At 41.2% G+C, this 139677-nt stretch overlaps 5 protein-coding genes across 5 annotated transcripts; 4 read left to right on the top strand and 1 right to left on the bottom strand.

Annotated features, from left to right (window-relative positions):
* Window positions 1-4300: 4300 nt before the first annotated feature.
* Window positions 4301-26679, top strand: VWA3A (von Willebrand factor A domain containing 3A; the record flags this gene model as incomplete). Its single annotated transcript, XM_080354136.1, has 31 exons — window positions 4301-4365; window positions 4605-4725; window positions 5387-5511; window positions 5590-5664; window positions 7016-7070; window positions 7830-7928; window positions 8985-9091; window positions 9365-9490; window positions 10356-10464; window positions 11639-11704; window positions 12206-12331; window positions 12906-13044; window positions 13135-13238; window positions 13464-13544; window positions 14096-14190; window positions 14772-14891; window positions 15718-15792; window positions 16486-16630; window positions 17598-17796; window positions 18098-18168; window positions 18773-18931; window positions 19201-19291; window positions 19467-19577; window positions 20156-20253; window positions 20399-20548; window positions 21129-21237; window positions 21967-22111; window positions 22248-22392; window positions 23413-23564; window positions 25842-25968; window positions 26578-26679. The coding sequence occupies 31 exons, from the start codon at window positions 4301-4303 to the stop codon at window positions 26677-26679; spliced, it is 3492 nt and encodes a 1163-aa protein (XP_080210262.1).
* A 9360-nt stretch (window positions 26680-36039) lies between these two features.
* SDR42E2 (short chain dehydrogenase/reductase family 42E, member 2) lies at window positions 36040-58619 on the top strand (the record flags this gene model as incomplete). Its single annotated transcript, XM_080353963.1, has 22 exons — window positions 36040-36270; window positions 37849-37944; window positions 38731-38791; window positions 40132-40250; window positions 41772-41847; window positions 43038-43120; window positions 43633-43770; window positions 44852-44917; window positions 45668-45731; window positions 46066-46139; window positions 46337-46514; window positions 50675-51027; window positions 51548-51643; window positions 52004-52061; window positions 52570-52688; window positions 53409-53484; window positions 54921-55003; window positions 55737-55874; window positions 56137-56202; window positions 56875-56938; window positions 57640-57713; window positions 58371-58619. The coding sequence occupies 22 exons, from the start codon at window positions 36040-36042 to the stop codon at window positions 58617-58619; spliced, it is 2562 nt and encodes an 853-aa protein (XP_080210089.1).
* A 10559-nt stretch (window positions 58620-69178) lies between these two features.
* Window positions 69179-90208, top strand: EEF2K (eukaryotic elongation factor 2 kinase; the record flags this gene model as incomplete). Its single annotated transcript, XM_080354054.1, has 17 exons — window positions 69179-69424; window positions 72385-72485; window positions 74045-74105; window positions 74980-75017; window positions 77719-77890; window positions 78558-78707; window positions 80142-80274; window positions 80962-81089; window positions 81695-81896; window positions 82166-82233; window positions 82944-83021; window positions 83827-83889; window positions 85192-85326; window positions 86545-86733; window positions 87130-87254; window positions 88658-88836; window positions 89480-90208. 17 exons carry the CDS (start codon window positions 69179-69181, stop codon window positions 89587-89589), a joined length of 2178 nt encoding a protein of 725 aa, XP_080210180.1. The 3' UTR covers window positions 89590-90208.
* A 4704-nt stretch (window positions 90209-94912) lies between these two features.
* On the top strand, window positions 94913-123541 carry POLR3E (RNA polymerase III subunit E). The gene is made up of 21 exons (XM_080353834.1): window positions 94913-94998; window positions 99393-99473; window positions 100592-100642; window positions 101181-101258; window positions 102520-102635; window positions 102939-103021; window positions 103739-103846; window positions 104332-104381; window positions 104671-104790; window positions 105362-105447; window positions 106487-106531; window positions 106614-106705; window positions 107488-107608; window positions 109184-109265; window positions 111597-111656; window positions 112644-112801; window positions 113087-113151; window positions 114698-115191; window positions 119765-119842; window positions 120727-120852; window positions 122871-123541. Exons 2-21 carry the CDS (start codon window positions 99438-99440, stop codon window positions 122925-122927), a joined length of 2106 nt encoding a protein of 701 aa, XP_080209960.1. The 5' UTR covers window positions 94913-94998; window positions 99393-99437; the 3' UTR covers window positions 122928-123541.
* A 3111-nt stretch (window positions 123542-126652) lies between these two features.
* Window positions 126653-139079, bottom strand: CDR2 (cerebellar degeneration related protein 2; the record flags this gene model as incomplete). The annotated part of the gene is made up of 5 exons (XM_080354280.1): window positions 126653-127520; window positions 128709-128873; window positions 129144-129292; window positions 133674-133786; window positions 139001-139079. 5 exons carry the CDS (start codon window positions 139077-139079, stop codon window positions 126653-126655), a joined length of 1374 nt encoding a protein of 457 aa, XP_080210406.1.
* Between the last annotated feature and the right edge of the window lie 598 nt (window positions 139080-139677).

The raw sequence follows: 139677 nt of genomic DNA, 5'->3' as shown, positions 1-139677 counted from the left end.
GCTTTGCTAGCAAAACACTGTGGTGTGCAAAACTAGAACTCAATAGAAAAAAAGCCATTTCTCTGAAGGCCACATAGCTGAGAGTCTTCAGTTTACCTCATTCTTTGTAGCAGCCCTTGATTTTAACAGTTTTTGTAATAGGTACAAACGATCCCATGCCTTTCTAGGTGCAATTTTAAGTTAAGCTAAAATTCTTTTTATGGTAATTTATTTGTATATGAGGGTAGAAGGTGAGATCATGTCATACCTTAAAGTTAAAATCCTAATTTTGGGAAACTGACACTATTTAAATTATTAGCAACTGTTGTATAGAGTCTCTTTTTTCTACTGCATTGTTACATTATCATTCATACGTGTTCAAGCACAGCATTTCACCATAGATAAGTGTTTCTTTAGCACAAGTAAAACACAGTGTTTAAAGTAATGCAAACACTATTCCACTGCAATGATGGATGAATTTATTTTGAGCATTAATTCATCTTTACAAAAAACCGAGCAATATAATAGTTTAAATAATATATACCTTGTTTACTGAAGTTGTTCTTTTAAATGTGGATTTAAGGGCCACCCAAATTTTGAGTAAATATTCCTCACTAAAGGTAGTTTTATTTCTCATCACAAAGATAAACCTTTGAATCCATGGATGTCATAATTCACTACTCAATATAACGTTGCAGCAAGTACCATTTAGTGTCCCAGGAAAGCTGCCTGCACTGTATTTATTTTCCAGTTAACATGTGATTTACCTGAGATTCATTATGAAAACAAACAAACAAAAATTTGTATGTTTCAAGAGCTGTTTCATTGAGCTTATTAAGAAGAACTGCATTACTGAATAGACATTTTTCTCAAATGTTAGTGAGACTGTATTTTGGAATGAGGTGGTTGTTAATGTAATCAGCAGTTTCCAAAATAGTCACTTATCAGATAAGCTTAAGTGTTTGAAAACAAGACAATTTGCACAATTCTTTTAAAATGTGTGCCATTCAGACCCTAGTGGGTCCCTGTCCTCCTCCTCGTCCTCCTCCTTCTCCCAAAGTGTTTTAATACAAAAAGGTTATTTGCTGAATTAAATGTTTTTTCTTTTGACATTTTTGAACAAATTGCCAATGGAATGGTCTATAAATGTCTTTTTTTTCCAGTCAGCTCACTCACAGGTAGAAGGGAGTGTTTATGAATCACTAAATTTTTCTGAAGTACACTAATCTGTAAATACAGTCAGATATCTACTTTTGGAAGTAGTGGTTTAAATATTATTTGGTTCCTAATTTAAGCCTTCATCTGCATGGGTAGGCTGAGATCCCCAGTGATGTTGGTGGATGTAAAATGCAGGGTTCAGCTGCTCTGTATGTGTCTAAATATTTGATGTTATCACTGCTGTGTCCTAAGATGAAGTATTCACTAAAACTTAGATCATAAATTATGTTGGGAAAAAAAACTAAAACCCACCTTTTTATTCAGAAATGTCACTCTTGTAAATAGTTCTAGGAGATTTTTGTAATGAGAACACAGGTGGCGGGGAGAATTTTTCAGCTACTGAGGTTTCTCATCCCCCAACTTACTTCAGTTATAGTAACATAATGTATACAGTGGATTTAGGCTTAGATTAAAGGGATCATCATTTAATAAAAAAATACAAACACTTTTCTTGGAGCATAGCCAGACTGTGGCTGGCTGGCTGGAAATGGATCTGATCTGCCAATGCTACTGGTATGAATTATTAAATGATAGCAGAGATTTAACTAGTAATTGTTTAAATACTTGAGCATTTTAAGTCCAGAAATAGATGCAACCATCTGCATTTAAAGAAAAAAACACCCAGTAATTGAAGAGACGGCTGTCAACAGTTGCTTTTAATAAGGTCACTAAGTACTATATAGTACAGTATTAATTTATAGCAGAAAATCATATCTTGTAAACTGTATATAAAACACTGTTTTATGGTGCAATCATTTGTCAAACCTTATGTCTGTTACTTTTGTTTTAAAGTTGTGTGCATTCTTTTCAGACCGAAGAGCATCACTGTAAAATCTGCTGAAGACTATTTATAGGTTTTATTTGCACAAGGTTTTGGTTTAAACTACAGGAAGTTTGTATTGAACATGCCTGAATAGCTGTACACTTTTCAGTTCATGGAAAGCAAATGTTGCCATATGAATCTTCTCCAAAGGTAATCCCATATTTGTGTGAGTGTTTACATAAACTTTTCTGATTCAGCCAGCCATTATATCTAACTTGTTGAAGGACACCTCATTTCATGCATCACTAGGGATTCTTAATTAGCCTTTCGCTTCGAAATTCCCCAAAAGGTATGATGTCCCATCACAATGTGATTTGTGCACACTTTGTTGTTTATTTGGCTAACAAAATGTAAGACCGGAAACTCAACCTTCAGAAGGAAAAACTAGTTAATCTGTCTGTATGAATGTTACTGTTGAGCTCAGCTGAAACAATCACCCGGGAGCTGTTTGTGGGAGCCCTGGGGGGGCTGTGCCTCCCTGATGCACCAGTCTGACCCTTTAACGTCGTTTTCCAGCGATACCGGTTTCCTGGAGGTGCTGTCGGTGTGCGGCCCCCCAGCCCGTCCTCTGGCTGAAGAAAAGCCGCCAGACCAGGGCCCTCCTGTCCTCTGGTGTTTCAGAGCCATCGTTTAACCACTTGAGAACACAACTTGTAGGTTGCTGTTTGCCCCAACACACACACACACACACACACACAAAGCTGTCCTTTAAAACCTTTGTGAAGGATGAAAATGATGAAGGAAACGGTGTCTGCAAGCAGGTTGTCCTGCCCGGGCGTCGCTCGAGGCCTGACCATCTGCGTCCCTCGGCCTTTACTGAGAATTGTTTTCTAATTGGTTGGAACATTTTTCAATTAATGATTTCCGAACAACTGTTAATACAAACTGTATAAAATGAACATAATTTTCTTCACTTGTATTTTTGTTATTGAGCGAGTTTATCAAAATAAATTGTCTACGAAAGCCACTGGCCCCGGCTGCGCTGACTGGGCGCGGCGCCGCCCCCCGCCCGCACGTGCCGCCTCCCCGGCGGGGTCCCCGCTGCCCCGGCCGCTGCCGCCCTCAGGCGGCGGGAAGCGGCGCTGGCGGCTCCCGCCCGTGGCCGCGTCTCCAGCGGCAACGCCGTAACACGGCGGGAGCGCTGCGCCCGGCGGGGTGTGCGGCTAGGCGGCTGCTGCGCCGCGTCCGCACCGGGCCCGCACGGGGGGAAGGGTCGGGTGGGTGCCGTGGCCTGGCAATGCTGAGGGGGGTGGGGGATCCCGAATAGCGGCGTGGCGGCAGCCTGGGCTTTCAGGACGTCTTTCCCCCGTGAGGTGAGGAGTCTCGGGGGCGGGACGGCGCGGGGGCTGAGGAGCTTTTCCCCCGTGAGGTGAGGGGAGTCTCGGGGGCGGGGAAGCTGAGGAGCCTTTCCCCCGTGAGGTGAGGGGAGGGGAGTCTCGGGGGCGGGGAAGCTGAGGAGCCTTTCCCCCGTGAGGTGAGGTGAGGGGAGTCTCGGGGCGGGGAAGCTGAGGAGCCTTTCCCCCGTGAGGTGAGGTGAGAGGAGTCTCGGGGCGGGGAAGCTGAGGAGCCTTTCCCCCGTGAGGTGAGGTGAGGGGAGTCTCGGGGGCGGGGAAGCTGAGGAGCCTTTCCCCCGTGAGGTGAGGGGAGGGGAGTCTCGGGGGCGGGGAAGCCGAGGGGCCTTTCCCCCGTGAGGTGAGGGGAGGGGAGTCTCGGGGCCGGGGAAGCCGAGGGGCCTTTCCCCCGTGAGGTGAGGGGAGTCTCGGGACGGGCCCGTGGGGCGGTGGCTGCTCTGACACCCACTGGTGGGCGGGGGGTTGGGGGTCTGGCATTGGACTGAGACGGGAGGCCCAACGAAGTGAAAAGCAGGATTTTTATTATGGTTTTTGCTCCGGCTTTATTGCCTAAACCCGAGGGGCAGCTCCCCTGCCTGCACAGCCTTGGAGCTCCGGATTTTGCTTTGGTTACTTTTTTTCCTGGTTGAGCTGCGGAGCTGCTCTCCCAGCAGCTGTGCATACATATAATTAACTGCGTCAAATCCCTTAACAAATAACTTGCAGAATAGTTCCTACATGGCTTTTCTATAGATGAGTAATTGTAATGTCTCTTTGGAGTTATTTTTTAATTTGCTGTTGTCCCACATGCAATGTGATTATCATATAATTGCCGACAATATTAATACCTTTTTAATAGTGTATATTCTTGAGGATTTAAGCTTTCTACTCTAATGCTTTGTCTTTTTGCCTATTTGTTTTTTTAAATAAGGCTACGTCTATTCATCTAATGGATACATGCATGAGGAATATGGCACAGTTGTTGGACAATGATCAGTTTTTGGAAAAAGTTGGGTAAGGTTACAGTTGCAAAATCTTGTTGAGACTTTGTATGTAAACCTAGAGTAAATAACTGTAGTTTGAATAAACTAGGTACTCTATCGCTTCAAAACGTATATCATGTATCAAATGGGACGTGTAGACAAATGTCAAAATATAGAACAGTTCCTACAGAAAAAACTTGTAAAGACTTTATGATAATACAGAAATATTATGGGTAATGAAGTCATCCCATAAAATTCATTGTCTTGTAGGGTGACCACAACATCCAGTCGAGAGGTTGATTGTCCACCATGGCAAGATTTTACTACATCTGCTCTAGGACCAGATAATGGATTGGTGGTCACACGTGTCAACGAGACGCAGGATCTGCTGGTAGTCAAGTTTTCCTGCTAAATGGAGCAACAAGAAAAGCAACACATGCCCAGTATAAATACAGAGTGGAGAATAAATAAGCTGATAGACAACTTTTATGTTTCCTTACATATATTTGCATATGCACACAGGCAATTTAATGAAAGTTATGAAACTAACATACAGTGTCTCTGCAGAGATGTATCAGTCTGTGAACAAATCAGGCAAAACAATACAGGTAGATCAACTGCTGATAGTGCATTTTTCTTCAGAAAAGCAGAAGACAATATATATCCCTTCAAACTCTGTGGGATGGGTTTTGGAGATACTCAATTTTTCTTCCTTTCTGGTAAATCACTGGAGTATTGATTTTCTTTCTTTTACTAAAATCTCCTATTCCTTGTCTTCCTTCCTGTCTCCTCCGAACTAAGCTCTCCTTTCCCTTTCTTTAGCTCACAATCTAAGGGTATTCTGAAACCTTTAGCTCACAATATGAGAGTATTCTGAAACCTGCTTTTCCGTTGCATCCCACATCTGAAAGAGTATGCCAATACCTAAAATTACGTTGTTCTCGGATATGCTGCCTACTAGCAGCTCTCCTTAGGACTTATGTTTCTGTCACATTTGAACAGCACATTTCATTTCTTATACCGCATTTTATTTTTTCTTATTTGATCTATAGAGAGTACAAATGAAGAAAATACAGTCTGAAAAGGTGCAAACCACAGAAGAATGGCTGAGAAACTACAGTTTAGAATCCTTGCAATTAACATTAAAGCATCTGATAAACAAAGGCAACGTTATTTTGTAAGTGCAACACCGTCCTTTCTTTACTCAGTCCTAATTTGTCTACATCTCTGATGCTAATTATGCACAGTGTTCCAGGGATTCGAGAACTGGTGTTGAAGAGGTTGAATTTACAGAAGAGACCATTACCAATTTTGAGTCCAGACTTTCTGAGTAAGTATCTGTCTTGTTTATGATATTGATGTACAGACTGTATCCCCATCTGCCATGATTACAGGTACTGCTGCAAGTCTTAATTTGTTATCACTGGGGACTTCAGAGTATCTCAGCATTAAATTCTTTCTGCTGAGATTTAGGGTAGGTGATAATTATATGTCACTAGAGCTGAGGTTTGCGGTTGGTTTTTGTTGTTGGTGGTGTTTTGTTTGTTTGTTTGTGTTTGGTTTTTGTTTTTTTTTAATGAGGATGCCTATCAACCAGGTTTTGAACTTAAACAGTTGCATCGTTTTAGAAAGGCAGCTAGTGAATGGTTAGGTTTTCACAAGTAATACTGCATATTTTTGGGTTACGTTTACTGTAACTTGGATGAGTTTCAGGTCATGGATCTAGTCACAAAATGCGGAAGGTAAAAGTTTTCTCAGTGAATTTTAAATGTATAAAATCAAGGAAACATAAATGGAGGAAAACATCTAATGAACAGGTTCAGTAAGCTGTAGAGTACTCATAGTGGTTTTGCTGGTCTTCAAAACACTTGATAGACTGTTCTTAGGGGTGCCACTACATCTACACACCCCACTGTGTCAGTCATGAAGATCCAGAACTGTCAGAAGGTTCAGCATCAGTACTTGGGTCCTGTGCCATCTAAGCAAACTGTCTGCAAATCTGGTTTAAAAAAGAAGTAGCTTTTGTGTTTGGAAAGAGCAAACAGTATTCCCCCTTTGAAATGTCAATTTAAACTTTTTGTTCACGTAATTGTAAAAACTGTGCACATGGTATTAAAAATAAGTTGATAGAAATAAAACAATTTGTGAGGACAGCAAGCATTTTATTTTATTTCAGGTTATACCTATTTTAAAATGAAATTGTTGAAAGTTGAGCTGCAGTTAGTCTGGCACTTCTGTGAGCATGATGCCTTTTAATCACAAGGTTATATTTCATGAGTGTCTTAATAAGAGTGCAGTTTGTATTAAATACATCCCCTGACAATAACCTATGTGTAATTAACTAAACTCAGTTTTGCCTGAGCTTCTGTTGTTTACAGATACCTGTGGTGAATGCCCCTCTCCTGTCTCTGAACAGAATAAGTCAGCAACTGATTAGAAAACAATGATCCAGTTTTTCAGACAGCTACATATCTGGTCAGTCACACAGCTTTAGGGGAAGCAGGATGTAAATGGTTAGCCCTGCAGCCACTAGTTGTATGAGAACCCTGAAAACAGTATTTTTAAAAGGTGATTTTGCATCTATGAGAAAAAAGATGTGATGAAAACAAATGGTTGAAAGTTACATTGATACACAATGCAAGAGAATGCCTTAGCTAAATGTGTGCTATGCCTTTTGTCAGAGTGATTGAACTTTATCAGCAGCGAATTCAGTGGCTGTTGCAGGACAGCAGAAAGGTAACTTTAACTTTGCAGTATATTTTTAGAATGGAACTGTATACAGCATTAAAGAATAAATCAACTTTTGAATAGTAGTGAAAAATAGCTTCCAGAAAGCTTATGTATTTTATTTACTGTGAATTACGCATCATCATGTGCAGCGATACTTGTCTTGACAATGGATTGTTTTTCTTGATTGTTCATTGGTATGCAGTTTTTTGCTTTCTAGATATAGTAATTTTCTTTCTCTTAGCAATTTTAATCATCAGGTTCTCTCAGTGCAGTTTAAAGGCAATTCTGAGCTTACCCTCTGTGACTGGAGTGGAGCTGTCTTGTAGTCTGTTGTGCCCTCTCTTGCACAGCTGGTTAATCAGTTATTGTGCATAGCAGGGCGAATAGTCACGAATGGGAAGTGGACATGACTCCCTCTTGAAGGGGATAGAGAAAGAAGCAGCATTTCAAACTCTAGCTTCCACTAAGTTGCTTGATTTAACCTGAAGGAGATGCTGTAAACAAAGTTATTTTTCATCCTCTGAAATAATGAATAGGTTGTCTTGGGAAGGAGTGAATATGACTCACTGATGAGGATAAACGAGAGCCAGTAGACCTCTCTTTTTTTTTTTTCTTGGCTTTGTCACTCTGTCATCTTTATGCTAAAAAGCTTAAAGTGAAAATAAGTACCTAATGTTTAATTTTAAAGTGGTTTTGTACAGAAGAATCAGGAACATTTTGAACTTTAGATAAGCTTAGTATTTACAAGTACTTTTCTCTTTCAAGGTGTTTGGCCTTATAAAAGGAACCAAAGTTGGACTTGTGGTTCATGTATCTGATACAAGTTATGGACATAGACTACTGGATTTTCAGAAGGCCCTTTTGGTAAATAATAATAATGCAGACTGTGGCAATTATAACATATTAATCAAGTTCTTGTGTAAGTGCAAGCCAGGAACTAAGTAGAAAAAACTCTGCTCAAATTCATAATATACAATACAGTAGAAGTTTTGTGTTGTAGAAGAGTATGTTTTAAGTGTCTTTGAAAGTATGTTCCTTGGTCATGTCTAGATCCAAACAAACTCCAGTATGTACCATAATAGTAATACTTTTCATATTAATATTTAGAAATGTCTTTATTCTTGCACCAGCATTCTCAATGGAATAAACTTGCCTAACAGAAACAGATGCAAGAGCTAGAACCAAGTTCTTCATAGAGCTATTGATTTAAATGTAGGTTTTTTATGCCTTTATGTTGTGTCACAACAAGGCACACCTCACAATTTTGATCAGAACCTTGGTAAGTTTACTGCTTCCTGAAGTCCCAAAAGAAAGTTGTGCTTCATTGTGCTCTTTATTTTTATAAAACTTTTATGTTAAGGAAGATACAATCTATCTGGTTTGCTGTATAACTTTGAAACTTTGTACAATTTCATTTCCTGCATTCAGGAATTATTTAACTTTTATTTCTGTTATTTGCATTTTTCATTTGTGCATTTTCAGTAAAACTACTTTAGGAAAACTCAAGTTCCACATAGTCTGGTTGGCTCAGCCTTAATACCTGAACTATTGTTTGGCCCTATCCATTAATATGCGTGAAACATTTTTTTAGTAGTTGCTTGATGAGTGAATATGCCCATTCTAGATAAGTATTATATATTCTTTCATGTGATCATCAACTGAAGAGAAAAACTGATACCAGTACAACAAATATTGCCTGCCTCATGCCCCATTAACAATCTGGCTGGTTTACTATACATTTGCAGGTTTTGTCTCTGTTCCAGATGTTTGAACCCCTATAACTTTTTCTTGGAAGCTTTTCTCTGTGGTAGCTGAAAATACTGCTGTCAGCTATTTTAGGAAATTACTATTTTGATTCTTTTACATAATAACCCTACTAGAAGCAGCATGAATAGTAATGCATTACTATTTTTTTATTAGTGCTTAATAGATGAACAGCTATGTTATAAGAAGCAACTCTACTGCCTCTCATTCAGTACAGAAATTTCACCTCTGTGGGAGAGTCCAAAAAGCATCAATGTTCACGTGTAAGTTCAAGTCTTTGAAAAATAAAGGTGTTTCAAACAAGGTCTCCATTTAATTAGAGCAGTCTCTTGTAAATAACAAGTACTGGCTTTCATCTTGTGCCTGCGGTGATTTGTAAGAGGGGAAAGCAATGAATTTTAAGTGCATTCAGTGATTTCAAGCTGGTTGTTTATGCCTGAAGTATCTTTGCTGCTCCTGTGCTTTGTAGTAATCTTCACGATCTATGTTATTTAGTACCTGCACATTAAGTGTACATGTCCCTTTTTTTCCCCTAGGCTACATGAAGCAAAACAGTGGATACAACAGCTGGAGCCTGGTCGAGGCTGCAATTTGCTGAAAGCCTTAAAACATGTCCTTATGATGAAAGAACTGAATTCTCTGGTTCTCATATTAGGAAGCTGGTAAATTCATTATCTGTTGCAACAACCAGCTTTAACTTGGATACCGAATTGGTACTAGAATCTGAACTTGATACAAAAATAAACAGAGAATTTAAGATCCAGGTTTTATGTATTTGTAGTTCATACCACCAAATTCCTTTATTTCTTCCCTTTTTTACTATTTATAAAACTTCTCTTTTCTCATACAAACCTATGTTTTTCCTTTGCAGATATGTTATCACAGTAACTCATTGAGAGTCTTCTAGCTCTAATGTTACATCAATGAAAATCTTTCAGCACCATTAAGGATGTCACTGAAAGAGTCTACATCTCTGGGAAGATTAGACAACAAGCTAGATTTTGCTGTAAAATAAGCATTGTCTTTTCTCTGTCATCTGGGTGCTGATGGAAAAGTTAAAGTGTCTGATTAAATAAACAAAATCAGGCTGAGATTAGATAAATTTTGGATTTAAATTCTGCAGTAGTGTTGTTATCATTTGCAAACTTGCAGTACTGCAGTCAAGATTACACGACAAAGACTACAGTAAGGATTCTGGGAGTGTTACTGTGCTCCTAATTTATTCATTTTATTTATTTTAAATGTACAGAAAAGGAATAGTATAAGCTTGGCAAGCTTGATATTTAGGGTAACAGATTACATTTCAGCTAACTTACTGAACACACAGTTCTCAAACCCCTCTAGTGGTACCTCAGTAACTGTTGAAAGAGGGAGAGGAGGCCAAGTTACGTTAAATTACTGGATTACATTCCCCTGATTTGTTATTTTTTTCCCCGCTAAGTTTTCTTCCCTGTCTCCTTCAGGATGGCCATTTTTCCCCATTTGATTACTGCCATTGTTATTTTTTTTTCCTTATTTATATATCAGCCCTGATCAGTCTTCAGAAATATTGTCTGGCTATGCTCAGCAGTGCTTGCTGGGGAGAAAACTGCAGATTCATGCTGTTACATATGATTGCACCCATCCTGCTTCTCTTGTAAGTAGTTGTGTTAATACTTACTTCCTTCAGAGTCCTGTCATTTGTTTCCTATTCACCTGCAATGTTTTCTCTCATAAACGTGTGGGGAAGCTAACTTATTCATTAAAGAGTTCTTCATCTAGAGCTGTATTTTCTTTAGAGCAGATTTGCACACCTGAAAAAAAATTGTTTGGAGCATTCATCTTAGTTCATACAAATGCTAGGAGTGACAACCGAGTAATGTTGACAGGCTTGGCAGCTGAAGGAGAACAGTTATTTCCAGATAATCATCCTGTGTGTTAGATGACTTTGGGGCGAAGAGCTCTTTTGCAGGTGAAAGCAGAAAAAAAAGAGGACTTGAGGAAGGCAATATTGCGGTAGGGACAAGGGGGTAGGGAGAGAGATCATAGGAGAAAGGCAAGGACTTGGGAGCGAGATCATATGAATGTAGCAGTCTCTGGGGTAGGAATATTTTTGTACGGAATAGCGTTAGTGCAAGACCTAGTAGCCTTGCTCAAATTACAGTGTTCGTCATGAACAATGGTTTGGATGTTAGTGATTACCCGAAGGAAGAGAACAGAAGGATAAGCAGTTACTTTTTATTAGCTTCTGCATAGAAACTTGGGTTTAGATGTTGATTGCTTGTTTAAGCTTATCCCTAAGACATGTAATGACTTGGTGGCAGGGAGGACACGTTTGAAATCGTGATTTGAAGAGAAGATTGGATGCAGTAAGAGTATTGCGGTTGAGGGGAAAAGGATTGCAGTGGCAGATGATAGGAGAGAAGGAGATGGAAGAGTGCAAAATGGCAGCAAAGTATTTAAGAGGTAATTGCGGGTGAGGAAAGGATAGCCTGATGTTTATAGCTGCAGGCTTCAGCAATATGCCTGTGATCTGAGTAGCACAAGCCTGCCTTCAAAGGAAGAGAAAGCGACTGGCACTTTTAACACAAGGTGAATGAACTTGGCCCTTGTCACCTCTTCTGTAAATTTCTTTACTGAGCTAGTTTTTCAGCCCTATTAAAGTAAGACTGATAAGAAAACAAAGAGAATATAATTACTTTGCTTTCTCACTGCATGTACTCAAAGATTCTTTCTCTGTCTCTAACTGATAATTGAATACCAACAACCTATGTTATCAAAAGAGACAACCAAATCAAAGTTAATATTTTTCTTCCTATTTATACATGTAGGCAGTTCTAAAGAACCTTGCAGAAGCTGTAAGGGGCCGTTATCACTGCTATTCTTCAAAGGGAGAGGTAGGTGACAGCTAGAGAGGCAATGTGTTTTTCTCTCTTTTTGATGATTCTTCATGTTTAGAAGGTAGTTACCATCTGAGTAGAAGTTTGTAGCAAGACCTGGTGCTGAAACTTGTTGATATTACACTCTATTCCCTCGTCCAAATTATTGATGAATATATTGAATAATATAGGCCCCAGTACTGACCCTTGAGGCACTCCACTAGGTACAGGCCTCCAACTGGACCCTGCCCCATTGACCACAACTCTCTGGCTTCTTCCCTTCAGCCAGTTCGCAGTCCACCTCACTACCCAATCATCCAGATGGCACTCCCTCAATTTAGCTGTAAGGATACTGTGGGAGACTGTGTAACTTCTATGCAGTGTATTAGATGTATTTACACTAAATTCTGCTATGCCAGGCAGTCTTGTATAGATGTATGCACATCAAAGAAAGCTGTGTTTGATTGGTATTTGAATGATAGTTAACTTATCTTTCCTCATTTGTTTTCATATGTACAGAATTTTGATAGCAGTGATGTCCATCTGCTACTTCAGGAATCTCAGAAGGCTAAGAACCTACTCAAGAGCATCAAACAGTCTTTTCAAAGAAGAATAGGTGGCTCACTTATTAGTAGAATAGAAGAGGTATGTATCTTTTTATTTTCAATGTACTTTAAAGTGTCAGCAATAGAAGTTTTTAGTGTTCACAGTATGAAAAAAATATGTATGATTAATCAAGTAAATAAGTGAATTTTTAATATTTTGTATTGGCCATTGCAAGAACAAATTAAGTCCAAGACCAGTAAAGGAGACGTTTTGCTAGACATTCTCCAAAATGCAGCAAGTTTTATAGACCAACCAAAATGCAATGAAAGGAACATTTTGCCATGATCATAATGGAAATCTAAGAGAATGGGTAGCCTAACTGTATGCATGATCATTTAATGAAGTTCCAAGAGTCCTCTAAGGAAAAAGATACTTACTCCTACCTGATTAAGGCAGACGCTTAAATGAGGTGAAAAATCATAAGGGCTTGTCTAAATCTATGACTATTTAGGAGGACCAATGAGATAGCTATTTTCAAAGTATTTGCTCATTGAAATCCCAGCATACTAGTGAACATAAGTGAAGCTAATATTCCATGCTGGATATTTTTGATTGAGGGTAAAAGAAAAAGTATGCTAAAACTTGCAAGAGTTTTTCTTAAAACCCATTTTAGGTTTCCACAGAATTTGCAAATACAGCACCTTCCAGCTTCTTACCAAAGCCTCCAAAGCACGAAGGACCGTTAGTTATTCAAACGCCATGTGTCCTGACCAAAACCTCAACAGACTGGTTAAAGACAAATGGATTGAAAGGTAGAACAGAGAAAAAAAACTTGACAGGTATGAAACATGAATTAAAGACACAGCATGTGTTTTATTTCATTTCTTTGCTCCTTGCTATAGCTAAAAAGTTAAACCTTTATCAAGTTTTGGCTCCCAATGCCTTCTCTCCTGTGGAAGAATTTGTACCTATTCTTAAAAAAAAAGTATCATCAGCTCTACATGAGGTAAGTGATAAGGACTTTTTTTTTTCCTTTCTATTGCTACATTTTCCTAATTAAAATTGGTACTTTATAAGATGATGAAACTCTACAGGCTTTAAGTAAAATTTTTGTTGTAGATTCAAGTCAGATACTTATGCCATTCTTAAGAATGATTCAGGAAGGAATTCCATGTTGGTGTAGCCTATACAGGCTTCTGTAAACATGTAACTGTATTATTCATCCTTCTAGAAAGCGATGATGCAGTTTGAATGGTACGATGGAACTGTGAAAAATATCCATGTTGACCTACCGGTATTATACAACTATCAGGTGAGTTGTCCATAGTGATGTGGCCTTGTCAGAGCCAGATTGCCATCTAATTACTCCACATTTTGTGCTCCAAAAGCATGCTACCTTATAGCTTTTTTTCTAATTTGGTGTCCTTTTCTAGCTTAATTTGCCCTCATATGTATTATGTATATATATGCTTGCAAAGATCATATTCTATATAGTTTGGGCAAAGTGCCTTAATGTCTTCAAATTGATACTGTGTTAAAAATGATATGTGTTTGAAAATGTTGTGCTTATTTTAAATGATGTGTTTTATTATGAACACTGCCTAGAATTGCTATTGAAATTGCTATTTGCAAGGGCAAATCTGAAAAGACCGTAGACCCCTGGTTATTTTTTTATCATTATATGTTGTTTTCATGGACTGTTCTCTCCTGCCTTTACTGAGAATGAAATGCTACTGTAGAAATGAATGAAAGTCATTACTTTTTCCAAAATTATGCTGTCATGTTACTTCTGGATTAAGCGCATTTGGCAATAAAGGACTTATTTGAACTTTTTAACTTAAATTTTCTATATTTTATCAACAGAAAATGCTCGCTAAAATGGTAAGAATCTATGAGAAACGAATTGACTGGCTATCTGTTGCTAGCAGAAGAATATGGGGAAGTGTTTGTGAAAGGAGGTATTGCACTTCAATAGTCCTTTTTTCCATGTATTGGTGGTAGTTCTTATTTGCCAGCCTTTTCTTTGTGGCTAAGTCAGCACCAAGTAATGCAGGGCAGAAAATAGTTGGATGTAGCCAACAACAGTTGCAGATATGAGCAGTGTAAGAAATCCACTTTTGAGAACAGATATTCAGCTTTTTTTTCATGATCTAGTGGATTTACTGAATCCAGTGAACTGCAATTTCCATGAGACAGAATGAGAGTCTTAAATTTGAGTTACCCAGCAAGCAGGCCACACTTTTCAGACGTGTTTTGGATATTCAAGTACATATAAGGAAGAGGACCTGGTTAGGGTTCAACAGCTATTATATTATGGCACTACATGTGCCAGTACCCTGATTGTTGCATAGCTTAAGAAATATAGAGTTTTCCATTATAGTTACTTATGATTTGCAGATTTTTTTCTTTTAAATTTGATTCAGTGTTTCTATATTTGGATACATATCTAGATACTCTCTTTGGTGAGTTAAAGTGCAGTGAAGACAAGAATACATAATTAAATAAGATATTCTTTTGACAAATAACATCTCTTATATAGGGTGGTTATACTTGTTGATATATCAGTGACAAACTCCATGCACATCGTCCATATCCAACATTCTTTGCGGCTTTTGCTTGAGGAACAAATGTCAAATAAGGATTACTTCAATATTATAGCGTAAGCAACTATTTAAGATGCTTTTAAAATAATTGTAACAGTGCAATGAAAGGAGTGTGCTGAGACATCGTAGTTATTAATGGGCATATTTAAGATTTTTTAATTGTATTTGACACTTTATGATGAAGAGCAGCACTGATTTAACGTTTGTGGGTAGGTGTATGGATCAGATGTGCAGAGACAAGATTAGTAATTAAAAATCACCATTTTGGGTGAGGGTAACTGAAACCAATTGCATCTTACCTGCAACAAATTTTCTTCCTGCTATATTGTTTGTAACAGTATCAGTTCACATGTCAGAAATTTTTTCTGGAAGAGGGTTCTGGAGATGTCTCAGGTACCGTAACAGAACCCCTTTATATTCTACAGTAATTTCAATGCTTTTAAAAATAAATAATAGCACTAGAATTTTGTACTCAGCACCAGTGGTCAGAAATATGTGGTGCAACAGCTGGGCAAGAGACAGCAGCTCATGCAGTTCAAACCTGGTAGGAGAGCGGAGCTGTTCACTTCACAAGAGAGAAACAGGCAGCATCTGAGGGTCGGGGTTGCTTTGTCACAATTCTGCTGAGCTTTTACCAGCTCACTTAGTGTCCTGTTCAGGAAAGAAAAATGTACCAATACCTTGAAAATCCGACAACCCCTGAGTGATGGATAAATGTGAATAATTAAATTGTTTGAAAGAGAAAAGAGCATCAGGTAATTTTACGTCTGTAATACTCCAAATAAGATTTTTATTTTTCAGTTAATTTACTCAGTTGGTTTGTTTTTGTTTTTGTTCTAAAATGTAGTCTGAAAATTAATTGCTCTTATCTTTCCATAAAAGATTTGGGAGTGATGTTTTGCCTTGGCAGCTGGAACTGGTTCCTTCCCAACCAGAAAACTTGCAAAATGCTTGGAGGTAGGATCAAGTAACTTTCCCATACATCTGAATTAAATGATTGTAGGTACCATGAAACAGAGTTAAACAGCATTGTCAACAATTTACAAAATTTATAAATGTATCATATTACAAAAATAGTTTGCGATAAACTGTTCTGTACTGATTGTTTGTGATTTTTTTAATGAAAACAGCATTATGAAGTTTAATATGTCCTAGTGACTTTGTGTTTCATACGTATACAGAATATATATGTGCACACACGTAGAAGTGTCTGTGTATGAAATGAACAGGTTACATGAATAATTGAAAACTGCTTCAAATTCAGCTGGTATGGGAAAGCTAAACTATGGTTTTTCCCTACATGCAATGGAAACAAATGTTTGTAGAGTCACACCCTTGGTTTTATTATACCTCTGTGGTTTCATTTTTATTCCTGTAAGTTTACTATATCACAATTTTTCTATGTAAAATTAAGAGAGAATTCTTTCATCTCTATGCTCTGAGTCTTATCTTAAAAACTGGTTTGCCATGGCAGCAGTACAGTAACCAGAACAAATAATTTGGGTCATTATATAATCTAGTTTTGCCTTCTCTTGTCAAAAAATGTTAGGCTTCTGTGCAGTGTTATTCGAGACGTCTAGTTCTCTTCTTACTTTAAGCAGAAAACAAAGCTTTTGTTGCTTCATTCTTTGAACTGCAAACATCTTTTAGGTGGGTGTTGGGCTTGCATTGCAAAGGGAGTAGAAACGTCATGGGTGCTCTGAGGAGAGCTGTGGAAGTAGACTTCAAAGACAAAGAAGTACACACATCACAGGGACTTTACCTGCTGGCTACTGGAGTACCTGATCAGGAAACAGTAAGTATTGTCACAGGGTTTGAAACTGTTCTGTAAGTTCCTATCAGAATGAATCTCTTTTTTTGTTTGTTTGTTTCTTTTGGCTAGTCACCTTAGCTTGTTGGCAGAATACTAATTCTTTACATATCTAAGCCAGCACAACTATCAGGATCTCAAACTTCCATTTCTACGATCTCAATTCATGTGTTGGAGGTAGCAGTTGTTAATACTGTGTGAATCATAGAAAATTCAAGAGGTGTTTTTTAGGATTCCTTTCCCATCTGCCCATCATTTCACTGTGAATTACTGAGTTTGAACACACCAACTCTGATTTTTTTTAATATCATTTCTGTATAACTCATGGGAACAAAGCCACAAATAATTTTATGGTGGAACTACATGGTACACTATGTAGAGATGGCTCCTGTTTTTAATAACAGGAATCCATTGCTTGCATGTATGGTCATAGTGCACGTGCTCTGTGGCTGTTCAGACACGTGAACAGCCTGGGATTTCTGAACATGCAGTAATCCAACTGGAAGAACCATGCGTGCACAGTAGGGTGTCTCTTGCTTTTGTTACCAAACTTCTGGAAATTCTGGGCAAAAGTCATTAAAACCCCATGTGGATAGCAGGAAAATTATGGATATGTGCAAAAAGGCAAGTGAATAGTTCCATCCCTAGTTCTTTGCTTCAGTGCAAGGCTACCTTTAAGTCCTTGACTTTGCATCTTTGATTCCTACAGCTGCCCCATCTCATGTCATGGCTGCAGCAGTGCTGTTGCCATTGCCATTAGTAATAATGACAGTTTTTGTATATGTGCGTGATTTGAGGAGGCAGTCAGCTACTCTGGATGTCTTCCCGTACTGAATTGCTGAGGTCGGGAGTGTTTGTACATCGGTTCAGGAACCAGTGGAGTAGGTGGGAGTTCATCTAAGGCAGAGGGTCACTATTGATTTTTCTTCTGTCTGTCTTCTCTGTCTTGCAGCACAGAGTCAGTGCTTATGTGGCTCAGGTTTGCAGAGGTGTTGATTTGCATCTTCACATCTGTCTGTTTAGTGTAACGGAGGCTGTTGACTCCAGTGGGATTATTCCAGCCCGCTATGCTAACCCAACAGAAACTGCCGTTGCTTTTAGAGAAATAGCACAGGCAGGCAATGGGAGATTTCATTGGTTTGGAGAAGCAGGTATGTGAAAAGAAAAGTCAGCACATACTTCTCTTTCATTAATGAAATAATATTTATTATTGTTTTTTCCCCAGAAACCAAGTAGTTTACTTTTTAGAATGTGATAATACAATACTAGCATTGATATAAAAACAGAGGTCCTAGTTTGATTGAGGCTTTTGATTGTATTGCAGAATATTATAATGAAGCCTTAATGTAGGAATTTAATATTTTTTTAAATATTTGAATATTTTTTTTTCTATTTGAGTATATTTTGTACACTTAAGCATTCCACACTGATTAGCATATATTTGATTATCAGGTATTTTTGAAAGTGATGATATCACTGTCATTGTGTCTGAAATGGAAAAAGCAAACAACTACTCCCAAAAGGTATTAATTATATATATCTTTTAAAGTTATGTTTTTCTTCAGAAAAAAAATCAACAGCATTTGTTTAACTAGACTGTATCTCTCCATATTACAGCACATGACTTTTTCCAAAGGTAGAAGCAACTGCGGCAATATAGCCAGCCTAGCAGTACAGTTGTTGCTTCTTACAAAAGTGTCATTAAAAGTATATATGCAGCAAGATATATGTCCGGAAGCCCAAGCACCTTGTTGCAAGCAAGTCTGAGTCACGAAATTATTTCTAAAAAGAAGAGTTGGTGGATATTCAATGGGATTTTAAAATATTTTGTTGTCATTTAATGTTTGCATATACTTGGTTCATCATCTTCCAATTTGTTCTGGTCTTGGTTTGCGTATTGTTGCCTTTTCTTTTGGAATGTTTGCTCAGAGCAAGAAGAATTTCCCTGCTATCTGTTTGAACAAGCACAGCACAAAGGGGTTTCTATTCACTTAGATGCCAGGCATTACCAGATTAATACATTTGGTATGAATTTTATTTATTGTTGAAGTAATAAATGTCTTTGAAATGTCACTTACTTAAATTTCACATATATGGATAACTAAACGATGTGAACTTCCATTTCAGTGTGCGTTCCTAGTGGAATCCTTGAAGCAACGTTCAGTAAATCGGTCTGTTAATCCATTTACACCAGAAGGAGACTCAAACATGCTCGGGAAGAATGAGAAAAGAAGGCCACACAAGTTGCCATCTCCTAAACCCACAGCTCTGAGTCTGGCTAGAATGGTTTGAAATGGTCCCATTTTTAAGATACTGTGTGTTTGAATTTGAGATTCTACCCAGCTATCAGATGTGAGATGCTCTTTGTAAGAGAAGTGCTCAGGCTGAAAATGTGAAGGAAGCAAGACAGCACTGTGATAGTACTCTGAATTTACGTTTTAACTTGCAGGAATTAGAGAATAATAAGGGGTAGTGTCAGTCTTTAATAATTCAGTTATGATCCAACTGAAATACTTCTAAAATTTTAAATTTTGTTTAATTATATGTGCTTATAGAATATTAAAGAGAACCATGGTGCAGAGAGAAATGCTTCCGTAAGAGCGCTGGCATGGCGTCCCACTAGTGCCAAAGCAGAAATTCCACCAGGTGTGTATGGATGAGGGGCTATTTGTCTTCAGTCTCTTTGGGTTTTGTATTAATTAGCGATTTCATTTAAGTTTGTGGAAACCCTTGCGATTTTAATCTTTAATCAGACTGATAGGAAGCATTGTGGTTGTGGTTTTATCTAACTGAAGTAAGTCATAATCTTTTTTATTTATAGCACAAGCAATTAAAGAATGGCCTCAGACTGAGAATAAAATAAAGAATAAACCCAGGAAGGAGCCAGAGTCTTCCATGTCAGTATTTTATACTGATAAAGGAAGAAACGTGGGTATGTGTTATTGGCATATGATGGGCAAAGATTTTTGCTTATGAGTGTTTATGTTATAAAACTGGTAGAATGTTACGTCAGTGATAATCAATTAGCTTTAAATAGTGAGTGAAAGTGAATTTCACTTATCAAATAGTGCTGGGGTTTTTGGTTTGGTGTTTGTTTTTTGGGAGAACTGGAAGGGGTTGGCTCTTTCTATTTTGTTTTTGCAGCAGGGGGACCGGTTTTGGGTGGTTTTGTTTTTGTAAAGTCCTTTGGGATGTTTTGATCAAGGATGCTCTAATGAAAAATGTTGTTGTCACAGCCTAGATGTTTACGGAAGATTTGGTTTGGAATGTTTTTAAGGTGACAATTTTTAAAAATAAGGGGGTTTTAAGTAATTTCTACAGAAACTATTTTCTTTCAAATGTGGAATTGTTTATGAAATGCTAGTCTGTTGGTTTTGAGGTTTTTTGTTTCTGTGGTTTGTTGTTGTTGTTTGGTTTTGGTTTTTTTTAATCACCAGTCAGATGTGATTCAAAAGGACTATGATTTAAACCTAGGGCTCCCAATACTACTTTGATAATTTTCTTAACTAGGTACAGTATACCGAAAGTATCCAAAGATAATGTGCATCAGAAAGTCTGTTCCCTCTGTTACGTTGCCAAAAAAAGAGGAAATCTGTTCAAGCAAAGAGGTATTTTGCTCATTACTTATAAATTCTCATTTTAGAATTATCCATCTGAATTAATGTGAACATGTTAATTCTGTACAATGTATTATTTCTTAAACTGTTCTACTATTTACTAACAACCAGTTGTTCTGTTTGTTTGTCTTACAAGTGGCTGACCAAGTACAGTATTAAAAAGCTTAAGCTAGAACTGCCCAGATTGTTTGGTCCAGGCTGTACTCACCAAAAGAAAACTGTGGATTCTCTGCACAAGAAAGTATCAGCAAAATACTGTCGTATCTTCCCGAGTGTAGAAATCAAAGTAAGCTTTTGCTGATGTAATCTGCCTACGTCATTGAAAGGGTTGTATTTGTTTAAAACAACCCATGTTGTTCAGTGTTTGTGGCTTGGTAGTATGATGTTCCTTCCGTTATTCCTTGGTCTTTCTAAGTCACTCTTCTATTACAAAGCTAGGGAAGGTCTTTTATTCACTACAAAAAACACTTAGTATGTTTCAAGTGCAAACTACATGGGATATTTGGATCTTGATTATTTCAATTTGTGTAATGACTGGAGACAAGCATTGAAAGTTAAGTCCAGGATATTATTGCTCTATTATCTCTATAAAACTGTCAGAAATAATGCAACAGATGCACCTGTCCATTCAAATGATATCATTTTACTGCCCAGTGCAACTGGCTGTGATGAGAACTAGACTTTCTTGATTTGGGTAAACCAGTTATTTAGTAGCAAGAGAGTGACAAAAATTTTCTAACGCTATTTCATGGAGGTAAAGACAAAAAAACTAATCTCCCTGATTTCTAATGTAGACATTGCATATATAGCAGCTGAGCTCAAATCTCCTGAAGCAAGATACTCTTATACAAACTGAATTTTTCCAGGGGGTTGTGAAACATCTGCAGTTTCAATCTAAAGAACTGGAAATCTACACTGAACAACTGGAGAAAGTGTTGCAGCGCTATATACAAAGAATGCAGTGGCTTCTGTCAGGTATTGGTGTGCACCTGGTTTTCTATAAAGCACAACTTAAACGTACATAAAATCTTCTTGACTACTATTTCTAATGGAATAAATCTGAACATAATCTGGATATAAAGGTCATTCGTTTTGCATTTCATTGAAATTTTTAAAAGTATTTTTATGTCAATAAAATAGCATGCAAGAGAATTCAGCATCTCTGTAGCTGATTAACATCTAGCTTGCTGTGAAAGAAATAGGGCTGCGATGTCTTTCCTTTTTGTGTGTTGTGTTCATTAATACAAGGTTCCTGGTGTCAGAAGCTTCCTGTCAACAGAATATATACGATAACATACACAAACAAGATGAGCTTTTCTGTTTCTTGTGCTAAAAACGTGCCCTATTTAGAAGTTCAGTGTCACTGCTGGTGAAAAGTATTTTGATCCTTCTGTTGCTCATGAAGATCTTTGTTGGGAAACAGTTTTTTGCTGGATGGTAAAGTAGGAGCTACAAATTGCTTAATGCAGGTTGCTACAATTGCCTAGTAGTTAATGCTTGATAGTACTAGATTGGAAATGGCAGAAGCCTTTCCTGTTATCAACCTTTGAACTACCTAGTTTCCACACAGATTATAATTTCTTCTGTAGAAACATGCCCAGAAAAACCACTAAAGACTGAAGATTTTACAGTATGCTCGATAAAGTCATATATTCAATAAAATAAGCATATGTAATGACACTTAGTTTTAATGTTCTGGCCCAGGAAGCCGAAGATTGTTTGGTACCATCTTAGAAGCGAATGTCTGTGTTTTGATTGATACGTCTGGTTCCATGGACCCATATTTGCCACATATCACAAAAGAACTTACCTCCCTTATCTGGGAACAGCTGAGAAAAAATGAAGTCAGGTATGATGAATTACTGATTTGGTTTAGTTTTGCATTTGGTTTGTTGAGGTTTGTTTATTTATTTCAATACTGGCTTATCTGAGGTGACTGATAGTATTGGTTAGGGTTAAATGTTGTGGGCCATCTTTCTCCTTAGGTTTAACCTGCTGAGATTTGCAGAAAATACAGAGAGTTGGAAGGAGTGTCTTGTAGAGGCAACTGACGAAACATGTCATGATGCTGTGCAGTGGGCATCCAAATTCCACGCTCATGGTAATACACGCATCCTTATGGCTTTACAGGTTAGTAAATTGTATACCACATTTTGGAGAAGACGTTGTGCCTTTTGAGGCTAAAACACTTCCATCTGAGTGATAATGTTTTGGGAAAATTATTTGATCAAAGCATACAACATTTGTCTATACAAAACACTGAACAGATCTGTAATCAAGCCGCTGTTCCTGTCCCCAGGGCTCATAGATACTAGAATCCGTTGCTCATGCTAAGTTTAAGAAAAATGTGAAATATTAATGGTTGCATTAATATTTTGTGTTCAAAGAATACCGGAGAGAGAAAATATCCAGTTGCTCAAAGTGATGCTTATGTACAACTGTGGCTGTTGTACATTCACTCTGAGCCAAACAGGGATTTTAAAGAAGCAATTCTTGAATTTCAGTAACAGATGAAGAACATTTTCTCCTATAAAAATTCTCTGTTTAGAAATTAACTAGCAATAATAATTTAACACAGAGACTGAAAGAACTTGCAATATCATGTGAATAAAAAAATACATGTTGTCTTAAATGGATGATTCTTGTTCTAGACACCCTTTCAGAATCTTCTTATAAATGTTATGGAATTCATGGTGAACTGAGTCCAGTAGAACTATAAGGCATGTCTGTATGACAGACATGTCACATTGTCAATTACTGTAGCCAGTTTTTATAATATAAAAAGGCCAAGTCCTTGTGAGCGTGATTTGCAGACATTAAGCATCTTTAACTCCCACAAAATGTGATGTAAAAGTCTTCTGTCAGCAGTTCTTCAAAACTAGTTATTTTGCGTATTTCAGTGAGTCAGTTTTTATTGATGCCCTGCTTATGAATATATTGCCATATGCTACAAATTATCTACTCGTTTATTTTTCAAATTTATATCCTTGAGCTCTTTCATACTTAGTGAAAAGGAAAAGACAATACTAACTTGATTAATGATGTGGTAAATATAAAGCTATCTTAAATCATTGGAATAGTGTTTTCATTCTGAAGTATAAGGGTTTGTATAAATGTACTAATTATTTAAGCTTATTTTCTGCTTTTCAGAAAGCGCTTGGTTTCCAAGGTATAGAGGCACTTTATGTGTTGACTGATGGAAAACCCGACACCAGTTGCAGTCTGATTTTGAAAGAAATTGAAAGATTGAGAAAGAAACAAGATACTAAAATCCACACCATTTCTTTTAGCTGTACAGACAGGTATATGATACTTTGTAAGAACAACAAAAAAATCTTTGACATTACTAGTTTATTTATTATCAAAAGGCTGTGTTATCAAAATGTGCCACGTGCCCAGGTCGTTGAGCACCAGGATTGAGCCAGACATTGATGTGTGCCCACGCGCACTGGGACGGATGTTCTGGCACAGGGAATTGCCCGCTGCCCTATGTTTCCTACAGCTCATGTCCTCGAGAGACTCGTCTTCACATCCAGAGAAGCGATCTCATCACTAGTCTGCAGCACTGAGCTGATTCCTGTAGTCCTGTCTCTAGTCACATACACATCCCTACAGAGGCATAAAAAGTGAATACACTGACCTGGACTGGAATCAGCACTGGGAAGGTGCTAATGCGCGCCGTGGTGGGATGTGGGATAAAGATGTATCTTTGGATATCTCAGGCGTCTTTGTGTTGTCCAGTATTGGAGATCATGGGATAATATCCAAAAGTGTGTGCTCCTCCAGGTTCTCATTCATGGCTGTGGCTGTGTGACGCAGGGCACAGATGGCCAAACAGGTCACCAGCTCTTCAGGCTTTCTAGAGCAGGTGCACGTCCACTCTGCCACCTCAAAATGCAGCAGTTGTCCCAGGTCTTCAAGAATGCAGCCTTTGTATTCTTGAATTGAATGCAGCATTGCCTGCCAGCCCTCCCATCCCGGTAGCAGTCCTGAGGTTAACAATTTCTGGATAATGCCACTGGGTAATCTAGATGCCATGAGAAATTTTTTACCCCCTTGTAGCATAAAGTGACAAGCAGTTTTATTTCTGGTAGGTCCCAGATTGCAAGCAGCTGAACTGTGAGGTAGAGGTTGCCACAGCAATGGAATAGAGCTGTAAAAAGAGATTAAAAAGTAAAAGAAATAAAAGGTTTAGGAAGGTGAACGTGCAACAGAAAATACGGTCATAGGAAAGGCAAAAGATTTCAAAGCAGGAGTGAGAATGGATGAGGAAGGGCCAGCAGGATCTTAAGGAAGTCTGAAAGATGATAGCAATGAGAAAATAGGGCACAGCAAGGCTTGGACCCTTCATTAGAGCTTCGGGGTATTTGCAGAGCTCCGGATGGTTCAGGAGTCATCTGTGGGCATGTCTGCTAGGTGTACGCTGGAAAAAGTTGTGGTCGTATAACCACAATAATACCTGATAAAATGTTGAGAGCTTATGTATAATAGACTGGAGTTTCTAGACTAGGCTCCTGCTAAATAAATATAGTTTACACACAGCAGAATGGCTGTGAGAGCCAAACCAACACATCACAGAAAAAAGTAATTGGAGGATTTGCTTCAAAACTTCATTACTGCTCCAAAGCTACTGCTATGGTAGCTCATAGACCTCAGAGCTAAACCCCTCGAAATATGACAGTTTGGATGTCATTTTACAAGCTGTTAAGAGGAGAAGTAGTAGACTTCTTAGGAGATAGAATTATCGGTCCTAAGTTGAAAAAGCCAACTTTAAGTATTTATGTTAAGTCTTTATTTATGAATATTTTTGAGTTAAATTATTTGCATATAATTTGGGTAACTGGTCAGTAGGCAATAACTAAGTTAAGGCAATCTGATAATAAGGGAGAAAGATGTCGCTTCTGACTACGAGTTACTCTGAAAAGAAATCTGCTGCTTCCTTTCAAAGAAATCTAGTGACTTGTGGAGATTTTAGTGTTCAGTTCTAGAATGGAATCAATCCTTGCAGCTTACTTGAAATTAATGGATGTGTGACTATTTTTGACTTTGCAATGCTAGTGCTTGGGAGACAGGACTCTCAAACAATGTAGAAACGGCAGTATGAGTGTGTGATTGCACAAGAATATAGTAACAACTGTGCCAGTTATCCCAATGGTTCTTGTTGGACAATGGCAATTAATAGAGGCTTAAGCAAGAGAATAAATCTGAGACATGCACAAAATGTTCTTTCCCTTTATGAAGTTTTTCAGCTTGTGGTTTTCTTTGCCTGTGTAAAATATTACAGCCCTTTACCTGCCAGCGTGCCTTCTGGGCTTCTTGGTTTAGTTTCTTCTTTTGGTTTTACTGCTATACTGAACCTCTTGTCCAAAAATAGCTTGGGTTTGGAGGTTATGACAGCTAAGCAGTGTTACTTTCTTCATTATCATTTCTGCTTGTCAGGTGCTAACAGAAGTTTATAGTCACATCCTCCAGACTGCTTTGATGTAATATTTTTGAGGAATTCCTTGAAATTCTCTTCTACTGTTGTTGCTTTCAGAGAAATAATTTTCATAAGTAACTTACTACTTTGTTGTTAACAGAGGAGCTAATGAATTTCTGAAGAAGCTTGCTTCCCAAACAGGAGGGCGCTACCATTGCGGGTTTGGAGATGTGGATGGACAATTAGCAGCACACAGAATGTTGACAGAGGGGCTTGATGATGAAGATGTATGTTAAATAGTTCCGTTTTGTTGTATTTGGTTTTGTTTCATTCCAACTTAGTTGTTCATCAGTAGTTAAACTACATTTAAAGAAGAAAAGTCATGAGAAAAGTTAATATAGGGCTCCTTAGATACTTCTCATTGAAAATGAAAGGAGAAATCTCACTGTCTGGCTTTGCCTCTCTGCTAGCTGCCTTGGCCAGGTGGCCCAACCCAAGACAGACGTATACAATGCAATGTTGTTTTTGAAAGAGAAGCAAAAAAAAAATCTTGTATCTTGACACTGTGGCTTTTAAGCTAACTTCAGCTTCTGCTGTGCTGCCTTATCCTTACTTCTTGGATTTCTTGTATGTAAATGTAAAACCCTTATACAGTGTCAAGCACATTAATGCTCCAGTAGGAGACCTCAAGGACTGCCCAGACGAAAAATACGTTAGTGAACAGAACCATATTCAATCCCGAGCTGCTCTGCTCTTCCCTTGTAAGAACAAGACCTTCTCTGCAAGTAGGTAGGAATAGGGAGATTTAAAGCTTAGTCTCAGTTAATGAAGTTGATAGAAATTATAAATAATAAATAGGTGCAAGGTAAAGTAGAATATATTAATTCTGTTTTCAGGACCCCGTTTTCCCTTACTTTGAAGGCGATGATTTAAAGAAACTTACTCAAGAAGTGACAAAAGCTAGAGGATTCTTAAAGCAGGCAAAATCTTTGAGGTGAGTATTTATGAAGAATCTTCAATAATTGCTTTTTTATTTCATGGAAGGAAGACAAGAATATCTGATTTCCAGTGTCTGCTATTCTATGTCTCTGTTAAAAGCTGCTGTAATTGTTTTGGTTTTCTTTCCAACAGGTTATTACTGCAAAAATGGAATATAGACCAAAAGGACAAGTCTGGCTGTAAAAAAAGTGCTCAGGTGAATAGGCGCTACAAATAGATTAAGGTTTAGATACAGTTTATGTATTTCATAACATAATAACATAATAATACTAATACATAATAATACATATACTTAATTATACATAATAATACAATAATAGATAATAATAAAACATAATAATATTTCATAAGTCTAATGTAAAATGTATTAATTTCCAGCAGTGACTTTTACGAAAGTTGAAAACACTTGTAACGATTTTATTTCTTAGCTGAGCTACTCTGCAGTATAACCCAGTCTATACAAAGAGCAGTTCAAATCAACTATGTCTGGGGTGAAAGGAGCAAGGCAGATGTGCACTTGTAGTTGTTAATGGTACGGCTCTTTCTAAGAGGAAACAGCTAAGGACATTAGAGAGTTAGGACCAGATGTACTGGCTATAATAGTAATTGCTACATGGGTTGCATGATTTATCAGTTAAATGGGCAAGGCTGACTGAAAAAAGACTCCACTAATACTAAAGGCAGGCTCAGCAAACACTGGACTGTCATTAGAAAGTTGTAGGAGAGGCAGCTGGACAAACTCAAGCTCTCACAGAGCCAACATGCTGCTTTTTAACTGGTAAAGTAAAAATTACAGGAAAAGAGAAATTGCTTTTTTAGAGTTAAACAAGACAGAAGCATTTGTCACAGAGCTGTTGGAGGGACAAAGCAGACATGCAGACAACTACGGAGTGTTGCGCTAGAGAGCTTAGGGCTGCCATGTTATTCACCGATGAACTGGGTAAAGCAGATACATAGTGAGACTGTGAATATATAGTGAGAACGGAACCTGGAGCCTGGTCAAGTGTGTGCAGAATTCAGCATATAAGGGCTGATCACTAAAAGAGAGATTCTTGGAGAGGAGACATACATAACTGTCCTGTAGCAGCAAGGAGGTTGTCACAGGCGTGTGTAGGCAAAGGCTGGTGTTCCACAAGCATCTCTGTCTTTCAGCCTTCCAAGGTAAACTGTATTGCTTGTGGAGTGCATAGGAAGGAATTCCTGTTGATGTACTTCAGAAAGTACACAGCATTAAACAAATACATAATTAAACACGGATGTAAGGAAAATGGGAAGTTAATCAAGTTAATTTATATTGTTTTTCCAATACCATTTTGTCAAGGGTGATGGTAAGTCTATGCAGCTTGTATGTTTTGAATTGTATTTAAAAAACTATTCATGTGCTTGACTTATAGGATTAAATTTTACATTAAGAAAATGCGCTGAAGAGGTTTGGAGCGGTACCACTAGTCTGCTGCTTTGCAGAGCGTGCTTAAAGCTTCCAGCTTCAAGTGGAAGGAGGGAAGATGCATTCTTTATTGTCTCTGAACTGCTGGCAAGAGAAGAAGTTACAGATGATAAATGCTACTGACTTAATTCCACTTGCAGACTTTGCAGGACTCAAAGTAAATCAAGCCCTGAACTCTCCAAACTTTAGGCATAAGTAGAGGATATTTTTCCATATAGCTAATACAAATTTTAAAAGTGTAATGTATTTCTAATATAATTAGTAGCCATACAGGATCACAATTTTTCTTTCTCTGCTACTGCAGCACACTAATAATTGCGTCAATCAGTTGGTGGTATGTCCAAGATAAGATGTATTTTTTGGCAGTGGTTTAAGACTTCTTTGATGGTGCTCATTGTCCCTAATAAATGGGACAGGTTCAAGAAAAATGCAACGTAAAAGTAGGGAATAAATGTTGACATTAGTATCTGTGTAACCACAGAAGCCATAAAATAGTTGGTCTTTAGCCATTGCATCCCATCCAGCTTCAGTTCTGTAGGTGTTCTCAGGCTGTGCAGCCTCTCTCGGTGCTGCTGGAGCCTTGTTGTCTCACAGGCTGCTCAGTCCTGCTGTCTATTCTGAGCAGCTCTTTCCCTTAAAATATGGTTTCTGTCTCTGCCTGCCTACCTGGAAACTCTTGTCATACATCCTCTCGTCAATCTGAGTGCTACTTAGTCAGGAAGTCATTTTAAGGAGACACTTCAGCTATGATGACCTGATTGAGCGCTCTGTTAATGAGTTTTCTGTGTTGATCTGTCATGTGTATGTCATTTCCTTTCCTGGTTTGTATTTCCTGCCATGCAATTCACTGTATTCAAGACATAATAAAATAGGAGTTTTATAATTGACAAATATTTCTATTTTTTCTGCCAGCTTGTACGTCATGTCGTTGCCACAACTCACTGAATGTGTTGATTTTGCATGCAGTGAATGAAAGACAAAAATCAGTTGGTACCTTGAAGCACGTGTTGTGACCCCATCAGAAGAGCACTGGGTTTGCAGCAGGAGTGGGGAACTTGCGTGTGAACAGTTCGTGTGCTGCCAGCATTCCCAGTGGAGTTCCAGCTGCCGCGCTGCACTGAACTGGTGCGGCTGTTCGCAAACCTCAGTGTAGGCTGGCAGATCAGGAGCTCATTTGTGTGTGGTTCCGCTTACCTCCTTCAGGGGACAACAGCCTTCGGAAGGGTGGGACAGCTTGGGATAGTGACAAATTACTCCATCTAAATATGCCTGGATGTGACTCAGCCCCAGGAAGTTTGTGCTGTGTCTAAAGAACTTAACAGCAATTTGCGTGTGTTGTGCTGCACCCTTTAGAATTCGGTTTCAGGAACAATTTCTCTGTTTTGTAAGCGTGTTATGTGCTATTACTGTGTATCTAGATTTGTATTGATAACCACAAAGTCCCAAGACTTTAGCACCCAAAGTTGTTAAGTCACAAGAATTTTCGTTGAATCATTTTAACAGATGTGAACCAGTTAGATGTGTGTAGGATACTTTTCCATTGAACTTCAGCCCTCTGTGAGACCATCTCAAACAGGTACTTATTAGATGTTTGATTTCTGAATAGTTGAAAGAGAAGAAGGGAAAATCCACCACCAGAAACATTCAGTACAAGTTAATGCACTGTTTTTATGTATGATGTATTTGTATTCCTTGCCTTCAAATATTGCATAAACTGTCTCCTTTTCTAACAAGACATAGGAGCTGATAAAGAGCATGTTCATTGTTGCTATTAGAAGTGGCTGTTTGTTCCGGTAATTCCACCTGACGTGGCAATGCAGTCTCACACTTCTTTCATTGGACCGGTAAATCAATCTGTGTAGCATGCAAAACAACCATGAAGGCAAAGTAAACAAGAACAACATCATTTGGAAAGCATTTTATAGGACACATTCCAAGGCCGTGCTTTGAAGTACTTCCGTATGCTTCATTCCTTCCATGAGGAAACAGTGAAAGATGCAGAATTGTAAGACAAATAAATACACAAGGCCACAGGAAAAAGGAAGGAATAGAGTAAGAATGTTTATGTATGTTAATGAGGAACTGATGCATTTAAGAAGAATATGATCTCTTAGCTTTGCAGCTAGCTGTCTGAAGAATATAGTAGAAAACCTGGACTTGTAAGGCTTTTTTTTAGAAGGAAACACACATTTAAATTACTAGGTATTGTTTGGTTTAGAAACACTATATCTGATAGTATTACAATGCAAAATCCATTAACAGATGACAGGACATGAGAAAAAGAAAAAGCTACTAAAAGCTATCATGTCTACTAAATGTGTATTTGTAACTTTCTTCTGTTATTATTACATTATACAGACAAAATGCATTGCTATACAGACAAAATGTCTTCACAAAAGACAAGCTATTGAAATTCATAGTGCTGAATGCTGAACATATTTGCTGAACCAGCAGTCAGAGGGACCTTCCTGCCCAAAGCATCTTAACTTAGTCTTGGCATGCACTGGTTCTTTTGCTGTCTTAGGCATCAAAAATACACCTTTTGTCCCATCACAGGAATAAACATCTGTATTGTCTTTTCTCTCTGGCGTGGACTTACAGCAGGACATGGGTAAGCTGCCTTGTCTCTGTTTCTTACTTTTCTAGAAACGTAGCAAGGAATGTGAAGAATGTTGTATGATCATAAGCATTTAATGTTCCATTTGAATTATGTATATTTGGAGTATTAAATTACACCTGTTGTTGCATTAATACAGTGTTGGGAACTATTTTTAAGGATGACTTCACTCTGTAGAAATATTTGATATGTACCAATGTTTAGTATTTGATTTTATGAAAAATAAATATTCTTAAGTTTCCTTTCCAGAGTTCAGATCCCATTAATTCTCTTTTTGAAGCAAAAATTCTAGGCACAGCAAGGTGTAATGTTTAGAGGAGGGTTCCATTCTTTTCCTCTTTTCCATTAGCAGTGCAATACCTTCTGTTTTAAATGCTTTTTGACATTTTCTGTCATCTCTCACTTAACATGTGAATACCTCACCATTGTCATCTCACATCTCTCAACTCTGTTGTTTCAGACTCAGTCCTTGTTTTGAGGATGGTTGGTTTTGTAGTCACAAAGAGCCAAGTCAAACGTTCCTACAGCCTGCAGCAGATCTGTCTAGACTCCTTGGGGTTGCAGAGAGGATCAGAGGCTGGGACGCTGCCCAGACGAGTCTCACCGCTCTGAGTTCATGTGGCTGTGTCAGTACCTGTCACTGGGATGTGAACAAGTGCACAAGGAGGTGTTCAAACACATGGGGAGCCTGGACAACTCTACTGATTTAGGGCTTAGATACAGGATTTTTAATAACTCAGATGAAGAGAGGATATTTTTATGCTGCGGGTATTTCAGCAAAATCCTGCCCTTGAAGTGGCTTTGAGAGAGAGCTTGGGCTCTTAACCTTCTCTGCTGTTCTGCCCTTGGGCACTGCAGAACATCCCATCCGGCCTGTGACTCAGGCCGAGCATCCGGCTGCCGTTCAACTCAGACCTCTGTCTGGCTCTACAAGCTTTGAGTGCGTCTTTGTTAAAGGCTCCTTTTTGCATCGTATCTTCCGCACAATTAGAAACTCTCATTCAGGTTCCTCTCGCCTCCCAGCTGGAGCATCGCTCCTGTTCAGTGGCCTGGAAACGCAGATGTACAGAGTGACCTGCTGGCTGGAAGGAACAGAGCCCCAGTCTCCCCCGACATGTCTCCTGGGCCATAATCCAACACCTGTCTGTGGTCCCGTACCCAACACTGGTGCCCATAGACCCAGCACGAGGACACGACTGTTCCTATGGACGCTGGAGACATGTGGCATCTTGTCTTTCTTATGCCTCAAGTTCTGCTCACTCTGACTCAATTCAGATTTATCAGTGGATCTGTCAGCATGTAATTAGAAATCAGCGGGTGTGAGCGCACTGCCTTCCTCTCTGAAACTGCAGTTTTATTTCAACATTGCTTTACAGTCTGGATCTGAGTAACATTTTGATAAGCCAGCGTAACCTTTCAGAAACGTGGACCTTCTCCATAGAAATCAACTCTCTGACACCTTGCCGTTGTAGTTTATACAGTTATCTCCAGAAGTACTGGATTTTTGTTTATTTCTGTGTGCCTACATGAACTGTGAGTGGTTATAGGAGAAAAAGTAGAAAAAGGCAGTTGTGATTCAAGGCCAAAAGCAAGGTTAAATCTTAATGCAACAGCTTCTCATGTTGTAACTTCTGTTTCTGTCAAAAAGATTTAGTAGGATGCAGTGAATAAAATATGGCCACCCACCTTCATTAAAAATACGAGAATAAAAATAGCAGAAAAGGTATAAAACACCAGTTCTGTAAACTCTTCTGAGGCGTTTTCTCCTGGCTAAGGTGGAACCCAAGGCCAAGTTCAAATACTGCGTGTTGATTTTCACTGAGCAATGAGGGACTGAAATGCTGAATGAGCTGAGCAGCTGCTCTGGTTTGTGGAGGAGTTCTGGAGTGGTCCTGAACAGCCACTTTCTCCCTTGGGTTAGATGGGGAAGGCAACCCGTGCCATGGATGGCTCAAAGGAGAGAATTTGGTATTCTTGGGGTTTTTTTTTACCCTGAGCTGAGTTTGTCACCCATCCAGCAATCTAAGTGCAGATTATCTCAACAGGTTCAAAGATTCTAGCTCTAACACAGACTACAGGGACTTAAATACATAGAAGTTGTGCTGAAATACGTTTGCCTGGGTGTCAGTTTGAGTTCTTGTCAGCACATGAACATTGAATTCCATTTTAATTGCAAAGTCACCTATGAACTTGAGATATGTCTAACGTGCCAACATTTAAAATTGTAGTCATTTATATATAGGCTTGGGAGTGTTTCTTTAGCATCTTAACTACTGCTTTGAGACCTAATTTTAGACACACCCATTTTAAAACGTTGGCTTTGATTTCTCATTGTTTAATTCACAAAAGGATGTGTGTTCTAAAAGTGATTTAAAATCTTAGGATCAGAGAACTTCTATAACTTAATAATTTAGTTCATTATTCATTTAAAATGCATTATTTAATAGTAAGTCACCTTTTCCTATTCTGTTGTGTACCAGTTAGTTCGCTGCCTGTACTTCATTTCTCTCGGAAGCTGGAGAACAACCCTTGTGCGTGCGGTTAAGCCTCTTTGCAAATACATAATTGCGTTGGGGATGAAGATAAAGTCAGGATGCAAGTGCGAAGTACCAATGCCAAACATGATTCTTGTTCCTTCTCTTTATCCAAATTCAGGCTGAAAACAGTAGGTAGGAGGAAGTATTTCCATTCACTCTCCTGCTAGGTGAGAAGTATCCTACGGAAGTGTCACACATCTGAGAGGGGTTCACTTCTAAACATTAGTGTTAGAATTCCTTTACTATTTTTCTTTAGTAAAGAACCTGCTCCTCTGTACTTTTAAAAAACACCATGTGAGACATTTTAGTAATCCAGTACAATTTGCCTACAGAATGATGATACCAATAGTATTTTTGTGTTGCCTAGTGTCTTATCAATACCTTTACTAGGTAACAGTCAGAGATACCATCTGATTTAGAAGGGTCTAATGTGAAGAATATATTGTTTTTTCCTGAAAAGGAACATACATTATATACACATTAAGCCCTGCCCTTTTTTGGCTCCAGGCCCAGCCAGCAGCTCTGGAGCAGGAGCAGCACAAGGGCCGGAGCACACGTGAACATCTGTCTGTCTGTCTGCGAGCACCCGATGCCCTCGCCTCAGTTCCTGCCGGCAAAGACAAGTCTCAGCATCTCTCTGTGGCGGGAAGGCCTGGGACAGCACTGACACCCGCATCCTACCCAGGGTACTCACGACTTCTTTACCTGTTTTTAACAACCTGAACTGTTCGTCTACAGCTTTCTGTGGGAAGTTATTTCTGAGTTTCTATCTGGAATGACAGTAGGGGAGCTGAGAACGACCCACGTCGCATGCGCTGCGTAAGGTGTAACTGATGCTCATCATGTAGAATATTTTAATAACTCCGAATAGTTGTTATAGATTTAGAGAAACAAGAAAGTTACTGATTCTAGAAATAAGTGTTTTCTTACAGGAAATTGTTTGCATTCAGAATTTGATGACAATTTTCTATGAAGCAGATTAATATATTAATGTTATTAGTGCTTTTTAAGAAATAGTTTTCTGGCAAAATCTTCAAAGTTCTTGATAGAACCTCCAGCTTACTTAGAATATAAGGAGATATTAATGACAAGTATTCAAATACATGCTGTTGTTCAAATATGTCTTTTTATGGCATGTATGACAAGCTTGACCTTAGTTCTTACAGTGTATACAAAGTTGATTTTTCACAGAAAACAAGGCAAAATAATTTGATATGGCTTAAAACTACTTCAAAGCATAATCTAGAGATGCAAATTTAAATTTAATTGATTGAACAGGAGAAGCGTATTTGGTTTAGTTTTATTGTATTGGTTCTAATTTAAATTTTTGTTTAGAAATACGGATTACTTTTCAGTTTGGAAATGTCAGGATATTTTTAAACAGAAGGAGCCTGTGTTTTCTGCTGTTTTATGCGACTCAGTTCCTTGAACTTAGTGAGTTGACACTTGTGTTAAAAGAGCATAGAGGATCTGGTACTTAACTTCCCTGTGTCTGAAACCTGGAAAACAATGCATAAAATATTTTTTAATAATTTTCTTTGGGATGTTTTTCTTAACCAGGCAATGGCAAAAGTAGCTCAGAACTTTGTGCACTATGGGCTGTGTTTTCTATTGCTTTTCTAGTATTTTTGTCCCCTTGGAAGTGAGGCGGCTGCCAGTTCGTGCATCATCTCCACTGGAAATGACTGGGAGGGAACTGTGCAGAACTGGCTGTGCCCAGCTGGAGGGACATGAGGAGAAAACCATAATAATCTGCAGGAATTGAATCTATATTCCTATATTAGACGGACAGACACCCAGTTTGGCTCCCAGTCTACAGTGACTTAATTCAGATGTATTTATTCTGGACTGTTATTTGGGGACATAAGAGCCTAGATGCTGATGTGCAAACACCCTGGCAGGGGCTGTCAGTGTGGGAAAATGAACTGGACTGGTTTATTGGAGTATATTGGGATATCAGTAATTTCAATTGCAGAATATGAGTAAATTTCTAAAGAGAAGTGATTATTGTAGAATAAGCTCGCTTGTAATACAGAACAAAGCACGCAGATGATAGGTAACTGTGGAATTGCTTATCACAGAATGCTATTCTAATCAGTTTCCCAAGTGGATGAACCCCCAGGGCTGGTGGTTTATCCCTTCTGTGCCTTGTCAGGTGAGCTGTATATGAATGCAGCCATGAGAATATAGAGAAAAGTTAGTAACAACTGGACAGAAAGCTAAATATATTTAGTGTGTAACCAGAAAAGTTTAAAATGGTAACAATTTTTCCTCAGTACTGAAGAACTGTCACCCAAATGTGAAATAAAGTGTATTTTAAAAGCAGAATCAATCCTTTCTTAAATTCCTTATCTATTTTTTTTTCCTGACAAGTAGGGTAACATCTGCTTGGCATTAATATATGAGAAGTCAGTGAGTTTTCAAGGATAAAATGTTTGATATACGAAACATTCAAAAATGTAATTGTACCTGTTAAAGCAAGGTGATTATAATGTGTCTCAAATCCTGCAGTTTCTCTTCATTTGTATATAACATGTGGGTATGAGAAACAGACTAAATCTTGGAAGATAAAAGTATTCATTGTGCATAGAAATACCCTCACCAAAATGATGAATTTATACATTTTAAACATGTTAAGGTAATAAAAATATATAAATAAAAGCAGTGTAGTCTCAAAAGGAGCATTGTAACATGGAATTTACTGAAATTACCCAGATCACAGGAATTTTTTTTTTAAATCTTCTGTCTTGCAGTCGTGATGCAAGAGGGATCTACAGAAGAGCTCCACAGCAGCCAAGGATGTGAGAACAAACTCCCAGAGCGTGCTGGGGCCCCGGGCAACCGGAGCAGAAGGACAGTGGTGACCGGAGGCGGTGGCTACCTGGGCTATCACCTGGGATGTGCTCTGGTCAGGTCAGGAATCGCCGTTGTTCTGTTTGATGTGCGGAAACCTAAATGGGAACTTCCAAATGGAGCACATTTTGTCAAGGTATGTTGAAGTTACATATTTAACAGCAGCGAAATAAAGTTCCAATAGTTTTATGGATGCTAGCAAGGCTTCCTCTTAAGGGTTTTTTTTCAGCATTCACTGAAAAGCCTTTAAGGACAATAAGAAGTCATGGGAAACTGTCCTCGCGTGCATAAGGAACTGATGAAGAGACAGCAGAGTCCAAGCGGTCAGTTCTCTCAGTGGCACCAGGGATGTTCTGGAGGTTGGGAGGCGCCATTCAACACGTCTGTAGGTCACCCAGGTGAAGGAGTGAGCAGTGGAGCAACAGCGTTTAGTGCTCAGGGAAATTATTTGGAGTAAAAAGGTGAGAGGAAGACAGGGCAGTAAAGATGATCACAAATGTCGAATGACTGCCCTACAGAGAATGATTGAGGAAACCGTGACGTTCCAGTCCGGGTAAGAGATGATGTGGGAGCAGGAGAGCTCCACAAACTGTGAGCAGCACTGAGATGGGTGGGGACTGACGGTTCGCTGTCCTTTCCAATACAAGGAGGAAGGGCCAGCAGGTGAAATGGGGAGGAGTCACTTCAATACAAACAAAACGAGTTTAGTTTTTCATGCAGTGGATAAGAGGCATGTACAAAGCCTCGCCAAACATTTACTTCCGTTGAAGATTACTAGGTAAACTGAATTAGGCTCAAGAAATCTGAATTAGAACACCTGAGACTGGAAGAGTATTAGAGATTAGAGTATTAGTATTAGAGACTGGAAGAGTATCGTAGGGGAAAGTGTAGCACACATCTTCTACACATCTTGCACAAGTTCTAGCTCCACACAGGGTATTTTGTGATTATTCTATCAATTTCATTACAGTATATTAAATAACATATAATATTTTGAAATATCATAATTCTGGAAAGAAAGGTAGTATATTTTTATTGACATCTGCATGTATGTGCAGAATTATTTGTATAGTATTACCTGGTATGCAAAACCGCAATATAATATTTGAAACACGGCATAGTATTTGATACTAGATATAGTGTGTGTGTATATAATACAGTACAGCATTCAGTGCTATGTAGCACTTCATATAAAGTGATTATAATACACTAATGTATACTAAGACATTAAATGCTTATAGTGTGTACTCTTTTGTTTAGTCTCATACAAAACTGTAACTAAATTTGTCATTTAGTGGACATAAAATAAACCTTAGATGGGCAAAGAGCCATTTGTCCAGGGTGCACAGGTCAGATCTTAAGGCACTAATAGAAAGATGTGGTGACACGATGGCAAAGAGCTGAGCCCTGCCTGCTGTGATTTCTTGTCCTTGGGGCTTGATTGTCCAGCCCTCGAGGGAATGCTGCTCCCATTCTAGAAAAACAAGTTGGGCCAGGCTGCCGGACTAAGTGTGAAAATACGCATTATAATCTAAGCTAACAAGAGTCATTTGTTTTGCAACACAATACTAAGAAAATCCTTACAGATTTTTCTCTGTTTGTAATGTTTTATTTAATGCTAGTTATGTACTGTGAAAAATATATCAGAATGACTTTAGATTTCATTAATAACTACAGTTAATCAGTCAAAATCCATTATTTTCTCATTTTACAGGGTGATGTGAGGGATTATGATGCAGTGTTCAAAGCATGTGAAGGAGCCGACTGTGTTTTTCATGTGGCTGCATGTGGAATGTCAGGATTAGAACAGGCAAGTACAACTTTCCCAACACTTTCTTTATTCTTGTGAAAGCAAAAATTTGTCAGTATGTAGCAAAGAATGTAATTATATGATATTTATGTCAGACAGAAGTTAGTTATAAAGGTCAGGTCATCCACGCAGGCAACAAGAGAGGTATTCCTTAAATAATACATGTCAAAGTATGAAACTAAGGTATCACACAAAATACTCTAGAAAAATGAGATGAGAGATGGAAGATCTTGGATAAGAAGGCAAATCCTTTTTCTCTGATCTGAAGAAATGTGACAATATTGGTGTAAAAATAATGCTGATGGGTTTTCTTCTTGGGAACTCAGAGCCATGGGGAACCAGACCAGCAACTCAATATAGTTCTGCTGAATAACAGTGAGATTCACAATGTGTCAGCAAAAAAGTCATGAAATTACTGATTTATTTCTAGGAACAGGACAGATTTCCACTGGAACAAGACTTTGTGGAACCTCTCAGGAAGAATAACCCCTGCCTGTAATTCCTGTTTCTGTATCATGGATTATCTGGGGTGCAACAAAAAAAACCCCAAAGCATTCTAATTTCCTTTCAGATGCATTTTATCTTTCATTTTTCAACTTTCTTTATTCAGACACTGAACAAGACAATAAAAATGAGAACTGCTAGAAATCACTGTATGTCAGAAGGACAGAAAACTAACACAGGTCACAAAAAGGCCACTGCTGTTCTAGATCTGGCAATTGTAATAATAGTATGATGAATGTGACTTGTTCAATTAATTAAATATTGTGCAAACTCTATTTCTAGCTTCAAAAGAAAGACCAGATTGAATCCATAAATGTTGGAGGCACAAAAATAATCATTGATGGTATGTACCTAGATTTTTTTTTTTGGCATCTGATCCAAACCATGAATGAAAAACCTTCTCATTGAATGTCTCCTGTGTTGATTTGGCAGTAAAATGAGGCTCTTTTTTCCCTCCTTTCAGAGTGTGATGTAAAGGTAGTTGTGCAGGTCCCAATAAAACCAGTAGGAGATTTGCCACTGTTTTGAAATGAGGGCTGGTTTTCAACCTGGTACTTCATTCCTCAACAGCCCAACTTAACCTCTGCTCCATGGACGGGTTATTTTTATCCTTTACTCCGTAGTGGAGAAGTAGAAATAACATGAGACATATTGTGCTGTTTGTTGTGTTGTAAACATTTGGTAAAAGGAGCCATAGATGTGCTAAGTATATTTAGCTATTACTTTATCCCATTTATCTTCCGATTATCTATCTAAATGGGATTTCATTATACAGGGAGTTTTAACCACTGTCTGGAAAACGTTAGTAGATTTCTTTCTGTATATTCAGTTCTAGAAAGAGCATTTCAAAGCGTATGGTAAATAGCAAAGCTCCTTTCTCTCTGCTTTTCCCTCCAAAGCCAAATGACAAAAAAATCAAAATGCAAAAGCATTTTTAACTTAGACCCATTTTCATCTGCCTGTGGATTATTACTGAAAAAAGCAGGAGTAATAAGACTGAAATGGTAGGCAAGTAAAACCCTGAAGAAGTTAAAGGAAAGAGGTTGCCACATATTCCCTTCTTCTTACCCCAACCTCTGAACCTGCAGAAACATGTCAAGTCAAATTCCCATGGGTTACCAACAGAGCAAGAGCCTTGGGAAGAGCATGAACCTGCTAATCTACATTTTAATAATAGATTTTATTGTCTTGTGTTCCAAGTAGTCACAACACAGTAATTACATTCACTATTTTCAAAATGAGTCAATGAGCCAACTGGACTGACGGCTCTGGAGAATCTAAAAATTTCTGACTTTGAATATTAATTCACTTAAACTTTAGAAGTATCATTAAATCAAATGGAAATTTATGTTATTCAAGTTTGCAATGACATATACGCAGCAGAATTTAGACAAAATATCTTGACATCCAAATGGAATCTGTAATTAACACTTCGTTCTATAAATAATATTTTCATTTGTGGTTACTGTACTACTGCATATACAGCAGCAGCAAATGACACTGCTAACGTGTCATTTGATCCCAGCTGAATGAAATATAATATTACGTTACATGATAAGTTAATATTAAAATATTACTTTTTCTATAAATGTGTAATGTTTGATTTCAAAACGAGAAGCTGCCAGTTCATATGTTGTTCCTTAGTCTTTGTTTTAAAATCATTTATTTTGTATACCATTGTAGTGTGCAAACAAAGAAACATCCCTAGACTGATATATACCAGCACAGTGAATGTGGTGTTTGGAGGGAACCCTATTGAAGAAGGAGATGAAGAAACGGTGCCGTATTTTCCACTGGAAAAGGTACTTTGCTCGTGGGATGCCGTGGCATTTGCTGTGTTCTGAAGGATAGATATTTGAAAGCTGTTCTGAGAGCAGAAGCTGTTTTACTATAGATCACATCAAATTCTAGGAAATTATTTTTCATTAATAAAAATTGACCCATGATCAATGAAGAAATACTCCAATCATAGTGGCTTTAATCTGCCATAACCTGACAGATTTGAGATGTTAAAATACCTAAAATTGACTAAGAAAAGTGGAATGTGATATTTAACAATAGTGTTTTAAGAGGAGGGGCTTTCAGGGGACCATCCACTATGTAAATAGTGAATTTTATGGCCCCTGTGAGCCTTTGAATTGAAGAATGATTGTTAAACATCAAATTCTACGTCTTTATTCGCACACATTTTTGCCTCTTTCATGTTCTCAAACCCGGCTTTCCCACGGCAGCCCGGGTGGTTGTTCCAGTCACCTCGGGGCTGCTCTGAAACACCGTTTCCTTCTTTGCTGTGCTCATCTAGGAAATGTTTTCTAGCTGAAATTTGAAGCTCAGTGCATTCTGGGCACTCTGGGGTTGTCCTGCCCTGCTCCCAGCACACTGCCTGCACTGCAGAGCTATTCAATTTAATTTCAGAAAGTACATCCCGTGTCAGGAATCCTAAACAGGACCAACTGCCACTCTGCTGGTGCCTCCAGAGACACGTGGCTGGGAACGTCAGGCTGTGCCCAGCCCGCACGGCACCTCCGGCTTCTGAGAAACCATTGCAGGAATTTGCAATTAGTTGCATGTGTCTGAGCCCTAATCATCTGTTTTTTCTAATGGTGCTCATGTAACAGCAGCAGCAGAATAGGTGCAGCGTGGAGGGAGGCGGAGCAGGTGAATTAAGCCACCGGAGAGTAAAAAAGTTTTCCATGGTGGGATTTTTAGGTATGTTTTTCAATATAAAGGATGGCAATACAAAATTCAACAGATACATAAATAGCCTCGTGTGGATAAGTAATCACAGCACGCGCTGTGTCCAGAATCCCGTTGTTTAAATATACACGGGTGCGATTTTTAAAGTTAATAGTGAAAGGTACAGCTGGGAGATAATTATTGATAACTTCCCAAAGAGCTTCAATAAGAAATGGAAACGTTTTTAGGAAATTCTGAATTTTTAATTTCATATTTGTCTTACTGTTTTAAACAACTTTTTGCAATTCAAAATGGATGTTTTTTCAAAATAAAGTTATCTGACCCACCAGAACATTTGGCTTGATATTCATTGTTTCAATACACCCAGCACAAAAAGTGAGTTAAGTAAAACTAGTGGGCCTAAATTCACTCTGAAGCTAAACTTGTATAACTAAAATGTAAGTCTGAGAAGTTTCTTTGCCATAAACAAAGTATATATTTGCTAAATGTTGTATTTCTGGTTCGGTTTTGTCAGCTGATGTCTAAAGCTGGGCTAGATTTAAATGTTGTCAGACAGAAACAGTAGGTTTGCCTTTAGATGCAATAATGTGATTAAAATGTTGATCATATTCTACCTTTCTTTGTAGCAATTTAATCATTATTCTAGAACAAAGGCAATTGCAGACCAAATGGTGCTTGCTGCCAATGGAACTTTACTCAAAGGTATGTATAAAACCTTTGGGCTTTTCCAATCATTAGTAGTGCTAATGGGTATTCCATTCTCTGGTTACTATAATAAATACTATACTCTACATGAAGTGAGGTTTTATTTTGTTTCTGCTCTTCCCTTTGGTGGATGATTAATTTTATGTGTATACCCAGACAGATATGAGATTATATGTGAGCAATAGATGAGAAATTTCCAAAAAAGTAACCTTACTTGTTTGAATCATTTTAAAAGTTTACCAGTTTTACAATAGATACAGGATTTGTGCTTTTATTTCCCATTCTGTGTGTCACTTTGAGCTTCTCCGCTAATCCCAGTCTCTAAGCACAGTCTGATAGGTCATTCTCAGAACCCCCAAAGGCTTGGAGGCATCTGGCAACAATAACTGCAGTTTCTTAAACAGATTGGCGATACCAGGGTCATGTGGACTTCTAAAGTCACGCGTACATGAATAACTGTGGCTAAAAATCCATCTGTATGTGGCAAGGGAAATATTTATATTTGCTTCTACCTGCATATTTTGCTATTCCTACTGATTTCTCTGAACTGAAAAGCTGGCAAACATAAATTAGGTGGGGATTCAATTTTAGCATCCTTGATTAACTACTGAGCAAATGCTTGCTGCCCGTTACACTTCCCACGTGAAAGGTGCAATTGTGCCTCTTCTCAGCAGTCAGAGGAGGCTGCTCACTGATTGCCAGGTAAAGCTGTGTTCACTTTGGTTTAAAATGTTCTAACTCATGTGAAAGCCTCTGTTTAAGAGACCTTTTCCATTCTTCTGTGATGCCACTGAGCTGCAAGCATCTAAATATAGCAGATTGAATGATCTTTTTCTGCATGTGTCTACTATGATGGACAAATACGCACGTTTTAAACTTACATCTATAGCAAACAGCAAAAGTCAATCAAGCAGGAGACATGTCTATAGGAAAGTTTGATTTGTCCTGTCCCTGTTAAAATTCTTCTGTGGTCAGGAGGATTCAGGTTTTCAGGCTGCTAAGCCAGGGACTTTTACTACTATTGAATTCAATTTTATACAGAAATGAAAACAAGTTATGAGGAAGACAAATCACATTGAATGGTCCGACTGACCCTTTACTTTCACAGTGTAAAACTCATACAATATGTATCAGCCATACGTTGATATCAAAGCTATCTGCAAATCACGTTTTGTTTTCTCTCCAAGGAGGGGACAAGCTCCACACTTGTGTGCTTCGTCCTCCAGGCATCTATGGACCAGAAGAGCAGCGCCACCTGCCACGAGTAGCTGTATGTGTTACGTAGTCAGCTCTGGAGGACACTACAAGTAGTCGTAAGGGAATAATACAAGTGGAAGTAACTTGATTACAGTTCTTAATAATTCCTCCATGAAAACTGCCGTGAACGCTTGGTGACAGGTTGTATGACACAAGATAACAAATAGCGTGATATGAGCATTGCTGAAATGGCAAGTGAAGAGAAAAAAAAAAGCGAGGCTGAAATACCGTGGTAGAAGAACTAGATTTGCATCCCTGATTGTTTAATGTAAATATTGTTGTTTAAATATGCACTTTAATTTCAGCCAAACATTATAAGGTCACCATATTTTACCATTGCGTATCAGTGCAACAGTCCTCGATTTATAAAACCACCAACTAGTTGGTGTTTTATTTTCTTGTGACACGTTTCTTGTGCTGTAATTGTTCACAAATACAGCAAATTCTAAGTGTTCAGGCTGAGCCAAAATGAATACTGCATAGTGGAGGAATCATTTAGTTACTTCATGTTTTCTGTTTCTACAGGTAAATATCCAGCGCAGACTATTTAACTTCAAGTTTGGGAATCACAAAGTTCAGATGAACTGGGTTCATATAGGAAATCTGGTAGAAGCTCACTTGTTAGCTGCGGAGGCCCTCACCTCTGAGAAAGGTTATGTAGCTGTAAGTAGACAATATAACCATTGTGTCCTAGTAGCCTTAGCTCTAAGGTTTAATTTTTGATGTTTTGAGATCAAGTCTTCTCCAAAAGGTCACATCCTAAATTCCCAAAAATTGTGTCTGGCTCCAGAAACACATGGACGGTGCAAATGCAAGTACATTCTGCTAATATTTTGATGTATTTTTCTGTTTTGAAAATATATAATTAGCTGTTTGATTGGAGAAAACGGTATTTTTAACCAGGTTAATACATTCACCATCATACAAATCTGTATGTTATTATTTTTTTGAAAACAGATTCTGATTCTAGGTGCGTAACACAAAATTTAGAGCAACCATTCTGAGCCATTCCAGTTTAATTTTCAAATTTGAAAATTCCAAAAAGATTCGTACAAAATTAATTGACAATTTAAAAAGCTTTTTCTTTTTCTTCTACTGGTCATAGTTGCAACAACTGCCTAAGGACTGCGTAGCATTACAGAACTGACGGTGTTGTAGCAGCTGCTGCATTCACAGCTGGAGGCTCCAGCCTTGCTGATAGTGGTAGGAACATGTAGAGGACAGGTACAGATGTGCCTGAATGTCTCACCACGTGCTCTCCACTAGTGAAGTGCTTGGAAGCCACACGGCTGCTTTAGAATGACATCAGGTCGGAACAACCAGGGTCCGCCTGGGTGCTCAGGTGTCCCCAGTGCTCGCAGCTGGACAGACTCCTCACCCATACACAGCACAGCTCTCATGGAAGTGGGACTCCTGAAGATAATTCCGTCCCCTGCACATCATGGGGAGCTTAATGCTCTGTTTGCTCACGACACAGTGAAATCAAACTCTGATTTACAGTACACCATGGTTAATCATGATTAGCTCTACAACCATCATGAAGTTGCCCAAAAGTATGAGACATGTTTGAGATCACAGTGAATTCCAATGAAGGCAGTTTGCTGTGCTGATTTGTGGACATTCACCATATGCATGCTGGTGTGTTATTCACATAATCAAGAGAGAGAGGTGGATATGAGAGAGAAAGAAAATGCCATCCTATGTATAGTGTTTTTCTAATTGTTTTTCTCTGCTTCTTTAACAGAGTGGTCAGGCGTATTACATACATGATGGTGAAAACGTCATATTTTCTGAATGGATAGTCCCTTTAGTATGTATTGCACACGCATTTAGCTCTAATGCACCATATGGACCCTGTTTGTATCATTAACTAAAAGACCATACTAACTAAATGAAGTTCAGCACATATTAATTACTGAATTATTTAACATTGAAGTCAATCCTGTTCTCCCTGCATGTCCCAAAGTTCCACAAGATATAGAACCCGCTACAAATCAGTGGCATTTCTGTAAAGCAAGTTCATAGTGCACTAAAAGTTCTACTGTTAGCACATGGCAGGTGCTTCTTACAACTATTGCTTATTTCTTTATTCTGCCATCAGCTGTGGCACAAAAGGGAAGGCCATTTAGAATCATACCTTAAAAGCTAAAATGAGGCAACATTATATTTCCATAAACATCAGGCTGAGTTTTTAGGAACATGCTAAAGTTTTGGCTCTGCAATGCCTACACAGAAAAGTCTCCCAGGAAAATGACTGCAGTCAGGCAATGGACCTGTATGTGAATGGAATTAAGTATTGCAGTCTTGGTCACCTGCCCCTTGGAAGTAGATTATTTCCCCTTTACCATCCAGTTGCATTTGAAGGGTGGGAGGGGGACAGACACCAAAGAACGAATAGCAAGTTTCAATTGCATTTCTTACTGACAGCGTTGGTAGGAAGATAACTGGAAAAAGTTTAGATACATGTTTTATCAGTATTCATTTTCCATTTTCATGCTTCACTGACACCCTCGATTTGGTACAAATGCTCCATTGTTCTTTCCTTTTATACCCCTTCTAGTTTGAAAAATTAGGCTACAGGAAACCCTGGATACATATTCCTGTTCTTCTGGTTCATATAGCAGGTAAAAATAATAACATAGATTATTATGTCATTTAACTCCTATAAAGTTATGTAATGGTTTCATCAAATTCAGGGACCCAAACTGTAGGAATTATATAGCTTAACATTATTCTAATTAATGTAATAATAATTTATGCCATTTGGCATTAATTATGCCAGATAAACTCTAAAGGTTCTTTATAAACGGAGTCCATCATTTACTTTTAAAATTAAACACTGTGTTCTACCACCTTCATTGCATCCTCTGATATCAATAGTGATTGTAGGATGTGCAATGTCAGTATAATCTCAGTTTGTTATCCAGCTGTCTCATTAAGTAACATTCTGTTTCACAGCCACAGTGATGGAGTATCTGCACCTGATACTAAGGCCAGTTTTTAGCTTTACACCTTTCTTGACAAGGAATGAGGTAAATATATCAAAAGAGGGAATGTTTATATATTTTTGACCAAAATTTTTATAAAGTATGTGATATACTCTTTGGAAGTAGGCAGGATTTATTAATGTTTTAAATTCCATTGTAATATCATTGTTGACATATTTTCATGCAAGTTCTAGAAAATCAAATGTTGAAGTCACTTCTGTCACTGTCCTGTTGGATTTCAGGTATGGAACATTACTGTAACTCACACGTTCCGAATAGACAAGGCGCGAAATCAACTCGGTTACAAACCCAAGAAATTCTCATTCGCTGATGCTGTGGATCATTATCTTAAAACAAGACCTACTAGTCAAGAAGATCACACATTCCTTAAAATGCTGATTGCTTTTGGCATTTTGTTAAGTTTGATCATTATTTCTTTCTTCTAAGATTGAGTAACTACCCACCTGTTCCAGAAAACCTGGGTATTAATGATCTGGTCATGGTACATTCCTCAGTCACTATGGACTTTACTGTTCTTATGATTATGATGGCATCTCTCTGATTTGATTAAAAAAACAAAAGTGAAAGCACAGTGACACATCAGGAAATGTTCCCAGAGGACAAGGCAGTGTCACAACGGGAAACGGCTAACGGTTGCGGAAATAGTTTTAATGAATCTTCTTTAATAGATTGCTTCACGCCAAGAATTATTTTCTAAAAACGATAATTCAGAAGCATAAGAAATGGGAAGAAGAGAAACCACTGTAGAACTGTAGTGCTGTAGTAATTCCAGTGGCTCCAATGAAGAAAAGATTGACTAAACAATTCCTCTGATGAAGCCACTGCTGCCACTACTGTATGTGAGTATGAGGAATTATGAGGACCTGGGAAACAGTACCCAAAATATTAAAAGTAAATATTTATAAATAACAGGTGGTGAGGAGAGGACTGAAAGTCGTATTTATGTAAAATAGTTGTATTGTTCAAAAGCTTTGTAAAAATGTAATAAATAACATTATATGTGTTTGTAAATCAAATCATATCCTTTCAATGCAATAATAAAAAATAACTGAACCAAATACTGGTTTAAGGAGTCTGTGGGAAGGGGGACAGAGGGCACAGACCCTGTTGCTCAGCAAGCTCAGACAAGTTTTCGTAAGGTTACTCGTCACAAGGATTCTCTCAGGGGCCGGCCTTGCTCTCCCCAGGGAGCAGCTGCTCCCTCCCTTGCACGCCACATGGCTCAGGAGAGCTGGACTTGGCAGTGTAGGACACAGATGAGAGTGATGGAAAAGCTCTGCCGTCTGATTATCTCCACTCTCCATTTATCTTGCTTTTGTGTTAGCGTTTTACAGGATTTTTATACTGGTAAGTTTATGGAGACTCTCTCGTATCTTTAAGTTTACAGGGTACGCAGGAGAGCCAACAGCAACCCCACAAGAATAAAAATGCTATGGGTAAAAGATGATATACAGTGACAGGAAAATGTGTGAGCAACCACAAATCCCATCCCTGGGATGCTGTGGGAACCCAAGGATGCTATTGAGATGAGCAATATCCCAGGAATATTGTGGGATTCCAGATTACTGCTGCGATTTACATGAGCAAAGATTTTTTTCACTCTTTTTTTTTTTTCCCTTTTTAAACAAATAGTTATGTGTGGAGGGAAAGCAGTAAAGCCTGATGTCTTATGGATTTGCATTCAGAGGTTCTTCTTGTCTATACGAACTGAACTCACACTGTACATCTTCCCTTAGCAGAGGCACTGCTCACCCCTCTCCTATTCCTGACTACCTATTGACTGGATACTTCAAGAAATTCAGTGTATATATGAGACCTTCATCCACTTAGTCAAGTTGGGTTAAAACTGGTTAAGTTCATAGTTTATCAGTACAGAGGTGGAGCTCACTGACAGACAAGCACGCACAAGAGGTGCTGTGTGACCCTTGCTTCCCTGGAAATGAAGAATAGAAAACCACAAGTATAAAGTTACTTCCCACCATTTCGACTATGCAAATATTTAATTTGCTCTAAATTAGTTATTTATGAAACTTTCATATATTGCTTTTATTAGACCAATAGCTCAGGACTGCATCCTGGATTACACTAACACTTTCCAGAAGAGATGTCAGGTACTCCCCAGTAAGGACTGACCGAGGAATTCGCTGCTGTTGTGGTTGCGTGTCCCTGTAGAGTAGCACCACTCCAGTTCTCCAATCCCAAACCTCTGATTTGTTATTTCAGGCAAGATGGGTTTTTTACATCAGTGTTTAACAGTACTGATTAATACTAACTGGCTTCATTCAATTGATTTATCACTATTACAAATCCAGTATTTGAAGTTTTAGGCAAACTCTTAGCTTGGAAAAGCAGCTGTCTAATTTCTGTCAGTCTTTACTAAGTCTTAGTTTAGGCTGGCTGTTGTTTGAGTTATGTTCTAATGTAATTGCAAGTGTGTCTTTAAATGATTAAAATTTAATATGAACATTCAGACATGGCACAGCTACAACGGAAGAGGTAAACATGTTCAAAGTTTAATTTTTGCCTGGGATGGGTAACTCTGAAATTCTGCAGCTCCTGACCCTTTTCATATCGTCTCAGGCACGAGTGACTACAGAACAGAACAGAGACCCGCTACTGGCTCCGGAGGGCAGGGACCTTGGTGCCTATTCGTTTATGATTATGTTTCCTCTTTGGAGATTGCTGCTGTTTTGCAGGTGTTTCTGATGCTCTGCATCTGTCTGAGCCATGTCCCATCACCAGTGATCCAACTGGTAACCAAGAGATGGTGTGTTTTTCCTGAACAACCTGTTCAACAGGTATCTCGGTGCGGACAGAGCCCCAGCCACAACAGGATGCTTTCACACAGTGGTCGCAGCTGTATGAAGACACATGGAGGTAAGAGCTACCACAGGATGCCAAAAGATCCCAGGGATGCTGTGGGATGAGCAGAAACACAGGGGTGCTGTGGGATGAGCAATATCCTAGGCATATTGTGGGATTCCAAAGATGCTGCAAGATGAGTGGGACCCCAGGGTGCTGGGGGACCCTACGGGGGCTGTGGAACTGGCAGGACCCCAGGGGCAGGCTGTAGGAGCCTGGGAGTGCAGTGGGCTGCCAGCGGTGCTGCGGGATGAGCGGGACCCCGGGGGTGCTGCGGGACCCCGGGGGTGCTGCGGGACCCCAAGGAGCCAGATGCGTCCCACGTGGGGAGCCCCCCGGCCCCGCTCCCACGGCGGGGGGTGAGCGCCCGGCCGGGACGCGGCCCCTGCGGGGCGGCGGGGTCTCCCGGGGCCGCTCCCCGCCGCTCGGCCCGGCCGCACCCGCCGAGCGGCCGCCAACGGCCCCGACGGGGATGGGGGTGCGGGGGCAACAGCCGCAACGGCTGCTCCCCGCTGGGGACCCGGGCGGCCGCTGTTCCCGGGCAGCGAGCGGTCCCTCGCGAATTTGCAAGTGAGATGCGGAGAGTCCGAGCAGCAGCTCGGGTGACTTTTAATCTTTCATTGCGGCGCAGCGGAGGGATGTGGGTAACTAAGGAAATCGGTAGCTGCAGCCTCTGAAATGCCTTCTCTGTCCGTGGTGAACTCTTGACCATTTGGTATCAATGGGGAAGAACCTCTGTGTTTAAGAAATAAATTATTCACTATGACTTTTTCCTTGATGTACTTATTGACCCTTTCTGTCACATAGTAATTATTTTATTCTAGTTCCCCTCGAAAGCGAGGGATTTGATAGCCTTGTTCTCTGATACACCTTCTAAAGATACACAGCAAGTATCAAGCATTCCTCCTTCCTGCTGAAATCCTCAAATGTTTCAACTCCATCATTGCCAATGACGAAAACACAGTGTATTCTTAATTTACACTCTGTTGTTGCTACTTAGAAAGAAGTTGAAAATACCCCTTTTCTTAGATGTCTGACTTTGTGATAAAGTGGGGACAAGTGGAAGAAGCACTACAGATTTCTTTTGCTCTAGGTGATGTTTTGTTCTCCTGCTGTTCTGCTTGGCCCTGCTTGCTTGTTTTATAAGCACAGAAACTTAAATGCAATTTGTTCATCTTTAGAGTTTTCCCTGACAGTTCAAGATTTCAAATTCCAGCACGGCTCTGTATCACATGTGACCATCTTTGAGCTGGTGACAGACCAGAATTAATTGAACTAAGTCCAGTTGATGCATTTTACATAGGCAGCAATTTCTCTTCTGCTAATAAAAACATATGGTCTGTACCATTATTCTATTTTTGACCCATTTGTGGAAAACATTTGAAACTATGTTCTCTGCATTAGGGATTTTTTTTTCTTTTATTATTCTGGATACAATTTGCAAATAAATATTTAGTCCAAAATATGCAACTTTTGCTATGTGTTTTCAGGATGCTGTCTTTAATATAGAATACAGGCATTTAAAATGTTTGTAAAATGTGAGAATTACAATTAAACAAAATTCTTAATTTAAGCAGAAGTTTTAAATGGGTCTTTCAAAAGACATCTTTGAAATCTAGAAATTTTGTAGCTTGTGCTTTTGTTTTTGTCTCTTTTCAACAGGTTGCATTAAAGTAAAACTTTGTTGGTGTGACTAGAGCTTGTTAACATGAAACTCACTGGAATCGACTGCATCCAGGAGCGCTATGGAGCAATTTTCAACATGGAGGAGAAATTGTTACACGTGTCTGGTAACAGAAGACAGTATTTCACTGACAGAAAACTTACACCCAGTGGGGTAGCAACACGCTGGCGCCAAACCTTGAACTCTAAAGCGAAGGGAAATGCTGGAGCAGTGACTGGAAGAAGTATGAGAGCAGTGGTGACAGGAGGCGGAGGCTACTTTGGGTACAAGCTGGGATGTGCTCTTGCCAATGCAGGAGCTTCAGTTGTTCTGTATGATGTACACAGGCCTGTTTGGGAAATTCCCAATGGAGTAGTGTGTATCCAGGTACGATTAATTATATTTTCACAACAGTCAGTTAGTTCATTCGCCTTTTCCACAATGCCTTACTAGTTTTCATAGAATCCAAATACCTAATTGCAAATGACTGCAAATACCAATAACTGGTTTAACTGTGTGGATATCCCAGGTGATTTTTTTGACAACTGATTTTTAAGTATATCTGAAGTAAGGAAAACAATTAAACCTGTAATGTGTAGAGTATCCACTTCACCTCCTGACTCCGAAGTACTCCTCAGCACCCAGTCACTGCCTTCACCACCGCAGTCTAATCACCTGTAGAATGAGCACAGAGGTATCATGAGGCTTAATTACTGTTTTTAAAGTCCTTTGAGTCCTATGGAAGGAAAGTACGATTATCAGCAAGTACTGAAATGGGGTTTCAGTCCCAGGATGTGCAGTAAGTTCAATTACATATATGCATTCCCTCTGTGTTAACCCACTGCACAACAAATCCTAACCTTCAGGTTTGATTTCAAGTCCAAGTATCTTTTTTTATGTGTTACAGGCAGACGTCAGGGATTATGATGCCATATTTGCAGCCTGTGAAGGGGCTGACTGCGTGTTTCACGTCGCTTCATATGGAATGTCAGGAAGAGAGCAAGTGAGTCCAAATAGTTTTGTATTTGGAATTGGGAAGAGGCAACAGGTCACTGAAGTGCTATTGAAACCTGGATATTTAACATATTGCTGCAAGATGTCTAATAATTGGAGATATATGTTCAGAAGTAACATGATTCTCTTTGCTTCTAGTAGGCTAGCCTGTAAAAAGAGAGTAAAAATACAGGCGTAATTTAAAAATAGTGATTTGACTTCTTGAAGTCTGAAATACCAGTCTGAACAATCTTTTTTTATAATCAAAGCACTAAACTCATGACCTTTATTTGGGGACATTTATATCACCCCTCTATTGAATTTAAAATTTATTATTATTAAAAAATGTCCAATTTCTTTATTTTCCTAGTTGTACAGAGAAGAGATTGAAACTATAAACATTAATGGAACAAAGTTCATAATTGATGGTACGTATCTAACATTGCCACTGGGTGTTAGTATAGCATATCAAAATATTACAGCACTTAGAAAAAGCCAGTTGGCTTTTTTGGCACACACTATTTTTTACCAAATACTTTACGTTTTTGGCAGAAGATGAGGAAATGTGTCATTGGGGGGTTTTATGCTCAGTTCTGGTATGGAGTGTGATAAGAGAGCCAGCACTGTGGTTCAACTACTTCAGCTTTTTGTAACTGTGTTGGACGTGATATCAGAACCTGTCTCCATGTGAGGAGTTAATGATTTCCATGTGCATTTTGTAGCACTAAGCCCTGTTGCTGTCTAACAGCCTGTGCACAGGCAGTGGGCAGCGCTGGAAGCGGAGTCTTCACTTTAAACATGCTTTGCATTTTAAGTCACCTAATCATAAAATTAGCTCTTTTAAGATTTGACAGGTTCTCAGAAAAAGGTCATGCAAACTTTATTCTATATTGTTTCAGTTTGCACTAAACTAATTTACTTTCCACATTGCTGCAGCCTGCAAACGAAGGAACATCACTAGACTGATATACACCAGTACAGTAAATGTGGTGTTCGGAGGGCTTCCTATTGAAGATGGTGATGAGGAAACTGTGCCATATTTTCCAATTGAAAAGGTATTTTGGTTGTCTTACATTTTCACATTTCCTCATTGTTTACTTTCTTGTTTCTAAAACCTCAGTGCCTCTTTAGCTATTTATTATTTATAAGATTTTTCTGTTTCTCCTGTATTTAAGATGACATATATTCAAGATAGAGCTGATATGGAAAAGCAGCCTATTTTTCTGTGGTTTTATTGCACTTAAGAAGAAGAAAGTACTTCTGCTTGCTTTGCATGCAGAGTTGGGTTTTGTGTCTCTCCTCACTCCGTTAAGTATTTCACAGTTTTCCAAGAAGTAGAGGTGGATAGAGAAAATATTGAATAATATTTTGAATACTATATCAAATATTTTCTCTGAGACAGTGCCACAAGAAAGTGAACAGGATAATTCAGACCAATTGTAATGTCTTCAAAACTTGGCTTTTGACTATTCCATTACCTGAAAAAGAAATCCAGATTGCAAAGTAGTGATCAATTACATTCTTGGCAGCATTCAAAGCATACATATATTTATTGTTTCTCAAATGAGCTGGAATTAATTAACTGGATTTGCATAAATTAAAATACTTGTTTACCTTAGCAATATGCATGTGTTTTATCCTAAAGTAATACCACACAGCTTCTATATTTTAAGGTATTTCTTGCCATCTGCTAAGTAAAAGCTAGTGGAGTAGAGATGCCCCTCTGCCCTGTCATTTCAAGAACAGATAAAAACGTATTTGCTTTTTCTCTGTAGCATGTTGATCATTATTCCAGAACCAAATCAATCGCAGAACAAATGGTACTAGCAGCTAACGGAACTCCACTAGCAGGTACTTTTGTCTTAGCATGAATTCATAGTGGGATTTACTCCTCCTCTTCCTGTTCTTCCCTAACATCCTGTATCCTGTATCTATCCTTGGGGGACAATATTGTCCAGCAATTATGAAATCAAGTTCTCTACCCCCTCTCACAAACCAAAAGACTTTCACTTAAAAATCACCTTTAGTTTTTTTTTACTTCCCATAGTGTCTGTAAAAGGTTTTAGCATGGGAGCAATGAGTTCAGTATGTTAATTGAAAAGATGAAGACAGCTATAAATTAAACAAAAACATGTATTTAATGTCACTGTATTATGCAACATAAGTAAAACATGAATGGTGATTAAGTTGTTACCTCCCCTCCCCCCAGTTATATATTAAAATCTGAAGAAGGCAACTGATACTACAACCTGGAATTATTTATTAGTGCTTCCCAAAGTTTTCCGTGTTGACGAAGCCGGTTATACACTTGAATACTTAAGCTCACCTGTGAGATACTATAACTGCCAGTGCAAAACAAATTAATGTAAAGTGCAACATGATTCTATGTGACCAAGTGATACTGAGCTAAATTTAGCTGTAGACAACTTACAGAAAAGACTCTCTTCATTTGATACTTGCAGAGTGCTATAAAGAGATATAGTCACTGATGGACACTCCATCCCAATAGAATTATTTTGTTTATATTTTTTTCCTTATTTCCTCTTTTCTCAGCACCTCTGCACATCAAAGACCCTCTTAATTTTAGGAGCAATACACAGTTCTGCATTTGTCAATGAAATTAGATCTAGTCACTGTTCCAAACATCCCATTTTGATCCTGTGCCATATGAGTATTTTGCATGTTTTCAAGTACTATTAAGACCAGTTACAGCAGATGATGAACCAGCCAACTGATGTACTTGGGAAGCAACTGGATTTTGATGGTGGTCCTTACTTTCCCCCACTGAAGTTCCCACAAGCTTCTACAGCAGCTCTAGTGGGAGCTGGCTGTGCCCATGCTTGAGAGCCCTGCAGCTCTGCCTTGTGCTGCCAGTGAGTCACTGCTTCCCACCAATAATTCTGTATGAGATCAGTTGGATTCATTCCACTTTCCTACCAATGACTTGCTCAGTTCAGCAAACCACCGTTGGCACATTCATTTGCTGCTTTGGCACAGAGACAAAGAACTGGTTAGAAAGAGGTTTCCAAATATCCGGTAATTTCTAGGAATCTGACTATGCTGGCAGGACTTCTCTGAATCTTGTCTTGCTGTTTCTCATGTTCTGATTCTGCCAACTTAACATTCAGCTACTAATTCCACACATTTTGCTGTGTATTATTTTTTAAGATGGTGAAGTTAATTTATTTCAGAGTGAGTTCTGCTACCACAGGCTTTGGTTCATGCAAACGAAGATGTATCATAGTCACGTGAAAGTCACTTAAAAATGGTCTTACCCATTCTTCCAGGAGGTGGAATACTCTATACATGTGTTCTTCGGCCACCAGGAATCTATGGACCAGAAGAGCAAAGGCACTTGCCAAGGCTGGCAGTATGTATTTTAATCCTTATTCAGCAGAATTTTCCATTATATACAACAGCATCGCTTATTTGTGTTATAAATTGACAAACCTTCTCAGTGGGCAGCAATTCAATAATTCAATTGTCTGCTGAGGATATTATAACTTTTGTTAACAGGCACTATATAATATCTGTAAAGAATGTATACTACATAAAGAAAGCTTTTTGTTAAAAAAAAATACAAACACATGTAAGTACAGCTTTATAATCTAATGTTCACTATAAGATTCAGGCCAATCTATGGTATTTCAAATGTCTGTTCACATGCAACTTACACCAAATGGTATAAAATATTAATGAAAAGAGATACAGCAAAATATCTTATTTCCAGCCTCAGCTATTAACAGCTTTCACTATCCAATGAAACAAGTGATGGAGTCGGAAGCACTTTCTGGTACAGCAGGTTACTAAAGGGCAAACAGCTGAAGTGCTCACATTTTACTCTTTTTCACTTGCTGAATTTTAAATTGTAGGACTGGTACAGTGTTTAGAATGCAATCCCTATAGAATTGTATGAGTCAGTTATTTTAAAAGCATCAGTACAATATGAAGTTAGACTCTCTGCACTTCTCCTGACTGTTTTTAATTGATTAATGTAGTTTTTTTAGATAGGGACAAACCTACACTTAGCTGGACAAGAAGGTGCACTGTGCCCCATTTTAAAACCCACTTTGCTTTGCTTTCATGTTTGTTTCTGTCCACAGAAAAACATAGAGAGAGGGCTACTTAACTTCAAATTTGGGGATCCTTCTGCTAAAATGAACTGGGTACACGCAGAGAATCTTATACAAGCTCAAATTCTCGCTGCTGCTGCTCTCACCCCTGAAAAGAACTACATAGCTGTAAGTGAACAAGAAAAGCAACACAGTTGTCATTGGACAGTGGATCTTGCCCCTGTATTCCATACTATAATAACAACTGTAGTAGCAATAATTAATGTACATGTTATGGTTCCTTGGCTTATGTTGTTGTCTCTGTTTTTACTTGACAAATGTGGCAGTCTGGGATCTGGCAGTGTTGGCTGTGCAGTGTGTCAGGCAGGAAGTCAATAGATATATGCAGTATTATTTTTATTAACTTGTCTCTTCTCTACCTCTTTAACAGAGTGGCCAGGTATATTTCATTAATGATGGCGAAAAATTCAACCTTTTTGAATGGTTAACTCCACTTGTACGTACAATATATACTTTATCTGCAAATACATTAATCTCATTGACTGTAAACAACCGCAACTTTTGTGCACATTTTACGCTTGGTGTTTGCTTTGAGTGTAAGAGTTCCATTTTGAATGCAGGTTTAATTTCTGCTTGAAGTTCAGTGCAATTAATGCTGGAACAAAGTCTGCCTAAAACCTGACATTAAAGTAACTGTCTTCACTGAGCTCAAAGGACCATTTAAACCAGTATCCTTTTGAGTTGCCATTATTGTCATTTCTTGAGCACACATCTGTTAATGATGGCTATTTTGAGTGGACAAAAAATATAAATCCTAATTATTAATCTGTAATATACATTCTTTTCAAAATATCGCTTTATTGTTAACGATGGGCTCAAAACCATAAACATGTCACAATGTTAAATTAGGTATCAGCACACTATGACATTTCAACTGACTGTTATAAACCATTTTTTTCCTTTTTTTGAGACTGCCACTTGAAAATTAGGTAGTGTCTGCACCTGACATTTAACTGGAATTCCCTGAAAAATGAAAACTCAAACAGAAACAGCATTGATGATTTTTTCCTTTTAATCAGTAAATATTTCTACAAATATATTCTTTATTGAAACTTTAAAACTTGTTTGACATTTCTGTTGTTTTCACTATTTTAAAAATTTCTTTCAGTTTGAAAAATTAGGTTGCAGTAAACCACGGATACGTATTCCTACTTCCTTAGTTTATGCATCAGGTAAAAAGATGTTATCAACATTTATTATTTCTGTCCACACTACCCTGATTCCTAATAATAAGATAATGTTTTGGTTTTTTCATATGCCCACATTTTTAATGTATAAAATAATATGCTGTGGGCTTATCTAGTGCACAGCAGTTAGAGGTGAAGTTCAGCTCTAAGCAGTGTGTTGAAACCAGAATGATCTGCTATTGAAGTCTCACAAAAACAAGTTCTGTGTAGGACTTGATACATGTAAAACTTTGTAGAGTTAATGGTTTAAATATAAAAAGCTATATGTAAAAATCCATAACTTTTGAAATATGCTGAAGAGTATCTGCTTTGCTGCACAGGTAAATTTCTTGTCTGTATCCTGCGTGCTCTCCAGAATCAACTCCCGTGTGCAGCTAAGACAGAATGCAACTTTGAGTATTTTGTTGTTAGCGTATTTTTTATGAAATCTCATGATCTTTTCACTAGACCTGTCATCAACCCGCCAAACCCTTTTCACAGAAGCGCCCTAAATCAGGCTGACTGAAGTATTAAGATTAAACCTACCCCCTTGTGAGCAAGTGGTCCTGCTGATGTTAGTACCAATGCCCTGAGCATTTAGGCATGTAATTATCCTTTGCTATCGTATACAGTGCGAGATATGCCAAAATCATAATGGCACAGCAATTTACTGTTCTTACCTCAAGTTGAAATCTTTTGTTATGCAGCCATAGTGATGGAATACCTTCATCTGATGCTGAAGCCATTTGTTGAACTGTCCCCACTGCTGACCAGAAATGAGGTAAAATCTTTGTCTGTCAGCTCCCCTTGGCTCTCCCAGAATGCTCACATACACATTAATACTGAGGCACAATTTAAGATTAAGTCAGTAGAAAGTAAAATCCACCCAGTACTACTTCAGCCTCCAGTTTGCAGGGCAAGTGTATGCATCATACATTTTAGACAATATATTGTGCTCATTACCATAATATTAGAAAAGATAAGAGCTCGTGCTTGCAATGTGGGAGAGGCTGCTTCAGCTCCTTCCTTCCAAGGCCTATCCTGGGTTGCTCTAGCTGGTCAGTCGGGCCCTCATTTCTGAAGATATTTAGGCATCTAGGAGATGGCTTTTATGTGCCTGCTTAGGTATATAAACAAGAGTGCAGAGCATTTTCATGGATGTTTTCAAGCCTAGAAGATTCTGTTCTGCAGATTTTACTGCCTCTTTAGGCTTTCAAGATTCAAAATCTTTCAAGATTTAGGCCTTCAAGATTCTCCTTTTGAGTGAACAATTTTAAAGATAACATGATGTATGTCAATAGGACATTGATATAATGTTGTGTTGGGGGGAGGTATTTATGTTACGTTTCCTTTAACTGTGCCTTTGCTACCATTTACAGACTTTGTTCCAATTTCCTATGTATTCGTTTCTTTCTGTGTTGACTCTTTCGCCCTACAGGTACAGAACATTTCTACAACTCATACATTTCGAATAGACAAGGCACGGAGTCAGCTGGGATACAGCCCAGAGAAGTTTGCATTTGCTGACTCCGTGGACCATTACATTAAAACGAGACCAGAAGCCCAAAATAATCACATCTTCTTCAAAGTTTTGCTTTCTTTAATTGTTACTTTAAGTTTGATCTTTCTTTCTTTAGAATTTGACAGCCTTTCAGTATTGCAATTTTTTAAAGAAACGCAACAGTGACTTGCATGAACTGCACATACAGTAGCGCTACCTGGATCATTCTAATCTCCTCAATAGTCAGTAGCTCCAATCCAATAAACAGGTTTATTTCACACAAAAAAAACCAACTGTCCAAACTGATTGTTGAAGCAAATGAGAATCTGCAGAAAGAACAAGAGCTACAACCAGCCTGCAGTGCTTCCCCGGTGAAAAGAATGGCTAAAATAAGAGAAAGATTGACTACAGCTGCTGCCACGGCTCACTGCCTTGGGGAACTGAGGAGCAACCAAACAGACAGACAGAACACACTACTGTAAATAACATATACAAACCATACAGAGAGTTCACACTGTGTAAATTTATTTTGTGAATTAGCTGTATCACTGCATATGAGGGAAAATAAATGTGTATATGAAACTCGGCTGCAGCCCATCCTGTGCCTCTGTGCAGGCGGCTCCAGAACCGCTCTCCACCCTTCCCTGGGGTACATAGCCATTTGCGACAGCACCTCGACACAGTTTGGATGCCTAGGCAGTACGTGCAGGTATGTTTTTTCATTAGTCAAAACTGTGTATTTTAGTTAAATTGGAAGTTATTATCTAAGTCACATTAGTTAAGTGCATTTATGTCACAGTAGAGGAATCTGCCACTATGGATTGCACTAAGCTTTGTACTGCTTTATACTGTACTCCTGGAGTTATAGAGGGAAATAACTAACAATAGAATTTAGTTGATTATCAGCTGAACTTTAGGCACAACTAGACTTTGCTTCTGATTTCTAAAGTACAGCAGTTGTGCTTTGCAATTCCCTGCAAGTAGCTGAAGTGAACAACACGCTTTTTGAATTACTGTTCAGCTAACGTGGGCCTAAACAATAGGGGGTCTGAAGGCCTCTTCCTTCCCATTCACCACTCATACTGGTGATTTATCACAGAAATCTCCCCTCTGCAGCTTTTCCAGCCTGTAACATGGGGAGGGAACAAGCAGGAGCACGATATGAACCAAAAGAGTGATCTTGGGAAACAGTACTAGGGCTAAGGCAGGAGATCTGGAGGAATGAGGGTTGGGTAGTGGACAGGGAGCAATCACAGGTGGATTTGAGAAATCTTGAGAAGCTGAGAGCACCTAGATCTCGCCTCAGGTAGGACAGCAAAGGCAGGGTACAGTGACTGTGGGTTGAACTTGCAGTAAGTCGAACACGGCACAAGAAGGCAGAACTGCTGAAATGACTATTTCTGATTTAAATTTTTAAGACAAAAGACACAGAGAGGAGGAGCCGTTTTCCTTAGTGCGCGCCACTATTTTCTACAATCCCATTTTAACAAACGTGACCGGCAACGCCCAACAGCCGCCCACCCCCAGCGGCCGCGGGGCGCCGTGCCCGGCCCGTGGGAGCCGCACTGTGTCCGGGCCGCCCCTGCGGGCTCCCGATTCGGGCGGAGAAAATGAGCCGCCGGCGCGGGAGGGACAAAACAACTTGGCAGCGGTGGGATTCGAACCCACGCCATCGAAATGACTGGAGCCTAAATCCAGCGCCTTAGACCACTCGGCCACGCTACCGTCTGCATATTCAGCCGCCCGCCAGGTCTCTTTCAAGGGGGCGGTGCCACCGCTCTCCCCACCCACCTCTACACATTGTCCACCTGTGTCTGCCCTACCATAAGCCCCCAGCGCGGCCGGTCGGCGCCCGCTTTCCCCGGGAAACGCAACTACTGCAGCGGGCACAGGTTCCCCGCGCTGCGGCCGATGGCTCCGCGGCCGGCGCTGCCGGGGCCCGTCCCCCGCCCCGGGTCCCACGTCGTCCCCGCGGCCGGGACGGGCGTCGCGCGCCCGGCAGGTGGCGCCACTGCCGCACTCCCGGCGCCGGCTGCACACGTGGCCTGGGCGCCGCGCGCGCTGACCCCTGACCCGCGGCCGGCGCCTGGGGAGCCCGACGCGCGGCCCGGTTTCCGTCCTCCGGGGCCCAGCCGGCACCGGGCCTTGGACCCTCCTACGCCTGCAGGCGCGGGCCGGCATCGCAGCAAAGCGGTGCCGGGGGGCTGTGCCCCACAGCAGCAGTGGAGGGCCAGCCGGTCTTCAGGAAAGCTTTGCCCGGCCGCACGGATCCACCACCCCGGGGCTGTCCGTGCAGGGCCGAAGGCCGCCCTTCAGCGGTGCCTCTATAGCCACAAGAGCAGCTCTGCACACACCTCCCTGCCAGGAAGAGGAGCCGGCCCGCCCCCTGCCCCAGAAGCAGGACCCACCGCCTTCTGTCCCAGCTTCGCTCAGGAGAGAGCCGCCCCCAGGCCCACCACAGTGCAGGGACTGTTGCCCACCCCAGAGCTGCCAGCGTGCTGTGGGGCTGGTGACCTTCACTGCCAGCTGCTGGCTTGGCGTCTCAGTGTACCTGCAGCTGAACTGTTCCCACCTGAAATCAGAGACCCCTGGCCGCCTTTATCTCTGTGCTGCTCAACATGGAGCTGTGGAGGCTGGTACAAAGTGCAGCTGGTGGCCAGAGCTGCCCATGCAGCTCATGGTCCTGCCACACACTCACTCACCTGCTGCTGCTGAGCTCTGGCATGGTGTAAGCACATGCTTTTCTTCCCCATCTCAATGTGGGAGCTTGGGGCTGGCAATCAGATTCAAGCTATCACTGGTGAGTAGAAAGACAAATTCTCTTCTCCTGCAGGAAGAATTTGTAAAATTACTTTGTAGATAGAGTTAAAACCAGAACTAAATGCTGTGTAATTAAAACAATACAGAAAAATGATGTCTACTTTTCCTCTCTTCCTATAGGAAGACATACGAAGTTCTGTGCATCTATAGTATATGCACCTATAGTATAGCTGAAATGAGCTTTATGACCAACTGGATTTACCTTCTAAGAAGGGACTGTCATAGGAGTATGTAGGCACAAATTGTCGAGAGAATTAATGTACTTAAAAGGCAATTTTTCACCTTGATTTTCAAATGAATGCAAATCAAAATTGGTCTAAAAGTTAGTGTCATCTGGGGTATACTTTCATTTTTCCTTTCAAAAACTACAGTTCCCCAGAACAGCAATTTCTAAAGACCCTCATTTAACACAAGCATACTGGAACTTCACAAGCTTCAGTGCTCTTGAAAAATATATATGCATTGCTGAGCATACTAAATGAAAGAGTAACAGACTTGCAGGTCACTGATTTCCTAGGTTGCCATTTTAAATGTAATTTTTCATATTTTCAAACAAAATATAAATGTGAATCAAACTCCCTAAGTGTTAAGGATGTAATAGGTAACATCTCAATAGAAAAGTAAAACCAGAAGATGCAGCGTGTCTGGGCTAATATCTAATTTATTTAGCATTTTAGTGTTTTATCTTCAGTATTTTATCAAACCCTTTTTTATCATCACTGATTGTTCTTTTAAGAAAATGTTGCAGAGAAGAGAAAGCCCACACTTAAACCTGAAAATAAGAACATCCTTGCATCAGGGTACCAGAGCTGGCTTATTTAAAAGGATGAGAAATGTGTACCTTGAGATGGTGTGACCTAACTATGTTCCTAACATAGCAGAAGATGCTCCATTAGCACAGTACTACTGTGTACCACTGCATCCTTTTTAGTCCAAAGCAATGCTGTGTATTTGCATGAGTTTAAAGCCAGTTACTCTTGTGACTCGTGCAGCGTGCTCATGAATCACACCGGTAATAGCATTCCACCGTTATCTAGTAGCCTACAATAGCAGATGGAGGTTTTATTAACCTTTATCAGCACATGTTCATGCATTGGGAACCAGACATCTGGCTTCCACCAGGCCTTCAGGATTAATTTGACGAGTCTGTCTTCTTCCCAGAGGCATCCCTGGCAGGTGCTGCTCTCCCCAGGGTGCTCAGCTGGGCCACCCACGGAATGGGAAATGGGGAGACACACATTCTGGTGCTAATGGGGCAAGAGCACTCAGTTTTCAACAGTTATTAACGTTTATGCCAGTGATTTGCAGCTGGGAGATTAATAGGACCTCAGAGGTTTTCTGCGCAATCCACAAACATTGTAAATGTGTTTAATTTGAGCTTAAACTGCAGGAATTTGAGGCTACCTAGAAGCGTGCCTGTAAGAAGCAGCATTAAACAGGAGCTCCGTCAAGTCTCTGTTTTACATTCTCAAACAAGGGCTGCACCCACAGCATAGTGCTGGAAATTGCTGCCAAAATTACAGGTACCCTCAAATTTGCAGGCAGCGTTCCTGCAGGCATGTGCTGCTCCCTCTCCAGAATAAAGTTACAGTTTAATTTATGTAAGTAACAGTGGTGTAAGTGGGTGTTCCTGGCAGAGAGTCAGAGCATCTGTTCCATGGATTTTTAATTAAATATTAGTAATCTTCCTCCTGAAGATTATCTCAGTGCTAGTCCTGCAGCAGTGTTTCTCTGCGGTCACTCCCTGTTTGGAGAGAGTGAGGATTGTGCATCCTTCTGTCTGTGATGCTCAAGAGACTGTCTGTCTGTCACAAAGGACATACTGACATCTTGCATCTTGGTTTTGTAACCTTTACTTACAGTAAGAAGCACTAATGAGGGTTATTTACATGAATACAAGAGTCAATGACAGTAAAAGGGGCAGATTCTTTGCAGGCTGCCAAGTAATAAAATTAAGCCAGAACCCGCTTAATTGCCATGTAAGGATAAGGAGTTGTGTTTAAATTTTCCACAAATTCTAGCTTGAGGAAAAACTTAAACATCGATGTTTTCAACCCAGAAAGCCCATGCTTTAGGAAGAAAGCAAATACGGGTGATTTGCGGAAATCTGAAGCCTTTGAAACTTCAAATCTGGTGCACATTTCTGCCGTTTCTCATGGGGAAATAGAGCGCTGTGCACTTTAATTTAGCTGAAAAGGCCAGCCTGAAGTGCATGGAGCCCCCACAGGTCCCATGGTTATTGTCTTTGTCTGCTCCCTGCCTTCCCCCAGGGCTGGGGCCCTTGGGGGGCTGCTGTGGAGTGCAGCACCTGTCCCGGGACAACCACCTTCTGGCTCCAAACCTTAAGGAAGCAGAAATTAAACTCGGATGTCTGTCCTGTGAGCAGCGCTCAGAAGACCTGGCTTCATGCAGGATTCCAGCACAGCTGCTATCCCTTCTGCTCCCTTCCGCCCGGGATTCCCTCATCTCTAACACCTCATCGGGAAGGGGGAGAGGGGTGTCTCCTCGAATTTTCAACGTTTTCCTCACAGGAATAACGTGTCTGGCAGGACCCCCCACCCCGCTGTCGTGAGGCGTCCGCGCAGCCTCTGAGGGGAGCGCGAGGCGCCGCCCGCGCGCGCGGTAGGCGGGAAGGGGTGAGGGCGGCGCGCGGCGGTAGCGCAGAGGTGATGGGCGGCCCCGCCGCGCGCCTCCCCTCAGCAGGGCGGCTGCGCGCCCGCCTGCTCTGGCCCGGGCGGCGGCAGCAGCGGGGTCGGGCTGCACCGGGGACTGGCTGCACCGGCCGGGGCGACGCGTCTGGGCTGCGCTAACCCGGTAGGTGCCTTCGCTGTGCGGGGGTTGAGCGGAATGGGCGTTTTTAGTGACAGAAAATGTGGAGAACTTGGCGATTGGAATTTCTAAAAGGCCGGCGGCCAAGCCGCGGGCTTCTGCTGGGACCTAAAAATAACCTGATATTTTTGTATTGGGCAACGCTCCTGCACTTACGCCTGAAGAGAATAGTTTCATCCATATATGTTTTCAGGACTGCGATTTATTTCGGGCACGCCCAGTTTAAAAGTCCCAAAATGCCGTTTCTCAGCGTGCAACGGCCTGGGAGCGGTGCTGTGGGGAGCCGGGAGCGGTGCTGCGGGGAGCCGGGAGCGGTGCTGTGGGGAGCCCGGAGCGGTGCTGTGGGGAGCCCGGAGCCGCCCGGCCCTGCAGCGCGGGCGGGAGGGGCAGCCGGGGCAGCCGGCCGGGCACACGGGCAGCCGGTGGGGCAGAGGGACTGCTCGTGTTTGGATAGCTATTCAAATGCCTCAATTTGCACAAAGCATGGGTTGATTAACAACATGGAGTGCTGAGCAAATGCTTACAAAAAGTCAGTGGTAGTTAATCGTTCAGTATATTTAAAGCCTGTTGAAATAACGGAGCTATTAATGGCAATGGAAGGACATTCTAAAGTTATCTTGAAAGTTCCTTTTCTGGCCTTTTATAGCCTCATGTTTTGGCTACTGCTGATGTAGTATTTGTGTGTTTGGCAGAAGGGTGGACTTGACTGAGAAGGATCGTTTCTCTGCTGTCCTGCTTGCAATTCGAAATGCCTTTTGCGTGTTTGAAGCTGCAGCGTGTTACTTTGCACAGGGTTTTGAGTCTCAAATGCTTCGTACTCTGAGCTGGCGCAGGCGAACTCTCATTCGCTTCATGAATTTTGCATCGTTGCTCTCTAACACTCTCTGGCTAATGCAATGTATTATCTGTCTCAGCTGTGCTTGCAGACTAACTGGATGCGATTTGTGCCACGGTGTTTGCAGTAGTGAACTGCTGGAAGTGACCTGAAGTAAAGGCTTCTCATTAGAAGGTCTGTACTTGGTAGGACCAGGTTTGTCAAAGGTAGCCAGCGACCTGCAACATTTTTAGTTGTTTGGGTGTTTTTTTTTTAATCCTATTTATTATCAGAGCTGTTGCCTTGACTCACTAAACCTGTTTTCTTGCCAGTGCGTGGTGCAGATGAGAGTAGATGTTTGGTTCACAAGCTTGTTTGGGTGTTTGGAAAGCACTGCAGTTCTGTGAGGTGCTGCAGATTGTTAACATAGCAGTGAGATTGTTCTGGGCTATGTTATGTACCTTTGTGTCTGTAGTTCATAAAGATGATAACATTACGTTGTAAGGTGCGCAGCCTGTTTCATTGCTTAGGTTGGATTTCAGATCTGTGTTTTGAAAGGAGGTTAATCAGAAACAAGTGATTTTTCTTGTAAAAGAAAAGTCTGCTTGTTACTATTACAGGTATCCTGCTAGTTGATGTGGCATTAAACCAAAAGGGATTTAGTATTATACCAGGGAGAGGGGGGGTTACTCTTGCTTTAACGCCTCTCTACAAGAGAAGTTTGGACTTCCTCTGTTATAGGGCAGTTCCTGTTCCCGTGTCCTATGCTGAAGTGATGCAGAGGGCTGTGTCTGAGCTGGAACAGCCGCTAAGAAGTAGCTAGAGATGCTCCATTTGTTCTTCCTTTGCTGCCTAGAGTAGAGCCTTCCTGTCACTCAGCTCTTTGGGATGAATGAAGGCAGGTTTCAATGCTGAGGCAGCTGTGGGGTCTTGCTTAAGAGTCCTGGCAAAACAGGAGTGTTCTGTAACAACAGACACCCTACAAGAAACAAGTCACGTTCTGCCAGCAAGGTGATGTGAATTTTCCCTTCTGTTTATCTGTGTTTGCACATGCACAGTGCTTGGCAACACAGTGGATTGATTGTCCTTGCAACTCAGCTGCCCCTCCTGGTGGTGTGGCTCTTGGATATAAAAGCAAGAGAAAGAAAAATACTTCAGACAGGCATTGGAAAAGCCCCTCACAGAAAAGAGTCTTGAGCAGATTTAATAAATGATTGTATTTTAGATTATCTTAATTTTGAATCACAAGGTTGATTAAAAAAGGAATAGATTTTCAAAGTAGATTGGAGTGAGCAGTTTAAATTACAGGTTGTGTGTGATAATGCAGGCTTGTAGGCTGGGTTCTGTGCAGTCTGATGCTCTTTACTGCTTAGCTCTAGGGAAGCTTCTGTAGTGGATATTAAAGACTAAATGATGAAAATGTAGCAGCATTAGAAGCAGGGGTTCATAGATAGTGTGGCTTTATGCCATGATGCGAAAGCACAGAGTATAAGCCTTGGGATGAAGCTCAGGCTTTTTTGTAGGGCTTTTGGTCAAATAAACTGTGAAGGTTTAAAAATGTGTTTGTGGAGTTTAAAGTTTGGTTATTGAGTTCTGTTTTAAAGACCATGTTATGTGATGATGGTTTTTAGTAAATACACTTCCAAAGTAAACACCACAAATCCTTTAAAAGAAATATGGTTCCAAGAAAAACTGACAAGAGTTTTATAAACACCATTAGCTTTAAATACAAACTGATTTATGATGTTCCATTTACACAGCAAGTCACAGAAATTGTGAATATTTGCCATCATCACTGCATAAACGTGCGTTCCTGTTGCTGCTGCTTCTCAGACCATCTCAAACCTGACGGATCTGCTGATGTGTATTTGACTGCAGTAGTAGAAATGGGCACAGGACAGCAGTTGTGGGTAATGAGTGCTACAGGATGTCCTGGAGTTAGTCCCTTAGTTGAAGCATCATTTTACATCTGCTATCAGTGTGTGCTGATGAGCACTAGAGGTTAACATTCTCAAATACTTTTCAGACTCTAGTAAGACGATCACTGTAAAATGGTAGTGGCAACTGAGGATACCTCCCCCTTCCAGTTATGCACAACTGCCTCTTCCAAGAAATGACAGCTCTCGCGTAGTCTTTGCTAGAAGAGCAGAACATAGATGCTCCAAAGCTGCTTCAGTGCACGGTTAGATGAGTTTGCTCCAGACTCCTTCAGCAGTGGTTTACTGTAGCTGATGCTGCCTGATGGCAGGTGGGGTTCTGGTGTTACTCCTGTTGCTAGCTGAGCTGTGGGAGTGCTACCTCTGTCAGAAAGGCAGTAACTAACGTGTTTCTGACGGAGGCAGCATTCCTACAGCTCAGCCAGCAACGGCTTAACTGGAGAACATAGCACAGCCACTGGTGACATCCACTCCCTGAGACCAGACCAGCTGTCTTCTGCTTGGCATCATAAGCCATAGGTGGTGGACTAAAATGAGTCCTTGCACAGAAGGTGCAATGCTACTGTACTCCAAGGGTGTCATGGCCACCTGTCCCCATGTGTTTCAGAGGCCTCCTTGCTGAATCTGTGTTTTGGATTGGAAGGGGGAGACACTGTTGGTCTGGAGACTGGCAAACTCTACTTTCTGGAAAGTCAGGGGTGGTGTCCTGCTGCCAGTGGCTCTGGATGGTGAAATGTAGCAGAATGGAAACTGTTTGCATCTGTGTGGCTGCTAGCATGTGAAAGACACAATACTTGGCTTCTGTAGCTTGGGTCTGTAGGAGTTTATTTCTGTTTGAGTTCTGCTGAATCATCACAAACTGTTGCTTGGGTGGAGGCTGCTGGGCACATTCCTGTTGTAAAATCTCCAGGGCTAGAACCCAAGCTTCAGGAAAAATACTTCCATGATTCACCTATCTTTTTTTATAACACGACTGTTGCAGCAGTTGGGCTGTGCTGGGTCTGTGTTATGCCTCACTCAAACTGGTGTCACTGATTTGGAAAAGCTACAGTAAGATAGGATACTTTGCAGAGCTGCAGTTTTGATACACATATGGAAGTCCCTGTATCATTTACTCTAACATTCTTTAATATGTCAGAATGCCTTAGGGAAATGTTTACCTTCTGGGCTTAGAAATAATTGATCAGATTTTAATACTGCCTCATACTGTTGCTTTCACTTTCCATTTGCTTAGTTTACTTTGGAACTAGGAACCAGGAGGAGCCAAACCCTACCTATTCTGTTCTCTTAGGATCCAGGAGGCAACTAAAAGCTTGAAATAACCAGTGAAAAAATCAAGCATTCTAATATCTTTGGAAAAGAACTATTAATAAGGGAGAATATCTTTTCATTTTGCTCTATGCTTAAAGTGAACACAGCTCAGAGACTTGATGCTGCTGAGCAGACTGCTGTATCTGCTGTCTTTGGAGTTGGAAGAGGATAGTTTAGATGACACGAGATTGATCCAAAGTGAAATCCCTTCTCAGAGTGTATTTTACAGAAGGGTTGAGGTAGCCCTTACACGTACCTCCTCTTGTCTCTGTAGTCTGCTAGTGAGCACACTTGGGCAGCAGCAGTGGAATGGCAGGCCTCCTTTTTTGGCCTCTTTTGTACTTTGAGCTTCTGAGGCCACCCTGGGCAACCTGGGCAATATGCTTTGCACTTGCAGCAGCATGCTTTGCACTGTGAACTGTTGGCTTTATGTGAGCTAAAAGCCAAAGTAAGTCTCAGCAGTGGTAGGACAATTTTCTGTGGTGTCCAGTAGTACTCTCTAGCTCCTTTGGCAATTTTTTTAATGTGAAATCCTTGAGACTTGTCATGAAAAAAATTGAAAATCTGACTGTGGTGTTTCAGGTAGAGTTTCTAAGATCAGTGTTGTGAAACTCAACCTTTCAGATAAGGAAGAATAAAAACATTCAGAGGAGAAGATAGGAACATTAACAAATGTCAGCCACAGGCAGCAGGTGGTGTTTGCAGTCCCTCAGATTTTATAGTATTATGCTATACGTGATTATTTTATTTTCTCAGTCTTGGAGCAGTGTGAAAACTGAATGCATTCTGGAAATGCAGATCTAGCACCGAGATGTTCAGAACCACCTGTAGGTACTCAGGGATCATTTTTGTAGAGCCATATGCAAATGATTTTTTTTCTGTCACATGTACTGACATCTGTTTCATGCATCATTTGTTCTTTTAATAAAAAGCATTTTTTTTCTCTCCCATCCAGCTTCTTCCCTCTATTTGCATGTGCACTGGAATAGTGGCTGTTCTAATCATTGCAGGAGTTAAACTGGCCTCCCGCAAACATGGCAGACGAGGACCTTATTTTTCGTATGGAAGGAATTGATAATGCTAGATCGACTACAGCTAACTCTGGAAATTACCTTGATGCTGATAGTGATGATGAAGACAATTATTTTATCTGTCCAATAACTGATGATCCTGTTTCTAACAAGTCTGCCAGTATAAAAGATGACAATTATTATCGCACCTTAGCAAAAACTGAACAGTATGGTTCAAGCTCTTCTCCTAGAAACTCGTTTAGCTTTAAGGTAAGTATTGGCTCCAGCCTTCACTAAGGTTTTGGTTTTACTTAGTTGGCATGAGAGATTCTCTAACTGTTTCATCTCTTGTAACTAACACTTTTCAATAAAAAAATACGTCTGTTTTTCCAGACCTGCAGTTTCCTGTTAAGCCAATAGTCCAACACTGCCATTGAACTGCATACTGTCCCTTTCAGTTCAGTGAGAGGTCTTCATCTACAAGCAGCAGATTCCAAGCAAACAATTCACTGCCATTATGATCAAACCGTTAAAAAAGCAATACACTGATCAGGAGATTTAAAACGTGATACTTATTGTAAGCTAAATTGGGGCCTGGCAGAAGATATTTTATTATGGATTTGCCAAGCAGAGTTAACAATCCATAATATTTTTATTTGGACAAATAAAATAGCAAATGATAAAATTTTAATGATAGGTTTTCAGATTATCGTTCCTTCTTAGGGAGCTTTTAACATGTTGATTCTTGTGCTTGGACATGAAGTGTCACACTGGCAGTAATTCCTGCTGGTGTACTTGAGCAGTATCTGACCTTTTTGAAATGAACAGCAATCACAGCATCACAGAGAGGTTAAAGGGGTCATAGTTGGTGCTTCCTTGGCAGTGTGTCCTGTTCCACCTTTGCACAGATCAGTCCAGGCAATGGAGACAAACCCACAGGTCATGGCGCTTCAAGAACACAAGTGACACTTGCTCTTTAGATTAGATATTCCAAGTATGCACCATTTGTGGTAAACTGGCGTGTCTCTTACGTTTTATCTAAACTAGGATTTAATGTGTTGTATTAACACGTTTATTGTGATAAATATTAACATATTTATTTAGTAGATACTCTAAATCTTGGTCATGCCTAATACATGCTTTATTTCTGGAGAGACACCAGGTGTTTTATTTCAGTCAGGTAACATATTAAACAACATGTTAAAAGTGAAACTGTCTTGTCTGCTGTAAGAGTTTTACCAAGGCTAGTTAACAGAAACATTACAAGGTACATATTCCTAAGGAACGTGAACAGTTAAAGTTTAGTATAGATAAGGGGACAGATGGTATATATGCTATTAATAAGCAAGTTAAGACCTGATAGGGAACTTAGTTTTCATTTGTACATTTTAGCACATATTAAACACTTGCTTCTGGGTTTACAGTGTGAGTTCTGAGTCATGTGGCCTGAGATAAAACTGGTAAGGATTTAAGAAGTTGCGGTTATTTCCCCTTTCCTAAGCTATCATGTTACTTCTGCAGAATATACATGCCTGTGCTTTGGGCTTCACAATGCCTTATTTGGCATTTTAGCTCCTATCACAGATAAAATGTGTTAGCTTGAGATGTGGAGCAAGCAAGTCTCCATCTGCTGCTTAAGTTGCAGGAATGGTGACTTGTGACACAGAGTGAATTGGGCAGCCAGGACTGGTAACATCTTAAACCACCATGGCCTTGACTGATCCAAGTCTACCTCACAGACCCCAAAGCTGATTGCAGTGTGGCCCATTGGTAATGCAGTGCAGAGACAGAAGAATTACTATTAATTATCCCTGTTCAAACAGGACTCAGCAATGTTTAATTAACTAGTTAATAGGCAAGACCCTTTTAACACATTTTCCAATAACAAAAATTACCAATTGGTTTGTTCACATTCTAAGAATTAACCTAAATTATGAATATAAATTGAGGAGTGGCTTTTAAGTGGATTTTTTTAATTAACAAAGAGAACAGAGACTCTTTGTCAATTGTTTGTCTTATCACGTTTTTTTCCTACTTTTATGTCTCTCATGCGTCCTTTAGAATGACACACAGCATCGTTCTAAGCACGGCTCTGTGGTTGACCATAGTCGGGTAGGTTAAAAAGAAAATGTGAACACCATATCTAATATATGCATTAAGATTATTTTCCCCCTTTATGGCCTTTTTTTGTTCATTATTTTATTGTCTCGGAGAACTGCTTGTCTCAACCCATAAAAATCACTAAGTCAAAACTAAAAAAGCTATCTCTTAAATGAAATAATACCCATCTTTTGTTCTCTACCCTGAAATATTCCTTCTCCTAGAGTGTGTATCTGTAGTTGTTTCTTCACAGTATTTCCTACTGTGGACAATAACAGAATGGATGCAGGCCATCTACTTAGTGTGTATGGCAGCTGTGTGCCTGCAGCAGGAGAAAAATTGCACTGTTACCACCATTTCCATGAAGTCCAACTTCTGTTTGCTTGAGGGTTAGAATACAGTTTTTGTACAAAGCACCTCACAAGATTAAGCACAAGTAATTAATTTGTTTAAAACGTTATCTAGCACGGACACAGGTAATCTTTTGGAGAGAGACCCTACTCACAAATGATTTGATATAGATAACTCACCAAGCAATACTATTTGTTTTTTATCTCCCTATTTCTTTCTCATGTATTCAAGTATGGAAGTTCCCAGTTCCCTATGAAAGGCGTATCATCATGTGATATGAGGCAGCTTCATTTTGATATGAAACATGCAGGAAATATTTCTCAGCTTGTCTTTTAAACTTGTTTTATTTATTGTATGGTCTTTTTTACGCTTATGCTGGCAGCATATGCCATTAGTTACAAAACATTAAAAATTGAAAACAGAAAAGTGAATGAATATAATCTAGGTGTGAGTTGTTACTGTTTGCAGCATGTGTTAGAGATATTTGCAAATTACAACAGGTTTTGAGAATAATATTTGATATACACTAAACCAGATTCTGTTCTCAGTAGTTTTATGATGTTGCAAATTGAACTGAAACCTGTTGCTTTTTATTTCTGAACTGTGTTTCATTGTACTTGAAGCTATAAAATGTCAGAGTGGTCCTCTGTACCACTGGGTCCCTGCTCTGAAGGGTGGGTTCTTTGGGGTCTTGGAAATTTGCCCATTTTTGTAGCATTTTGGTGTTGTTGTGAGCTGTAGCTGACTATGAATTACCTGCTGGTTTGTAATTTCTTCAGGAAACCTGGAAACATGCAATTCAGAAAGCTAAGCACATGCCTGATCCATGGGCAGAATTTCATCTTGAGGACATTGAGACGGAACAAGCCACTCGTTACAGGTCTGTGGGTCTTTCTGCTTTTATTGCTGATGTTAAACAAAATGTGCTTGTTTATGCGAGGGCTGTGTTTGTGTAGTGCAGAACATGTGTATTTACATGGCTGAAGAACTTTCGATAATGCCCAGTGTCTCAACTGGATCTCCCAGGAATATGTAAATATTGCACATCTCAGAAAAGAAACCTTTCGGCAAACCAGTGTCCCATTCTTTCTCTCACCTAAGTAGTATCTGTGAGTTTCACCATACAGACAGGAAGCGCAGCTGAAAAGTATTTTCTAGTTGATTTATTAATGCTGTAAACTTAATCTAATAAGGAAATGAATCCCAATAAAGAGGCAGCATACTTAATTTAAATAGTTTAGAAAAAAAAGCAATGTAACACTCTGTGCCTTTCCCAAAATAGCAGTTTCACTGTTGCCTGTCCATGCAGTGTTGTTGCATGTGGCTGGAATTTAAATCCCTATAAAGCCCAGAATAGCTCAGCATGGTGTACGTGCTGAAACTGAGTTTGGCCCTTAATTTTTTCTCTATGGTTTAGTACAGGCTTTGCCAAGACATTTACCCTACTGACACAGGTTTCTGGGTGGAAGGGGTAGGAGTTAGAGGCCAGTTAATTACCACTTAGCATCAGTGTTCGGGGAGGCCTCCCAATCACATGACACTGCAGTGCACTTCTTCCCCACCATAGAGTGCATCTGTCCCTGGTCAGCCACGCAGTCCTGAAATAGTTTGCATATTTTAAAATACAAATAAGTGATAATATTGGTTTAGGGCTACCCGAATACCCTGTTAAAAGGAGATGGGTTTGGTGCTCCTCTTTCCTCCTGTTTTGTCTGCTGCAAACTGTGGTGATACAGAATATATAAAGGGATATCTGGGTGCGTGAAGTACTCAGTGCAGGTTGGGGGAATTGAGCTGGAAACAATCATGTGTTGGTGACTCAGCCAGCGTGGTTCTTAATTTGGCTTTTACTGTGTTGGGAGTTAAGCGGGTGGGGAGAAACCACAGTTGTACTCTTTGTTATCATAGGGTTGTGCAGAGACTTGCTCCTTGTGTGGTGCAGTGTTGGGCAGTTCTTGGCCCCGCTGCTTTTCACAGCCACACCTGGTGCTGCATTCTGCTCACGTCCTCCACAACCCTGCAGCAGATTCCCAGCCAGAACCAGGTTTATGGAAGCTTAGGTTTGGAGGGGACAACCTGTCCAGTGAGTAGGACTTGGTAATATTCTTTCTGCCCTGAAGTACTGCGTGTGTGTCACAGAGGAGATGTAAAGCCAAAGCAGGTAAAGCCTAATTTGTACTGTTGCAAAAGTTTAGCTTGGGTAGCGGAACCTGTTCATTGTCAATACAATTCGGTGTCATTTCAAAGAGCTATACATTTTTCTTCTTTCCCACCTGAAGTAAGGAGGACAGGAATGTGATGGGAAGACTAGAAGTTTTTGTGTTGGAGTGGCACCAGCACTTTTTAGCAGTCAGCTACAGATAAGGAAGGATAGGCGCTGGAGATGGGAGGATTTGGGTTCCCTCTGCATTTTTATAAGAGGCATGTCTGATTTTGCAGGTACAATGCAGTTACTGGGGACTGGGTTGAAGATGAAGTCCTCATCAAGATGGCTTCACAAGTAAGATCACACCATCCTTCATGTTTATTAGCAGCCAAATTTGTAGTTTCCTTCCTGTTACTAAACGGTGGCAGCAAGATGTTTTCCTCATATAGAAGTTTTGAAGTCTCAGTGTTATTCTTTTCTCCTGCCTCTCTTTTTCCTTGGCACATCCATTATGTTTTGGTGTCTCAACAGCCTTTCTCCCCAGAGTAGAGTAGAATACAGAGTCAGCCCTTTTTCATTGACCACATGAGGCATTTGTTCCTTTCCCAGTAATCTCCCTCCCATTTCAGACCTCCCATTTCCTGCTGGCCTCATCTCCCTGCCTGGCAATAGTCCTGCTATTTTGCATGCTTCCAAATGATTTCTGCACTTAGGATGAAAACAGACTGAATTTTCTGTATGTGTGAGTAGAAGCCACTCTTGCTTCCCAGTTAAATCATGGGCTTGGTGATGTGTTGGAGTCACCTTGCTGTGTGCTACTGACATAGTATCTGGTGTCTGGGGAGGTGATGCTTTGTTGGGCACATCCTGCACAGAAGCGTCAAGGCAGAGAGCATGAGGTCTGTGAAGCTGGCTTCTCTAGGCAGTAACAGCGGAGCTGTTTCCAAACTGGAGAGAGAATTTAAATAGCTTCTTTAGAAAGATGTGTGACATCTGCACCGTGGGATACTGAGGGGGGAGCTTATTCCTAATATCTCTTCCTCAGATTGTTACATATACTGCCAGTGGGTTTTCACTTTTCTTTGATGAGACAGATACTGTATAGAGCCTGTTTGAGAACTGCTTCTGTGGGATATAAAGGGGGAAGACATAGTTTTGTCTCCTACTGGTTAGAAGATAATCTTGTGGAAATGTCAATGCTGGGTTTTTCTTTTTTCTTTTTCTCTAGCCTTTTGGCCGTGGAGCAATGCGAGAGTGCTTCAGAACGTAAGTATCTGCTGGCTTTATCTTTTTTGGCCTCCATGCAGTATTTTCTTCTGTGGTGACTCAAATTTCACTTAGGTGTAGTGGAAATTGTGTAAAGTGTGGCTACCCATTAGCTCCCTGCAGTGCCTCCCTAAAAGACATACCTGAGGGATTTATTCCTGTTTGTGTGACTTCAGCCACAGCACAGTTGGTGGGATTCAGAAAGCAGAACATTATCTTAAGGGAAGCACGAGCAAGCATCATGCCTGGCTTTGGAAAGTCAAGCTACTGCCTGTACTGGAACTGCAATGGGATGGATAAATTGCAGTCATGTCCACTTCCAGCAAGTATGATCAGACTATCAATCAGCAATTCATAGATTTATGCTATTTCCAGCATCTCTTGGAGGCAAGATACTCATAAAAGTACAGAAGCAACTACTTTATTCCTGCGTCCCTAGTGTTCTAAAATATCTTTGAATTTGATATGAGGCCATAGGTATGTGCAATCTGAAGGCCAACTTAAGGCCCATAATTAGGCAGAGAAAAGGGAAAAGAATAGTTGGATAGTGCAATCTCAACTCGGAAGCCTTCCTTGGTAGAGAAGGTTTTCCACCCAGAGTTTAGTTTGAATCACATGTACTAGAGTAATCCTGTCCTTAGTAAAGCAGAGCTTGAATATTAAGTCACTCTTTCAAAAAGGATAAAGTTTGGGGGCAGGTGGAGGAGGAACTTCTCTTTCTGCAGAGAGTGTTAGCAAATACAGTTGCAGGCATCAGCATCCAACTATAGATAGTTCATACTAGAAGAGTACCCCACCCTCCTCAGGCTCTGGAAATGAATGTTTCCTGGAAAACATACATGTGTGTGTTTAAGGCTGCTCTGCTGTCTTTCCAACTACAGAATCCAGAGAAACTGCATTTTGTGTCTGGTTTCACTTCTGGAAATAGAGAAACTTCTGGATAACAAAACATGATCTTTTGAACTTGAGGAAAAAGGGGGAAAAATAACCCCTCAGTCCTCCAGTTTGGCATTGTTTCATTATCAGTTCATGCTCGTGGCTCTGATCTTAGGAAGTCAGATAGAGACAGCAGTGAACGAAGCCTAGAAAGTAACAAATCTCAGCCTGCTGACATTGCTGCTTGCATTGCTTTTAGCTCTTGTTTCTGAATGACCAGATTCCCCTTTACAAAATATCATGAGTAGTGTCATAAACAGAGATATATATTTGCAGCTTTGCCTTAACCTCTTGTACAAGGGAGAAAAAAAGTTGGCTTCCTGCTCCTGGATTTTCCATAACTCTTGGTGATGCACTGATATTTCCTATCTGGAGCTCTCTCTTGTGGGTTTTTGAAACTGTGCAAGTCTTTAGTCATTACAGTGACAGCATTAGCTGCACTAGGCTCAACAAACTTTAGAGAGTGTTTGCTTTGGAAGAGCACATGAGTTGCCTTGTTTTATGGAGAGAAATCTGTTTCTTCAGAGAACTGGAAAGGTTTCAAATCCTGGCCAAAATTCTTATCTCACTTGATTGTTCCTTCTTTCCAAGGCCTATGTTATAGCAACTGTCTGCCTGCCCCAGCAGGAGGACAGACAGTCGGGAGTTGCTTTGCCTTTAGAGCATCCCTGTACTTCTACCTCTGCACCAAGGTCTTGGGAGGGAGAGAGGAAAGGAAGGAGAGGGACGGCTGAGACTGAGTGCTGCTACTTGTTTGTCAAAATGTACAATTTGCTATGTCACAAAGAAAGGCTCAGAAAACCGTTATTGTTACTGAACAGAATGTGAGAACTGCTCAGCAGCTGGCTATGCCTTCATCTAGATACTCCTCTTCCCCCTTCAGACTGGCTTGGCATTGCTGGGGTCTCCACAGTAGAGATGTTTTATACCTTTTTGCCATCTTCTCTTTTGAAATAAGTTCTTGGGACAGCTGAAGGGAGGATGAGTTCTTTTTCCCTTGAGTCTAATATAAATGGATGAGGTTACTCTAGGAAAGACGACTCTCTGGGTTGAAATTCTTGATAACAATGGGAGCTTTTCCCCATTTGACTTGAATGTTGGCATCTTCTGCAAACACTGAGTAACTGCTTAATCCATTTGTTGGCAGCCAGCAGATTCTCTGTTGTTAAAGTCGTAAAGTCCTTTTTTTTTTTTTCCCCCTGCTCTTTAGAAATCTGTGGATTCAAGATTTGCACATAAAAAAAAGTTAAAAGCCACATCATAAAAACTGTCACAAGCAGTTTTCCTTCTGATGTCATGGGGGATACTAAGTAGTCACCCCTGTGTATTGAGAAGGCAGCAGTTTGCTCTCATCATAGCAGAGAACTTTCTCCTCTCAGATCATGTTTGAAAGGCCACTACTTGTCAATTTCTGCAGAAAATAATTGTTGACATTAGGACAGGGTGTTGAGGTGGCACCAGCCCTTTGTACTCTGGGTTTGAAGGAAGTGGGGAGGGAAAAAAAATTAGTAAGTGAGGAAGTTGAGGGTAGAACTAACTGCAGTCAAATCAAACAGGCACTTTGACATGTCCCAGCCATTCATATGGAATGTCGCTTTTTCCCTTGCCCCTTACCTGTGTTTCACTTTTCAGCTAGAATGTCTGGTAAATAACTGAGGTTAATGCTGATCTCAGGGCCTGGCTCTGTCTGTGCAGGCAAAGAAATAGGGAAGATTGAATAAAAGTTCCTGGTTTTCGATTCACCAATGGTCAATTTGTCTTTCAGGAAAAAGCTGTCCAACTTCTTACACACACAGAATTGGAAAGGTGCCTATAACTATGTTGCCAAGCAATACATAGACAGTGTGGGCAGGGATGTGTATTTTGAGGATGTCCGACTTCAGATGGAAGCAAAACTCTGGGGAGAAGAGTACAACCGGCACAAGCCACCAAAACAGGTACATTCAAAGATCTTGCTAAGCAAAAATGTGGTCTTGCTCTCCTATTAGATTAGTTTCCAAATAAATTTAGAGAGAATTACTTGTTCACATTCCATTAAATTTAATTACTTAGATTCTTCTGCCCTACTGTATTTTTCATTAAATGGCAGCTGATTTTTAATGAAGTAAATGCAGAAATTGCTTTATATTTCCATAATTAGGGACTATGTGTGTGTGAATATCTGAGTGTTCTCAGCTGTTGACTGAAGACCGAAATAAAAGAGTGTTTGTATTGCTCTTTTTGATATTTGCCCAGCTGCTTTTAAGATAACCAGAGATGTCACAGAATTTGTTGCCAGCAGCAGTCTGAGCAAATACTTAACTGTTAGTGCTCCAGTACTCTTAAGGTACACATAAAAATAAAATAAGAAGCCAATACTTAGTAAGAATTTTTCAGAGGGATTTGTTGCAGAAGTGAGCTGAAGTGACTGCTTTTAATTTATGGAATATCTCCAATAACCTAACAAGCATGTGACTCTTGCCCAACTCCCTTGTTAAACAGACAGATCTTTGCAGTTGTTCAGCTTCTTTCATTGGCAAAGTTTTCACAGCTGGCGGATTCACACACACTTTGATCTGAAGATGGTATTCTGTTAGTCATTGTTTATCTTCTTTCCCTCTCCAGGTGGATATCATGCAGACCTGTATTATTGAAATGAAGAACAGACCTGGAAAGCCTCTTTTTCATCTGGAACATTACATTGAGGGCAAATACATCAAATACAACTCAAATTCTGGATTTGTGCGAGACGACAACATTCGTCTTACTCCGCAAGTAAGGCTTTGTTTAATGCTTTCCATAGAGTCTGCTGCCGGGAATTTTTTGGCTCTATCCAAAGGTCTTGCATTACTGCCAAGAAAGGAAACTGCAGACTTTCCAGTACAATGCCAGATTAATTTCTCTTTTTGCAGTATGTCTGTCCCTTTTTTGGGGGGCTACTCTTTCAAGCACTGAGTACTTCTTTATTGCATTTCAGTGTCTGATATTCGTTGAGTTGAACATGGCTATTATATTTTGGAAACCTTAAGCCCTTTGACTAATTATAGTTGCAGGCATCGATATATTTCAAACTCTCTTCAAATTAAAGCGAGGAGGGAGACCTCTGTACTATGAACTAGATAGTCTTCTGGTGCCTCACATAATGTACAAAAGGAGGTCGCAGACATCCAACTCATGTAACTAAACATCTAATCCATTTGCATATAAGAATCTGTTTTTTTCAGCTAGAACCTACAGCTGAATCTGAGATTGTGTGTAGAAATACAAGTACAGATTTCAAGTGATTCTTGGATCTCATAAAAGAACTTTAAAATACTGGTGAAAAATGCAAACAGGTCAGCGTAGCAAAGGAGTATTTTACTGGGGCTTGAGGGTTTTGTTCTTTTCACTTTTTTAGTTATTTGTCATGATGCTTTAATGTAAGTAGAGGTTTTATGTTCTGGGCTGTCTTTCATACACTGAATCAGTGCTATGCTTTCACAGAATGGGAACAAAATGTTCTATGAGATTTACTGCAGTTAAAATGTTTGTCTGTTGCCACCAGTCACCTCCCCCAGGCCTGGCAGTGCTTCTTTGGAGGCCTTCCCAGAAGATTCCTAATGTCTCAGCTTTATGCCAAAGAGAAGAGCTTTTTATACCTGATTCTTGAAATGCTGCATTTAAAGAGTTCCAATGTGCATTTCATTATCTGATACACAATATAGAGCCAGATCAGCCATTCAGGGGAACCTCCCAGAGGGTGTAGTAGGGGAAGGAGAATTTGTGGGGATACTCACTTTTTTTTTTTTCTTTTCAAAATATGGCACAGCTTTGCCTGTTAGCAGAAGGAAATAGTGTCCAAGGGCTGCAGAGCTCACAGTTCCACAGTTGTTCCCTCTGCCAGGCAGCTCTCTGCTTCCTGAGGTGAAGGCTGTAGTGGAAAACAGAATCTCCAGTACAGGAAGGAGGAATAAAGCAATCTCCTTTCCCCTGCACATTCTCACTGCTGCTTTTCACCATACCTCTTTTAGCTTGTTTCTGAGTGGGGACAGGTTGGAGAAGCAATCCACTATATCCTTTTAGTCTCTCATTCCTTCATCATGGTGTTTATACCAGTCATATTTCACCAATATGGTTATCAGACTTCTTTGTCCATTTGTAAGAGATGAATATGTGTTTTCAGTAGATGAAGGGTGAATGCTCTCACATGTCTTCTATGGTTCTTTGCAGGCCTTTAGTCACTTTACGTTTGAGCGCTCAGGACACCAGCTGATTATTGTTGATATCCAGGGAGTTGGAGATCTTTACACGGACCCTCAGATCCATACAGAGAACGGTACAGATTTTGGAGATGGCAACCTAGGTAAAAGCAATGATCCTGTTTCACATACAAATGGATGCTTGTTTTCTCTTCCCAGCTGCCTGCTGGGTAGTTGCTATGTGGCTGAGTGAGCTGGCACATATCTGAGGGTCTTGCAAACAGCTGGGGAAGTTTTACTCTAAGGAGTCCCTGAACATGGCAGCTGCCACACAAGGGCAGATCTAAAATGAGAGCTAATCTCAGCTCATGTCTCCTGGCCTATTCTTAAAGTCATGAAACTAGTAGTTTCCTGTGATGTGAAAGCAACAATTGTGTTCTTGAATTTCCTTGCAACGTTGCAGAAATGGATACAGCTGAATGTGGAGAGATAAGCCTTGCATCTTTTTAAAACTCCAGGTGTGTATCCATGAAGTTGTTCATAGGGCACAGCACATTTTGTAAACAGGATTTAATTAGGCATATTTCTCAGTGATGCAGCTAAATTTATTTATTAGTATATCCTATGTATACATAGCTTTTGAAGATTTTGGAGAGAGAGTGAAAAGCCATTACAGATGTCAAAATAAAATGGAAGTGGGTTTGAGCTGTGTGTGCTACAAAGCATTTTCTCTCTTTCTTTCTCCTTTGACTTTTTAGAAAAGGCTTTGGGACTTGAGCTTTTAGTAAGCAAACTATCATATAAACTTTGAGTAAACCCTTTCTTCACTTTTTTTTTTTTTAATGCCATAGGTGTTCGAGGTATGGCCTTGTTCTTTCATTCACATTTCTGCAACAAGATTTGCAAAAGCATGGGGCTTGAACCATTTGATCTTTCACCCAAAGAGAAAGATGCCTTGGATTGTAATAGAAAGTTGCTTGTAAGTGCTTGATTAAAAAAGTGTAACTAAGCAGTATAGCTGGTTTATTCTAACTTTAAAAGACCTGTAAATAAAACCGAAATATGCTATTTACATGGCAAATAAAAACACCTTAGTCACTAATGTTGCCGTTTAAAAGACAGAAGTTTAAAGCTGACTTACCTATACTTGTCTCTGAATTAATGCTGTAGCTTTAATTAATAGGGATCCTTGTAACACGTATAGTTAGGGCCAAGTGTATCTTTGAAGGGTAAAATCATTAATTAGTTTAGTATCTCACAAACCTAATTTGTGGAGAAAAAAAGAATAGATCTGCTTGTCTTTAACTGATCTTGGTTTCAACTGATATTAGTGGGAATGGAACTTGATGAAACACCTTGAATGAAATTCAGTCCTAAGCAGAACTCTCTCTGACTGTAACAATGACAGCACTTGGTATTCTGTTAGGATGTAGAACTTTTCAAAGCAAATTGTTATGTATATGTGTGCATATTTATACTCCCCCTTTTGTAGAGGACTCCTAATAAACACTCATGTTGGCTTATGTAGCGTGCTTAGCATACAGAGAAGCATTATTCATGAGACTTTCTTGTTAATTTGTCAAGGAATCTGCTCAAACAATTCTCCGTGGCACAGAGGAAAAATGTGGCAGCAGCCGGGTGAGAACAGTCTCTGGTAGTCGACCTCCTCTGCTGTGCCGCCTGTCTGAAAACTCTGGAGATGAAAGCATGAGCGATGTAGCGTTTGACTCTCTACCCTGCTCTCCTTCCTCAGCAACCCCTCACAGCCAAAAGATGGACATGCTTAGTGAGTAAGCCCCATATATAACTTCCTTGGGGATTTCTGAACATTTGGCAGCAACTTGTTTTATTTTGTTGGTTTTAAACACAAAAGCATGTTGTATTTAGTCCAGAATACTTGTCTCTAGCATTCCTCTTTGAGAAGAAATGAAACTAAAAGTACTTCTATGCAGATAATTAATGCACATATGTTTCTGTGGAAAAACTGTGGTAAAATGATGGTATCTAGAGCTTTCTTCTCAAGCACATTATCCTTACAAATATTCTTCTTCCTAGATTGGCCTGTTTTCAATGAAGTAGATAACCTGGTTCACAGAGACTATGATCAGCTTGATAACCAAAGGGTGAGTGTTTTTCCAACAGAAAATAAGATCGCAATTCCTCAATGTGTCTTTAAAGGACTGGCTGAAGGCTGTGTTCAGTAAAAGCACATAAAGATGCTCTGCCTGCTTTCATTGCTGCAGGTCACGTTACCTGCATGCATTTGCTGTTTCTAGTAAAGGAAGAACATTTTATTTTAAAATAGTATTTTTTTTTTTCCCCTCTAGAAATTTATTTTCATCTGTTGTATTTTAACAGATAAAGTGTGTGTCTGTTCCGCTGCCTGCATGTTGTGTCTTTGGCACTAATGCCAACTGCTGTGGTATGAAAGCTAAACAGAATCCCCATTGATGAAATCTCTGCAAATACTGGTGCTGTGGGATGTTAGAGAACCTCACCTGCAGTAATGAGGACCATAGTACAAGGGACTGTCAGTTACTGTTTTATCTTTTGACTGGCTAAAGACTGAAAACTATATTAAATGGACTCCTGGTTTGATAAAGTGTGCAAGTCGTTGATTTTTTTAATGTATCTAAGAGAGGACAGAGCTTGGGCAGTACCTCCTGGGTCATTAAGTCCTGTTCTGTCTGTCAGAAGCAGCACAACATAGAATCATTTTCATCCAACATGTCTCATAGAACCAGCGGAAGGTTTTCTCTGTGGGAAATGTCAGTCTGAGATCTGTACAAAGGATGGGGCTAATGCTGTGGTGTTTCGTTCTTACCTTCTGTAGGATTTTGAAAATGGTGGAGACAGTGGATATCCCAGTGAAAAGAGAAGTGAGCTAGAAGATCTGGATCACAGAGAGAGGGTAAGAACCTGACTCTGGGTTTAACAGAATTGGATCTGTTCATACTTGAACTGCTTCCATAGAAGAATCTTATTTTTTTTACCCCCTTGATCTAGACTTCATAAAAAGAGGAAATAAATTCCCACATGTTGCAAAATTACTTATTTGTCTTGGGAACATTAATGACACTTCTACAGGAAAAAAGCCTGTTTGTAATGAGGAGCTTAATTTCAAACACCACATGTGATTGCATATTGCTGTGGATTTTTTAAGTATACTGTATTGCATTTGAGAAATGTAGCCAGCTTCTTGTTATATGGAATCCATCAATATGATGTACTTCCAGACTCCTTTACCCTCTCGACTCTCTATGACTTCTTGTGGCTTGAGAGCTCACCAAAATTAATGTTGTTATCAGATAATAATATCCAACTTTAGGATTCCTATGGGTTAGTTTGTTACTCCTTTAAAATACAAATTTTTAAATAAATGCTTTTTTACCTGAAGATCTTAACTAGATATTTAGTTAGAACATAGGAAAGAGAATACTGCTTCCAAAGATTACACTCCTTTTGTCACCTTTGAAGCAGTGAGGTATTTGTCATGGGATTATCCAGTTTACAGGATTAAAGCCTAAGTGTGTCATATTCTTTACCATTCAGTATGTTTCTTTTTATGTTGTGATGCCACTGAGAGAAAAGAATCCCGTGGAAACTCTTTTGGTCATTGTCACTATTAATTTTGCTGGATCGGAATAGTCTAGAGGAATAACTGGCACACATCAGTTGCTGCAGATTAAATGATGTAAATCTTTGCATTAACGTAGGCCCATTCAAACAACAACCGAAGACATGAATCTGATGAAGACAGTTTGGGAAGCTGTGCAAGGGTAAATAAAGCAGAAATGTTCATGGACTATGAGTTTGCCACTCTGCTTGTCCTTTGTTCCACTCATCTACCATTTGAGTTCACATCACTAAATCAGATGTCAGTTTTCCTTCCTTCCACTCACCCTTTGGTTATCACAGCTACAGAATGTGTTTATTAATACTAACTTACCACTCTGCGTTGTTTCCTTTTATTTCTGTCTTTATTTTCCAATTAAAGAAGTACAGTTAGGACCAAATTGTCACCTCTGTAACTACTCCCTGACATAAATTAGTGATTGTGCTTGTGTTTCTCACTTAAAAGAAATTCTATGGATTTTTTTCCTGCCTAACTAGATTGTATTCCCTTTCTGCACTTTATTTTTAGAATTGTGGCCATACGTGGTTGGTTTATTATTTTTTTAAAATGTGAGGTGTTTAAAATATGTGACAGTAGCTCTCTCCACTGTGTATCTCACTGAGCTAGGGAAGACCAGACCTTCTTGTATTTTTCTTTTCTTTTTAGAAACTATAGCTTCTGTGATAATTAGTTTCTGTGGCTATGAACTTAAACAAATAGCTCTGTTCTGCAAGTGAGGAAACAACAGAGATTTGACAACAATTAATACTTTAATTAGAGATGCTTTTCAGAATTTTCTTTTAATGATTATATATTGCTGTTTCAGGAAATTGAAACAGCTTTAACAGACTGAAGTTCTGTGCCAGTGACCTTCCCTGTCCTGTTTCCCCTGCGTTACCTCCAAAGGCTTTCATCCTGATAGGACTGGCTTAGGCTACTGTTTCCCATCCATCCGTTTTGTTTAAGTTGTTTGTTCTCATTTATGTTAAACATCTGAGAAGCACCAATGCATACATCTGCCTATCATCTTCTGCACTGTTACTTCTAATTTTTCTAGAGTTGTAGTATGCAAGCAGCATTTAAAATGTTTTGAACTCAAATTCTGACCAGAAAAGTATGGGTTTAATTTTTGTGTGCATGGATAACCTCAGTGCTTGCAGTGTGACTATTTTTCTAAGTACCTTTGTTTGTGATTCAGAACTTGAAGATAATGCTTTGCTGCTGTCATTTATGGAAGATACTTTATGTTAGAATTAGAAATAGAGGGCTTTATATGTGTCTTTAGTGAAGAATAATAACCATTTATTCAGTTACTAACCTGACTTTTGAAAGCTGTGTCTTAAATTACAGTCTTTACTAATAAGTAATAATATTAATGGGGGCTTTGATTTCTGGATGGTAATCCAAATGAATAGTATGGAAATTTTAATTTTGGATAGAAATAATAGTATATTCCCTATTTCAGATCAGCGTGGAGAAATGGAATCTCTACAACTCTTCCAGAGTCCACATCCACAGACCGTCATGTGTTGCCCAAGAAATTCAGAGGCTTAATGCACTGGAACTCGAAAAGAAAATTGGGAAGTCGGTCCTTGGGAAGGTAGGATGGGTCTAGTGATCCTGTTCTTCTCAACTGGAAAGAAACATTTGTATTTATTACTTCCTTAGAGGTGTTGCCCTGCATGACTTACTTGTGCAGGTAAAAATAAATAACCTGTCTGTAGCTTTCTGTCACCTAATCATATTTTATAAGTGACATGTAAGCTCAGGAACCCATGGATTCTATCTGCTTTTGGACTTGGAACATCTGGGTTCCTTTGGAAAGGACTGTGCTGTTTCATCTGCCTTTCCAGAGGCATCATGCAGGAGGATCCAGTGGGATAGATGTGGTGTGTCTGACCCACATACCTTGCAAATAGGCAGGGTTGGGCTCCTGAAACACAGTAGTGTGGGCCAACTCTTTTTACTCTAGACTATACCAGACAATGCAGATGTGAAATAAGTTTGGGTTTATGTATGAGCTTAAGCTCACTCTCAAAACACATGGTGTAGGTCTTCCTGAACATCCTGAGGGCTCAAATGTTCTCAAACCTTTTGGTTTGAGAAGAAACCTGACTTTCCCTTGGGGAGGTGAGGAAAAAAATTACATGTTTGGAATGAAATCCTGCCCCCACTGACAATAAAAGCTTCAGTAGTAAGAGGATTTTACCCTGGATAACATCCTTGATTTTCTATGCTCCAGGTTAATTCCTTTCCTGTGAGGGCCCTTGCTGTACGCAGAAGTTTGTGACCCATGGTCGCTGCTGTTTGCCGTGCTGGCTGGCACGTTAGGCAGTTGCAGGCTGGATGCCCTTAGCTATGGTTCCCTCCTAAAGGTCTCAAAGGCCCCAGCACATCTGCTGGGACAGGCCCCTAAGACCTGGTGCTCTGGTGTGGCAACCTGCTGTGATACTGCTCAGGGTGCATGAATGTGGGAAAACATCGTGGAGCTATTGTCTTGCTGAATTAGGTCTTTTATCTCCAGTAGTCAAGTTTATAAAGCTGTGTGTAACTGAACTTACAGAACTGGAGAGGCAGCTGCACTGCATATAGTCTTTGCATTTTGTCTGTTTGATCTATTCAGGCACAAGTCAGGCTCTGAGTCCTTGTGTTATCAAACTAGTCCTCTGCTCAGTCACAGAGGTATGAAATTTGCTTTAATTAAATAGTGATGTCAGAGAGGTATTTTGGTGTGTAAGTAAAGCATCGGGACAGGGCTTTTGAAGCAGCAGATCCATACTTAATACTTGTATCTCTTTCGTGTATAATGGTGTTCTAGGTTCATTTGGCCATGGTTCGCTATCACGAAGCTGGGCGTTTCTGTGAGAAAGACAAGGAATGGGATCAGGAGTCGGCGCTGTTTCACCTGGAGCGTGCTGCAGACTGTGGGGAGCTGGAGGCCATTGTTGGCTTAGGACTCATGTGCTCTCAGCTGCCACATCACATTCTTTCTGAGGTCACCCTGGAGGTAAACAGAAAGATCAAAGAAAATGACAAAATGCAGAATTGTAGTCCATTGTAAAAATAATGTAAGAACGGCAAGAGATGGATACGAAACAATAACCATAGTTAAGTGTTCTGTAGCCTCTTCAGAGAAAATAATGTGTTTGTAATTAAGGACTTGGACAAAGCAGCAAAAAATGCTGTGTTCCTGGTTTTGCCAGCAAATTATTGCATAATTTTGGGAAGTTTTTGATGTGATCTTTACTATCAGCTTCTTATTTTCTGGTGGTTGGGCCTGTTTCTCAGACATACTAAACAGTTGCAGCCATTACTGACTTAGAGAAACTGCATTTAATGTTAGAGGAAGGAAGGGATGGTTTCACCTAGAAACACATTTTAAAGGTTTTGTTTGCTTTACTAGGACACAAAGGAGAACAGAAATAAAGGATTTGATTACTTGCTGAGAGCAGCAGAAGCTGGAGACCGGCCTTCCATGATTCTGGTAGCAAGAGCGTATGATACAGGTGTAAATCTTGGTTCAGACAGGTACTGTGTGTGACTGAGTAACTTAACTTGCTGGTACTCCATGGCGGGGCGGGGGTGGAGAAGCACTTGCTGCATGTCTGTCATTCCCATGAAGAGCTGCTGTGAAGGAGTGTTTTTGAGTCACTTCAGACTTAGCCAGCTGTAAACAAAAGCAGCATTTAGGCCATGATAACACAGAAAGAAAATCAGAGATGATTTCTGCTGTTGGCTTCACCTGTATGTTTGAGTTTAACCCTCATACCAAGGTTGCCCAATGATAGCCAAGTTTTTTTTTCTCTGAAGTTGGTGACTTCATTGGGAGATGCATACTTAAAATTGTGAGACCAGTGGGGAAAAAATGAACACGTAGAACCCTAAAAATAAGTGAAAAGTATTTATAACTGCCATGGCTCCTTCTTAGTGTGTGTGTGTTTTGTTTTGTTTTTTAAGCATAATTTATTTGAAAAGTGGTTTGTTTTGATTTGCCTAATTAAGCTGTGAAAGATGCTGTAGAACAGGAGAAATAAATGAAGTTGTAAAGCGATTATAGATAAGATGCAGTCAGATGAACAAAGTATTTGTCACAGTTGTAGTCTTTCACTGCTTCTCATAATAAAAGTAGGAACATAGGAACCTAGTGTTGATGCTGAGGATGTTATATTTAATTAAGGATGATTTTAAGTTCTAAGAAGTTTAAAAATGCTGTTATCTCAGTAAGTCTCTCTTAATTTGGTTAGCACTCCTGTCTCAATAGGAGGCATAGGACCAGCATTGTGACTAAGAAATAGATTGTGATTTGCCAAAAGGCTATACAACATATTGGCCTGATTTTATTTTTTTTTTTAGCATTTTAGATGAGTTTTTAAAAGTAGACAAATGGTAATTTTCTTCAGTACCAAATATAACAGGTGTTGATAGTGGGATTTTTGCTTTTGTGTTGTAGCATGTCTTTGTTATTTACATGAGTTTTGTTTTTGCACAACAGTGAAACACATGGAAATGATGAAATTTATGATAAAGTTAAACTTCTCATTGAGGTGCACTGAGCATTCTCAATATGAAAATTGCTGGTTTAAATGTACATATGAAACAAGACTCTCTGCAACTTCAGATTGCTTCTAAGTCAGTTATTGTCACAAATATAAATGACAGACCAAAGCCATACAGCTAGTAGTGAAAGCTCAGACTTGAGCTCAGCAAGACACTTCAGTCTGATAGTTTCTTCTCTGTAATTACTGAATAAAGTGACCCCAGCCTCTTGTGATCTAGTGACCTGATGCAGTGCACTGAGTTTGTGAGGCTCTGTGAGATCATTTGCTTTTTTGGAGAGCATCAAGCCTTTGAGAAGCCAGTGCAATATTGAATTCTGAATCTCAAAGGGAAAGAACATTTGTATAATCTTAAAAATTTATTTTTCACTTCAGAGTACAGGATTGGAAGGAGGCGCTTTACTGGTACAATGCTGCGCTGAACATGACTGACTATGATGAGGGAGGTGAATATGATGGCACCCAGGATGAGCCCCGGTACCTGCTTCTGGCCAGGGAGGCAGAGATGTTAATGATGGGAGGATTCCACCTGAATAAGGATCCACAGAGATCAGGTGAGTCCTCATTTTGTTTCTGTAATCAGTAATCCTGCTTTTTCTTCCCTTTTCCCCCAACTTGTACCCCAAAAATACATTCTCTGCTTCAGTTATTAATAAAACATACAGAGAGTCAAATACCCTCAGATTTGTGGATGAAGTTGTAATGATGCTGAGTGATAAAAGGCTGAAGACAGTGAAATAAGAGATCTCTCTGGCGGAGGTAGTAGGTGCAATCCTGTGACACCCTGAGTCACTAGCAAGCAACCTTCCCTCCTGTGAGGCCTCTGAACTGCAGGTTGCTGCTTGAATTTTGAGTTACACCCATGACTCTCTGGCCCTACACACCATTGCCTTTGTTGTGTAACCCACGTGTCAGGCCTCTTAAGTCTGTCACTCTCTCGGGGCTCCTGTGGGCTGGTCGTATTTCCAGTCCTTGCAAATACATTGAAGAGCCATCAGCAGCCAGTCGTATAACTTTCAACTTGAAGAGCCAAAGTCAGATTCCTAGCTGATGTAAGTCTGCTGTCACTATTAAAATGCACTCTTACATCAGCCCTGTAGTTTGACCTCAGTTGCTCTTTTTGTCCTTTAATTGCTTCGGGGTAGAGAGCTGTTACTTCTTTATCCTATCGACATAACTGACGCTATTTCCTCCTAGGTGAGCTGTACACAGAAGCAGCAGAAGCAGCAATGGCAGCCATGAAAGGCAGGCTGGCAAATCAGTACTATCAAAAAGCAGAAGAAGCTTGGGCGATGATGGAAGAATGATACCACAATTAAGCAGCTTTTGTATATATATATATATATTTTATAAACGCTGCATTTGCAGCTAAAAAGATGTATTTTTGTGTGGTGGTACCAGGGGTTTTTTGTATTTTAGTTCTCTAATTTTTTTTTTTGAGAGGAGAAATCCAAATGTAAGTGGTATTTAGGGTGCCATAGTGTTACTTTTGCTAGTGTTTTAAAGCTGTAATACAGACACACTTGACCTTTTGTATTTTTTTTGTTAGAACTGAGCACCCTAGATTTTTTGACAAAAAATGAGGCTGATGTTTTTTTAGGTTTTACGTGTCCTGTTTTTCACACAGCAAACGTTCAGTCTGTTTACATTTTTCTTCTCCTCCCTGCATTTTTCCTAAATTTTCATTAATTTTCAGCATTTCTTCATAATTTTTAGTGTATCACGCCAAATTTGCATGTGAATGTAAATTTTCGGTTTAAGCATGCAGCTACTCATTTTAATAAGTAGTCCCGCTCTATCACAGTGGTGTCCTTGGGCACTTCTGTTACCCTTCTCAAACAAATTCCAGATAGAATCCTTACAGCTTGGGGAGGGCTGGGGAAGATATTTCAGATTGGCAGTGAGGATATTCACAGTGGAATATGTTTTATTCATTACCAACGTTGCATATTTTACCATCAGAAAATCACTGTTCCTGACGAGGTGAGGCATCCAGCTACCTCTCTCATTTTCACATTTTGCACCATATAGTAACCTAGTTGTATAAAATTTTACTGATCTTATATGCTATTTGTCCAATGATGTATAGTAGCAAGATCTGTAATATATGGGTAATTTGAAGTTATTTTTACAGTGATATCTCAATTCTCAGTGAAACTAGATCATCTCACTTGAAATGAGAATACGCTTCCAACCTTTCCAGAGGGATGTTTGAAAAGGTTAGAGGATGTTGATTCACCTACTTCTATATATAGAGTATAATTTATCTGGTTTAAATAGCTTTTAAAATAGTGTTTTATCTGCAAATAGTTTCAAATCCTAGTTAGAGAAGATTGCTGGTTAAAAGGAAGAAATTAAACACTTGAATTTCTGTGTCCCGTTTGCATAAACCTAACCAGTAATGGCAGGACAAATACATGGTGGTGGTTGGATTATCATGGCATAGAGATAAGTTTCTTCCAAATCCAGTATTTTATTCCAAAGCTGCTCTGCCATCCCTATGAATAGTACAGAAGCTGTTCCTATTCCTTGGTTGTGGTTAACAGTCATTTTGCAGGAGATTAAGATGGAAGCTTTGGCCTTCTTAGCCTTACAGTCTCCTAAGGCTATAAATTGATAATAAGGGGCAGCCCCTATGAAGTGCTGACTGACCTATGCTGCTCACCAGCTGCACTTTAGCCAAGCATTTAAAAGTCTGCTTAAAAACTAAGCAGGCTGCTAGATTATGGAGTTGATTTCATTGGGACTTCTGCATGCATAGCTAAGTAATAGTAGTTTCTTTGTAAAATGTAGAAAGTGTTTATGGAACAGAAATCAGTTCTTCCTTTCCTGTGTGAGTGCCTTTCACTGAGCTCCAAAGTTATGCTCCCCATTTACTCTCTTTCTGGCAAATGGATCTTGAATTAATGTTTAAACAATATCCAAGCATGATGTTAGCAACAGCTGCCACTGTCTGGGAGGTGATGTCCTAGTGGTTAAATCAGTCGGATGGGATGATTTTAATCCTTTCTAGGAGAGAAGGATGTTGTACTTCTGGGTGGGTGCTGTAACTGCCAGGCAGTTGTAGCCATGAGTGGCTTTGCAACACATGGCAGCATCTCCTTGCTGTATAATGCGGGGGGGTGTGGGGAAGTAGTGCTCGTGGCCTTTTTAAATTTTGTTTCTTGTTTTGAGAGTGAAGGTGAAGCTCTTCACCCATTAATGGAGGAATGTCTAATGTCTAGATCTCAGTTGTGCTCAGGTAGATACAAAGCTAGGTACTAAAATAAGCAAATTTGGGGGGCCTCATATTATTTGGGCCTAATATGCTGACATAGAACTAGACTTTATAGGCTTGCAGGTCAGATGGGTGTGTTAAGTGCCTCTCCAAAGTTCTGCTTTAGGTGCTCAAAACCTCTTCTGGATGAGTTCATTTTCAGTTCATAACATTATAGTATCAGCTCTCAATTAACGGTGAACAGAGTGTTTTGTGCAGAACTGATACAGTGTAGGCACTATAACAAATTCAGACAAAAGGTTTTATTTTCCCTCGTAAGGTGTTGATGCCAAGTCTTTGCTTCCTTCCAAGGAAGATCTCGTGTGTAACACCACCACCAACCATGTAGGGAGGAGGTTGGATGTGCCCATCCAAAATGTGTAAGTAAGGGACGTAGAGTGTAATTACTGACACTTTTTGGTGTAATTTGCTAAATTTATCAGTTGCTAAAGTTGCTGACACTTCTCTGTAGATCTGGTGTGTAAATGTATGCACAGGTCAGTGAAAAAGTTATTTGCCAACAATGTTTTAATTATACTACTTTTTTTTTAGTGATGTGGACTACCTTCTGCCCTTAGGTGATATTATGTAGCTATACAATAAATAGGACTGTCAATAAATTGAAAATGGAAATTGTTTACAGAATATGCACAACTTCTATTGTATTCTTTTGAAGATGAAACCAATATATTTGACCGACTTGTGAAATGATATTGCTATATGCTGTATTTTTAATCTATTCACAATGAATAAATAAAAATCTATATTTAAAAAAAAAAAAAGTGAAAATAAATCTGAGGCTCAGCCTGACAGAACTTAGCCGGGTTTAGTGTTTCTGGATGTCAGTGGGAATATTGCTTGGGAAAGGACAGCGAGGTGGAAGCCTTTGTATGTCAGACATGCAAATACTGATTGCCTGCATTGCTTGGTCCTCCCATTCACTTTGTCTGGTTTCATTGTGCCTGGTCAATAAAGTTGTTCTTTTTTGTCACTTTTCTCAGTAGCGTTTTAGCCATTCCATGTGGAGGGTTGATTTTGTTTTTTTGTTTATAATTTGCCAAAGATCAGTCCTACTCTTGCAAGCTTCCAGAAATCCTCTGTGGTGTTTTTAGTGTTCCATCCCCCATTTCATTCACTTTCAGCAGTCAGAAATAACTAAGTGGAAAGAAAAACAACTAGATGTGTAGCATGAAAATCTGGGTTTTCCTCAAGAAAACGAAATAGTTGATGTGCTGTTTTATTTGCATCCAATTAGATATGCAGTGTCTGTAACTAAAGCAATAAGATGTAAGGACTGAAATGCTCATTTGCAGGATGGCTACAGAGGCATCCTTATGCCTTCAATCTATGCTTAGTCCTGAGAAAATAATGGAAATACTTGGCCTCTATGATTTGAGGTGGGAGAACGTGGTGGTTTTTTTGTAATGGCTGCAGTATCCAATGATACACTGTCCTCTTCAGTATGATTTATTTCTCTATCTGTTCAAGAATAAAGGTCTGCTACTAGCCCTTTTAAACTGTTAAAAATTGAGCTCTTAGCGTTGCTTTGTTATTGCTTTATTTAGATAGGTATAATTTATTATACCTGCATAGTTTAAACAATATGAAATTGTTCTCTAGCAAAGGCGCTTTGAAATAGCAGAATCTTCTAACAAAAAAGCCCCAGTAGGGCTTCCTCATTCCACTGTAGTGGAACTAAAATGAAAAATGGTGAAATTTGGCACTTGTAAGTCTTGTCTTTAGCTATAGCTGCTGCTACTTTCTTCTCAGTGTTAAAAGGGAGGATTTCACGTGAACCTCAGGTTGGATTCAGGGCCGGTGCTCCTGGTGGGGAGTCAGGCTGTTTTCTGGTTTAAGTTTGGGGCCATCTCTCCTGTGTCTCCCACTGCTGGGGACCTGAACACTTCATGGGGACAGCCATAAACAGTGTGTACAGCTGAACAAAAGAAAGGCCCACATGGAATCAGCAAAAAAGATCCAATGAGAAGCAAGAAAACCCCAAAGTGAAATATTGCTGTTGGGCTGAATCATGGTATGAATGGTCTGTAAAGATATAAAAGTCTGTGGTTTTCTATGCTCGGGCAGACGTCTGCACAGGTACCGAGCTTGGGCCAGCCCTACTGTTCTCCTGGAATATTCTCCCTCTGTTCTCAAAAGACCCCATGTTTTTCTGACAAGGCACTGAAGGGAGGGTGTGAAGCTGCAGCAGCACTGAAGAAGGATCCCATTCCTGATTACGTGTGTGTGCTGTTACTCCTCAGCACTTGTAGGCAGTGAATGAAATTTTTAGCAAGACACGGCAAAGCTGTGGCTTCTTGGCAGAACCACGTCCAGCAGCTCCTGGGGACCAGAGCTGGTACTGCAGGGTGCTGCAGGGACAGGCCGGCTGTGGGACATGCTGCAGGAGATGGGTGAGGGCTCCAACAGGTTTATATTCTCTATCCTGGTTAAATGGACTGCCGTAACTGCAGAGTTAAATCAAGCTGCATTAGGACTTTGTGGCCTTGCCCTAGAGAAGCTGGAATTTTTCTTCAAGCACAACCCTTCACCTCTAATTAAAGGGTGACAATAGCATTAATTCCCCAAGAAAACTTGGCCAGACTTTCAGAAAAAACGTGGTCAGAGACTCCCGAGGGCACTTCCACGGGGCATGAGGCACCTGAAGTGTGCTACTGCCCCTTTTCACACAAGTTCTGACTGCTGCTGCTACCACTGGTGTTACTACAGCCTGCCATGCCTGTCCCTCTGCTGCAAGAAAGAAAAAAAACCCCAAACAGCCATAAAGCTTCCTGGCTTTTCACTTGGCAAACTCAGTGAGTTGCGGCTTTGCAGCAGAAAATTAAAATGCGCAGTTTTTAGATTTGTTTTAGACTTTTCGAAGGGGTGCACAGGCATCCACGTGGCAGCGGGGCGGGGCGGAGCTCGGCCCCAGCCCGCCCCGTCCGCCCCGGCTCCCCGCCCGCATTGCACCGCTGCCCTTGCACCTGCTTGGAGGCGGCGACTGAAATAACCCCCAGCATTTTATTTTTAAGGTGGAAGGGGCGTGTAGTGAGAGTGGTTGCGGGAACTGGGGCTTGGAGGTGGGAAGGGCTGGGGAAAGGAACAGGGTAGAAAACAGGTTGATCTGAAGTAAAAGTGGCGGCGAAAGAACCGTCGCCACGGCGGTAGCGTGGCCGAGCGGTCTAAGGCGCTGGATTAAGGCTCCAGTCTCTTCGGGGGCGTGGGTTCGAATCCCACCGCTGCCAGCAGTACTTTTTCTGCCGCGGGCCGCCGTTGCTGCAGTGCCCCCTGGCGGCCGGCTCGCCCGCCTCCGGGAGAGCATTGTGGGTAGGAGGAGGGCCGCGTCCCCACGTGCCGGCCGGAGTGACGCCAACATGGCCGCTGCCTGAGCGCCGCCCGCCCGCCGCGCACCGCCACCGGGGAGCCGGCGGCCCCGCTGCCCGCGCCGGCCCGCCGCAAGGTACGCGGGGCGGAGCCGGTTTTGCTTCTGCCGGGGCCGCGCGGGCGGTGGGGGCTCTGCGGGTGGTGGAGAGGGGGGAGCGTGGCCTGGGCTGGGGTGAGGTGGGCTTTGCCTGTCCGGTAGGGCGGTGGAGACGAGACTCTCTGAGGACTTGATACCGCAGTGGGTACCGGGGCCGCGCCCTCCGCGCGGGGCCCTGACAGGAACCGGCGCGGGTGGTCGCCGCCGCGGTCGGGTCTTCGAGGGAAGCGGGCAGGGGTCTCCTCGTAGGCCGCGACCCCTCGGTGCCCCTCCCCGGCGAGCCGGGGGTGCCGGCCGGTCCTCCCGGGGCAGGAAAGCGGCGGCACCGGGCCGGGCCCTTCCCGGGGGCTGGCAGCTCTGCGCCGCCCGCCCTGCAAGGGCGCAGCTCACGCGCTAAAAACTGCAGCCGGCTGGCCCTGCCCGGGGCTGGGCTGTGCGGGGCTGCGGCACAGCGGCACAGCCCTGCCCCGCCGGGGCGCCAGGCGCCCGCTGCCCCAGCCCCGGGCACGGTGTGCGCTTGGCTGCGGCCTCGCTGCTCGGGTCCCGCTTCCCAGCGTCCCGCTCTGCTCCGGGCTGCTGTGTCAGGGGAAAGCGGGCTCGCAAGTTGGCAGGACTGACGAAGCCGCTGTCAGCGTTGGGTGCTGAGCCCCTGCGGGTGGGACGCTGCCCGCCTGGAACGTGGAGCTGGGGCTTGGGGCCACGACGTGCCGCGGTGTGGGGCTGGGAGTCACGGCAGCGAGCCGCTTCATCACTGCGCCTGGCAGAACACGCCCGGCACTTTGCTGCGTAAACGTCCCGGTGTTAAAGATTCATGATTAATGCATAATCTCTTAAAAGCTGAAGATGTGCTTCAGTGACATCACCTCCAAAGAGAGGTCCTGGTGCGGAAGGGCTCTCTGTGTTCACTACCAGAAGATGACGGTGCAAAGCTGCTTGCAGTCGAGCAAAGCAAGAGAAAATTAGGCAAATAATTGGGTCAAAATTGTAATTATCATAAATGTTTGGAAGGTGCTTCAGCTTCTTTTGCAGCTTCCATTTTACCATGTGCCATGGGCCACCCCGAGCTGGGGGATTGGTGCTGGGGATGGACTGAGAGCCCCCCTGCACAAAAAAGTCCAGGTGCTGGAGGAAATTATGGTACTGATTCAGAAGGTGGCACTTTTCCCACTTTGCTCATTCATGGCACTGATGTGGCAGGTGTTCCCAGCCTTTTCTTTAATGCATAATTATGTATGAAGAATATTTCAGGTTTCAGTGTTGGCATTTTGGGGATCCGTTATTATTGACAAATTTAGGTTCCAATGAAATGCTGGAGCGTTTCTTGCAGGACTCGCTAAAAGTGTGTCAGAGGACGTGCAGATTTGCAATTTTCCTACTTACAGTTTAATATATTAAAGTCTTTGGTATTAAGAAAAGATAGCTCTAGTACCCAAATGGCCTTCTGAGCTCAAACTCAGAGATAGGATTCAGCTGTTTCATCACTGATTTTTACAGTTCTTTAACCACAATATTTTTCTTCATTGGTTCTAAATTGGTGATGTTATGGGCAGCTAATGAGTGGTTTCATTGGTCCTGGCTTTGGTCACGTTGTGGGAGAAATGAGAAGATATAAATCTCTTGCTCTTGTGCAAGCTGCTCTAAAGTTTAATGATTCATACTAGTAACTTGCATTAATATTGATTTGCATCTCAAAGAAAAGTCCCTTTTAAAAGAAAACAATTCAGCCTAAAGGAAATTTGAAACTGCGCTGACCATGTTTGCTATCTCCTGTGCTTAATTCCATTCTGTAACCCTTGTGATGTCATATGTGCAAATACATATGACAAATGCAGAAATGAACATCACTGTGTGCATATATATAGTGTAGACATAGAATGGTGTCTGCATGCCTTCCATGAAAGCTTCATTCTGATTCACAGGATTCCTTCAGGTTGCATGAGTATTATGAATTGTGCTGGGACATGCTTCCTATTTATAGACTTGTCATCCTGATACTCCAATAAAAGGAACTATAGTCATTCTTTATCCTCAAATGAATAAGAAAAAAATGTGATCTCTGTAATATGACATTTTCCTTGAATACCGACAGCTGGATTCACAAAGAGATTTTGTGTGTAATTGTGTAAGCAGCGTTAGAAGAGGGACCAGAGACCAAATCTTTCAGGCTCCGTTTCTCTCCTTAGCCCAAGGAATCTTAATTTCTCCTCTGGAAAGCAGATCACTTTCTCAAGAGAGAAAGGACAGGTAGCACATAGTTGGTGCTCAGGCTAAGAAGGGAAGGGTGGTTCTCAGTTCTCTCACAGGGGTGAGGACAGAAGGTTTGGACTCAAGTCTCCCACCTTCTGGGTGTTATCACGTGTTCTTGCATATCTGGGGCATCCTCCTGTCATCAGCTCTGTTCTGAATGGGAGCTGCGATCGGTCCATTTGCTGCAGAGCTATCAGGCCGGCTTTCCCTGGGCCTGCAGTGTCAGACCACCCAGGGGATGTGTGTGGGGAAAGCAAGATTGGAATGACAAATCTCATTTCTTTAAAACAACGTTTTCATGCATGTATTTTTTTGGGAGAACTGAGTGCCTGATCACAGAAAATACTCTGATATCAATCTGATATCACATACAGTTGTGCAGTAGCAGCCCCAGCCCGTGGTTAGCTGAACATACTGGCTTTTTGCCTTGAAGGTTTTGCATTTCTAGAACATTATTTCAAATATTAATTTGAAATATTATTGAGTGCAAATATTAATTTGAAATATTATTGAGTGGTAAATTTTCAAACACAGGTGTATGGTGGGAAGAGCCCGAGATATGCTGGTGCATAAAGAAATTGAAAGTTCCAGTTCAGTACTGGGAGGGGCACATTTTTGGTCGTGGAGAACCCGTAAGTGAAAAAATATGAACTCATATTTCTAGGTGGCATGGCAGAAGCAGTGTAAATAAACCAGAGGTGTTGCCTGAGTGGAAATTTGCCTACGTAGTAATGTAACACTCTTATCCAGAATGCCTGTCCAGCCTCTCTGAAAGGTTTCTTCAGCTGTGTGTATATTAATGTTTTGAGGAATCTGCAAGTGTGTTCAAATATACTTTGCTGGTTAAATTGTGTGGTGGCTTGTATATTTAAACAAAAAAATGCCACTGTCTAGGATGCACCATGTACCATGGCCACTGGCTCCTTCTCTCGCAGCCGCTAGCGCCAGCTGATCCTGGATGGGGCTTCTTTCCCTCCCCTGGGGGAGGCCCAGCAAAGAAGCAGCTGGGCTGGGGAGGAGAAGGCAGGGAGGTAGTGTTCCTGAATACAGACCTTATTTCTCTGCCTGACTATCTTTGGTGTTAAAACCTGTGGTGGTCAGTTTGTGAGAGATCTTGTTTTTTATGCCTGTCTTGACCAGCACTGGCTGGTTAATGGTGTCTTAAATGATCTGGATTAATTAACATTGTTGCAATGGCATCCCAGTAATTTGCAAATCCTTTTGTTTGATTTCAGCAGGGAGAAAACTATTGTTGCTTTAGCTGAGGGATCATTTTTTGTTGACTCCAGCACTAGATTGAACACGGTGATTCTTTGTTCTAGAGCACCCAATCCCCAGTTAATATCTTATTTTCTTTGGTGTAGTTATGAAGTAAAATCTGTTGTTCTGATGATTTTGAATGACCCCAAGAAAGACAGAGAAATGTATTTTGGAGCTCTCATGTAGCAATACAGGCTGAAGAGTGATGGGTCAGGAGACAAGGCTGCAACAGGTCAGGCAGATGAAGTCAAGATCAACACATTCAGAGGTGGGAGTATTGACTGGTCCCAAGCACAGGGTTCATACAGGCTTTTTTCTTCTCCCAGCTCTTTAGCTGTGAACTTTCTCAATTTTCTGCTTTCAAGGTATTTTTCTGAGGAGCGAAGCTCGTGAGGCGCATGGCATCGTCCTTAGTGACAGTGACAACTGCAGGGGCAGTTTCAGAGCTCACACGTGCTGACGGACCAGCCAGTGCACTGTAAATGTGCTGACTGGAAAACCGGCTGCTCCCCATGTGTTATAGCTATGCAGTATACAAGATATATAGTTTGTGCAAGTACAAAAGGCCTTTCCCTCTGTAGAGCACTGATTCAGTGCCCTCATTCTCACTTAACTGCCGGCTTTCAGGAAGGTTACAAGAACTTGCCTATTTTTGAGACGTTTGCATGTCTCTTAAATTTGGTGGTGGTTGTTCAAGATTGTGGAGTATTAGGGACCTGATCATGCAAACACATATACTCCTTGGAAAAACAGACTGAACAGATTACCACTGAAAGGAACGGAGTTAACTTGAACAAATACTCTAGGCTACACGTGGTGCATGGCACAGATGTAATGACTCATATGCCATTTCTGTTTTCTTTCAGGTTGTGCCAAGGAATAAGCCAAGAAAAAGCTTTTTGTATCCTAGCATGGCAAATGAAGAAGATGATCCAATTATACAAGAGGTAAAAGTGCCTTGTGGCAGCAGTGATTGTACATGAGGGGGTTTTTTTGTGTTGTTATTCTAGTTCCCAGTGTTCTTACATTGCTGAAACAATATGTGGTCAACATCTGTGGTTGTCTTATAACTGACATCTGGCTCTGTGCAAGGAAATATGTTGTATGGGCCAAGTATATGGCTCATGGTATATTTTGCCAAAATAATGGTGTCCATTCTGCTTAGGTTTTTCACCCTTTGTAGTCTTTCCATGTCAGAAAAGGAATACAGGTGAGAACTTCATTGTACCTCTGTATCTCCGGTGACTCCATCTCATGTCTCTGAGACCTGTAAAAATTGAATGACTTTGAGTTGTTATCTGCTAAATGTGAAGCTAAAATTTTTCATGTCTTCTGCTAAAACAAGCAGTTGTGCTCTGATTCTGGTCTTCTTTAAAGAACTGCTGTGTCGCAAAGAGTAGCCACAGTATCCTGTTTGCTTTGTGTCTGAATTTACACACCAGAAGTACAAGGAAGGGCAAGCTCATAGGAAGGAGGAAAGCCATAAGAAAAGGGGTAGGAACTGTGAGGAATGTATTTAAATGTATACAAAAAGGCAGCTTCTGTATGTGATATTCATAAAACATCTGTGGATTTTCGGTGCTGGTGGCAAAATGGTATTGAATTAGATTTTGGATGTGGGTGTCTCTTGTCTAATTTAGAAAGATTTTATGACAAAATACTCGTAATGAAGTTATTTTCAGTCATACTGCCAAAGAGAGAACTTCCTCCCTTTCTTTAATTGTGGTAGCAGATTCACTTCAGCCCCTCAAAAATTTTTCATCTTTCATTTCAGTTTTGTTTGTCAAGTTTCCTTAGAAAGAAAAAACACAGCTAGAGCCACTGTCTGCTGCATTATCGTAGTGGGGGGTTTGTTTGTTTTTTTAAAAAAGGCTAACTGCAGATTTTCATGTCAAAATCAGCAGAGAGGATACCTTTGACAAGAGACTCACGAATATGTTTTATGTTAGAGTTTGTAATGAAAAGCTAAAATTTCCTGTATTTGAGCTCTAGGGTTTGTAGTTTTGTCTGAGGCTCCATCAATTACAGTTGGTGTCTGATGAAAGTAATTTGTTTTGCTTTCTAGATTGACGTGTTCCTGGCCAGAAGTCTACTGGAGAAGCTGTATCTGTTTCAGGTATTTCAGTTAACTTTTATGCAGTGATAGTTTGTTTGAAGCTAATTCAGAGCAGTAACTTTTCTTACTGCTTCAGCATGCCAAGATCTGGGATATGGGCAAGTCTGTTTGGGTCTCAGTCAGTTCAAACATTTAGTATTAAATCATTGCCAGGAGAGGGTTGGTCATTTATGGCACAGACTTGTCATTAAATCACTGCCTTGAACCACCCTAAGGGAGTGCTTTTAGTAGATGGTGTCTTTTTATCATGGTTTGGACAAATCTTCAGTCTCTAGGCCATCTTCTGTCATCACTGATTTCTGCCGTGAAGAAGGTTGTGTAGTGACAAAGGCTTGGGCGGAAAGCAACAGGCTTATAGGTCATACTCCCAAATCCCCTGATGACTCACAAATCAGTCACGTTATTTCTTTCCTTGATGTCTTGTATCCATCTGGCAAGTGGATCTACATGTATGGGGAGAGGGAAGATTGAGTTCATTTCTGTGAAATTCTTTGATCTTTAAATGAGGAGGATTTTGTAAAATGGATTTGTTTTCCAGTATCCTATTCGTCCAGCATCCATGACATACGATGATGTTACACATTTATCAGCGAAGATAAAACCAAAGCAGCAAAAGGTTGGTCATCATTTGAGTTCAGTCTGTAAGAGTTGTTTAATGTTGGGTAGAATGTACTTAAGAAAAGTGTATTGTGCTATTATGTTGTTAAAACTGTGCAACTACTTGCAGGAGCAGATCTCTGTCCTTGGAGGTATGGGGGAGTCTTTCATTGTGTCTGTAATGTAGAGGTTAGAATAAGAGTAGTTTATAAAGGAGAGGAATCAAAGTCATGATAGAAAAGTCATTCTTTTAATATAAAATAGAGTCACTCAGGGAAACGTAGATACTGGTACTAGTTCAGTCTGTAGGTGCTTGTGCTAATATAGCTTGATTTAAAAGGCCTTTACAGCATTCAGAAAAGCTGAGCTTTGGAAGCGTGCTCTGTCTGTCGGTGTCTGTGCAGCTCTTGATTTCTCTCTTGCCCGGCTGTGAATCATCTACAATCCTTTTGAAATCAGTGAGGATGTACAGGTAGTGAAAAGTGAAGCCCGAGCCAGAATGATTGCACTTGCTTGCAAATGTACCCGAAAACCATGGCTATGATTTTTAAATGCCTTATATAAAAAATGCAGAAATAAATGTTTGTGATATTAGTGTTTTGTTCTGGGAAGTGGTTAGGAGAACACTTGTGTAAACTTTGGAGTTAGGATTCATGTTGTGTTCAGGAAGTCTTCTGTTAAAATTAGCAAATATTTGCATTGTAAGCCCTGTGTAGGCTTGTAAATCTGCTATCTCATCCAGGGACTTGTAACTAGTTCAGTTTACGAGTAATATAAAGGGGAAGAAAAATGAGACAGCAGCTGTGATATGCAAATTTATGAAGGCTTTGGCACACCTGAGGAAGAATATATATACTGTATTGTTACAGTATATAAAGAGATATGTCATGCAAGAAAACACTTATTTTTATCATTAGTCTGAAGTATAAAGTTTGAGGTGGGCAATAGTTCTCCTTGTAAGTAAAAGCTTGGAGCTTGTTTCTCTAATTGGACCAGTGTAAATCAGGAATAACCAGAAAGTCAGTGGTAACTACTGCAGTCTCAAACTTACCAGCAACAAGGCCTTTGCCTCTAGAGAGGATGTAGTTACGTTACACTGCTTGGTACTCAAACTAGAAAGAAATGTACCTTAAGTTTGAGAGATTCTGAATGGATCCTCAGTGTCGGGGAGGCTGGAAGGATATTGCTTGGAAATGTTAGCAAGTGTGGGACTGAATTTTAATTTATATATTTGTGCTTCTATCATGGTAATTCGCTGTCTTTCCTTTCGTATTATTTAGGTTGAACTTGAAATGGCCATTGATACTTTGAATCCTAACTACTGTCGCAGCAAAGGAGAACAGATTGCTCTCAACGTAGATGGCACATGTACAGATGAAACAAGCACCTATTCCTCGTAGGTGTCCTTTTTGCCCTCATTTCCTTTTTGTGGTGAGCATAGATATAGGTATGTCCACCAGGGAACGGTGAGAACAAGTGGCTGTACAGTCTTAGGGGTTGCTTTGGACACAAATAGCAAGAATTCTTGGAGGTAACCTATGTTTTTTGGTGTTCTTCATGAATTCTGAATTGCAAACAGAAAGATGAGTATATATATTTGCTGCAGTTGTTGCTAGTCCATTTCAAGAATTGGTGCTTTCAGACCTTTAATGCCACATGGCCTGTAGAATACAATCTCACAGCATTCATCTGTCTGCAGGAAGCTGATGGACAAGCAAACTTTCTGCTCTTCGCAAGCTGCGAGTAATGTTTCCCGCTATGCAGCTGCTGTCTATAAAAAAGGTAAGTTTCTTTTGCAGACCCCTCACATCAGTGAATCATGCTTTTTCAAAGTTAAAATAAGACCAATTCTTTTTTTTTTTCTAGCCTCAATTTTAACTGACTGATGCATCTTTAGAGAAAGGAAGATTTTTCCTTATCAGTGCCCTCAGAGTGCTTGACAAGGTCTAGCAAAATTCTAAATATTATATCTGAACACTGTGGGTTTGTAAATGCCTCCAGGATCTTAACAGTGCACGATGGCCTGAAATAATACACATTTGTAGCATAAATTTATCATTGTTATTTATATTACTATCTCCAGCGAATTGTGTCTGTCTCGTTTTCATGTTCAAATCTTTTGCCCCTCTCTTGCCTTCTAATGCCATCACAGAGTTTTTATCCGAGGATCATTTGAGATGAAAATATGTAGGTTGTTTTCAGGAATAACTATTTTACTGAGAGTCTCCTGAACTCTAGGTCAGGTCTGAGCCAGAATGTGGCTCTCTACAAGATCTGGTTTCAACACAGAAAGGACAGTAACAAAAATAGGTCTTGGTCTTTCATACTCCTGTGAAATCCTGCACACTGGATGAATTTTTCATTTCAATCCCGTTTTACTGTATTAAATATTTATGTTCAATTGAAGCTGTGCCTTTACAGAGCTAGAGAGGTAATGAAAAGTGCTGTCCTAGCACAGTGGAAGAAATGATTTTAACCAACGTTAATTCTCTTTTTCAGGTGAACTTCACCTGACTCCACTACATGGAATTCTTCAGCTGAGGCCAAGCTTCACCTACTTGGACAAGGCTGATGCAAAACACAGAGAAAGAGAAGCTGCTAATGAAGGTAAATGCTCCATGAGTTGTGTTTTCTTTTAGGAGCTGAGATACAAGTTCTCTCTGTAATTCTACTGATAAGAGTCGTTCTATTCTGAAGTTGTTATTTATGACAACATATTGATTATAAGGCTATTTCTCAGATTGTTTCACTGACCTTATTTTCAATGTTGCTGCATAAATGCTTTTGTGGGAATAGCGTGAGGGATTGGGAGTGGAGTGGGAGGTGGTGGGTGCTGCCGAAGGGCAGCAGTAAGGAGCGTGTCCCCCCTGCCACTGCGAAGTTGCACTGCAGAGGTTATGGGTGCAGTATCTCCTGTCGCAGCAGCAGTGTGGTGCTGTCATACATTGCATAGTTTGGCAAGCTGGGACTGAACTCACTTTTTTAGTTCTTGCTACCATTTTCTTCCTGCAGGGACCCCCCAGACAGTTAAAGTTTGGGCTTTGGCTCTTTTACTGTACTACTGTGTTTATTCTGTTGTATTTTTTTGGCAGGTGGTGATTCGTCCCAGGATGAAGCTGAAGATGATGTTAAGCAAATTACTGTATGTCCAAATTTCCTTTTTATAGTAGTTCAGGCAACAGTTCACAAGAAAGCATAACAGTTCACACCCAAATAAAAGGACAGGAAACCTCAGCTAGTTCTGCTGACCCTGTGCTTGGCAGGGAGAAGCAGGATGGACTTGCACTTGTTGTACAAGCATAAAAATGGCACTCACAACAAGGAATGATTCATTTGAGCTGGGACCCCTAGCTTATGTACCAAACAAATCATGCACATGTTTTGTTTTGGGGGATTTGGGGGCTGTATTTAATGATGCCCAAATCTTCTAGGTAAGATTCTCCCGCCCTGAGACCGAACAAGCTCGTCAAAGACGTGTTCAGTCCTATGAGTTCCTGCAGAAGAGACAAGCAGAAGAGCACTGGGTTCATCTACATTATTATGGCTTAAAGGTAAGTGTGTGCTGGCTGTTGAGGAGGCTGCCTGGGCCTGAAGGTTCAACCAAGTCTAGAACTGTTTTTAAATCTGAGCCCGTGAGAGTCAGGGAATCATCAAAAGCTAATGAACAAAAGTAGGTCTGCAGGCTTGAACAGAGCCTTCAGTGCTCTGTAGCTCCTCTACTGGATAATGCTGTGGGATCTCCACACTGGAAAACGTTTAAAACTGAGAGCTGGACAAACAAGAAGGGAGCTCTGAGTACAAGAATCACTCGGGTCTTGGAATATGAACTGGACTTTGTGAAACACTTGGTGAACTCAGTCTGCTGGGTGTCAGAAATCCTGTTTGTCTGACCCACATGCAATGCATGTCAGGAGACTTTTAAGTCATAGCGACAGAAACGTTTCCACATCCCATGAGCATCATTCAAGAAAGTGAAAATAGAACATCAGTTAGTGATGTGGAATGCTTGAATGGTGCAGTAATGACAGGGTGGTCACAGTCTGGAATGAAGAATCTAGCTCTCTGGCATTTTGTATGTTTTCAGTATGTGGTAGTGACTCTTGGTTTTCTCTGTATCTCCAGGATAGCCGTTCTGAACATGAGCGCCAATATTTATTTAGTCAAGGTCACGGCCTTGCTGAAAACACGGAATTAATTAAATCTCCCAGGTAATGGTTGGTGGTTTCCTACAGAAATTGTAGTCATTTGTTGGGATTGTTTTCTGAGTAATAAGTAAGTGTATTGTTTAAAAGTCCGATCTTTGATAATTCTATACATGATAAAAATGGAATTGTTTAAAAAATACAGAAACAAGCTAGCCTTCAGCTTATTCAGATTTCTTTCTTTGTTTCCCTGTACTGTGAGATTAAAATTAGTTGTTCTCACTTGGGTTTGTAGCCTCTCGTACGTTACCACAACCCTGCATTATTTGGGCTGTGAATACTGTAAAGGAAAACTAAAATAAAAGCTCCTTGTGGTTAAAATAAATTCAAACTCTGAAGCCAGTAACTTCTGTGGTTAGCAGATCTTGGAAAACTTTATTTTGTGATTTGTGAGAGACACCTGAAACCACTTGAAACTTGTTTGGCTTTGTTTCTTGCTGACTGCAGCTGTACAGGAATCTTCCCATGATCCAGTCAGTACTAGTGCCTTGCCGTAATCTGATAGAACCATGGCCCAAGTAATAGGAAAATAGCAACTCTCTCTCTGTTTAATGGTGTGGGTGTGTTTTTTCTTAACATTTAACATCTCAGTGGAAGAGTGCTAGGTGTTCTGAGAATTCTTTTGGGTTCTTTCCTCACAGACACTAGTAATTACATGGGTGGAAAAGACTTTTTGCTTATTGCTGGCCTGATTCTGTGTCTACAGGACTTCACGTGGCTCCTCTTACTGCTGTGGCAGAGCACCCGTGTTTAATGTGTTTACTCTTGCAATTCCGCTGGACACTTCTAATGTACAGAAGAGCTGGGATTCTGGCTCACATTTATTTCACACCTTTTCTTCAGGCACATGAATGTCAGTAGCATTTTCTAGTGCTAAGTTCACAGAGGAAAGTAAGAGAGGAAAGGGGAGACCTTTCTTTTCAGGCTAATGTTTGTTTTGTCAACTCACACAAGTAGGGTTGCTCTAAGCAAGAAATAACTGTACTTAAGCCTGGGAAGTCCCAAGACAAGCATTAAGGACGTGTTTTCTTTTATTTTCTTATAGTGAATATTTAATGATGCTGATGCCTCCAAGCGTAGAGGAAGAGAAGTAAGTGTTTGTACAGAATGTTTGAAGTCCAGATAGGCTGGATGCTCTTTTTCATGGGCTGCAACTGTTTGTTTATCCGCAGTGACAAACCAATGGCTCCAAGCAACGTGCTTTCCATGGCCCAGCTGAGAACTTTACCCCTCGCTGATCAGATTAAGATCCTGATGAAGAACGGTTTGTAGTTTTTGTAACAACACTTGCACTTCACTCTGTGACTTCTAATTGCTTCAGATAAGGGACCTTTCCTAGGAGTACCAGTCCTGTCACCCCACCAGGTGGAGTCTGGCTCTCTGATTCTGTGAAGAATCCAAATCTTGAGCCTTTCCTTAAGAAGACCTGCCGTGCAGGCAAGAGCAGTAACAGCAGATGTGACTGCTGCTCTGAATGTTCGCAGTCAATTTACTCTTAAAATAATTCCTAATCTGATGGTAGCTTTCTGGATACATGTATTGCAGCAGGTATCTCCTAGAATGTGGGGTCTGAGTGTGAATTACAAGTTGAAGGTTAATGCAGCAAGCTGCACTTCAGCATTTTCCGGGAAGTTTTCAGTAATACCCACTTTATGAGTGTCATCTGGGGTTTTTATTTTGTCTGTTCAGAGTTTACTATCTGATAAGAGCAAAATCCTGAGGACTTTGCCTCAAGAGCTTCCTGTCTTGTCAGGTGTCTCTGTTTCCAAATATTGCCAAAGGAATAGATTGTTTTTAATTTTTTTTTAATGTGTTAATTTGGGACCAGTTAAGATAATCAACTTTGATGCAGCACTAGCAGATATTTTTGGAACAGATGCTGGACTGTAGTCCAAGGGGGAGACTTAGAACTTAGGTTTTGGATTTTTTTCCAAGATATATCTTTGACCATGAACTTCCTTATAAATCATATTATCCTAGATTTATAAATCTATCTATCATGTGCTCTGAAGAAACCCTCAATTTGGTGTGTATTTTGCCTTTCAGTGAAGGTCATGCCGTTTGCAAATCTGATGAGTTTGCTGGGCTCTGGGACTGACTCTACGGCAGTTCTGCGCTGTATACAGCAGGTGGCGATGCTGGTCCAGGGAAACTGGGTGGTGAAGAGGTATGGCTCCTCTTTGTTACTGGAATATGATTTTCTGCTTTAAGGAGAGGATCAGAACAATGGATTTTATATACTAATCTTCATTGTGTCCCAAAGTGGCCATCTGCTTAGCTCACAGCACTGTACAACCTTGATTTAATGTTTGATGCTTTTTAATGCAGTCAGATATTCAAAATTCAAAGGGCTGATGTTAAGGGGTAATACCTTAATACCTACCCCAGGTAGACTTATGGCTAAGCAGTGATGTCATCTGTTGTTTGCATTTGAGTTATGTCAGATTTTTGATGTTGTCTTCACTCAGGTTCTTTTGTAAGAGGACTCCCAAATTCTTCCAGAGATCAGTGTCAAATATAAACACAGAAAATGAAACCAATGTCAGCTATGTTATTTCTTAGCTGAATTCAGTCAAAGAAAGATCTTTGTGCAGTCACCTTGCTCTTCATCAGTGGATGCTGCTCTTGCCAGCTGCAAGCTACCCTCTAGAAGGCATTGCCCACTTAGTAGATCAAGTGTGGGGTACTGAATGTACCCCATGAAATGGATTCTGTATCATCCTCCAGTTTGTTAGGATGAAGGGTACCACTGGGAATTGCAGTCTAAAGTGCAGTATGTTTTGGGTTTGTTTGTTTTTTCCTGGGTGAAGCACTACATGTGGAGAGTTATGGTCTCTGGGGTATCTCTCTGTGTTAAGCTGAGTGGCACCAGCTACCAGTGCAGGTTGGTTGCCAGGATATATTTCAGCTGTTGTGATACAGACCTGGATTAATAACGTGAACAGTTTTTACAGCAGTTTTATGCTGTCCATCCAGCCGTTCCAGAAAGAAACTGGAAGCAAGTTGAAAGACAGTGTATTAGCATTCAGATTGGGTTTATGTTGTAGCTGTGTGCATCTCTGGTAGGTGTGGTGTGTTTGGGAAGGTTGGGAACAGTGCAGCATGTGCACACATCAGAGCTTTAAATGGAGGGGGGACCTATTTATTTGGCCTGGGTAGAATCAAGATCTTGAACCTGGGTTGCCCTGAGGTTTTGGAGGGCATGCTAACAAATGTCAGCCAGTTGGTCTTGCAAGCAGACAAGGACACAGGGTAGAGTTGGTCTCAAGGCTGTTTGGTTTGAGCTTGACATTCTGTACTATTGTTCTCTTAAGCCTTTGATTCCTGGGAAGGAAATAAAAAACCCTTATGCCCATACATCAGCATTTTGGCTAAATGCCGCCTTCAAGGCTGTGTGCCAGGTTGGCCTAAGCATTTCTTAGGATCACCCTGGTCTTGTTTACACCAGTCCAAGGGAGGATAGGCTTTGCAAGCTGTTCTTGCTTTGTTAGCAAAGCTTGTACCTGTGTTGCACGCATCTGCTAGCCACAAGGCTGTGCTTTGCAGGTATAAGCCTTTTTGCACTAGTGTAATTGCAGTGGTGTAATTACACTGATATTAATTCCTTTAATGAAAACCATGCTTTGGATAAATGTGTAATTTAACTGCAGAACAGGGAGGACATGTTTGTTATGTTAATCGTTACCAATGCAGTTTTTCTGGAGTACCTAGTAACTAATCCGTTTTCCTTTTTAATTAACAGTGATGTCCTCTACCCAAAAGATACTTCTAGTCCGCATAGTGGAGTCCCTGCAGAAGTGCTGTGTAGAGGCAGAGACTTTGTTGTAAGTATGAAAGTATGTGTTGTTTTTAAAGGAAAATGCAGGTGAAGTTTGCCTGAGAGGCCATGGCATTGCAAAACTCTGCTGCTCTCCTGCAATAAGGTGTTTCCTCCGAAGAAATTATTTGTCCTTTAATCCTGAAGGTGGTGTTTCAAGTGTGTCATGGGAGGGTTGGTGTCGACTGACATTGTGGCTGGCTGGCAGGTTCAGATCATCTGTCATTAACAGTATTCATCCCTTTCTAACACATGCTGGAGAGCCACTATCGTGTTGCTGCCACATTGTGGGGCTTACAGAAAACCCAGGACTGGATAACAAAGTGCTTGTTTTTCCAGATCTATTTCTGTGGGCTCAGGACCGTGAGGGCAGGTTGGGTAAGCCTTGTGCTTCCTGAGCATGCACTGTTGATATTTGAAAAGGACTTTATTCCCCAGAGCTGCTAATCAGTGAAAGGACTTTGTTCCCAGGCACCTTTTGTGAGCAGTAGCTGCACATGGAAGTCAAAATGAATACTGGTCTTGTAAACACAGACATGGCCACAGCAAAAAGGAACAACCTCTGCATTGTGTTTATTTTTACTAACCATGGAAGGAATTTAGTTCCGAAGTGGTTCCTAAGTTCATATTCAGTTTATGGCTTCTGCCTCATCAAAGAGAAGCTGATGAGTGCATTGCTTTCTCTTTTTTCAGTCAGACTTGACTGTTCGGCTTGTTTGCAAAGTTTGTTTGTGGTATTTAGGTCTTAATAGGAGCATGGTGTGCAAGAGACTTTAAGGGTATTACAGTACTAGTGTAAGATAAAAGTGATGGTGATTGAAACTGACTTTTTATGGTGTCTTCGTGTCTGCCCAAGACACTGCCATATGGAGACTTGGATTCAGGTGTGACCCAGTGACATAAGTCTTCAAGACACAGCAAATTAGGTGACAGGTCATGTATAAAGTCCTAGGGACCAGAAGTTACGCTCAGTGAAGTAGGCGATAGTGTTTTAGCGATTAAGATGTAAAGGGAAATTATTTTCATTTGAACTCTGTCAGATATACCTTGCATGAGAAATGGATCTGTGTTCATCCCAAAGGCAAGTAATTTGCTGATTAGCTCTACAACAGAGAAAAAGTTAAAATTTTAGAAAATAGAAAGCATCAGTATTTCTGGCTTTTAGACAAAGTGAAATGTCTAGTTATAAGGCTCAGAAATAGTGTGTAATGCTGTATTGCATCTGTGGAGAAAATGTGTTCTAGCTTAAAAAGTGAACTTTATTTCCCTGTATATATTTGTGTAAGGTAATTAATAAGGTTAAAAAAATATTTATGGCCAGTAGTGACTTTTAGTGTCCACCTGTTCCGTACTGTACTTTGGGGAGGAGGAAACGTACTTTGTGTCTTTTCGGAAAGCTTCTGTTTTTTCCTCACATAATGAACTCAGAGGACCTGAGTACCAGAGGCTCTAATTGAGGGCAAAGGGCCTAATGAGAAACAGCTGCCCCAGAACGATGTGCAGGGTGAGCTGGCAGATCTGCCTCCTCTGGACAGCAGCTTCTTGTGCTTTCAAACAGAAAAGCCCTGTGCCCGAAAGCAGGCATGGTGGTTATGTGTGTTTGTGGGCAGAGAGAGGGATGCATAGACGACGTCGTGGGGCAGGAAGAAATTGGCAGTAATGAGATTTTGTATTCTTCACAACATTATTCACACAAATACTAGAAGAGGTTGTAGTCTATTCAGGAAGAAATCAGTGGTCATGTTCAGCGTTCTGCTCAAGTCCTCGTGTGTCCCTGTCAGCCCGTCCTCAGCCTCTCAGGGTGTCAGACCTGCGGAGCTCTGCAGAGCCCCCAGCTTTTGCTTTACCCGAGGACAAGTGTGTGAGTGAGCAGCCATCCCAGCCTAAGTGTCGGTGGCCACGATGTGCATTGAAGAAGGGGACAGGCACTTCCTGGGGTCTGTGTCCTGCAGAAAAGCAACAGTCAGCAGCCTTTACAGGCCTGTGCATTAGCAGAAGTGGATGAGGAGTTTCTTTAAGATGATGAGTCTCAGCATCACTGCAGTTAGTCTTTTTTTTTATTTTTGGAAGCTAAGTGGAGTTTGAGTTAAGAGAGTTTTCATAGCTTTTGTAGTCACAGGTTTCATGAAGGCAAACTGCACACTCTCAAAGCTTTTGATACTGTGATCATGGCTGTTTGAGGCCAGAAGTGTTTTCTTGCTACCTGGCTGAGAATCATCTACTTGAAAGGAATGGGGTTTCCATTTTTCTGGTAACATCATTGAACAGGGTCAGTACAACTTCAGTAAAGCAACTGCCTGATACAGTTATTAGGTTTTTTCCTTTGTTCCATTCCTAGATGTGGAAGTTCACGCAGGACCGCTGGGTTGTGAGAAAGGAAGTGGCAGCAGTTACAAAAGTGAGTGATATATTTTTTTCTTTTCCCCCTCCCTAAATCAGCAGCGGGTGGTAAGTGTTGGACATTGTCTGCAGGTCAGTAGCGGATGCTGCTTCAAGCCTTTTCTCAAGTTCACAGCATCTGCATTACTGCTGATTTGCAGTGTTGCTCACCAGGCATGCCTTCCCTGTGGAGCAGCTGTAGATACGTACCCTTTTTAGAAACATTTCAAGCATCTCCCACAGTTACACAAGTGCACAGGATGTGACTGTCCTTGTAGGTGAGCCACCGCAATGCATCTTGGCCTCTCATCTCTTTCAGTGGAAAGCCAGACACAATTTGAATTAAGCTGACCAACTGAGTGCTTGTGCAGTCCATGCTTGCTACTCTGCTTTGGGTGTGTTATAAAAGAGCAACTCTTCTGTTGGTGTTTACCAGTTATTGATATCGAATAAAAGCTTTGAAGCAAGTCAGGTGCCTGAGTATTCTGCTAAAACTGGCAAATGAATGAGAAACATTAAGTAAAGAGGACAGTCCTTCTTCAAAATGCATTAAAATGATGAAACACGAGTCAATTTATGCATAGACTGTATTTTTGAATGTAAGATCCACTACTACTTAAAAGCTGTGCGTGTGTAGGTGCAGCATGTCTGACCTGCAGCTCTAAAATAAGATTAACATTGTAGAATATGCTTCTCTTCACAACAGTCTTTTCATCTCCATTTGGAAACTCCCTTTTCTTCACAAAACATGCTGGTAGCTATTTGACTTTGAGGTGATTAATCACCACTGCTCTCTGAAGTCCTGTGTTTTTAACATTGTGTGAAAGTGTTGGTGCTGCAGAGAAGGGCGAGTGTCTCTGACTTAGCTGGGTGTGCCTTCATGGACGTGGCCCATATACACCAAATTGGTCCAGCTCGTCCTGTCTCATGGAACGATGCCCATTGCTCGTGCCTGCGTGTGTCCTATGTAAATTGACTTCCATATTTTTTGTTCTTTTTCTTTTAGCTTTGCCCAGAAGATGTGAAAGACTTCCTAGAGCACATGTCTGTGGCAAGAATAAACAAAGGTTGGGAGTTCATGCTCCCTTATGATGAAGACTTTGTGAAGAAGCATCCAGATATAGTTCAGAGGCAACATATGCTGTGGATGGGCATTCAGGCCAAGTAAATGACTTATTTTATTTGGGGGAATAAGCTAAAACCAGAGAACTATCTAATACAATATTTCCGTAGACATTGATAGATAATTTGATGTGTATTGCCTCAGAGGTTTCCCCCTCGCAGTCACTGGGCAGTGGTGTGATGGGGGTGTTACTGCATCATTCAGGGCATTCCCGTTCTTGCTTCCCTGGAGAAACTGAGTTTTCTAGCTAGTGGCTAAAGCTGGCGTGGCTGTATGCAGGCATAACAACTGAAACTGTCCTGGTATATTTTATCTTTGTCTTTCAGATTAGAAAAGGTCTATAATTTCATAAAGGAACATTTGACACCAAAGAAACAAGAGGCACAATCAGGTAAATGGAATTGCGCTTGGATCATCTTGAAGCACATGCATCCTTCTGTATTCCTGGGCGATTTGGAGTTCCTCTCTGGTGTTTTGAATGTGTTGGGGACCGATCTTGTTTAATATTTTTCCTTTCTTGTGATTTCCACTGGATTGTTTGAGCCAGATTTTGGTCTGTACTAACATCAGTGATGTTGGGGTGACACAAGCTTATTGTAGCACCCTTGTAGGAGAGCAGAGAGGATTCCTTGGCACTGGGGGCTTGCTATTTGTTAGTGGAAAATCAGATGGTTCTGTTAATCCACTACTTCATTTAAGCCATCTTGTGTGGTGTAACGGTGTAGGCAGCTCCTGAAGAGGGGACAGGACCAGTGCACAGGTAATTCTGACCTCTCCGTTTGCAAGCTAACCTGGATGAGGTGACTATTTTTTTGTTTCCCCTCATTTGCACTGTGCTCTCTGCGCTGTGGTTGAGGGCTGAGCAATTAATGAAGAATGTGTTTGGCTGGGGGCTGTAAGGAGGTGTGAAGCTGTCTCTTTTTGACATCCTTCTCCACCATGGATGCTAATGAGAATGTTAAAGTAGCTGCTCTATAATCCTAGACAATCGTGAAAACTTGAGATTCCAGAGATTTTTAACTAGGCCTATGGCTCATTGCCAGGCACGAGAGCCAATGAAGAATACAAGCAGAACTGACAAACAAGGATATGAATCCATTTCAATACCCTGTGTCCATTTCAATACCCTGCTTGGAAGGATTAGGTGTTGAGTTATTTGGAGAGGATTAGCAAACCCGACAGCAGAGAAGATAACAGTGTGTGTGCTGTGCGTGCTTTTGCCTTAAACACAGCGCTCCGTCCTTTGGCATTGTGACTGGGTTTGTCTGCTGCCAGCATGCCTTTTTGTTTCACCTTTGGGTAGCTGGTGTGGAACGGACACAGGGGAAGAGGTGCAGGTTTCCCTGGGAAAAGACTCTCTCCTGTCCCTTGCTCCTCATTACTGGATTGTAATAGTAAGAAGAGGGTCTCAGACTTTCATGCTGTGCACATCATGCTAAAATGGTGTTCAGGTTCACTGTTAACACCTTCATTGTCCTCACTCTGCCTATAGGACGTCCTTGTGATGGCTCTGGCAGTTGCTGCAGCAGTCCCCCCCAGCCACTAGGTACTCTTAAAATAATAAGGTTGTTGGGTAAAGAAGTATTTGGATCCCAAGTAGAGAGGTATAAGCAGTCTGTGTTCTGGTTTCCTGATTTGCGGAAAAGGCCCTAGTGATTGAACGGGTGCACTTTGTCTTTGCTTCAGGTTCCTTGACTGGAACACCCTTCCCCAAGCATCTGGCTTACAACAGTCAGCATGTTAAAAAAAAGACATACACTGAAAAAGTCAGTAAAAAAACAAAAGTAAAATCTAATCAGCAAACTGGGTTTATGCCTTGGATTTCACAAGCGGATGATGTTTGCTGGTTTTATTTCACTATGAGCTCATAAAGAAGTATTGTGCAAGACTGGAGCTCTGCTTGTGGTGAGATTCATGGTATTTTTTTTTCATACTAGCTCATGCGTTGGTGGTTTCTGGGGAGCAAAGGGTCAACATGGCTAAAGCAAAAGTAAAGCAGAACTATGGGCAGCTGGAGAAGGAGTTCCAGAAGCAGAAGGCAGAGATGAAATCAAATGACACCTCAGCCAAGATAGATGTTTCCAATATCCACATTAAAGAGGAGCCTGTGAGTGATGAGGAGCCAATGGATACCTCGGCTTACGAGGGTATGAACAACGGCATTGTCAACGGCCTCCACGCAGAGGACTCCACGGACTCTTTAAACGGCCACTTGCCTGGAGGCTGCATTGACCGGGTAGCCCAAGAACTGAAGGCATTTGTGTCGTCAACGTTTAGGAAACAGTTTGTACTCACCCTGAGTGAGCTTAAACGGTTATTTAATCTTCACTTGGCCAGTCTTCCTCCGGGACATACGTTGTTCAGTGGCATTTCGGACAAAATGTTACAGGACATGGTGTTGGACACTGGCTGCAAACAGATTTTGGTGCCTGTAAGTATGTTTTTTTCTTGGCGTACTTTGGGGAGGAGAGATGTGTTTAAACATCTGAGCGGTAAGATGTTTGTGTCCTGTGCTGCTGGACTGGAAGAACAGATGTGCTCTGGGTGACTCTCCAGTGTGGGACACGTTGAAGCTGCTGGGGGTTTGACTGGCCCCCTGTTTCTGGCAGGCCCTGTGCTCAGCTCTGTGCTCTGCAGTGCGCTGTGTAGCTTCCTTGCGTTCGGGGCTCTGTTTGCGCGTCCAGGCTGTTGGGCTGCAGTGATTCACTGTCCCAACTTGCTCCTGTTAACGTGATCTAAGGCAGTCCCAGCTTCCCACCAGCTCTCCTGGTTGCACAAGCTCCTTGTTTCAGGGACAGGGATGCAGCTGGGGGAGGAAAGGTGGCATTGCCTGCCTGGGAGCCACAAGGCACACCCAGCACAACCCTCTGGGAAGCAACAAACCATATCTGTGGCAGCTTTCTTGGGTCAGTCCTGTTCCTCCTAGACTGTGCAGGGCTGTCTTTGTTTCGGAAATGAAAGGTGAGATAGCGTGAGACACAACCAGGTTTGTGTGACAGTAGTTTGCTCGGGAAAAGAAAAGGAATTTGGCATCATGGGAAAGAGCCTAAAAGGAAATTAATTTTACAAGACATCTGGTAGTGCTGATTGGGCTGCAACCAGACAAAGCTTGGGAGTCAGCTGCCTTTGGGGAGAGAGGAAAAGAGACGTGCAAACTGCTCAGAAGAGGAGGAAGCAGGCAGGCTGACGAGAGAGAGAGCCTGCAGCATGGGAGCTGGAACCCAGCTGGGGAGCAAGGGTTGTAGGAGGGGGCAGAAAGAACATGTTCAGTCGTGTGCAAAGTACATGTTGTGGCACCTGGGAGCTGAGTAACAGACTGGAAATGCCACTAGGGAGACCACCAATTTCAGTGCTTTCTGCTTTCTTTCTTGACAGCTTCCAAGTCCTGGGGTAATGTTTGCCTGGAACTGCCTCTTAGTGCTGACTGGGCTCTCCTTTTTACACAGTGTAGCGTGTGCGTTTGACATGCTGATGGTAAATAGCTGAGGTCATTGTTGCTCTGTCACTTGGGACTGGGACTTGTTTGCTTTGGAAGTTCTGGGATTTTTGAAATTACTACATCCACTCTTTGATTGAAGGCTGTGAGGAGTGAAAGTAGGATAGTTTCTTTTTCTGAAACAAATCCCCACCAAAATAAAATCCTCCTGAAGAGAGGTGGTTGGGAGCTTCCTTCTGTCCAGAAAACCCTGTCACAGGAGACCTGCAGAGCTATAGAAGTGGTCACTGGAATGTTTCTTGCTAGAGGTCTGCTAAGCCAAAATTTGCTGCACAACCTGAGATCTTGTAGAGGAGCCTGTGTAAGCCTGTGCTGTTACCAGCTATGTAAATCACTAGCCCCAAGCCTCCCCCCGATGCTCTGTGCAGATGGCAAAGGTGCCAGGGCTGGTTTTACTCTTTACATGGGCTCATACACTTTGGTATTTCTTGGTTGTTCCCCCGGACAATTTTGTCAGAACCCAGCTGGGGTGCCAGAGCTCAGGGAAAGCCTGGAGGGTTGTTTAGTGTGGGATTTCATAGTTGCTCATTAGTTTTCTGTAATTGAAAGTGCTTTGGTGATGAAAATCAATGATCTGAGGTAATTAAAATGATGTTCTGTGGGGGGCGAAGACACTCTTGGCTTGCACGCTGCCTTATTATAGAAAACATGTTGCTGAAAATGGCAATTGAAACCATAGCAGGAGAATGTAGGATTTATGATAAAGCTGACTGACTGCACCTAGCGTATGAGAACCTGTGTGTGTGGAGAGCCAGAGGAGATGCTGCTCCATCTGCAGATGAGGCTGTGGGGATGGCTGCAGGGTGCTGTGCTTGCAGCGCTTTGTTTTGTCCTTGGGTGGGAGGGAAGAGCACACGTAAGGAAACAGCGAATCCAAGCACCGTGCTGCTCCTCGGCCAACGCTGGCACTGCGCGTGTCCGGAGCTCGCGCGGCCGAGCCCTGTCCAGCCCCACGGGAAACGTTTGCGCAGCAATCTGGTTTCTGAGTCTCTGCACCCATTCACCACGGACTGGTGGGGTACGCGGGGTGGCTCCTGCCGGCTCCCTGCCCATGGGCTGCGGAGCAGCGAGTTTCTGCCCACATCTGGAGGATATTTTCGAGGCATCAGGAAATGATGTAACCGCTGCCGGTGTCCTGCCTGGCGAGGGTGACGGGAGAGGAGCGCAGCCCCGTGCTTACCGTGAGCCTTTTGGGGCAGTGCCGCTGCCGGGCTCCCGGGGAGGTTCGCTCAGCAGTTTACCTGGAGGACTATTCCAGTTGAAAAGGTTTTGTTTTCTGGCAGACTCAGCCTCTTTCAGTCTGGTTCAGCTATAATGCGAGGCTGCCTGGCAGGGGCTATTTTTAGGGTGTGCTCAGTGCTTGAGTGAGACACAGCCCAAAGCCAAGGGCTCCTCCCCGGCAGCTTCTGTTTTAACGTGGCAGCCCCGAGGACCTGGGGCAGCAGTTCATCTCCTGCAAGCCCTGCATTAGCTCTGAGGCCTTAGAGCAGGACGAGGCACAGGAGAAATATTTTAAAGCAGGATTTTAAGGCAGTAGAGAGCTGTTTCGAGGTGAGGCTGGAGAGATCGAGATAACGAACATAAAGTGGCAAAAGGACAGTGGATAGCAGGACAGCGAAGCTGTTGGCACAGAGCAGTGTCTCTGAAGAGCTGCTGACGGCATTTCCCGCTCTTGTGGCCGGGCTGTGTGACAGCAGGCGAGCAGGGTGCTGCGGGCACTCGTGTTTGTGACAGTTTGCAGAGTAAGGCTGGACAAGAGGAGGAGATTCGGTGGGGTTTTCTTCCCAAATATTCTGTTGGTTTGGAAGCCGTTTCCTCGCAGAACGGCTGGATGAGCACAGCTGCGTTTCAGCCGTGTGGCGGAGGCAGGAGGAGTTTGCGCTCTGGGTCTGTGCTGAGCGAGGTGGCTGCTGGCTGGGCACTCCTGTGCCCTGCATTCGCCTTCCTGCGGCTGCTTTTTCTTGGAGGGAAGCTGAAAGATTTGATATTATCTGTCCTGAAAGCACACAAGAGATAGCATTCCTCAAAAGCAAGTGTCCTTAGGAGAACAGAACTATGCCAGGTGTTGCAAGCCTAATAAACCTGAACCCTGGCTCTAAACCAAGTGTGAAAACCTTGGTATAGTCCAGGCATTTGGACCAACGTGAGAGCCAAAGCTGCTGATCCCACCAGGCGGTTCCCACTGGACAAAACTCTTCCCCTTTGCAATAAGATCAGAGGCAAAGCGTGAAAGGCAAGGCTGATCTGCCACTCTGCGGTGCACTAGTCTTTTGGTGTGTTGTAAGGGAGGCTGGGAAGAAAGGTTTGGGTTGTACCAGCAGCCGGGATGGAGGGATGCTGGAACAATCGGGGCTGGCTTGTTAGCTTTTCATAGATGATTGATTTAGGTCATCTGGGCGGTTAGCGAGGAATAAATTCTCTTCCTGTCTGTCACTAACGTATCAGGAGTGAAGGCGCATTCCAGCATCACTCATTAGTCACTGCTCCAACAGGAGATGTTAAGGCACATGGATGGTACTTTACTTTTTTAGGAGCTTAGGGTATAGAAGGGAAACAGTTTTGTTCCTTTGTGTGTGCCGGGGTTTGAGGCCTCTGTCTCACAAAAAAAACCCAAATGTATTTTTTGAGCTTGGCACATGGGGGAAAAAAATTCAAACAAAACCACTTCATTTTTGGAGCCTGAAATGAGCAAGTGTCTTGTTCATTGTCTGTCAGTATTCAGTCTTCTGGGGTCCTGTAGTCTGCACCGAAACAGAGATGACAAACACAGCAGAAGCATGGTGGTCATCAGTAATGCGGACTTGGGGTTAGTGAAGCAGATGAATACAGTATAGAGTTTGAATCGCTAAAACCTGCCATGGTAAATGTAAAAACCTCCAGAAAGACCCTGCAATGCACATGGTGCTCCCAGCTGAACACTGCTCCGGGTGGCGTGGAAGCAGATGCTGCTGACAGGATAAATCTAGACATCTTGTCGTGAAATACTGGCAAAGGTCCAAGCCCTGGGATTGTTCTTCTGCTGTGTGGTGGTTGTCCACTGTCCAAGGGAACTGTCCCCATGCTAAATTCATAGGGTCCCAGTATGCCCAGCAGTTCCTTTTGAAACTCTGGACTGGTTGTAGGTGCGCCAGACGGGGCCCATGGTGCAGGGGTGGGTGACCCCCTGTCACCAGAAGCACCGATCAGCCGTGACCCGGGTGTATCAAGGCACACACCCATAGTTAGCCCCTCGTTAATTTGGGGTCTGTGCCACAGGATCAGCCAGCAAGACGGGTTTGATACGGATCCTGTGTGTTGAAGCCATTGGCCTGGGAGAAGGTGTCAGCAGGACAGGCCGTGCCTGAGCACAGTCACCCCTTCGAGTGGGGAGCGGGACAGCAGCTTATGTTGTTTCAGCAGTTCTCATTACACGGCAGTGACATTTTTTATTCAGTAATAGGTGCCCAGGGATACTGCATCATAGAACTCATTAAATAGAAGGTTATTTTTAACAGCCTCTTGTTCTCAGTTTCCTCCACAGACTGCTGCTTCACCAGATGAACTAAAGGTCTATGCACTTTGGGAAGCTGGTGACACTTATGATCAGGTAGACATAAAAATAAGTTACATTCCTAAATATATGTTTATTGTCATTGTTTAGATTTGTGTTTCTGGAACCGGTACAGCAGGCAGTTTTCCTCTTTCCCCATTGAAGTGTCCGGTTTCCAATACCAACCTTTTTCCAGGTGAGAGGGAGCTCTGAGCCCACAGCGTGGTCATTCCTGTGTCAGGACAACACAGTGTGTTGGGAATGCATGTCAGGAACTAGCCCAGTGGAATATAGATAATTTTGGACCTTTGAGGAGAAAGAGGTCTCCAACGCAGACCTCACTCCAGCATCCAGTCCATTTTTCTTTTAATGATAATGCAACATGCACCAGAGGTGAAATGATGTTGTTACCTCACCTATCTGTTTATACTTAGAACGGAAAATGATGATGGCATATGTGAACATCTCCCAAGTTTTAATTGCTGTCACAGTAAATGAGGTGAAAGGGAAGGTGCCTAACAAAATGTGAATGGACAACGTAAATGCTGTGTCCATCATCTACATAAATTTTTATAGGAAAGACTCATGTATTGCTCTAGAGAAAAATGTATCCAGCCTCCTGGCTGGAGCGAACCACATGAACTCCTCTGGAAGCATTAGAGAGGAATTTGTTGCAGCCCCTTCTTCAGCATGTTCTGGTGCCTCTGGAGGTGCTGCAGGTCAGACGAGTGCAGGTCTGGCCGGGGGTGCAGAGGTCCCCGCAGGGGCTGGGGCGCTGCTGCAGAGCAGATTGTACGTGACGGCTTCAGGATTACGAAGCAAGAATCCTCTCGTGTAGTTCTGTGAAGGTTTTGTACAGGCTAAGGCACGTGCAGTTTTGATATATAGAAAGACGAGTAATTGTTGTTCTTCTTGTACTTACGATGCGTTTTGTTTTAAAGCATCGCCAAGTTTTGCTTGAAATATTTTCGAAAAATTATCGAGTGCGCAGGAACGTCATCCAGAATCAGTTGAGTCAAGAATGTGGGGAAGATCTAAACAAGCAGGAGGTGGATAGAGTGTTAAAGGTAAGTTTCTGTTCTATTGTGGGTTTGATCCAATGAATACGTCAATTTTTAATGCTTGATTTGAGCAAAGGATCGTATTTTACCTTGAACTGACGAATGATAAGCATGGTAGAACAATTGTTATTGGAATGCGGACAAAGCTTGTTTTTTGGCTTGTTTTCTTAAAAATACACTTGTCTCATGCCACCTTTTTTCTCTCCAAGGAGTAGCGATTTTGATGCATGTTTGTTTTGTATTATTGCAATAAATCTTTATGTGTCATCTTGGACCAGCAGAGAATAGAGTATCATAGAAGTGACACTTCAGAGTTACTGTTAAATAACGTGGAGTTAGACATGAAGGAGGTGGGAGGGCTTTGCACAGCCTGCTCAGCTGGTTAATGCTGAAGAGCACAAGTGCCACATGTTCAGAAGGAAACGCATTTCATTGTGTAGCAGGACGTGCAGCAGTGTACGGAGCAAAACCGTAGCCAAAACAAGCAGGCAAAGTAGTAGTTAGCACGTTTCCTTGTGAAAGTTTATTTGAATCCTTTCATCTTTGTCTTTGAAGGTGCACCATTTACTTGCTAAAGAAGTTTAAGGTACAGACCTCACAGGCCATGATCAACAGGCTTTAAAAGCCATGCAGGATGGCTGAGTAGAAAGTTGCCAACTAATGTAATGCTTTTAATAGTTGTTGCTGGGCCTCTGCTCGCTGTCACCCACTTGAGTAAGACAAGTGTTTAAGTACTTTATTACATTGGGATCTGAAAAGGGAATAATAGCATATTTGAAAAATTACAGATCTGTTGCTGTGATAAGAAGCAAACTGGTCGTGCTTGAAAGAACCTGGTGGTCTTAGCGTTAAAATAAGCTCAGACATTTTACCTGCCAGACAGTATTTCACATGGCTCGCCTGTGCTGGAAGGTTTGTTAAATGACTAGATTAGCTCAAATATCAGCTCTCCTGGAACATCCAGACAATTTACTGGCCTTAGTTTTTCATGATGCTGTTGCTATTTTACAGATAACCTATTTATAGAAAAAAAGACCTTGCGCGAATAAACTGGGTAGTTCACGTACGTCACTAAGCCATGGTGTGACCAGCCTCATGTTGTGTCAGGCTTCTTCGCCTTGAATGCATTTGTCACCAAAGTGACATTATCTCTGTTTCTGAAATAAATGTTAGAAGTATCATTTAATGAAATAGGAAGATTCGCTGGCAGCTTTAAACCATGAGAGATTGTATTCCTCTTTGAATGAAATTGGATTTTTTGACTGCTATTTCCCTATCCGCGTGTGCTCCTTTTTTATACACAGAGGGACAGACTGACAGGGTTCGTACTTTTGCATCTGCAGATCAAGTCTGCAAACCATGTTTCTAGCTTCCATGCTTAATTTCTTATTTGCTTTTGTGATGTGCAAGTCCCAAGACTTCAGGAGAAAAAGATATTTTTCCCTTTAGTCTCCAGAGCACGGGTTGTGTAGCAGCACTCGAGCTGGGGTTGAATTACCTAAAGGGGGGCCGGGAGCAAAAGAAAGAGGAGCCACTAGCTTAGAGCTCGAGGGACTTGGTGCTCATCTAATAGAAATAAGAAAATGAACCACAAGAAAACCCATTTACTGAAGTCCTTTGCTGTGTGCTTACCCACTACAAGCTTAGCAGACGTGTGGTCAGAACGCCGGAGCACAGTCCTGAAGTTTGACAGTTCATGGTCGCAGAACGTTGTTTCTGAAAAGGCTTCAGATGTGGCCACTGCCTTCACTCTGAGCTTCGGCCGCTGTTCACCCCTCAGTTCCCTCGTCCTCACTCCTCCCCACAACCTTTCCTCCGTTGCTGCCACTTCATTGCTTGTCCTCCTTATGGTCTCTCAACCTTTCCCCTCTTGTGTTTGCCATCTTCATTTAAGCTGTCTGGTCTTCAGGGTGCATTCGTGCTCTCTTGTGCACTGGAGGGAGACTCTTGTTATCGATCACATTTGTTGTCCCAAAGCCAGACGGTGGTTCCTGAGACCTGACAGACTTTCCCGTTCTCCCCAGGACTGCTGTGTGAGCTACGGTGGAATGTGGTATCTTAAGGGGACGGTGCAGTCCTGACAGCGGTGGTAGCGGTTTCTTTACTTCAAGGGATCTCCAGGACGAAAGAGGAAACCTGAAGTGGGCAGCACAGACAGCGTAACGCCGCGGCCTGGGGAGCGTGGGGCAGGATGTGACCTGCTCTGGGGCACGTGGGCATTGCAGACGGACGGTCACCGACACCCCGGCACGCTCACGCGCCTGTTTGCACGGGCGCCTGGGTGCAGGGGCAGCGAGGAAGACAACATGGGACCCTGTCTGCAGCCTGATGAATCTGGGATTTCTAGTGTATTTCAATTCTCGTTCTGTTTCATTATAAGAAAATAAAACGATATACTGACACAGACATGATGGAAAATCATGGTCTAATACTTTATTTTGTAAGTAATGCCAATAAATTAATTTGTTTACAAACATCCCAGTTTTTGTTAAATATCTAGATGCTCACACTCTGGTCTGAGCAGTGTAGTAGCCCTTACAGCCCTTGATCGTCATATTCATGGAAATGCCGGGACAGGGAGCGGGGAACAAAGTCTCTGTCTCTGTACTCCATAGCAACCGTTCTCACCTCTTGTCTGTGAAATGAGTTATTTGGAACGTACCTCCCTTTGAAACAGATGTGGAACAACTATGGGATTTCTTTTATTGGTGTGGGGTTTGTTTGAGGGATTTTTTGCATTACTGTATGCAAATGCAGCAAGGTAAGTAACTGAGTGCAACCTCTGGAAAGCATCCAGCTGTAGTTATCACATGGCAACAGTGTAAAACCTCTATTTTGTGTAATGTTTTTAATAAAATTTTATCTTGAAGGTCAATTCTACCCGCCTTGTATTTGTCCAAGAAGAAGTGGAAGCTGCACCTACTCCTTTTATAGCCTGAGGGCTTACAGAGGAAGGAAATGTCAGGAATGTTTTAGTAGGGCTCCGAGGTAGATAGTAAACTGCTTTACATCATTCTGCTCACATCGCTTTCTTCAGGAGTACCAGAGGGAGCTGGCTCAGGGCCTGTGGCACAAGGTACAGTCACTGATCTCTTTGTTACAGGTTTATCACGGAAGCTTAGCTGCACTAAGATAAGGAATATCTCACTGTAAGTAAGTGTTGTAGAACATGGTTACTTTACTGGTTGTGCTCTTTGCTATAATTTCCATCACATGAGGAGCTCAGGGCGATTCTATTAATTTCATCTACTTAATGCTCAGAAAAGGCTGAGTTGTTGACTAAAATAAGCAGATTAAGGTAGTTAATCCAGATAAGACTGGCTAAGAATATTGTTACCATACTTACGGCATTTCACGTTTCTGTGGAAAATACCTATTTTTAAACTGCTAAAATTCTACCTTAATTAATAATCTAGTGCAGTTTATTAACTAACTACATAAGTATGATTGGGAGGTGGTTTAAGTTCAGGCAGCTTTTGCAGCCTTTGTCCTGGTCCCTGACACAGCCCTGCTGCCGCAGTGTCACCTGTGGCTGCATCTGGGAAGCTTGTCCCTGGGAAAGCCACAGTGTGAGAGAAGGTAGGAGAGAAGAACCCAGCCGTGGAGCTTTTTATTGCACAATATGTACAATTCAAAGTACAGTACAGCCAGCACTTAGCAATGGCACAGGTAGTCGAGGGGATGTGACATTACAGAACAATCAGTTACTTCTGTGGAAATCTAAGAACATTTTTCATACTTTTAAAGCATAAAAATTGTATATGTGAAAGTGCTCTAAATTAACCAACGGTAATACACCATACTGGTCCAGCAGTGTGGGTTGCCCTTCCCCTAAAGTGGTGCGGACTATTAGTAGTAGATCATTTGTGACTAACAGTGTCGTGCTTTTCTCACACAAGGTTACTGCTTTCCAGTATCTGAACTGGGGCAGAGCTCCAGGTGATGAGGATACAAGTGTTGGGGAAACCGTGACCACACAGTTAACCTGATGGCACAACAGCAGCTTTTCTGCCTTGTTTGTGTCCCCCTCCTTTTTGAACAGCACTGACAAACACCACAACCAGGAAGAGAGAGTTCCCTCTGGATTTCTATCCCAGACAGGCATATCCTTTTCTATTTAGTGTAACCTTTTTAAAATGCGAATTTCATGGGAACTCCATCTAAGCTGTGCAGGAAAGATGGCAAGAATAGATAACAGAGGTGCCATCTGCACTGCTGCCTGGTTCCTGCTTAGCACAAATGGGCATAACAACTACTAGTTACACATGTAGCTTGACTGGATTGTTTATTTGCTTAGAAAAAATATTCACAAGATTCAGATTCTCGTTCTTAAATAACTTTCAGAATGCAATACATGTTTTAGAGAAACTCTCACAATATTAAGTCTTATACTGCAACTGAAGGACAATTATACACCAACTCGGCAGGGTACAACAACGTAAGGCAGACAGACCTGCAGCAGCTGAGCTAAAGCTGAGAAGTTGTCAACATTCTTTGTCAGCCCTTTGGTACAACAGCAGCTCCAACAGGCAGTAAGATGATTCCCGAGAACCACTGACCATTTTAAGCTCTGAGACCCCTTGTGAGGAAAAGGACATCACCTCTCGCTGCACCTTCCCCCCACACCACCTCTTAGGCTTTGTGTTCTTCACACTTTGAAGCAGTTTTAAAGAACATTTTAATCCACGTTCTTTGTTTTTCAGAATTTAAATACATAAGAATTATGACTAGGGAGTGGAGAAGGAAAGGAAGAACACGAGCGTGGTGCCTTGTTTTCAGTAGGATCCATTCTGGCAGCGTTGTGTCCATCCACCCACCCCCAGGCAGCATGGACACTCAGGCTGATACTGGAATCAACAGCCAAACCAGTATGCTAAGGTTTTACCAGGCCCTTCTCCTTCAAGCACTTGGACTTCGTGGTATGTAAGACTAAAAGCTATTCCACTACGTCAATGCTACTGCTAAAGTTAAATAGCTACACTGCGACTTTCTATCTTCTTACCAAATACACATACAAATGTACTTTGTAGACATTCCACCAAAGAACAGTAGGTCCCAAATACCATACATAGTCAATTCACAGTATCTTGCCTTAAGACAAAGTGCCCTACGTACGAAACCATACCTAGAAAGCCACACAAACTTTACATCAAATCCTTTCTTAGTAGGCAGACATCTATATAAATCTGTGGGAGAGTTTAGTGCACGTAAAAACGTGGTTTTAGCTTAACCAAAGCACAGTGCAAGCTGCTGTGCCAGCTCTCCGCTCCCTGCCAAAGCAAGCTCAGCTAGACAGCTGCCTTCATTCTCCAGAATCAAGGAGAGGCTGCCCATGAAGCTGGTCAGGGGCTTTGTTTTTGTTCATCTTCTACATGGATGAAATTACAGGGCTAGAGCATCACCTGCCAACCAAAGGAAAGCTTTAGTCTGATTCCTTTGAGAAGTACAGTACAGATTTCTTAGCGCTGTTATTTCTGAAGCGGACTAAGGAAACTAGTGTCAGTTACCGCTCTGGACGGAGATTAACTGTGGTATAAAGTAGTCCAGCTCTGGTATTTGTTCACTTTACAACCACTAGTTTGTGTGACAGTGCTAAACAACATTAAATCTATTGCTACATAGTTATAGGGAAACTAGTGGGTAACTAAGTAGCTTGTTAACTACAGGTCTACAAGCCAATTCAAAACATTCATTCTGAGTGCTCAAGAAATACATCCATATCGGGGGCTTCTGACATTTGTGTGAAGTTTTTCCCCTTCTTGACTAACAGTCATCAACCGAAAATGGATAATCAGTGTGTCCAATGCTATGGCTGAGAGAAGAGGGACTTGTACTTAGCTCTGTGTTCATCTATTTCTTCTTTTGTTTTTCTGATACAGCTAAAAATTTCCTTGAAGAGTGCTTTATATTCAGGAGGAGGATTTGTTGGAGAGTCACTTAGCTCCACATTTGTGCATTCTTCAGTGTTAGCTGCAAGATCACACTGGGTATTCCCCATATCTAGGTCTTTGGAATACTGCTTCAGCGTTTGTACAGCCTTGTGTTTCAAAGAATCTTCATCCATTTGACACTTCTTCAACAGCTCCTCATACTTCACTTTCAGAGCGTTATACTGAGCGTCAACTTCATTAAGCACAGAGATTCCTCGCTGCTTCACAGCTTCAGCTCTCCTAATGCAGGTTTCTTCGTGGCCCCTTAGAATGTCTCCCCCTGCAGCGCTGCTTAGGAAAGTTTCACTGCTGCTCCGTTTCAGCGCCTTCTTCTCGAGCTCCGATACAGTCAGAAGTCCATCGTCTGCCGGGCTCTGACCAAGCTCCCTTTCTAAAGATTCCTTGAATGAAATGAAAAAGGATTCCGGCACCAATTTCTCTGCATTATGGAATGTGTTTTCAGACTGAAGTATTTGTCGCATTTCAGCCACTTCCACTTCTAACTCCTCTGCACGAGCCCGATATAAGTCTGTGTCAACAAGCCTCTGTTCGAGGTCACAGTTTTCTTTTACCATAAGACTATATTCCTCTTCCATTCTTATCCTCTTCTCTTTTTCTAGGTTAAGTTGGGCTTGCAGAACTGTAACTGCCTTTTTGAGGTTCTCATTTTCTTCTTCTAGAGGACTGAGCTGACTATCCATTGAGGTAATCTTTTCTGCAAACACGTGATCATAAACAAAGTACCTGCAGAAACAAAAGTAAGTTTTATCAAATGTAGGAAGTACAGCTGCCCACACCTTCTAAAGTCTTCTTGTCCTGGGTAACTAATGACAGCTTTAAACTGTGTGCTAACACGCCTCCAAGTATACATAGCGGGTCATTTTACTAACCTATCAGTCCATTTAGTAATCAGAGTTTCTAAGTACTTATATGCCATCAAATCAAGCCTCCCAGCTCAAGCAGAATGGCAGCTTATTAACAGTTTCAAGTTACAGACAAGCTTATTCAATAACTAGACCTACAATTTAAGTTTAAATAAACATGCAATGCTTTCTGATGCTCAGATTTTTTTCTGCAGCACTCCAATCTGGTAACTTTTGTCACTCTTGATTGTGGAAACAAGCTTCAAAATTGACAAGGCAATTCTGTAGGCTGGTATTTCTACACGCCTTTGGCAGTTTGATGGAATCCACTTATTTTTGAGTTGTCAAGAAATAATGTCTTTTTGGATATACAGATTTATTCTCCATTCCCACCTCCATGGAGTGCTGAGGGCCCAGCCCCAAGAGCCTGCTCTGCCTGTCTGTGGAGGTACCTCACTTATGAAACTACTTTCTAGGACTGAATCTGGTCTGAGCTTTTACCCCAGGTGATTGTCCTGCTGGGCATGCTAATGCAGTTCAGCTGGGTCAAAACGCTCTACATTTAAAAAGCAGCCCACAGCTCCAGGCACCATTTTACCAGTTTAAGCATCATTTTCACTAGATTAAGTTCAGGAAAGCTATTGCAGGTCTCCCACCTTCCTTGTCAAGAAAACATCCACAGACATCCAAGGAAAGAGTAAGTTACAGAAAATATTTTGCATTTGGGATGTTAGTTTTTCAGATTCTGTGTGTGGGCTTTTATCAGACTGAAAAAAGTGAGGTGTGAATCGCTGTACACTTTCTAGGCTACAATTTGATATGGTTGGAGACTTTGGGAAAGAACTTTCCAAGACAGAAAGCGGATCTTGCCATTTCTGTGGCACAAAGACTGGAGCAGTCTCGAAGTGTGACAGCAGCAGTGGCAACACCACACAGTGCAGGTATTTTGCTAGAACATTAGATGTTTTTCTGTTAGCTTGTTTGATGTCTGTGCTTATGTCTTAATGTTTAAAGCTTTGCCTAAAATAATTTCAGTATCATCTTTGCTATGCAAGGTAGAAAGTCTTACTGGCGAAGGTCATACAGCTCCTTCAAACAAGAGAAACTGTGCATTGATCTTGGCTGGTCAGATCTCTCATGGCTCATCCGACCTCGTCCAGACTTCTTCAGTTCTTCTACTTGTCGCTGCAGGTCATCTATGTGTGTTTGCAGATTTTCAATAGTCTCTGTCAAGCTAAAAAGGTGAAGGACTGCTGTTAGAACATTTGAGTGTTCAGTCAAGTACATGGGAATTTCTCATCCTCTTACATTGTAGTTTATTCTCTGAAGACTGCTCTTTGGACCCAAAAGACCTTTAAATAAAATTATCCTTTCAATTTAACACTATTGTAGAACAACACTAGACAGAGACAGCCACCCAATAACTACACAAATACACTTGGACAGCTCTTTTTCATATTCTCAATTGGGGCTTGGGGAAGGGAGTCTAGTCTAAGTTCGTTACCTTAATATCTTCTGTTGTGAAGCTCTACTTTCTGCAACTAGTTTTTGATTAGTGTCTTCTAGTTCTCTCGCTGTCACATCCAGCTGTTCATAGACTTTTGCATGCTGATCATTCATCTGACGCAGGAGCTCCACTTGCTTCGTGAGGTACTGCAAGACAGTATTGCTGTTACTCGTTTATACTTGAAGTATAAAGACAGGTCTACTACTCTGCATTTTTATTCACATTCATAGAGACACTGCTAAGTTTCAGAAATGTAGATTCCAGTGGTTGCTTTGGTAAATGCCTGGTTGTCTGGCGCTATCAGTAGCTCGGTTTGCCCTGTCACAGAAGTCAGCCCAGGCTGATCAAGCAGCCTGTTGTCCAGAGGGGCTGGTTTGGTTGTACAAGCCGTGTTCATCCAGCCCTGCTGCAGCTCGGCCAGCACCCAAACCTTCTGCCTTGGCCTGTGTGTCCTGCAGCGTCCCTGACACAGCCATGGATCCAAACAGCCCTTCTAAGAGCTGCAGTGGGCTACAACAGAAATGTTCCAGCAGTGTTGACCCAATCATTTTCTTAGCACTAAAACTGAAATATTGGGTAGCATTATCCATAATTAACATTTCTTTTCAACTGACCAAAGTTTTTCCAGTCTGAAGCAGCACTACATTCAGCAGAACAGAATTTAGGTTGTGGTTGCACTTAAGACAGTATGTGGGCTACTATGTGTCAGGAAGTAAAAAATCAAATTATTGAATTCAATCTATAATTACCCACAGGGAGCTATTCCAGTTACTGTAACCCCCCAAAAAAATTCTCCTGCCAAAAACCCAACAACTCAACATGAAGTATTTCATTTTAATCCTCTTTAGTTTTACAATTAACAACACAGACCATCAAGTTTCTTGAACTATATCAGAAAGCTTGGAATTCTCAGTCTAAGAGCAGTTAACAATCACCTATGGCTCTTAATACAAGTGTCTTATATTGTCCCACCCAGGATAGGGCTGATCCAATTCTAAAACTCCACACAGGAGTTTGCATCAGACTTGAACAAAAAACCCTAACCCTTTAAATCAGAAATACTTTGTTCTTACCTAGAATGTATTTCTTGCAATATATTCTGTATTACCACATGCTACTTACTGAAAAATAAACTTCCAGTAGGAACATCCAGCACACTGCTGGGCAGTTACTTCTCTTTACATAAGCCTGTTAGATACTCAAAAGTTCTAATATTCTACTTAACCTTTTACCTCATTAGAAGATTGATGGGTTTACATTTTAGGCAATTTAAGAACAGATAATAAGTTAATCTAGGACTAGTAACTGCTACATACAGACTCCTAGAAGATCAACATGATAGCAGTTGGACAGATCCTTTTGTGGCCTGTGCACACATGACAGAGGATTTACACAAAAATAGTACGTGGATTAGCGGCAGAATCTCAATGTGACCCATTTCAGATTAACTTTCCCTATTGGTTACTCTCAGAAGGAGCTGGAGATCTTCAGATTTTCTTCAGCAGTACAAGTGTGGCTAAGCACAGAAACCAAGGCTTTGGTGCCAGAATTAGATGCTACCACTTACAACAACGGGCTTTTGCAGAAGCTCCAGATGAATGGAAGAGGTGAAACACCATTTTCTCCACCTTCCATCTCCCAGATGTTCAGTGCGGGTGTCAAGTTGGCCTGGAATTATCAGGCCACCAAGACAAAGTATAGATGTGGTAATAAATGCTTTACAAGTTCACATTTATTCCACCTCCCCTGTAACTGAGCACCTAACATGCAGCAGCAGTTGAGACTTGCTGCATTCTCCCACATGATAAAAGGAGAGCGTCGGTATTTCTGAAGTCTGAGTGCTGAGAACACTCAGGCAGGAATAAAGTTGCCCTTTCAATCCAGCATTTATTACATCTATAATAATTAGTTAGTGGCACACGTGTCAGCACAGAGGTCAGATATAATGATCTAAGGCTGTAAAACACTAAATAAGTCAGCATTTAATGTATTAGATGTAATCTTAAGCATCCCAAAGCCTTTGACCCTTCCCCTTCAGTGCAGATAAGGTAGTACTGTATTTCAGAATGATTTCTTAGCCAGTTTGGACTTTGCAACCTACAAGATATGAATAGGAAAAAACCCCAAAGATTTACTCTGATACACTGTACTGAAAAAGCTAGTAGAAAATGCAGCAGCGTAGCACCAGGAACAGCTGCAAGATCACCTTTAGGTTACAGAGACATGCACTTAAAAATGAGGAAACACCAAGCACGGAGACTGAACATGCCACCTGCACACATATCCTGTGCAGTGGGGTCTCCTGCGTTCCCACAAAAGACAGAAATATAGGTTTGAAAATAACTGACTGAACTGCTTTTACCAGCTAAAAAGTACTGCACATTGCACATGCTAACTTCACTGACATTTGTTTCAGTGAATTCCTGTAACAATCCCTTATGCCGATAAGCTAATACATTCAGTTCCTCCATCATGATGTTCTCTGTGTATTTGAAGAAGGGGTTCATTTGATTTCCCCAATATATGCTCCTACCCATGTTGGGGGAGAGGATGAAAGAGAAGAAATGGGTATCAGATAAAACCTTTGAAAAGCAGTATTGCACAAGTCCTGATCTGTTTTTTTATTGACTAAGCAAAGCAAGGTATCAAGAGAATAAATGAGTCTGTCACTGTCTGAGGTTATCTGAACATACAAGTACTTGACACTGGGACACACCAACTATAGATCACCGCTGGAAGGACACCTGTGACCACGTCCTGCTGAGCTCTCTTATCTAGTCAATAAATGCTAACCCACCAAAAAAGCTGAAGCAAATAAACTGGCTTAAGCCAACAGGATATTACATCTTCAATGGCACTAGACTGTTTCTATGAATGAATGCAGCTTAGCAACAATATATTTTCCATATTTCAAGATAGCATTCAAATACATCTGCTGAAGGAGTAGCTACACTCAATGAGGCAGGTTAGTTACCTATTGCGAAGTTATGTTGTGTTATTTCAAAAGGTGTGTTGTAACTGTTGAACACTTCCTTAGACACGGTTGCTCATACCTTAAGTAGATCAGTATTTGTATAGCACCTTAAAGTGTTTGTCCTCTCTAAATCTTAAGAAATAATTAATCTTTCATAAAAAACATTAATGGCAATGAGATATTTTAAGTTTCTGCATTAAATACAGTTCTTTGTAATGCTGTGCCACTATTATCAATATCAGCTATTCCAACCACTGCATCACAGAATTAATAGAATAACAAAGATGACATTTAGCACATAATACAGGAAATAGCCAAAGTATCAGGTAGAAAGCAAAAGTACCTTATCAAGAAAAGAAAACCTGCACCCAGAAATTGTGCATGACCTAACAAAAATGCTGCATTTTTTGTTAACATGACTACTTTAAAGATACCTAGATATCTGTAAGTATTAAGCTTAGGATTCCTTAAATTACCTGTTACCACTCCAATTATACGTGTTTTAAGTCTTAAGTTGCAGCTGTACAAAAGCCACGTACCATCTGTGACTGTATAAGAACTGCTTGCACAAAAGAACTCGGATTTTGTAAAAATCTCGTGTATACCAGTCACAGCCAGTTCTCTGTGACTCGCACCGAAACCAAACTGAAATGCTGACTACGTTTCCAATATGTTGTCAGTCAGCAAAGCACTGAATATTTAATAATTTAATTATTAGAGACCATGCATTGCCCTCTAATAGCTGGAAAAAGAATTCATTATGCTGACAAATGCTGGATCTGCAAGAACATGAGCAATACTGAAGCAGAAAAAAAAAAAAGGAAAATTGCCAAAAATGGCCAGATTTTTCCACAAAATAGCACAAAGACAAGTGGTTTTGAAAGGGTGGTTATGATTTTTCCCCCACTCTAGAAAATACAGAACAATATATCCACTACATCCTGTATTTAGATACTATTTTAGTGTTTGGCTTTGCCTTTTGTGTGTGTGTTTGGGGGTTTTTTGTTGTTGCTTGTTGTTGTTAGGTTTTTATTGTTTGTTTCTTTTGTTTTTTATTGAAATAGACTTTAGTTTCCTTTACCACAGCTCAGTTTAGTGCAAGTATATAGCTTCAGATTTTTCTTAAGTCTCTCTCCTGCACTTACTAGCATTTAAACTTCAGTATGGTAACAACTACCATTGTCATCTAATGATTTAAATTATTAATTTATTCATCATATAATTTAATGCCATTTTACCTGGTAAGATCAGCAAAGCTTAGCAATAAAATAACTGAAGTAACTTTTCTGTACAAAAAAGAAAAACACTAGTTATTTGGCATTAAACAAGCCAAATCCAACATAAAGCTTAATGGCACAAAGCTTCCAGTAATCAGACAAAAAGTTCTAACTATGATCAAGCCTATAGAGGTTCTCAGATTCTCAAAGTAGCAGAGGTAGTTAAACACTGTTGAGTATTTTTCTTTAAAGTGTCCATCAGATGCCAAGAAATTCACATCTCAACTTATGTTACAGGTTTAGATGCTTTAACACTTGGATCCCACAAATATTTACCTCTATCTCCTGTAGTTGCTCTTGATTTGTTGCATACATTTGTTGTAAAGATTCTTCTAGTTCAGTGTTACGGTCCAGTAGTGTCTTCCCAAGCTCAGCGGCAAGGTGAAGATCTAAACAAAGAAATCATGTTTGCACTTAAGTTATAGAGCAAATAATACAATCTAATTTTAAGGTATTTTAAGCAAATACTCGAGGGGTATTTTTATTGCTGTTTTAACTGCTCTAAGTTACTTCCAGTACCCAAAAAGAAAGTTAGCTTACACTTAAATAGAACATTCATATACCATCTAAAACACAAGTCAGCCCTAAAACCTAGAAGTTGCTCTTATTTAATGAAGCTTCCTTAGTTTCTCCTTTGGTCCTTCAGCCACAGGTCAGACACCTACACCATCTTCACTTCTCACCATCTGCCCAGTACTGCACCAGCTCTCTACCCAAGGTCTCTTAGCTGCACTTCACCATGTTTCCAGCACTCATATTTCTGAAGAATAAACATAAAAGGCCCTGTAAATGTTCATCAGGCTAAACCCAGCCCAAAGCTGATTGCCCTCTTAATTCATTTGCTGTTCTTCCCCACTGCCCTTTCACCGAGGAGCGCAGGTCATACTGGATCAAAGTGCTAAATGAAAGTTTCACATGCTTTTTATGGTGAAAAAAATAACATCAAAAGACATAATACTGATAAAGAAATGTAGCTATTCTGCTTTTTGAGCTCATAAACCTAGGAGACAAGAATTGTTTTATGTGCTCCAAAACATCATTTTAAATGTCACTTGTTCTCAGGCACTTAATTTCACTTCAGTCATCCTCGATCACCTCCAGGGTGCAGTGACTGTAGCTGTTTCAAATTAAGAAATAAGTCATCCGAACACTCAGTCTCCTTCTACAGGGAAGCTTGATATTTGTTCAACAGCATCAGTAGTGCTAGGTATTCTATATTCTGATGTTTAAAGACACGCGTAATTTAAAAGCGAACATAACACGACAAAGCATCAATCTCGGTGTTATTGCTAAAATTGTAATTACTCTGTACAGGGATTACATGTTAAGAATGCAACAGGTTTCAAACCCTCTCATTTTCCACCTCCTTCCCATCACCTGGACCACAACCAGGTTGTCTCTCGCCTGTGTGCATACAACGTTGTTAGTTTTCACAAAGAACTAGCATCACCAATGGGAAGGAGACAGAAGAAAAGGCAAGAAAAATGTAGATTCACTTCAAGAAGACTTCAATTAATATACAAGAGACACGTATTGCATCATCGGTAGTGGCAGCTAGACCAGAAAATACATTCCACTTTCATGTGATTAAGATGCCCTTGTTTTAACTTATCTCTTTCCTTCCTGCCCTTTCCCAATAATCTTATCAACTAGTTATTGTAACAGACAGAACACTGTTCCAAGATCGGTCTGCGCTAACCTTCAGTTTGGCAGCTTGTCCAAAACAATTACTCCACCTACATACAGAAGCCAAAGACCAAACTTGGACATACAAGGACAAGTGAGTAGGAGCATTTGTCTATTAAGTTGTAGATGTCTAGTTCTGGCAAAACAACAGCTGTGGTATTCTTTACACATTCTTTACAGCTGCAGTGCATTTTTTCCTACCTTAAGGTCAGATTCTTAGAATAAATGCCACAAAAAATATTTAAAACAAGTCCCAGTGTATAGGAGCTCTTCACAGTTTGAGAAGATGTATGACCAGGAGCCACATGGCATACTGATCTCTGCTTAGGAGTTTATCCTCACACAGCTTTTTCATTGCAACACCACTTGTTAAGAAACAGAGCCTGTTCTAGAGCTGGGGTTTAAAGTATTTGGATAAGGAAACCTTGAGGTGTTCTGCTTAAGTTTTTCCCATTTTAAAACAGAGATTGCACCTTGTTTACCCATGGACAGAATCACTCCCAGTCAACACCAAGCTGTTTGTTCCGTTGCATTACAGAATACTGTAGTCTTCAAATCCAGTGAATCTATCATCCTATTTAAACTGGAGTCCCAATTCACAAGTTCTCATACTACACAAATCTTTACTAGGAGCCACAATCTTGAAAGCTGGTCAACAATTCAAAGCAAAGACTAAACAGTGCATTCTTTTATTTTAATAGAGTAAGAGGTTTAGAGAGGATTTAGGATTACCTTAAAGATGTAATAAATAATGGAATTACTTGCTGCCATTTCCCTTCCCAAAGTGAAAGTTCGTTTTAATGTTTAAGTACATTTAGGAGTTGCTAGTTTCATTCCTACATGCCCCCTCATCTACAAAACCAAGTAGCACGTACCACACAGTAATTTGAATACAATGTAAATAATAGAATTCATGTCATTATATTTACAGACTCATTCTGTTCATTAGAATGGCAGAAGCACAAATAAGCTACTATAAGAGAAGCATGCTCTTTTGTAATTAAGGCAATTTGTTTCTGAGCGGGAGAAGACAAATGGAAGAGCTCAGGAATATGCAATAAAACCCCAACCTCCCACCCCCAGAGAAAGCAAGAACTGAAACAATTGGACCTCTTCGAAAAATAAGAATTTGCTTTGCATCCATTTTTCTATATTGTTAAGTACCTATAAGCCCTCTGAAGAGCAAATTTTAACAGCAAGATGTACAATATATGTGTTCTCCAGATACAGAAACAAAAGTTAATTTACATTTCTCTTAGAGTTGCTCTACAATATGAGATGCACCCAGCATTTTCTTTTGTAAATTTATGTTAAGTAACAGCTAGGTTCTGTCACAGACATGCATTTTTCCTTTTTACCAGGAATATGTAAGCAGAGAGGTTTTTAATAATGCAAACTGCATAGCGCAGATCTTAAGATCTTCATTTTAGCAAATCTGATCAGTTGTACTGGTGTGTAACAGCTCCATCAGAAATCCTCAAACCAAAACAAAACTTGAATGGTAGCTCCTCTGAGATGCTGAACAGCCCTCAGTCAGCAGCACTTCTCCACAATCTCTTCTGACAGTGTTACTATAATTGAGAAAAACAAAAAAAACCCCACAACAGTACCAAAATCCTTCTACTTTTTCATAATTCATCTAACAAAATGATACAGGGAATTTTCAATCTAAAACAAGCCTGTTCTTTTCAACAGCAAAAGGCATTAGTAGTACAAGATACGTAAGAAAGCCTGGCTGAAGTTTACTTAACTGTAAAATTAAACCCTTAACTTTTTTTTACTTGCTTCATATTTCCTATTCCATGTTCAGATCACCCTTCTGTTAAAGAGACTAACAACAAGACGTAAAAGAGCGGTCACAGACAATAATTCTTTTTCAAGTGTCAGCATACCGCAGCACAGCATGGATACTGCAGAAGGAAGGATGGCGGATCCCATCCTTAAAAGAATTCCATGAGCATTCTGTTTTCATGAACGGCATGCCAGAAAAGCCCACCTCCATTGTCAAGGCAAAAGCTTTTGCTGCACACAAAGACTGTCAAAGCTTTTCCAAAACCCTACCCTAACTTCAAGATTTAAAGACTGGCTGATTAGGTCTACAAGCTCGTTTCAGGGTGCCTCCTAATGTTTTACAACCTCAGTTTTCTCATAAACCTACTCAGTTTTTAAACGTGCACTGATTGTTTGAGTTGTTGAAAAGATTAAAGAGACCTCGATAAGGAATCTTACTACTCTATTTACATACATTGGTATTGCTTAGTCTGAGGAGAAGGAAGAGTGTCTTTCAGACTTCAGGAATAAACTATAATAGAATATTTAAACAACATTCCTGTAAGGAATTTCTTCTTAGCATTTCAACTTGCCCATCAGTTTATTTTTCTCCTTTCCCTTTTGGCGAGGTTATTAGTCACATCCGTTTAGGCTTGTAAAGAGATAATCCCCTTCAAAATGCACTAACCTCTAGAACGGAATACCATTTCTTAAAAGCTCACATCAGAGAGAAAATTGTGATTATTTGACTCATTTTAATTAAAAAATGAAATTTAAAAACCCTCAATAAGGCAAGAAGTCAGTTGCTATACATGTTGAAGTCTCGTTGTAGGTCTTCCACCCCATAAGTAGTTTTTACTACTGACGTAGTAAAGAGATTGCTAAATTGTGTCTTCAAATTTTCAGCTCTCTTCCCTTTGACAGCAAACTACAGACTCAAGATCTTATTTAAATTGATTGGCTTATATCTTAGAGCCATGAAAACATCTATTTCAAGCAAAGAGTATCTAAATACAGCCTTCAAACACCTATTTTATAGTCAAAGCATACAATTAGAGACCTATTCCTGTCTCAGAAAAAGTTTCTGCTGTCAGATCCCTGATCTCAGTGCAAAAGGCACTTAGCTAGGAAGAGCTTTCAACAGTGTCTTTCTTTATGGTTTACAGTAAGGTAGCACCTACCAGTCCCAAGAACTAATGTACTTCAATGTAAAAAGCCAAAGGCTGGAGCAAGTTTGCAGGGAGCCACTTCACAGCTTTGAGCTGTCCTTTTAACACCAATTCAGGATTAATAACAAAAAGTAGAACTAAGTAAATACCAGTTGTAAAGGAAATTGCACATTCTTTCCATATCATGTCTGTAGAAGATTTTTAGTGTGATCATACTCGGTGCATTTCTGTGACTCCTCCCTCACTGGTGAAATGAGAACAGTATTTACCTCTTGCATGTGGCGGTTTAAGACCTATTGACAGAATGACATACAGGAGCTGGGTACATATAATTCAAACACATAGTGGAGTTGTGTATTTTAGGAAGAAAACTCAGAAAGTTTTTAATAATGGACCTGCACAGCTAATCGAACACAGCGACATTTACAACTTCACCGACTGGAAGCCCTTATAAAAGGTTCAAAAGGACGCGATGCAGCATCCTGCCCGCTACTTCCAGCGCCCGCCCTGCAGAGCTGACGATGTCCCGACAAGGTGCAACTTTTCGGAGCCGCTGCCCTCCCTCCCCGCCGGGCGGAGAGCGACCCAGCACGCCCGAGCTGGGCTGCAGCAGCCCCTTCCGTCAAACAAAGCCGGCTGTAACCCACAGCCACACCGGCGATCCCCCTGCCTGCGCGCCCGGGGCGGTGGGAGCGCGGCCGGGAGGGCAGCCCGGGCTCCCGGCTACGACAGTGGCGGGGCGGCGCAACCCCGCCGCTCCGCGACCCTCGCCGGCGGCTTCTGCCCCCTCACGCCCTTCCCGCCGCCCCGCCCGAGCGCCCCGCGAACCTCCGCGCTCCGCAGCGCCGTGGTGCCGGTGCCCCGCGCTGCCCGCCACCCCTTCCCCCGCCGACCCCCGCAGCGGCTGCCCGCGGCCCCCTCCTCACACGCCCTCTTCGCCACAGCCCCTTCCCTCGCACGCCCCCCGCGCCGGCTCACCTTGCTGCAGGTCCTGCTGGTCGTACCAGGGCTCATCCTCGCGGATCTCGAACTCCTCCACCAGGCTGTCGGCCAGCATCGCGCCCCTTCCCTTCCCGGGGCGGCGGGAGGACGACACGGCAGCGCCCACGCGAACGAGTCCCCTCACGCCGAGCGACGGCGAGGCAGGGCAAGCCGGCAGCCGCTCCTCTCCTTTAAAAGCCGCCTCCGGCCATTGCCGAGCGTTTCCGGACTTTGCCGAACCTCTCCCCCTTCTGGTCGGGCTGCGCGAAGCTACCGGCGGCAACGTGGCAAGCTACAGCCACCCGCCCACCGTCTCTCCGCGATTCAAACACAACACCCTCACCTCCCCTGAAGGCAGCCAATGGGAAGCCGTCTTGCGGACAGATCGAAAGGAGTCCGAGCCAATCACAAGGCGAATTCATGTCATGCCGCCAATGAGAGCGACGAGGAGGTGGACCCGGCCTAATGACACTCCGCCTCAGCAGGCAGCTGCGCAGCCTCCGGTTAGAGGAGGTGGGTTGGTGCCTGTGGAAGGGGCGGTGGTTGCTGTGGCTCCGAGGGGTTAATCGCGGGGAGCGCTTGCTGGGGGTTATTCTGGTGTGTCTGCGGCGAAGCAGAGCTGGTACAGCGGCGACTAGGCGTAGGGAAAGCTGTGGCTGCTAGCTGCCCCGTGC

The sequence above is a fragment of the Nesoenas mayeri genome, assembly GCF_963082525.1.
Source record: "Nesoenas mayeri genome assembly, chromosome: 15".
NCBI lineage: Eukaryota > Metazoa > Chordata > Aves > Columbiformes > Columbidae > Nesoenas > Nesoenas mayeri.
This window is presented reverse-complemented; position numbering and strand designations above follow the sequence as displayed.

Coding starts and splice junctions, on each gene's coding strand:
- POLR3E (XM_080353834.1), top strand. CDS start 99,438: ATGGCAAATGAAGAAGATGATCCAATTATACAAGAG. Junction 106,532..106,613: donor CCAAGCGTAGAGGAAGAGAA/GTAAGTGTTTGT, acceptor GTTTATCCGCAG/TGACAAACCAATGGCTCCAA. Junction 113,152..114,697: donor GAAACAAGAGGCACAATCAG/GTAAATGGAATT, acceptor TTTTCATACTAG/CTCATGCGTTGGTGGTTTCT.